The 144,179-nt window shown below is 38.4% G+C and overlaps 4 protein-coding genes, 1 non-coding gene and 1 pseudogene across 10 annotated transcripts; 4 read left to right on the forward strand and 2 right to left on the reverse strand.

Annotated features, from left to right (window-relative positions):
- The first annotated feature begins 396 nt into the window (after positions 1 to 396).
- On the forward strand, positions 397 to 40,011 carry SUZ12 (SUZ12 polycomb repressive complex 2 subunit). 4 transcript variants are annotated; one of them, XM_055577201.1, is made up of 16 exons: positions 398 to 506; positions 3,330 to 3,376; positions 3,461 to 3,525; positions 7,749 to 7,817; positions 16,072 to 16,121; positions 19,457 to 19,542; positions 21,490 to 21,721; positions 22,792 to 22,885; positions 27,045 to 27,150; positions 30,856 to 31,033; positions 33,543 to 33,634; positions 33,848 to 33,991; positions 34,463 to 34,620; positions 34,996 to 35,194; positions 35,667 to 35,746; positions 37,629 to 40,011. In XM_055577201.1, the coding sequence occupies exons 3-16, from the start codon at positions 3,491 to 3,493 to the stop codon at positions 37,972 to 37,974; spliced, it is 1,869 nt and encodes a 622-aa protein (XP_055433176.1). In that variant the 5' UTR covers positions 398 to 506; positions 3,330 to 3,376; positions 3,461 to 3,490; the 3' UTR covers positions 37,975 to 40,011. The 4 variants fall into 4 exon arrangements, with proteins under 4 accessions (XP_055433177.1, XP_055433176.1, XP_055433173.1 ...); XM_055577198.1 differs by lacking the exon at positions 398 to 506 and adding an exon at positions 717 to 1,005; XM_055577202.1 differs by lacking the exon at positions 7,749 to 7,817 and having other exon boundaries at positions 397 to 506.
- LOC129651845 (U6 spliceosomal RNA) lies at positions 28,781 to 28,887 on the forward strand. The gene has a single exon (XR_008714352.1). It is a non-coding gene; the product is annotated as a U6 spliceosomal RNA (small nuclear RNA).
- Positions 40,012 to 47,219: 7,208 nt separating the features above from the next.
- Positions 47,220 to 88,925, reverse strand: CRLF3 (cytokine receptor like factor 3). The gene is made up of 8 exons (XM_055577203.1): positions 88,723 to 88,925; positions 73,816 to 74,023; positions 71,053 to 71,140; positions 69,752 to 69,929; positions 67,813 to 68,035; positions 66,768 to 66,900; positions 49,775 to 49,887; positions 47,220 to 48,683 (listed from the first exon to the last, which is right to left on the reverse strand). The coding sequence occupies exons 1-8, from the start codon at positions 88,837 to 88,839 to the stop codon at positions 48,427 to 48,429; spliced, it is 1,317 nt and encodes a 438-aa protein (XP_055433178.1). The 5' UTR covers positions 88,840 to 88,925; the 3' UTR covers positions 47,220 to 48,426.
- LOC129649605 (60S ribosomal protein L13a-like) lies at positions 81,938 to 82,549 on the forward strand (annotated as a pseudogene).
- A 10,576-nt stretch (positions 88,926 to 99,501) lies between the features above and the next one.
- ATAD5 (ATPase family AAA domain containing 5) lies at positions 99,502 to 134,751 on the forward strand. Of its 2 annotated transcripts, none has more exons than XM_055577204.1 (23): positions 99,502 to 99,990; positions 102,854 to 104,766; positions 105,739 to 105,835; positions 108,980 to 109,135; positions 110,516 to 110,642; positions 111,176 to 111,257; positions 113,836 to 114,020; positions 115,695 to 115,852; positions 116,333 to 116,492; positions 116,944 to 117,273; positions 120,112 to 120,208; positions 121,785 to 121,864; positions 122,088 to 122,230; positions 122,322 to 122,472; positions 124,092 to 124,268; positions 124,997 to 125,130; positions 125,758 to 125,851; positions 126,828 to 126,892; positions 129,761 to 129,941; positions 131,532 to 131,704; positions 132,206 to 133,071; positions 133,648 to 133,806; positions 133,920 to 134,751. In XM_055577204.1, the coding sequence occupies exons 1-23, from the start codon at positions 99,925 to 99,927 to the stop codon at positions 133,996 to 133,998; spliced, it is 5,673 nt and encodes a 1,890-aa protein (XP_055433179.1). In that variant the 5' UTR covers positions 99,502 to 99,924; the 3' UTR covers positions 133,999 to 134,751. The 2 variants fall into 2 exon arrangements, with proteins under 2 accessions (XP_055433179.1, XP_055433180.1); XM_055577205.1 differs by having other exon boundaries at positions 133,651 to 133,806.
- On the reverse strand, positions 133,576 to 144,118 carry TEFM (transcription elongation factor, mitochondrial). 2 transcript variants are annotated; one of them, XM_055577208.1, is made up of 6 exons: positions 143,964 to 144,118; positions 142,616 to 143,079; positions 141,358 to 141,507; positions 137,192 to 137,362; positions 135,744 to 135,960; positions 133,576 to 133,777 (listed from the first exon to the last, which is right to left on the reverse strand). In XM_055577208.1, the coding sequence occupies exons 1-5, from the start codon at positions 143,992 to 143,994 to the stop codon at positions 135,778 to 135,780; spliced, it is 999 nt and encodes a 332-aa protein (XP_055433183.1). In that variant the 5' UTR covers positions 143,995 to 144,118; the 3' UTR covers positions 133,576 to 133,777; positions 135,744 to 135,777. The 2 variants fall into 2 exon arrangements, with proteins under 2 accessions (XP_055433183.1, XP_055433181.1); XM_055577206.1 differs by lacking the exons at positions 133,576 to 133,777; positions 135,744 to 135,960 and having other exon boundaries at positions 136,633 to 137,362.
- Between the last annotated feature and the right edge of the window lie 61 nt (positions 144,119 to 144,179).

Here is a 144,179-nt window from a genome sequence, read left to right on the forward strand (position 1 = left end):
CCGCCCCGCTAGCCCCTTAGACCAGAAGCGACCCGACCCGACCCGACCAAACCCCCAGGCAGGCCCCTGCCTGTGAAGTTAGAGACTCGACGATCCAGAAAGGATCTCGGTTCATTTAACAGGGCCCTCGGCCCCCAGTTCCTCAGAGGCCCGCCTCTCCTCAGGGGTCCTGTATACCCCGGGGGCGGCAACTGACGACGCTCAGAAGGCGAGAAACGGCTCCCTAAGCCGCTCGCTGGGTCTCTCTCTCTCCCCAGAATGCACCGGGGCCAGCAGGAAGGCCGCTCCGACCCCTAATTTTCCCGCGAATTCAGTTCAAAGAGGCGGCCGGGCCCGCGATCGGCAGCGCGCACGGGCCAACCAAGCCGCGCCTCCGCGAGAAGCGCCTCCGCGTGACTGACGGGGGAATCCGCGGGCCAACGGGCTGGGCGGCCGGGCGGCGCGCGCTCCCGCCGACCAATCAGAGCGCCGGGCGGGGGAAGTGGGCGGAGCGAGGCCAGGCTAGGGTGAGCGGTCTCTCGAGCGGAGCGGGGTTCTCAGGAGGAGACACTTTTTTTTTTCCTCCCTCCTTCCCTCCTCTCCTCCTCCCTTCCCTTCCCCTCTCCTCCCCTCTCTCCTCCTTCCCCCCTCGGTCCGCCGGAGCCTGCTGGGGCGAGCGGTTGGTATTGCAGGCGCTTACTCTCCGGGGCCGCCCGGCGGGTAGCTGGCGGGGGGAGGAGGCAGGAACCGCGATGGCGCCTCAGAAGCACGGCGGTGGGGGAGGGGGCGGCTCGGGGCCCAGCGCGGGGTCCGGGGGAGGAGGTTTCGGGGGTTCGGCGGCGGTGGCGGCGGCGACGGCGTCGGGCGGCAAATCCGGTGGCGGGGGCTGTGGAGGCGGCGGCAGTTACTCGGCCTCCTCCTCCTCCTCCGCGGCGGCAGCGGCGGGGGCCGCGGTGTTACCGGTGAAGAAGCCGAAAATGGAGCACGTCCAGGCTGACCACGAGCTTTTCCTCCAGGCCTTTGAGAGTGAGTGTGTTGGAGGCTTTGAGGGCAGGAATCTCCACTCTTGCAGCGTTAGGGGGCCGGGACACTCGTGCTGGGACCCCCTTCGTCTCTTGGAGTCGGTTTGATTCGGGAGTGGAAGGCGAAATTGAGGGGGCTGTTCCGCCTTCGGGGGTTACGGCTCACGGGGGCTCGAAGTCTAGGGGCTTTGGGGGAGATAGGCTAAGGGGTCCAGGTGAGGTTCGTGCCTCCCCAAAAGATTTACACGCGAGCTGAGGCCGTGGGGCCCCGCGTTAAGAGCAGGCTGCTTTTAGGTGAGGAGGTCACGGTTGAACTGTACAGTTGGATCTGCGGTACAGGACGAGTTCTTGCTTTCTTTCATGCCTTCCGTACTCCAGAAGTACAAGGCTGTCGGTTGTAGGTTCAGAGGAGCAAAATTAAGCCTGTGAAGAGAGGAATGCAGTAAAATCGACCAAATTGTCAGTCTGAAATGCCTTCGCAAGAACTTGGTGCTGCACATTAACATGGCACCTTTTGATGCTCTAAACCTTTCAAATCTTTCCACCCATTTAAGGGGGACGTAAACTGAGACAGGTAGTGCTTAAGCAACTCACTTCTCTAGACACGTTCTCGGAATTCTGCCCGTTGTGTTTGTCTTCATTTCAGGACATTTTCTGATGTCAATTTCTGTTTTTAAGGTCTGTTTCGAGGGCAGAGCTACGACTTAATTTAGGAAGGGGGCAAGGTGTCTGGAAACAAACAATAGAATTTGTAAGAAACAGCATGACTATGAGTAACCTGCCCTGTTCTTTAATGAATATTACGTCCTGGTTGTTTTCCTCTCTGCTTTGGTGTGGATGTTGTATCTGGATGATATTTAACAGCTAGATGTCTTACAGATACTTGAATAAACTCAACTCTACCACTCAATGTCTTTATTTACAATTTTCCGTGGCATATGTTAAGGGCATGGTATCAGCTGTGCTTGGAAAGATGTATTACATTGTTTAATACCCTTCTTTCATTCTCTCTCATTAGTGCTTCATGAAATTCTAATTGAAATTTAATACAAGGAATTTCAGTTTTTATTGAAATGAGTATTGAACCTGCTTGAGAGAGATTTATATTATTCTCGCATTTCCTTAATACAGTTTCGGAAATCTGTAGAGGCTTTCAATTGGAAATACTAAAGCACAGTGATGACAATAAACATACATGTTTGTACTCTTTCTAAAACATCTCATCTCCTTTTAGTTTATTTGAGACTAAAACTTAGCTAACTAAAGATTGAGTGGAAATTTTAAAAAATTCTCTCTAAACATTATGAGGAGACAAATCCTCGAAGAGTTTTATCTATCTTGCTTTCTGATGAGTCTGCTTTGTAGAGATGAACTGTCATTAAGAGTTAGATTTGGAAAAAAAAAAAAAGATTTGGTCACAGAACAACTTGATTCTTCTCTAATATTGATCTTAGTTTCTGAGACTTGTATATGCTTTGATGTATTTACTAATAGTCATTTTTATACTGCTTTATTTAAAGAAATATATTACTAACATGTCATTAATGTAACTGGTATTATGGTATTTGTGTATAAAAATATTTTCTATCTATAACCTACATCCTTTGTAACAAATTTAAGTAAACAGCATTAAAAACATTCTGGGAATCTATTACTTTAAAAATGTGTTGTGATAGTATTTACGTACTGAGGTAATATTTAAATTGAGCAAAATAGAAACTTCAACTATAGCTAGAAATAAATTCAATGAAAATTTTAGCTGATCTGTGTTTTAGATTTCAGGACTAATTTTGCTCATATCTGTATTGGGACATCTATCTGGGTAACAGTTGTATTCTGTTTAAGCTGACTACTGGACAGACTTTTGAAAAGACCAATTAAAAAGCGAACATTTCATTTTTGTTATTGGCATCAATATGGAGTTCTTTTACGGAATCCAACTATCTCATTTTAGCTACTTTTTAGAAAGAGATGGGTTATTAATAGTTTATATTAACTGAGTTAAATGAATATAACTACTTCTCTGCAGTTCTGCATCCAAACTTGTTTAAAAATAGCTGCCTTAGATATGCAAGGCTTAAAAACAAGATTATAGAGTACCTTAAATTTAAAATAAATGTAGATGCGTTTTGTGAATGTGTGTTGTAGACTGAATGTCATTTAATGTAATTGTGCATACTAATTTTCTTGATGTAAATATTCAGTACATGATTTTCATATAGGTGATTAGTCTATATTGGTTATAACATGGCCTGGGTTGGTATTTTCTTAACAACTTAAGTAATGAGTGAATTTAGATAACATTTGGATTTTGTTTCTGTTACCTAGAACCAACGCAGATCTATAGATTTCTTCGAACACGAAATCTTATAGCGGTAAGTAATCAACAAAATTCATCAGCATTATTTTTTTCCTAGAATTTCATCTATTTAATTTGAATATTTTAACTTTTTTTATAGCCAATATTTTTGCATAGAACTCTTACTTACATGTCTCATCGAAACTCCAGAACAAACATCAAAAGGTACATTTTATGAATCTTATTTCAAGTTGATCAAACCATGTTAAAATTTTGTTTTAAAGTACGATCTCTAATGAAAGGTTAAATATGAAAACTGAGGTGAAAGAGTTGAATTGATTGCAAAGCAACTTTTTAAGTACCACTTTTGTAAATCCCAGTTGATTGCCAGTTTATTCCTGATAGAAATGATTTATAGTGAAGTAAATGAAGTGATTTTACTGATGATGTTTTTGCTCTGTGCTAATAGTATTTTTCAAGTTTGGTAGGAGTTGATTTAAATATTTACTAAATTAGGGCTCATGGGAACTTATCTTTGATACATAAGTTTACCAGTTAATGTCTGAGTATTTCTTTTATGTTCTAACAATAAAGAAATCTCATTTTATATTTTTGGTGGTGGTTTTATTAAAAGGGAAATACTTTTGAAGTCAGTAGGAGGAATGTCTTTAAAAACTTCTTAATCTTAATTACTTAGTCTTAAAGTGGAATCTAGAGGTGTCAGCTTATTTTTACTTTTAACATTTAACCGTATATAATTATGGAATGCTAGTTTCTTGTTCTGTGCCCATGATTATTTATTGAGCATATCAAGTGAACAAAACTTTAAAGGAGAGAACCTTTACTAAGCATTTGGTATTGTTATAGTCTTGACTTAGGAAAACCATTAAGCTTTTCAGTAAACTTTGAAACTAAACTCCTTTGGAGACTCCTGCTGGTTACTAAGTAAGTATCAATGTTTTTTATGGTAAGACATAGTTCAGTTTTGTAGATCTATCTAGATGTAATTTGAAGGATTGAAATGTTAAAACCATTTGTCTTTTGATAATCCCTCTGGATCCAGAGAGAGCATGCACACGCAATTGTGCGCACGCCTGCACATGTATTTAACTAGTGAAAACTGTCAAATTTGTAAATAACTAGAAAGAAAGTGATAGACTAGGCAGCAGAATTAAATATGTCAATTCTTTACCTGTCTACTCCATGCCAGGGTTCAGGAAACTTTGTATGTAAAGGGCCAGATGGTAAATACTTTAGGCTTTGTGGTCCAGGAAACAGAATTGAGGATATTAGGTAGTATATAGGTATTATACAAAAAAGAAAAACATATGTCAACAAATTTTTGATGAAATTCAAAATATAATGATTGAGTGCAGTGTATTTTTTTTTTTGGCCCCATGGCCTGCAGGATCATAGTTCCCTCACCAGGGATTAAACCTAGGCTTCGGTGGTGAAAGCACTAAGCCCTAACCACTGGACCACCAAGGAATTCCCTACTGCAGTGTTTTATAATACATGCCTACTAGTGAGAAATGTGGAATTCTTTTATTTTTGCAAAGTGGAGTGAGGGGATAGCATTTAACATAATTGGGATTTAGAGTTCTCTATTATCAAATCGCTTGGAAATGTTTATCTGTAAAAAGCATTCTGGCTTATAGGCTGTGCAAAAACAGACAGTAGGCTGGATTTGGCCAGTGGTCCATAATCTGCAGATCCTTGATTTACTCTATAAAAGTAGGAGGATTTTATTAAGTAGTAAATTTTTCTTTCAATATTTTTAATATGGAAATGAGATCATCTAGAGGACTTTCCTGGCGATCCAGTGGCTTAGACTTTGCAATTGCACTGCAGGGGGCACGGGTTCTATCCTTGATCAGGAAACTAAGATCTTGGATGCTGCCATGTGGCCCCCCCCCAAAAAAAAAAAATTACTGCAGTTATCATCTAGAATGCTATCTGATTTTAAAGTGATAAAATTCTTTAAAAGTAAATTTGGGTTAATCTATAAGTGGATTAAAGAATACATCATAATTGTTTATTAGACTGTGGGATTCATTTCTCTTGTCCGCTAATGAGTGGAAGCCATTTTAAAAATTTGGTAGTAGAAGTGAATTTTCTTGATTTAGTATCCCATAGGTAAAAAATTGTCTTTTGGGACAGTTTCTAAGCAGTTTGCCAGCCAAGAGACATACACATTCCATGTAGTATATTTTCCATGTAAAAATGCATTAGGAATCACTTTATTCTTTTGTTGCATGCTTGGCCTGTATAAGACACTGACTCATTTTTAACACTTACACTACAACTTAATATCTTCAAATGAGTGCTGTCTTTTTCAAAGTAGTTAGTGAATTTGGAAGGTCACGAATTTAGCCCAGTGATTGTGGTCTTTGTTCACAGTGTTCTTGAAACTGCTTTTACAAAATTGCTTTTAGTACTATCCCTTTACTCACCATGTTTTGGGAACTCCTTTTGTACCATTACAACAACATAATATTCATTGTTGGAATATACTTATCACTCCTTTTGACATGCAGGTGTAAGAGTAAATCTAGTATATTTGTAAGTCTTTTACTTTCGTTGCACTTCATAGAGGTATTCAGATTTTATAGGCTGCCACTATCCTGGCACAGTGGAAACACTGGTGAGGAGAGAAGGGTGTCTTATTGAGCCCATTTTACTAGGTTTCATGCAAGCTGCTTCTGAATCCTCCCTCCAAAATTTCCTGAAATTTCTTGAATTTTAATAATATTCTCCATTTTGATGACCTTTTGATAACTATATCCCTTGTTAAATCTGAGCTAGAGTAGCAGCACCTTTCTAAAAAACAGAAATACTTGGTGTTGGGAGGTGAGGCTGCTTTTCTGTAGTTGCCTATATGGTTTGTTTTGTTTTTCCTAAGGAATGCTGGATTGCTTGTATGATCTAACCTATTTCAAATGGTTGTTAATAGTCAGTTCTCCTATGTACAGTCTCCATAAAGTTGGAAGAGATGAACCTTGTGACCCACAGTCTTAACTTTTCTTCCCACAGACAAGGTTTCTTCTTAATCATTACACAAAGATAAACATTTTATTCTTAAAAGTTTTCAGAAACTTTACAACCTCCTCAGTAGTACATTTCAGTATTTATACTGAAAAGTTCTTTGTAACTAGCCTAAAAGAATCATAGGTTTTTCTTCTTTCTTCTCTCTTATCTATGGAGATTGAAAATGTATTGCCATCCTTCTTAAAGAACTTCTTCTATACTTTATCAGATGAAACTTTAATATTGAGGTTTTCAGTAACTCTAAAGGTAAAGAGAGAAGCTTTTTTAAAAAAGCCCTTTTGTTAATGGAGGCTATTTATTCATCTGAAATATAGATTATATCAATTCTATTCTTCCTATCAGTGTTTTGCTATGATATATTTGCATCACCATTTCTCTGCTGATATTTTATTATAGGGTACAATAGCTGTTTTTGAGGAATGATCATATTAGTAATTTCTAGTATCTGAATTCAAGCTTTACAAAGTAATTAATGTGGAATGCATGAACCTTTTCGAGTTCTAAATTTGAAGGGAGTATAAGAAATATTTGTTTCCCATTAACATATATGAGTCTAGTTTTTTAACCTCTAAAAAATGTAAATAGTAGATTACCTTAAGAACGAAGATGAGGCTTGTTTTAGAATCCATTCATTCTTAAATTGCTTACCGAGGGTGTGGTTATTCTTAATTTAAGTTTCTATTTTGTGGAAAACTACTTTTTTCTCTTAAACTTAAGTTAAAAAGCTGATGATTTTGTTATGATTTGATGGTATGTCCTTTAAACTTCAAAGTTTTTTTCATGATGGTGACAACCATCTCTTTACAATTACACATTTAACTTTAGCCATTGCTGCTCATCTTTGAGGGTGTTTTACTATACTTCATATGTTTTATGGAATATCCATATTTGTCAGGTTACTTAATAGAAATATGAATGTTTCAAAATATACATAATTTGCATTTGTTTGGCTCAGTCCGACAGATGCTTGGCACCTACCAAGATTAAGGCCACATGCCAAGCACCATGTGGCTTTCCTTGAAGAAGACGAATCTCTGCCCTTTAGGAACTTATAATCTAATAGAAATAAAATATTTATTCAAGTTTCACATTTAGGAGACTAAATGTCAAAATAAGTATAAACCAAGTTCCATAGGTAGGGAGAAATCCCTGTAGTTTTGGATTAATTACCCAAGGTTTCATAGAAAAGTTAGCCTTTGAAATGGGACTTGAAGGCTTGTTTGCTGTATTATTATATACACTGTCTCAATAGTATTCATTGTTACGGCTAACCATCCATAATTTATCTTATTAAAAATAAAAATCACATACCCAGTTTGCCTATTATAGTGACAATAAAGTATAATCTGTTTGTTTTTCCCAGTTGAGAAGTGATTATTTTGTTTATCTGTTTCTTCCAGGAAAACATTTAAAGTTGATGATATGTTATCAAAAGTAGAGAAAATGAAAGGAGAGCAAGAATCTCATAGGTAAGATAACCTATCAGTTTACATTAAGTGACAAACTTGAGGAAAAAAGAAAAAGTACAGTGATCATTTTCATTGTGATCACCTCAATATTATAAGGAGTTAGAGCGAACTTTAGAAGTCATCTGATCCAAACTCATACACAAATCAGGGATTACTTCTCCTGTAGCCTCCCTGGCAGAGACTCCCTTCTTAAGCCTTATCTTGAATATCTCCAGTGCTTGAAACTCACTGTTTTCTAAGGCAGTTCTATTCATTATTATTTTTCTCTACTACAATTTCTTGCATTTTGAATCAAAGTTTCTGTAACTTTTGCAGTTAGTATTAATCCTGCTACCTCATCTGAAGAAAGATGGAGGCCCTTGTTTATGGTATACTCGGCTGTACTTGAGGTGCTGTGCCAAGTGCTTCACACGATGACCTCTTTTCTAAGGAATCATCTACAGTTCTGAGAGAGGCACTTTTTTTCCCTTTCTCATCCTTCCTCTTATTGACGTCCTTCAGGCAAAATATTCTTAACTGTCGTTTATATTTGAAATGTATTATCACATGATAGTTTCAGAAACCTGGCCTTTTGGACAGAACCTTAATGTGTGTTTTCAAATATGATTCCCAGAATTAATCCCTAAATGTTCCCAGTAGCTTAATATCTCCCTAAGCTAGACAGATGCTTCCAATCCTAGACGGTAGGTATCTACTTACTCTTTGATAAGTAAAGAAAGATGAGTATTCTAAAGAGAAACAGGGACTTGGGTGGTATTTGTTTATTCATTGACTACTTTTAGGGGAGAATGTAGAACTAAAAATACTAGATTTTTTAAAAAATGGAATTGAGAAAACTGCCACATGGATTTTTCTTTTTCTCTTGAAGTTTTAAATCATATCTTACCAATTTAGATAGGATGTACATTAATTCAATGATGCTTTATTTATAGTATCTCATTTTTGTGACTAAGAGATATCATTTTTGTAATTGCTTTTAAGTTTGTCTTTTCGGTTTGGTTATTATTTGAATTTTTTTTTTTTTAATCTCATTTAAAAAATGTTTCCAGTCTTGTAGGACTGAAGTGTAACTTATATTTCCCTATCTAGGCAGTCTTGATTTGTAAATAAACTTTGATAGTTCATTCTAGAAGCTGAGATCCCAAATCTTTACCTAATTGATTACTGCCCAAGGAATACCTTACAGTATTGGTTTATATAGACTGAAAATATGCTCAGTGCATGCACCCTCTATTCTTTGCTTGAATTTCTATTCCAAATCCTATCTGTTCACCTGCCCTGGAAAGATCTTTTGGGACCCTCTGGGCCTTTTGTAGTTAAAGTGTGAAGCTGTAGTCAGAGCCTGACCATACATCCTCTCTTCTTTTCTCCTAAACACCTTAATAGTTTGCCCTCAGGTCTTCTGAGGCTTGTGTGAGAAGGAAGAGTGAAAACAAAAAGAAGAAAACTTGAACATTTCTTCATCTCCCCCATCAAGGTTCTACCTTCATCACTGCTAAACGTGACTACTATCTCATTGTGACCTTGGCTTTGATAAATATTACAGAACTTCTCTTAGAGAGTGTGTTGTGAAGAAGATAGATTATTATACTGGTACTCACCAAATAATTATATTCCTTTTGACCCAATGAGTTTAACAACTCTGCCAGTACTGTAACAGGGGTATTGTTGACCAACTCACAGAAACTTCAGAGAGTTGCATAGAATTCCTGCTTGTAATTTTGAAAATAGTCTAGGATCTAACTGGGACCAGTGAGTTGGTCATTTCAGCTCCCCAAGATCTTTTTAAACAGACCTATCAGTGTTGGAGCTGACCATGCTTGCTTAATACTCAGCAAGGCTCTTCAGGCCCATGAGGTATTGAATTACTGTACTCAATGTTCCACCCCCACCCCCACCCCCCACGCCACACACACACTCCATCTTTATGAATGTCTCATTGTTGCTCCCAGAGTCACTAAAATTAACTGAGAAATTGGTTCATTTTACGTTTACCCGCAAGGCCCTATATTACTAAATTCCTTCAATGTATTTTGCATCTCGAATTAGGCATAATCCTGCCGTTCTACTTATTATCACATAGGTTTCTAAGTTCCCTAGACAGCAGTATATAATGTCAGCACTATAAAACCTTGCTTGCAAGATCTATTGTCAAATTCTCTTACGGGAGAACAAGGTAAATCTTTGTTGTTCCATGAAATTAACTAGTAGACATTAAAATCTTAAATCATTTACAAATAAAGTATCTCCCATCTATATTTTTATTCTGTACTATCTTAAACATAAAGCTCTTACTCAGTTTAATTGGATCCTGGATTTGTTCAGTAGCTATAGTTGGGATAGATTTCATTGGAACTCATGTTCTTTCAGTACTGCAACAGTCTTAATGTCTCCACTCTCAAACCCAATGCATTTCATTCCCCAAAGTTCCAGGAGACTGTTGAGATACCCCAGATACTGTAGTACTACAGCCCAAAGGTTAGAACAGTCACATCCCTGATCTGTTTATCACAGTTGTAGAGACTTAAAAACAAAACCAAATTCCTGGCATTATCTGTGCCAAGTGAAGTTGGTGTTGAAGGATCTTGTTTTTTGTACTTTAACTCTACAGTTATCTTACTTGTCACAGATAATGGCAGAAATTTATTAGGGGAGAAGCTGATAGAAAAATGGGACATTTCATGGTTTTCACTTCTTTAAGGTATCAGTCAATTTGTGACAGTAGATCAGGGTTGCATTTGTAACCTTAAAACTCAATAGTAATACCCACCAACTATGAAGATTATTTCTTTTGTTGTACCATGGCTTCTGCAAACTCCATAGCAATTAGCAAATTTTAGAAATTCATAGTGGTCACATCTCTAGTATCTATTTTTTCCTAATCTTTTCTTGCTCTTCTGGTGTGGTTATGTATATTTAAAATGTCTTTCTTTTTAGAATTTGTGATACAATACTTTGTTCTGTCCTCTCCATCTGTTGTTTCTGACTTGACAGTATATTGTGGATTTTGAATTTATTTTGAGTTTTGACCAAGCACTACGATTCATTGGTATAAATCTCTGATCTTTCTGTAGTATTCTGTTTTAGCAGGATCCCAGGGAGTCTCTTGGGCTATTAATCCTACCAGTTTGGGAATTCTCTAGTCACAGCTCCTGACTTCTAAGTGCATCTCCACTGACTGAAAGGTAGCATGAAAAGATTTCCAAATTGGAATTGCTTCCAGAAATATTTCCTGTGGTCAAATTAGAAGCATTTCCACTTAATCATTTTCCATTCCTGGTCCTGTTAGTAGCTGGAGAAATTCCTTCCAAAGATAACTGAAGTAGAACATCTACTAGGTATATTTCCAAGCCTATGTTTTTAGTAGGTTGAAAAGGTGCCTTCCATCACTTTATGTTGTTGTTATTACAACCTAAACTTTTGAGTTAGTAATCTTCCTTTTCTTATCATCTTTTTGTACTGTAACAAAATTTGGATCTTTTTTTTTCTGGGATTCCCATTTCCTTCATGTACTATGTCCCAGACACTTTACTAAGACCTAGTGGATATAATGGTAAGCAAAACAGATGAAGACCTGCCTTTCTGGAGTTTATCAGCATTTAGGGAAAAAAGGCATAATTGTATAATAAATATAAGTGCTGGGAAGTAAAAGTAGACACATAGGGAAACTATGGCTGTATGAGGCAGGAGAACCAGGTCTCGTTTGAGAGTCTAATTTGGGAATAGAAATGTTCAATGAGAGCTTCCCTGAAGGAAGAAGCTGAGATTTGAAACATGAATATAGGAGTAAAATGAGGATAGAGGGTGAGCAGGTAGGTGACTCTAGATAAAGGGAATGTAACATCATTTGAGGGCAGTGTAGCTGACGAGAGAGAAGATGACATTTGATGAGACTAGAGCAGATGGCCATGACCAGATAATGCAGGACCTTGTAGGCTATTTAAGATTGTTGGTCGTTATGCTAAGAAAGCTGTAAATTATTTTAAATAGATATATTGCATTAATGGTGTTACTCTAGCCACCTCTTTTGTAGGTTTAACTGCATTTTTAAAACTTCAAGCTGCTTCTTAAGTTGATTATATGTCTTTTTCCACCATAATAGGGTCTGATGTCTTCCTCCCCTTTCTCTCTCTCTTTTTTTTAACAATTCTGTCTTGATTGTAAGTTTTGAAGTTGTTTACATATCAACATCTTTTCAGACTTAAGTTTTAATTGTTCCTTTTTTAGAATCTGGGCCGTAAATTTCTTTGTACCTATGTACTTCTGAAGGTGCCTTATCATTCACCACTAATCATATATGATTCTTAAAATCTAGGTATTTGAGAACAGATTTTTTTCCCCCAAAACAATCATATCTTTATTGACTTTTTTTCTGAATACAGCGGCTTTTTACTTAAGTCTTAAGGAAAATAAACATCTTTTAGAAACAGCTTGATACACACAGTTTACAGTGTGAAGCAATGTACTAATAAGAAATGCTAGTCGTCTTAATGTTTACATCATAACATTAAATGTAACTTAGCTTATCATCACACTTGACCTGTTTTGAGGTCATATAGCCATGACTCTAGAAATGAAGTCTTAAACCTGCCACTGTCAGATTAATGTGTAGAAATTTGAGGCGCTAATCTTGGTTTCTTTCCATTTCCATAAAAATGTTGATCCTTCTGTGGGATCTGTCTACTCCTAAAATTTGAGTTTCCTACATGAATCTCATCTCAAAATATTCGTCTCTTATGAATTTAAATTTACTTAACCTTATTCTGCAGACTGCTTTACAATGTCAGATACTTGTCAATTACTTGTGCTTAAAATCTTATCCCCAAATTTCACATTCCTCCTCTAGTTTCCTGTTGCCATATTGCTTTCTTCCTAAGAAGATAAAAATAGGAAACACATCAAGAAGATGAACCAAATCCTTATCTGATACTTTATTCTGATCATCTAAGCTGGATTCTGTGCTGCCTAAGACCAGATAGGCTTGACCAGGCCTACATGTTTCTTTCTTCCCTTCCTCTGATCCAGCTTAACCAATTAAGATGTAGACACAGTAGCCACAAGAGAGGGAAAAGGGTAAATTAGAAAGGGAGAGAAAACTGTCCTCTTTCCTTGGACTAAACCACCGGTGAAAGGGATCAACTTAGCCTCCTTGTTTCATTGTATTCTAGGCACGTATCAGAGTGTTTACTTTTAGGAGAGTGTTTTCCCCTAGGGGAAATTATGCATAGCAAATCACATTCCCAAATTTGTTTTTTAAACTGGTTAGTTGAAATTTGGAATTCCTTTTCTCAAACAATGTTATATGGTGGCTGAATGGATCTGCCATCTCATTAATTTGTAATGTACCATTTAAAACTGTGCCTCAAACCATCCTGTGGTGACCTTTTTGTTAGTTTTTAATTTCCAATCTTTTGTAGATGGATACTTTTTGTAAAATATATTGATCACATACTTGGATGTCATGGCAATCTAAATTTCTATAAAAATGGTTAAAGTCTAATTCTCAATATCTTGCCATGTGGCATAGTAAGTTTCTCCAATGATCTCAGTGGGTAGACCAGGTTTTGACTAACACTAATATAAAGTGTTTTCTCGGAGAAGGCAGTGGCACCCCACTCCAGCACTCTTGCCTGGAAAACCCCATGGACGGAGGAGCCTGGTAGGCTGCAGTCCATGGGGTCACATAGAGTTGGACACGACTGAGCGACTTCACTTTCCCTTTTCACTTTCATGCATTGGAGAAGGAAATGGCAACCCACTCCAGTGTTGTTGCCTGGAGAATCCCAGGGACGGGGGAGCCTGGTGGGCTGCCGTCTATGGGGTCGCACAGAGTCAGACATGACTGAAGCGACTTAGCAGCAGCAGCAAAGTGTTTTCTGGAGTAGATCAATGCAAGGTATTTTTGTTGTTTCACAGTTGGACCTAAGATCGAATTTCCTATAAAAACAATGTAAATAATTTTAGAAGTACCACAATATAATGGGTCCTGATCCCTGACCTTTTAAAAATCTTATGATGTCCTAGGGAGGACATCATTATCCCTTTGAAAATCATTTGTTGAGTGCCTTTCTGTAAGACGTTGATAGATACAAAGGACACTGATATGTTAAAAGAGAATGTGTGTGAAAAAATTGTGACAAAAAATGGTAAATACAAGTGCTTATCAAAGAAATTAAGCTCTGGGATGATTGGGGATGGGGTCTTTGTAGAAGGGGAAGCAAGTATTTTGATGGATTCTTTGGTCTTTTACCCATGCCTCCCAATCTTCATTTTATAGATACCAGGTCATAGCTAATAACTGGAGCCAGAATTCAAACTTGAATTTGCCTCTATTTTATCATTCTATTCTACTTTCTTAAATGAGGCTTTAGTAGGGCTAAAGAGAAATAGGAACCATGTCACAGACAGCACTTAGACAAAAGATTTGGCAGTTGGGGACCCATTAGGAAATTGGAGAAAGAAATGATTCATTTAAAATGATGTTTTAAGAAAAATTAACCTGGCCTTTAGTATGTATGTTTAACTGAAGCAACTAAGAATAGGATAGGCTGGTTGTGACTAACGAATTATCTTTTTTTTTTTTTTTTTTTTTTTTTACGAATTATCTTATAACATGTGGAAACTGTGGAATATTTCTCTCAGTTTCTCAGTTTCATTTTGGAGTTTCACCCATTCTACATTATAAGGTTTCGTTTACGGAACAGTTTTTTATAGAAAAACGCTAGTTATCTTTTAGTAAAATGGCTTGTAGAGTTTATACATAGTATATATACTTTTAAAAAATCAACTTGGTATGTAATTAATATTCAGTATAATACACTCACCTTAAGTGTATATTTTGAGTTTTGACAAATGTATGCATTTGTGTAACTGTAACCACAGTTAAGATATAGAACATTTTCATCCCCTTGGAAAAAGTCCTTTGAGCTCATTTACGTGCAGTTGATCCTCTTAATGTAATTTTTTAAAAATTTTTTGATACTTCAGTTACAGTTACTAATTTTTTCTTTGTGTTTATGCTTTCTAACTCTGCTTGAACCCTTACACTTCATAGTCATTTTGTTAGTCTATTGATATCCTAGCTTACTTTTCTTAGTACCGTTCTAGAAATGCCCTTCAGGACTCCCACCCTGTATTTTTTTTAGCATACACTTTCATGGATTATCTCACTAGAAAATAGAGGCATCCTCACATCTTCTTTTGAAATATCTCACTTAACCTATTGCGCTAATACTTGGAGTCCTAGGCACAGTTACAGAACTAACCTGTTAGTAATATGGCCTCATTTCTGACCATAGCTCGTTCCTCAATGCTCTCTTGCCTCAAAGTCTTTATATAACTGTTCCCCTCTGGTTATATGAATGCATAGATTGTCACCATCTTTTTTTTAAAAAAAAGGTACCCTTTATTGAACCATATTGTGCTTTTACTGTTTTACTTTGATTCTTTAGTAAATTTCTTGAGTAAGGGTTCAGTACTGCTTCCCTTTTCTCAACATCTGTTCTCTATAGCCCTCTATAATCTGGTGTCTGTATCACATGACAGAAACTGTTCTGGAAAGTTATGAATGGCTCCCGATTTAAAGATAGATTGCTCTTTGCCGGTTTAAAGCTACTACAAAAGTCTGTTGATGTTTTCATTTATCCCAACTTAATAGTTTTTCCATTGTAGTAAATAGTTTTCAAAACAAAAGGCTCATTATAGTTTATGCTTCCTTTTCATTGCTTATAAAACTAAAAGTGAAAATGACATGTTGAATAGTAAGTAACAAATCGATAGCATATTTGTGATTATGTATTTCATCCCTCATTAAAGTAGAAAGTGATGGTTCTGCATCATTTGTTAAGGAGGTTGAAATTCTGTAGCTTGAAAATACACTTGAGTATTGAGTAGCATGGATTCAGCTATTGTTTAGAGGGATGGGAAGGGAAATCTGTCCCTGTTTTACAGGTAGAACGCTAAAGCACTGTAAATTATCTTGCTTCTTATTTGGTGGTCTCTTTCTGCCTTGCTTCTTTGGTGTTTTTTGTTTCTATTTGTGTGGTGTGTGTATTTCACTGTGTATAGACACACTGTTTAGGATGTCATACTTAACACGGAAAGCATGGAGTCAGGGGGCTTGAATAGAGTTAAGAATTAGCCGTATGTTTATAAATTGGCTGAAGTAGCTTTGATTTCAGTGTTATATTTAAAGTCTAAGTTATTTTTGTTATAGCATATTAAAGTAGTAAAATTTTTTGTTTTTTCTGTTTAGCTTGTCAGCTCATCTGCAGCTTACATTTACTGGCTTCTTCCACAAAAATGGTATGTATTTCAAAGTAAACTTACTGGCAGTCTACAGCAGCACACCTTTGTGAATGCAAAAAAACCCACAAAACTATAAATGTGTAAAATTATATTTAATGGAAAAGATGTTGATTCTGATTATTTAATTTCTCTTTAGTGAATTTCCCCTGCAATTTCAGTTATGGCTTTTGTGGTCAATAGTGGAATATGGAGGATGTAACTTATAACTCATTAAACTTTTAAAGTAGTAGTTCTTAAGTCTTAGTCTGTGTGGAAACATTTTGACAGTTTGTTTGAAATACATATACCTGGACCCTCTAAGGCCTCAGATCTAGTAGGGTTTTGGTGGAGTTTAGGAGTCTGTATTTTAATAAGGCATGAAGGTAATTCAGAAATAGGTTGTCTGAGAAACAAGTTTTAAGAAACTACTTTAAATAAAGAATGTGTATAACTGAGTCACTTTCCTGTACATCAGAGGTTGGCACAACATTGTAAATCAATTATACTATTATAAAAATAAATAAAAAACTGTCTTAAAAGCTTTTAAAAATTGTAGGTCAACCTTGTACATACATAAGATTGTGCTCAGCACCTGGTTTCCTTATAGCTTTCTTGCTATCCATTTAAGTTATGAGTGGATTTTTAAATTGTTAAAATAATCAGTATTTTGTGGGTTCATTCTTGAAGGTAAACATTAGCTTATCTAAATAGATGAAATTCCACCTCTTAAAACTCAATCGTACCTTTTAGGGCTCCAAGTATTGCAGTTAAAAAAAAACTGTATAACATTATCTTACCCAACTCAGAGCCCTCATCTTTGGATCACCAGTAGAAAATATGGGAAAGACTTAATAAAATGAAATTTCTTAGATTTTGTTATTTTTTATTTATAATGTTTTTCAAACTTTAAATTATAAAGGCGGTGAGAATTTTAATTAATTGCCTCAGAACCTGGAATAGGGATAAACATTTTGAATTTTTTTCTTAATGACATTTTATGGAAAAACCCAAACAAACTTTTGTGGCCATCCCAGTACAAAGCTATAACAACTGAAACGAGTACTGCTAACCAATGGGATATATCAATATGTTAGATATTGCAAAAGGAAAATTATATAGTCTTGAATGTTACTTCATTAAAAAAAGGTGAAAGGATACTGGGAAAAGTTTCAGTTGGTTTCAAAATGGATAAAATGCCTCTGGGCTTGTCCATCTTAAATTTATGTGTGTATCCTTTAATATAATCATGCAATGTAATAAAATCTTTATAAGAAACAGGTCAAGTTGTTCATCCTTGGTATTGTTTAGTAAGAAACAAAGTGTAATAATAAATAGAATGGTTATATTAGAACAGTTTGATAACTTGTCAAGTTTTTAATGTAAGAAATTTGGAGTCTGGTCATATCCTATTAGTCTGGTCATATTAGCAGCTAATGTAACTTCTAGTTTTGTCTTAGACCTGGTCTGTTTTTTTAATAGAAGTAACCGGAGCGGCATTTTCATGTTTTTTTCCCCTAAATCATTTATAATCATCTTGTAGAGTTCTTATTTTTAATCATTCATTGTATTTGATCTCCTGTGGTACTTAAAAAGTACATGAATTCTAATACTTTAGAAGCTCATAATTTGAATTTTATAGGTTTGTTAGCCCTTTGTTCTCAGGTACTTCTATAAACATAAATTACTCATCACTGAAATTATTGGTGGATATTAATTGAATACTATTTACTAACATTATATAAGTAACAGTAATTTACTTGAATTAATTGGTTGACATAAACTGCCACATGGTATGATCATATTTTTCCTGTCTATATGACAGAACAGTTCAAGAGTTGCTCAGATTCACTTAAAGGTTTTTTTTTTTTATATTACTGGAATAAATGAGAAAGTAAACTGTCAATACTTCTATTTCCAGAAAGTAATTTCCCATTATAACTTTGAAATTAGAGGAGGTTGGAAAGAAGCAGATATTGCCTCTCTTGTCTATTCAAGGTATATTTGTAGTTTTTTTTTTAAGAAATAATATTTTTAAGAAACCAGGATAGAAAAATAACATCAAGATCCCTAAAATATTATTTTTTCTTTTGTTTTTGAATGAAGACTTGTTTAGCAGTTACTACTTATAACTGCTTAGAATGAATACACAGATTATCAGGGTACTATTTTCGTGGTGAGTATTGTTCAGAGAGTATTTTTGTTATTGCATTTTGGACATTTGGATATTTTGGGTATGTTAAATTATCTTTATCCTGGATACAGCTTTCAAGAGGCTGATTCAAATGTATTTTATGTATATACCCTGAGTAAGAAGAGTGTTTCTAAGTGGAAAAAGTGTTGCCTAAAATTTCAAAACAAAGATTATTTCTTTGTATATGGATTCATCCATAACATATATATGCATGTGTATACATATATATAACATAGTAGTTCTGTATATTGTTAAAACTTAATGATAAATGAATGATAAAATACGGTTTTGGACTATTAGTGCCTTTGGGATTAAAGATAAGTTGTAGGGAAGTATTCTGGAACCTTAATTGGCAGAAGCCTTTTTTTAAAGTTCATTGATAAAGAGACTATATACTATCACTTTAAGATTCCTAAATTCTGTAAACCAAGAGAGATTCTCTTAGGTAGTAAATAATATCTTGATTTTTGCTATCCCATTTAGGCTTTAAAGAAATTCTTGGGGAGGGAGGGGGGTTCAGAATGGGAAACACATGTACACCCATGGCTGATTCATGTCAGTTTATGGCAAAACCCACTACAATATTGTAAAGTAATTAGCCTCCAATTAAAATAATTTAATTTAAAAAAGAAAAAAAATTTGTAATAAATGGGGAAAGAACCTGAAAAAAAAAAGATTGTGGGGGAAAGGTCAAAAAATAGCTTGCTTTCTTGTGAAATGATAATATGTTTATATTATTATAAATAACTTATGTTTAATTTTTTTTTGAAATCCATTTTTTTTTTTAATCCTTTCGGTTACAAGTTTTGGTCAAATCAGAGAGCCTTTTAGTTTAGACATCTGAGCATTCAAAATGAAATGAAAGATAGTAACCAATTCAATTTAAATATATCTGAAACTAGGAAATTTTTCTAATAGATTTTGGGAGAAAGAAAAAAATGTTTATTTTGTGTCTTACCTCGCCTGAACTATTTCATTTATGCTTTCTACTAAGAAGCTTTAACAGTATTTGTTAAATTCGGAACTGATTGTGGAGAAAAGGAATGAGTAAACTTGTGAGAAGACTTCATTATAGAAAGTCTTTGTTTGAAATTCTCAGACATCTTAGGAAAATGAGTACTATTTTTTAAAATAGAGTTTGAAGTATTGTTTTTCTATTTAGATAAACCATCACAAAATTCAGAAAATGAACAAAATTCTGTCACCCTGGAAGTCCTGCTTGTGAAAGTTTGCCACAAAAAAAGAAAGGTGATGTATAAAGTGATACTGGTGGATTAAATGGAATAATTTTTTTCATTAAATATGTCTATGCAAATATATGTGTTTTTAAACTTTGTGGTTGTTGTTCAGTTGCTAAACCATGTCCGACTCTTTTGTGACCCCATGGACTGTAGCTCGCCAGGCTCTTCTGTCCATGGGATCTCCCATGCAAGAATACTGGAGTGGGTTGCCATTTCCTTCTCCAGGGGATCTTCCCTACCCTGGGATCGAACTCAAGTTTCCTGCATTGGCAGATGGATTCTTTAAAATACGTTGATGGCTGAATTGTAAAATTGATAACCTCTTTTGCCAACCTCCCATGTCTTCAAGTTTTTCTAATCTGACTGTAGGTATCTGCATAAAACTTTGTTATAGAAGTATGACAATGTGGGGGAATAAGCTTATTTTTTAGCATCTTAGGACATAAATTCAGTTGCTCCCTGCTACTCTAATCTCTTAGCTTGTTTTTTTTTTTTTCACCTTAGCTATTTAAACACACTGGTATTTTAAATAAGGGCTAAGAGAGAGTTTTTCCCTAAAGGATTATCTTGTACCAGTACTCTTAGGCAAAGAAATTCTGCTGCTAGCCTTATCAGTCATTAACTTGTTAATATATTGCTTCAAACTTTTATTTGCAAGATGAAATCATTTTACCATAGAAACAAGTGTTATACTGGTTAAATTTCCTGGGCAACCCACCAAAGCCCATAGGTTTACTTTTAGTAGCCTTGGACATCCTTGGGTGTTTTAAGAATAGGAGGGACTTCCCTGGCATTCCAAAAATTTAGGACACTTTCACCGCTGGGAGCATGGGTTCTATCCCTGGTTGAGGAGCTAAAAGCCCATAAGCTGTGGGGGGCAAGGCCTAAAAAAATGAATAAGAATGATCTGTATAGAGGTTCCTATTGCTAATGCTCTTCCAAAATCATAGTAAGATGATGTGGTAAAAACTGCTAGAGATATGGAGTAGACCAAAGTGATGGGAGATAGCAGTGTAAGTGTATATTAAAAACTCTATTAAAGTTAATTAATAATACTCTCTAGTCCCCCAAACCGCACACACAGTAAGTAGTAATATGAAAATTCTTCAAGATATATTATTATTTAGGCAAAACAGAAATGACTATAACTATAGTATGATCCTTCTTGTGTTAAGAAAAGGCATAAATATTTTTTTCAAAGGATATGCACAGCCACTTGCTAATATTAGTCCTCTCTAGAGTGTAAGAACTGGGGTGATGGAGACTTATATTTTTCCCATTTTTACACTCTTGTAGAACAGAATTTTAAGACTATAAGCATGTATTCTGTTTGTTTTAAAACAGAAGCTACCTAAAATATGTACTGTATTTTCTTGTTATAAAGGTCTTCTGCATCTTGCAGTTTTTCGGCTTTGCTCTTTCAGCATAGCCCTAGTTATATAATGACAGAACATTACTCATAAGATGATTAATATTACTTCTTATAGACAATATATTTCAATATGTGGATTTACTATTTCTTAAGGTTGTTGTCAGTAGGGTTATTGTAATCATCTTTTTTCATTTCTAATGATCCTGTTCGTTATTTTGTTAAAAATAGAATATTTAAGGGAAAAGAGTAGTTTACATGAGTTGTATGTAATATTTCAAGCATGATTTTAGTTCTGTATTTCTAACTTAATGCTTTAAGATGACCATCAGCTAAATATAAGATATACTATATCATTATTTTCATTATATTGAGGAAGTCCTCAATTGTGTTAATATTTGAAAGATAGTTGATTGATATTTTCTTTGTGCTTCATCACAATTTTCAGACTTTTGTTTAGAATCTTAGCATGCCATTTGGAAATCATGCCCTAAACTGTACTTCCTATATCTGTGATTAGAGGTTTTATTATCATTCTTATCATTGCATATACATAAATAAATATAATAATCTTTGCCTTTGCAGGATGTAAGTTGTCCGATAAGGCAAGTTCCTACAGGTAAAAAGCAGGTGCCTTTGAATCCTGACCTCAATCAAACAAAACCTGGAAACTTCCCATCCCTTGCAGTTTCCAGTAATGAATTTGAACCTAGTAACAGCCATATGGTGAAGTCTTACTCATTGCTATTTAGAGTGACTCGTCCAGGAAGAAGAGAGTATAATGGGATGATTAATGGAGAAACCAATGAAAATATTGGTAATTTTTATTTTTATAATTTTACTAGATTTTATTGTTGGAGATTAAGATGAACTGTAAAAAGGATTGAAGTAGTGCATCTTCATAGTACTCATAATTGTGTACAAAATATTTCTTTATTTCTTTTTTAGTCATTTTAATAATTGTTTAGAGGGAAAAATGATGCAGAACTAGAAGTTACTGCATGTGCTCTAACAACATGGCCTTTATTAGGAAATCTCTAATGAGATAATTAATTTTATGGTAGATTGGCCTGGTGCTTACACTGTTGGTTATTGTGCTATACTAGGTATTTAATTTGTAAAATTTTCATTATTATATGGTGAAACATTTCATGTAGTAAAAAAATACATGTATATATTGAATACTGAATGGAAAAGACTGGTATTTAAATTAGTCTCTGAGCAAATAATTCATCCCTTCCCCCAGCATGTGAAGAATTTCATACATACAGAACATTCAAAAGAATTTGGTAGTGAACAACTATTTATCTACCACTTAGATTCTACAGTTAACATTTTATTATACTTACCACATATCTATCTTTCTATCCTGCACACTGTTCTGAATCCACCTTTGAGGTAACTATTCAAATAACATATAGGTGCTCAGGACACAAAGATGATTAAGAAATCCAGTCCCATCTTCCAAAGGCTCATAACCTAGAATACAGGGATAAACATAAAATATAATTGCAGCTAAATGATCCAAGGTTAGTGGAGAAATACCTTGCAAAAATAATCTTTGAGTCTTGAGGCATTCTTTGAAGTTCTTGGAAAGTAACCATGAATGAGGAGGAATTTTTTTCTCCTTGCCTACCAGGGAAGATCATTCTGAATAGAAACTAACATCTGCAAAAATGTGGGGTTAATAATGGCAATGAATATTAAAAAGTAAGAACATACACATAAGGTAAAAACATAAAATTGAAGGGTGTAAGTCTGGGTATTATATTGCAACTTCTGTACCTCATTTGGGATAGAGTACATACTATGTGAAGGGTCCAAATGTCATAAATATGGTGTATTTGCTTGAATATTTGATTCATGAGTAATGTTTGTCAAATTCAGATGTCAATGAAGAACTTCCAGCTAGAAGAAAACGAAATCGTGAAGATGGGGAGAAAACGTTTGTTGCACAAATGACAGTATTTGATAAAAACAGGTAATGTTGATGGACAGGCAAGGCTCCCATGTTTTAGGAATGTTTTTATTTTGAAGCAGAATATAGTGGTGATACTGTTTCTTTGCCTTCACTTTATTCTTATGGATTAAAAAATTGCAAATTAGACTAAACTTTTCTCTTTATCATGTAGAAAGCAACAAACACTGATGAGTTGTTTGCATGTTCAATTAAGATTGTTTATTCAGCAAGTATTTTCTGTGTCTACTTCTTTGTTAGATACTGTTTTCACCCATGAGGCAGCAAAACCCCTGCCCTCATGGAGCTTAAATTCTAGTAGAGGAAACAGGTACTACTCCCCAAAATTATATTAGCTAATGTACTTAGTGAGAATGCTGTGAAGAAAAATAAGAGAATAAATGGTTGTTTTATAGAGAAAGCCTCTGGGAGAAGGTCATATTTGAGCAGAGACCTGAATGAAGTGGGCTTCATGCAAATATTGAGATTATGTATTTACCTGAGTTAAGGAAGAAAATTGTGTGTTATCATTGTGTGGCTCTGTGTGCATTTGACACTGGGTAGGAAGGAACACTTGGATTTATAATTATTTCTGCAGTTTTCACTTGGGAATTAAGCACCTTAGTGCCAGTAAAGAACCTCTGGGAAGCGAATGCAGTATTCTTTTTTAGGTACGATTAGAGGATGAAACCTGTAATATGCCATGATTTCTTGTCCTGAGGTGCTCACCGGTAGTGAACACAGTTCACTGTCAGTCAGGGATAGGAGAAAGCCAAGCCAACTAGTGGATTTCTCCTGCTCTTTAAAAAGTAGATTATTGCCTTGGTAGAATCCACTTACTAGCCACCAGGGTAAAGAAAGGTTCGGGGCTTTTAATGGGAAAGCAAAGGTGATTAGGAATAGTGCCATTGATTTTGCTACCATATTGTCTTTGAATCTGTCACTTAATGTCAGCGACATTGTTTTCTCTCAAGTCAGAAATTTGAAAGGGGTTATGTCTGTGGGAAAAGCAATTAGGATGTCATACACTGGACTTCATCAATGTTAGTAAATGTTCTATTTTAGGCAGTGTAGGAGGAGGGGTACATTATATTCTTTTAAAAATTCTTTCTACCTTAAATATGTTAACATATTCCTTGTATATTTAAAAACAACTGCCTTTTTAAAAGTTTTATTTTTAATTGAAAGATAATAGCTTTAAAATATTGTATTGGTTTCCACTATACATCAATACGAATCAGCTACAGGTATACATATAAAAACTGCTTTTTAAAAAAGTACCAAGAAGAAATCATAAAATAATTTTCCCCAACTTAAATTTTGGAAATTTTCAAATTTAAAAAGTTGAAGGGAAAATGCAGGTAGTTAATACCCATGTATCCTTCACCTAGATTCATAATTTGTTGACATTTTACGACATGTGCTTTATTCATGAGTATTTTTGTGATAAACCATTTGAGGGTTAGATCATGGACACTTGATTCCGTTTCTTATTCCTAAACTTACCCCAGATCTCCTGAGAGCAAGGACATTAACCTCCATAACCACAATACATCTACCATATGCAGAAAAGTTAACATGAGACAAAAATACAGTGCCCTCTCCCCAGTTGCCTCAGTAATGTACTTTTCTGCTCCCTCCTCGCCATAGTCAAGGATTGTGATCTGTAGCTAGTTGTCCATTGTTGTATATATTCAGTCTCCTTCAATTTGGAATAGTTTTCCGGTCCTCACCTCCCGCTTTCCTTCCTTCTGTGACACTTTAAATACAGGCCTGTAGTTTTGCAGAATGTATTCCATTTTGGACTTTTGTGATTGTTTCATGTTTAGATTCAGGTTAAACATTTTGGGTAGGAACACTAATTGATGATGTGTTCTTTGTGCATGTCCCAGACACAGCTGATACTTGGTTTGATCACTTGGTTAAAGTGGTGGTCATATTTCTCCATTGTAATGGTATCAAGTATGGATTAATGAATTCCACTTTTATTCAGTCTGTTTTAATCTATTTCTGTTGCTATTTTAATGTTCAGATTGTCATAAATTTGCTCAGGAGGAGCTCTGGAGCTCCAAGCAGGTTCCTAAGTCCCTTTGACTTATTTTTATTCATTTATTTCTTTGTTCTCTGGAGTATTCTAGCTATTCCAGGCTTTACATTCTCCTTTTCCTACCTCTGCTCTGGAATTGGGTCTTTCTTAAGAGTCATGGTTTCTTTTAATAGAGGAAAAGTATTTGCCAGCCAAGATCTGGGATTAGATGTTTAAAAATTTGTTTTATAATTTCTGAGAAGTTAAAGTCTCCTTAAAGAGTAAAAATCAAAAGCCATATCGAAAAATATGAATATGGAGCAAAATAAAAAACTTCTTTTAAAAAATGGGCTTCCCTGGTGGCTTCGAGGGTAAAGCGTCTGCCTGCAATGCGGGAGACCCAGGTTCAATCCCTGAGTCGGGAAGATCCCCTGGAGGAGGAAATGGCAACCCACTCCAGTACTCTTGCTTGGAAAATCCCATTGACAGAGGAGCCTGGGAGACTGCAGTCCATGGGAGTCGCAAAGAGTCGGACACGACTGAGCGGCTTCACTTTCCTTTCCTTTTGAAAACAAAAACACCATCGTAAGCCAAGTTGAAATAAAAATGACAAGTCAGAAGAAAATTAATTTGAATTCACAATATGTAGATATCAATGGATACCTCATTCCTCTAATACATACAGATCATATTAAGTAAAAAGGAAAACACAACAGACCAATAGAATGAGGAAGGGATATCATGAAAATATAAGAAAAGAAAATGTATATGTTTTTTAAACAACTAAAAGGTAAAACATCTGAATATAAAAATGCATTGAGATGTCATTTTTTTCACTTACCAGTTTGACAGATATCAAAAAACTTGGTAAAGTACCATTGATGAGGCTGTGGGGGGAAAGGGATTCTTCATACATTACAGATAGGAGAGTAAATTGGATTGTAGCCATCAAAATGTACAGCCATAAAACAGAATGTTGTGTAGCCATGTAAATGTGTGAGGAGAGCTCCTTTCCATTTTAGAAGAATGTTAATATCTATTCAAACTAATAAAATCAGCTTTAAAAAATATTAAGCTGATATATTGAAGTAGAAAAAATTCAAGTAGCACAACATAAAGACAAAAATTCTTAAGTTCTTGAAATCATTGGCTATTAAGAGTCAGACTTTAGAGACAAGCTATCTGTATTGTATTGCTAGCTCTGGCTACTCACTGTGTCATCTTAAAGCAAGTTATTTAACCCTGTCTGTGCCCCCATTTCTTCTTCTGAACAGTGAAGTAATAGCATCTACTTCATAGAGTTGTTGGGAAGATTAAATGAACCATGTACATAAAGTCTTTAAAATAGGGCCTGGCACATAGTAAGCACTCAATAAATGTCAGCTAATACCACCTAAGAGAATTTCTCTAAGACTGATGAGATGCCAGATTCTTGATATATAGTTAACTGTTGGGTATGGTTGGAGAATGGTATTTAGGTTAGTAGTGTTACCAGCGTTTAATGGTATGGAAAAAATAAAAAACTATGTATACACACACAAATATGTACACACACATTAAAACTGTACTGTGAGTATGGGTTTAATTTAATTGATTCTTTGATTCAACCAGTATTCCACATATTCATTCACCTGTGAAATGTTTATTGAGCACCTATATGTGCCAGGTGCCCCCTTAGGATCTTATAATTATCCGATTTGTCATTATAATCATCAGTTTGCTGAGTCAAGAATTCTAGTTCAAGTATTTACAATAATTAAAGATAACAGACATAATTCTTAGTGGCTCCCTAAGGCAAGTATTAAAACACTGTTGTTATTTCATTTCTAAAAGTATAAAGCCTGCACACATGCTTTATACTTAATATTTAAAACTTACTAAGTTTTAAGACTGTAAGCATATTATACTTTAAATGTTTTAAGTTATATCTGAGTAGCTACAGTAATGAAATAATTCTCTAGTAATAGTTACTAGTACAAAATATTTAAAAAAATTTTTGGCCAGGAATGGAGTGTAGGTATATTTTTAAATCTTGTTGGGAATGTAAGCTAGTTTATAAATTTAATAATTGCTTTTGAATATAAATCTAAAGATGTAGAATTTGTGTACTTACAATAATACTCAGGTTACTTTAAAGTGTATGTGTTTGTCTAACAGGCGCTTACAGCTTTTAGATGGGGAATATGAAGTAGCCATGCAGGAAATGGAAGAATGTCCAATAAGCAAGAAAAGAGCAACATGGGAGACTATTCTTGATGGGAAGGTATGGACTACTCAGAAGACTGAGCACGTTATAGTTATAAACTCCCATTTCTGATTGATGTTTTCTTCCCCGAATGGAAATTCATGTTGAAAGGAATTCATATTGGAAGGAAGAGTCCTTTTTTTTAATACCTTGAAAAACACAAATCAAAATTGTCTAGTCAGAGTATTTAATGGAAGGCATCATCCTTGGAGCCAGACCACCAGGTTCAAATCTCCACTCGTAGTTATGTGGCATCTGGCAAGTTACTTAATCCTGTGTGTCTCAGTTTTCTCATCTGTTAAGCAAGGCATAGAATTGATGGATTAAATGAAATAATTAGTGAAAGATGCTTAGCACCGTGCCTGGCATAAAATAAGTGCTCAATAAATGTTAACTGATATTTTAAATCCCATTCATAGTAACAGCAGGTAACATCTGACTAATAATAAACTTATCAGGAAATCTTTAAATCTTAGATGAAGCAGGCTTAAAATAACTTTTAAGAGACTTAAAAATAGGCATACATACATTTCTTGGATAGGCAGACAACAGAACCAGTGTCATTTGTTTCTAAATATATTAGATCAGTGTAGCAGCACAAGCAAAATCCTGAAAGGATTTTTTTTTTCCTTAAGCCTTAAAATTAGTCCAAAGTTAACCTAAAACAGTGTGTAATAGTACTACGGAAAATTATGGAAAAGTTTTTTGAGAACCTTTACTTTCCAGATAACAATAAAAGAACTTAAATTTATGGTACAAGTATAGGAATAGACAAGCACATCACTGAAGCATAGTCTTGAAATAGTTCTGAGTTTAATCTGTGATAAAATTGGTGTTAGATCTGTCTGGGAAAGATAAACCGTTTATTATCTATGTGACAGAATTACTCTCTAGCCATCTGGAAATAAATTTAGACCTAATAAATTCCAGAAGGCTCATAAATGTAAATGTAAAAATTAACACTACATAGCTTCAGAAAAAAGACAGGTGAATATTAATATAATCTTGCTATGAGAAAAGCCCTTCTAGGTATGATACAAAAGCTAGAAATCATAAAAACGACTAATTAAAACGAGTCGTTTCTATACTTCAAAAATCTAAAGTTAAAACCAAATGATGGACTGGGGCAAATATTTGTAACATACAAAAGGCTAATATGAATATGCAATTAATAAAAAACAGTCTAATTAGGAGAAATGGATAAAGAACAGTCTGAACAGTCTGATAGCTCAACAGATACAGATGACTAGTAAGCTTTTTAAAAAGATACTCAACTTTACTAGTATTCAGAGACATGCAAACAAAATCAGATTACTAGCTTTTGATTACTAGTTTGACAACAGTTAAAAGAAGTTGACAGTTTCTAGTTGGAGATGTGGGGACATATATTCTCATAGAATGCTTTAAGTTAAGAATAAGTTGATATAACTTTACTGGAGGGGAGACTGACAATATAAATGAAAATTTTAATTGTGTATATAGTCATTAACAATTTGATGTAACAGTTTATATTTTACAATTTTGTCACAAGGTAGTACCTAGATAACTGAAAAGATCTAGGTAACAAGTCTTGCCTGAAATTTTTAAATAGTGAAAAATTGGAAACACCTTAACTCTTAGAATGATAGCCATTAAAAAGGGTAATATTGTGCTCGCTTCGGCAGCACATATACTAAAATTGGAACGATACAGAGAAGATTAACATGGCCCCTGCGCAAGGATGACACGCAAATTCGTGAAGCATTCCATATTTTTGTTTGTGTTGTAAAAAAAAAAATATTTTGACAAGATTTCCATGATATTCAATTTTTACATAATAACACATATAACCACCTTTTCTAAAATTAAGCATAATAGTGGTTACCTTCAGGTGATGGGATTTTAAATAACTTATTTATATGTATCTATAGTGCTTGAATTTTCTGCAGATATTTGTTATTTTTATGTTTTAAATTTTTTAAAGTCTAAATTTATCCTTGAGAAAATAGGATTATTGTGTATGAGTTTTGAGGTTTTTCCAAGAAATTGAAACAATATTAAATTTCTTTTTTAAAATTTAAATTTCTTTATGAGAAAATAGAATTATTATATATGAGTTTATACTCATTATAAGACTTTATACGCATGCTGCAGTCCATGGGGTTGCAAAGAGTCAGACACGACTGAGCAACTGAATTGAACTGATACATGAGCTTGGGGGTTTTCCCAAGAAATTGAGGTATCCTTTTAAGTCAGGTCATATAGATTTGCTTCTTTTTAACAGCTCTATGTTATTCTTTTAAGTAAATGTCCCATAAGTTGCTAAACTAATGTCACTTAAGTTGATAATTTATTTTAATTTTTTTTACATTTTAACAAATGTTGTGAGTATACTTGTACTCACTTGTACATGTATCTTTTTGCATTGCAAGTATTTTTATAAGATAAATTCCTAGATACGGACTCACTCGGTCAGAATTGGTTTATATGATTACCCTTTCACGTCACTCCAGTCTAAAATTATAGTTTTAAAGGATTATTTGTAATAAAGATGTAGAAGGAGGTTAGACTTGTGTGGCAGTAAAATAGGAAATCATTGAAGATTTCTATAAAAAGGAATAACATGAAAGCATCTTTGACAAAAATTACTTGGTCTCCTGAATATGGATTGAGAAGTAAAAATTAGAAGCAGAGCAGCTGAGGTACTGCTCTCTAGTAATAAGATACTGTAGTAAGAATCTATACATGGTAATTATATGAGAATAGCAAGAATAGGTTTCAAATGTAATTGTGAAATTTTTAGTTTAGGGTCACTGCTGCTGCTGCTAAGTCGCTTCAGTCGTGTCCGACTCTGTGCGACCCCATAAACGGCAGCCCACCAGGCTCCCCTGTCCCTGGGATTCTCCAGGCAAGAAGTGGGTTGCCATTTCCTTCTCCTTTAGGGTCACTAGTAGAATGATAATGCTTGGGACAAAAATAAGTGTACTTGAGAAGAAAAGATAATAGATTCATGTCTAAACATATTTTAGTTCAGGATGACCTGGATATCCAAGTGACAATGTTTAGAGCTCTAAGTGTAAAGAAGGGAGAAGCAATTTGGGAATAATCTAATAGGTAAATCCTTGAGGATGGGTGAGAGATTGGGGCTTGTGGCTAAATGTTGACTAGGAACTAATTAAGGAGACCAAGGGAAGAGTGGTTTTGTAAGTGATTGAAAGTGGAGGAGGAAAGCCTCAGTGTCCTAAAATTCAGAGCGAGAATCAAGGGCAGTCATTGTGAAGCTGAGAAGTCAAAAATTATTCATTGCTAAAACCATTCAATTCAGTCAGATGTAATTGGTCATCTTCAGAGAAGTTGCAAACTGGCAGGCTTTGGGTACCATAGTTTTTTTTTTTTTTTTTAATTTGTTAGTTACCAGCAAATAAAAATGGGAGTATTTTTCATATGAACTTAAAAAAAAAGTCTGAAAATCGGGCTGTATTGGGCCAGTGTTTGTATGCGGAACCAGTGTAGCAATTGCCAGTCTGAGCCCTCTAGTACTATATACAGTCTTTACTGCGCCATACATTTACTCTATTTTCCTGGCTATCCATGTAGGCATTTGGGGGTTTTTAAAGGAAGAGTCTGTTGATTGAAGTCAGTTCTACATTAATATGTCATAATAAGTATTCTTTTTTTACTCCTACAATTTCTTTCAATTCATTTTTTGGGATCTTCACTGTTTTCATGTTTTTTCTTTTTTAGAGACTGCCTCCATTTGAAACATTTTCTCAGGGACCTACATTGCAGTTCACTCTTCGTTGGACAGGAGAGACCAATGATAAATCTACAGCTCCTATAGCCAAACCTCTTGCCACTAGAAATTCAGAGAGTCTTCATCAAGAAAATAAGCCTGGTTCAGTAAAACCTACTCAAACTATTGGTATGAAAACTTTGCTGTCAAAATAATGCTTTGCAGAGTTAGGACTTAGGTTTTAGATTAATTTGTCTTTTGCTCCAGTAATCTTCGGAAATATTATTTGACTTACCAGACACATTATGAGTAAATTATGATTCTCCTAAAGTTCTGTGATGAAGTGCTGATCAACAGTACTTTATTCACTAGATGTATGTGGGAATTTTGGAGATTTTTTTTTTTAATTTTAGAATCGTGGTATAATATATAGTATATATGCCATATATTACATAATATCTTCAAATGAGGTCTCAGTTCAGTTGCTCAGTCGTGTCCGACTCTGCGACCCCATGAATTGCAGCACACCAGGCCTCCCTGTCCATCACCAACTCCCAGAGTTCACCCAAACTCATGTCCATTGAGTCGGTGATGCCATCTAGCCATCTCATCCTCTGTCATCCCCTTTTCCTTCTGCCCCCAATCCCTCCCAGCATCAGAGTCTTTTCCAATGAGTCAGCTCTTCGCATGAGGTGGCCAAAGGATTGGAGTTTCAGCTTTAGCATCATTCCTTCCAAAGAACACCCAGGACTGATCTCCTTTAGAAGGGACTGGTTGGATCTCCTTGCAGTCCAAGGGACTCTCAAGAGTCTTCTCCAACACCACAGTTCAAAAGCATCAATTCTTCGGCGCTCAGCTTTCTTCACAGTCCAACTCTCACATCCATACATGACTACTGGAAAAACCATGGCCTTGACTAGACGGACCTTTGTTGGCAAAGTAATGTCTCTGCTTTTAAATATGCTATCTAGGTTGGTCATAACTTTCCTTCCCAGGAGTAAGCGTCTTTTAATTTCATGGCTGCAGTCACCATCTGCAGTGATTTTGGAGCCCCCAAAAATAAAGTCTGACACTGTTTCCCCATCTGTTTCCCATGAAGTGATGGGACCAGATGCCATGATCTTTGTTTTCTGAATGTTGAGCTCTAAGCCAATTTTTTCACTCTCCTCTTTCACTTTCATCAAGAGGGTTTTTAGTTCCTCGTCACTTTCTGCCATAAGGGTGGTGTCATCTGCCTATCTGAGGTTATTGATATTTCTCCCGGCAATCTTGATTCCAGCTTGTGTTTCTTCCAGCCCAGCGTTTCTCATGATGTACTCTGCATAGAAGTTAAATAAGTAAGGTGACAATACACAGCCTTGACGTACTCCTTTTCCTATTTGGAACCAGTCTGTTGTTCATGTCCAGTTATAAACTTGCTTCCTGACCTGCATATAGGTTTCTCAAGAGGCAGGTCAGGTAGTCTGGTATTCCCATCTCTTTCAGAATTTTCCACAGTTTATTGTGATCCACACAGTCAAAGGCTTTGGCATAGTCTATAGATAGCTTTATGTCAATTTAGGATACATTAAATTTGTCCCAAACTCATGAGAAAATGATTGGTTTTCAGAGCTTTGTAGTTTTGAATTGCAGCTATAAAGGGCTTTGGAACAATGTGCTTTTTCAAATTTACATAAAAATTTGTTTATGTTATGGAACTGACTTAACCACTTAAGAATATTTGAACAATTTGGGGGCTGGAAGAGGATTATTATAACCTGAATTTTATCAGGTTAAATTTTGTAGTAAATTTTTAAGAGGAGAAACATTTACAAATTGTACCAGTTAGCTCTGTTGGGTTAAGGCCCAGGTTGCAGTATTCTTTCATTTTTTATCTGCCTAATGAGAACACTGTCCTTGACCTGAGGGTATCCATGTGTTTTATCTAAGACTGTTTAAGAAGGCAGAAGGGAGCTGTCTTTGACATATGCCACTCAAGTCCGTCCATTAGCTGTGTGCAAGTCACTGTAGTTAGAGTCAGTTTTAGGAGACGTAAGAAATGACCCCTGTCAGGGGAAAGATTTCCCAAGGAAATTGTAGTCTGGGCACTTCTCAAAGTGTTCTGTGGCCAAATACTAGTAAAAGAGTTTTCAGGAAACTGAGTAGAAAAGATTTTTACAAAGTTTTACATAGGAAATGATTACTTATGTCAGGAGAAATACAAATTTTCATTTTTAAGTCAGTAAAATAATACACCAAAATTATTAATGATGATGTTTTGGATTTGGAATGATATTATTACAATCATTTTCATTTAATTTGTTAAACCAATATTTAGTGGATGTCTGCTCACTGTTGTGCACTGGAAATACAGAGACCAAGAACAAAACCTTACTTTGACCTCAAAGTGCTTAAAGAATTAAAGTGACTACGTATAATACTTGGGGTTATTTTTTAAATGTTTTAGAACATGATAGGTGTCTTAATGTTTTAGGACATTTTAAAGGGGAAAAAAGAATGGATCCTACCAGTAAAGACCTTAGTATCTGGTTAGGTTGCTGATAAAGGGATTGTTCCCTGAAATCACTTGAGGGTGAAAACATTGTATTAAATGCCACAGGAAGAATTTTGTGAAACCTTTATTGTTTAATTATGTTCACAACAGATATTATTTCACTTTTTAGAAGCAAGTATTTTCATTAAAAGTGTATGTTTTCAGCTGTTAAAGAATCATTGACTACAGATCTGCAAACAAGAAAAGAAAAAGATACTTCAAATGAAAACCGACAAAAATTAAGAATATTTTATCAGGTAAACATAGCTGACCCTTCTTTTAAGTAATCATGAGATACTTTTGTTTTGCACGTTCTATCTGAAATATTTTGACATTTAAATAAATAGAATGCCTCTGACTTTTCCTTTTATATTATTTTAACTATGTTTAAAGTTTATATTGAAACAAAATATCTTGAGATATATAAGTTGGAGATTTGCTGTTCTTTTTGTTTTTTGTTATCTTTAAAGTTCCTTTATAACAACAATACGAGACAACAAACTGAAGCAAGAGATGACCTACATTGCCCTTGGTGCACCCTGAACTGCCGCAAACTTTATAGCTTACTTAAACATCTTAAACTCTGCCATAGCAGATTTATCTTCAATTATGTTGTAAGTAGCTTTTCATTTTTTCTTACTATTATACATTATGATAAAATTTGGCTTTCAGAAATTGTACTTTGTGCAGAATGCCAAAGTTTCTACACTGAAGGGATTGTTTATGGATGAATTACGGTGAATGATTCAGTGTTTGTGTATATTTGCACAGTGCACCTCTAATGACTCACATAATCCTCACCCCAGCTCTTTGAATTAAGTGGTAATTTCCTTATCCTTGCTCAGACAAGAAATAATTTGTACAGTTACCAAGCCAATAAATGGCACAGCCAGGATTTTAACATGGATCTTTTTGACTCCAGATCTTCTGGGCCCCTGTTCACCATGCTGGTATGCCTGGCTTATTTTAGTTTTCAAAACATTTAAGAACCCACAAGTACATTTTAATTAAGTTGGAGGAATAGGTATTTAAGATAGGATAATTAATATTTTATTTTTCTAATCACCTTGCCATTTTTGTTACAGTATCATCCAAAAGGTGCTAGGATAGATGTTTCTATCAACGAGTGTTATGATGGCTCCTATGCAGGAAATCCTCAGGATATTCATCGCCAACCCGGATTTGCTTTTAGTCGCAATGGACCAGTAAAGAGAACACCTATCACACACATTCTTGTGTGCAGGTAGGTAAAAAGGGCATGTGGCAAAAGTTTATTTTCTGACTTTATTGATGTTTGAGGAATAAAGGGAAGCCATTCAAAACTACTGTTTAGGTGGCAGTTCTTATTTCAGTATTAAATAAGTCTCTGGGGTTGCATACTGCTTTATAACTCTCCCTGGCTCCTGTTTCTACAGTGGTTTTCTCACTTCCTCCTCACAGCTTTTTCCTGTGTTAATGTGGCTACTGCTCTAGTGGTTATAGGGAGAGTAAAGTGTCTCCCAGTAGAAGTTTCTGTGTGCATGCCTGGGTGGAAACCTCTGGAAGAAAGGAATGTACTCTGAGTAGTGTGAGCCCTCTCTGTGGTACTTAATATTACATCAACATTTCTTTTCATTAGGCCAAAAAGAACAAAAGCAAGTATGTCTGAATTTCTTGAATCCGAAGATGGAGAAGTGGAACAGCAGCGAACATACAGTAGTGGACACAACCGCCTCTATTTCCATAGTGATACTTGTTTACCTCTCCGTCCACAAGAAATGGAAGTAGATAGTGAAGATGAAAAAGACCCCGAATGGCTAAGAGAAAAAACCATTACTGTAATTATTACTGTTCTGTTGCTGTTACCATCATCATCATTATCATTATCGACAATGATTTTACAATTTTATGATGAAATGATTTTGTTTGAAAACTAATAACTTTAATATGAATTAAATTTTTGATTTAATGTTAAGGAGCATTTTTCTAAATTAAGGAATTCAGGAATCGACAATTTTTGTAATTGTGTCATTTGAATAGTTACCAACTAAAGGAAATACAGGTTTTCTTTTTGTGATTTTGTGTTTTTTCATTTTGTTTAAAGGCAACTATTTCATAACTAAGGATTTCCCTTTTAAAATTACCACTTAAATGGATGTTGGAAACATTGCTGCTTTGCTATATAAATAAGTAGTGGTATTTTTAGTTACAAAAAATTCTGTTTTTAACATTCTCACAATTTTTTCTTAGAAATATCAATTATATTTATTCTGCATCTAATAAATTTTTTTTCCTCTTTTTTTCTAAAAGCAAATTGAGGAATTTTCTGATGTTAATGAAGGAGAGAAAGAAGTGATGAAACTATGGAATCTCCATGTCATGAAGCATGGGTAGGGTGTTTCTAGATTTAAATATTCCATTTCCTTCATGTTCTTTTTGTTGCTTCACATTCTGTAAATCTGTGTTAGGATCTTACTTAAAATTTAGGTATAATTTGTCCTAAATATCCTAATTGAGGTATTAGAAAAATGGTTACCTTCAAAGAATGTTTAAGTAAGGCGCTAGCTCCATCTAACAGCAGGTTTTTAGTTAATGTTTTTGTAATAACCCAGCTTTTATTCCTTTTATTGCTAGGGAATACATAAATAATACACTGTGTGCTACACACCTGGAAATCCTGAAAACTACTAACACAATTATTAACAAAATTTTTAACTGCTTTATTATTCAGAGTAAAATTTTTAACTGCTTTATTATTCAGAGCCAGCTTTTCTTATTTCTTACTACCATTTCATAAAGCTGAGGGTAGAACAATCCTAATTTCTCGTGCCTTTGGGGCCGTAGCATTGTTTTTCCTGTACATCTGCTTCCCTGTGTGAACTATTTACCTGTCAGTACATAGATTCTTCTCTACCTTCATTAGTATTAGACCCTCAAATAAGGCTTTCTTTTATAGCACATGGATCTAAGGTTTTTTCCTTTAAAGGTTAAATGAAATAAATGGGAAGAAGCGTTTTATTTTCTTTATTCTTGGGGAATGGAGGACTTAAGTGTTTTAAGTTCTAGTTCAGATGACTGGGTGCATCGCTTATAGCCTTTTTTATTTTTGGTAAACTGCCTTGAGCTAAGAATAGTCTTCACATTTTTAGTGGGTTGTAAAAAAAATTAAAGAGGAAGACAATAGAGATTACATATGGCTTGCTAAATCGTTTGAGTCGTGTCCAACTCTTTGTGACTCTATGGACTGTAGCCCACCAGGCTCCTCTGTCCATGGGATTCTCCAGGCAAGAATACTGGTGTGGGTTGCCGTGTCTTCCTCCAGGGGATCTTTCCAACCTAAGGATCAAACTCGCGTCTCTTATGTCTCCTGTGTTGGCAGGAGGTCTTTATTTACCACTAGCACCATCTGGAAGGCCCACATATGGGCCTAAATACATATGGGCCTTGCAAAGCCTAAAATACTTAGTGTTTAGCCTTTTACAGAAAATGTTTGCTTCATCCCTGGTCTAGTCATTAAAACTCAGTTATGAGTAAATATGTATGTGGAGGCTTGGCTGAAATCTCTTTCTCCTTTTGTCCTGATATGCCAGTTTCAAGATAGAATTTTAGTCAAATTACTTAATTGAGTTATATTTTAATTCCTGATCCAAATCTGTCAGCATAAGAACTACTAGGTTCAGTATAAACTGGCATTACAAAGTGGCAGGTAGTTGGTAAACTATTTGTATTTTTTCAGATCTGCAATCAGGCTTTTACATTTTACAGATTCTGTTTTGAGTCGCAGTGGGTAATTGAACATCCATCTCCTATTTGGTTTAATTTGGTTCTCTCAAATTTTATTCCTTGTCTTCCACCAAAACAGTCACACTATACCACAATTGTTGTGACATGTTCATTTTTTCAAAAGTTTACCATTAACTGAAAGTGTGTAGAAACACTGCTTCTGAAATAGGAAACTGAGAGAATAGTGTTACACAGTTAATGAAAGTGGAGTGGCAAGAGAAAATATTTTACACTTTTAACTGCTAACTTCCTAATTTCATTAGGAAAAACAGAAATGACATCTGTTTAAGCTCTGGTTAAATTAAACCTCTTTAAATTTCTAACATGGTAAGTTTATTCAGGTGATGGAATCTCAGATTCACTATAGTTTTGCTAGTTAAATCATCACTTACCTAGATATAGTCTTATTATCTTGTAATAGTTATCACTGTGGCCTTTGACAGAAATACTTTGTATTGTTGTTGATGTGTTTGTGTTTTTATTAAATAGGTTTATTGCTGACAATCAAATGAATCATGCCTGTATGCTGTTTGTAGAAAACTATGGACAGAAAATAATTAAGAAGAATTTATGTCGAAACTTCATGCTTCATCTAGTCAGCATGCATGACTTTAATCTTATTAGCATAATGTCAATAGATAAAGCTGTTACCAAGCTCCGTGAAATGCAACAAAAATTAGAAAAAGGAGAATCTGCTTCCCCTGCAAATGAAGAAGTCACTGAAGAACAAAATGGGACAGCAAATGGATTTAGTGAAATTAACTCAAAAGAGAAAGCTTTGGAAACAGATGGTGTCTCAGGGGTTTCAAAACAGAGCAAAAAACAAAAACTCTGAAAAGGCTTAACCCCCACATTATGGACAAACACTGAAATTTCATTCTAGGGAATTCAGCCTCTAGGAAGGGTTCTGTTTTTGTTTTTAATCATAGGTTCCAAACAGGCACTGTCAGATGAAGTAAATGATTTCAACAAGGATATTTTTAATCAGGGTTCTACTTCACTTCAGTATGCAGCATTACCCGCATATCAGTTTTATTGATGTCATTAAAATATTCTCAAGTTCAAGCATGAAAAGCAATACCTTAAAGTATTTTTAACTTCAACACTTGTCTTATGAAATATACTGAATTGATAATCTAGAAAGTATTTCCTATTTATAATGTGTTGGTTTTTTTTTTTTTTTTTTTTTTTTTTTGCATTTGTGACTGGCTGTTTTTCTACTTTGTAATTGTGAGACATTGTCTTGGGGAGGGAAAATTAGAATGTGATTCCTTTTTTTAGAAACTGAAGATTTTTGTGAAATTATGTTGCAGTACTGTTTGCAATCAGACCTTAATCCTTGACTTTGAAATCATTTATCAATTTGGAATGCAAAAGTACAACATAAGGTATTTTACATTATCGGAGTTCATTTTACAATTTAAAAATAGCACTTCTTCATCTTAGGCCTGTTTGAGAACATGTTAATTTTTCACATTGTCAGTGAAATGTCAATGTTGGCTTCTAAGGTCACTGACCATCCATTTGTTTTTATGTGGATAATTTTAGTGCATTGCTCACCCAGTATATTGTTTTAAACTTGAACATTTTGCTGTTTTTTTTTCTTCTTTCCCAATTAGGTAATCACATGGAAGATTCAGCTGTCCACATCTGTTCATTAGGATTGTAAACCAAGGGAAGAACGAGTTTAAGATTTTTAAGATGCCACTTTTGAGGGAGGAAATGTTCTATAAAAATGAACCAGAAAATGTTGTAACTTTTTTTTTTCTTTGCAAGGATGTCTTCGTAATGTGTTTCATGATTAGAATATCCAATGCAGATAAGCTGACTTGAATCGTTGTGAGCAGTTTTGCCCTGTGTTATATGTGTCTCATGCACATATTTACAGTTGGATTTTCTCCAACAGAAAGTGGTTTCACTACTGGCACATTAACAAGCACCAATAGATTTTTAGTCCAACTCCAAGCACTGTGGTTGAGTAACATCACCTCAATTTTTTATTATCCTTAAAGATAATTGCATTTTCATATTCTTTATTTATAAAGGATCAATGCTGCTGTAAATACCGGTATTTTTAATTTTTTTAATTTCATTCCACCACCATCAGATGCAGTTCCCTATTTTGTTTAATGAAGGGATATATAAGCTTTCTAATGGTGTCTTCAGAAATTTATAAAATGTAAATACTGATTTGATTGGTCTTTAAGATGTGTTTAACTGTGAGGCTATTTAACTGATAGTGTGGATGTGATTTGTCATCCAGTATTAAGTTCCTAGTCATTGATTTTTTTTGTGTTAAAAAAAAATAGGAAAGAGGGAAACTGCAGCTTTCATTACAGACTCCTTGATTGGTAAGCTCTCCAAATGATGAGTTACAGTAAACTCTGATTATGCCTCTGCATAGTGGATTTCGAGCATTTCTCTCGGGCTTTAATTTGCTAAAGCTGTGCACATATGTAAAAAAAAAAAAAAAAATAGATTATTTTAGGGGAGATGTAGGTGTAGAATTATTGCTTATGTCATTTCTTAAGCAGTTATGCTCTTAATGCTTAAAAGAAGGCTAGCATTGTTTGCACAAAAAGTTGGTGATTCCCTCCCCCAAATAGTAATGAAATTACTTCTGTTGAGTAAACTTTTTATGTCATCTTATAATAAAAGCTGAAAAAATCCCTTTGTTTCTATTTATAAAAAAAAGCTTTTCTATATGTACCCTTGATAAGAGATTTTGAAGAAATCATGTAAGATGATAAAACATTTGAATGGTACAGTAGATGTAAAAAAAAAATCAGTTTAAAAGAACGTTTGTTTTTACATTAAATGTTTATTTGAAATCAAATGATTTTGTACATAAAGTTCAATAATATAAAAGCTGCATTCTGTTTTGTTTTTTATTATATTATGAATTGTTAATACACGCACAAAAATTTTGGCTTGGCTAAGATAGGAAATATCCAAAAATATATATCTATCAGAGCAAATAAGTTGAGAAAAATTAATGTGAAATCCTGCTTTCGGTTCTGGTAATAGCAGTTGCAACTAGTGTGTCATACTGTCACATAAAAAATATTTTAAATTTGATAGTCTAGGGTAATGTCAATATTAATTGCCCTAATGCTGATTCACCTTTGGTTTTTTCAATTTTCTTTTGAATGAAAAAGGATTTATGTTGGCTTTCAAAAAGCCATATAGTGAGACACAAATAATAAAACAATTATGTAATAAAATACTATATTCTGTGAGGTCAGTAGTTGAAATTAATTTAGAAGAATTGAGGAAAATGTTACCGAAGTGTTGACAGTTCCACTGTGCTTGCTTTATTTACAAGAAATAGCTTGCCTGTACACATGTTGTGTATTCTTTGAGCTGAGCGCCCCTCTGGTTCCAAAGCTCACTCTGTGTTTCTTTAAGCACCTGCTTCCTTTTCATTAGACTGCTGAGTCAGTCTCACTAGCCTTAGTAGTGACTCATGGTCTTCATTGGTGTTCAGATATTTGTTACATAAACTGAAGGCCTTATATGCCATGCTAACTAAGCATTTGGATTTCAGGCAGTAAGAAGTATTTGGAGATTAACTGCACAGACATGACACAAACCAGTCTGTGTCATAGGTGAGCCGTGGCTCCAAGAATCTGGGAGGGAAGAAGCTCTCCACAGGGAGAAGCACAGGGATGCTGCGGGAGTCCTCCAGGTGAGATACCCAACTAAATAACAGAACTCTGCCCATTGTGAAGTAAGTGCCCAAGAAGTAATCATGGTGTTTCAATGTGAAGAAATGAACTAATCAGCAGTGACAAAGCCAAGGGAAGTAGAGTTTCATAAAGGAAGCCGTCCTGTAACAGAAAATGAGTTTAAAACAGCAACTTTAAGGGTTAAATAACAGAAAACAAGTTTGAGGAGTTTGCTGTTAATAAATGGAAAATGAGTCGGAGAAGTTTATCATGAATACGTGGGAAATATGGCCATCGAAAGAGGGAAACAGGCAGAGAGATTGGGGAGAGTGGATAGGAAGGTTGAGCCTGCAGACTACGGAAGACACAGAGGACACCAAAGATACACATTGCCAGAAAAGGAAAGAATTAGATCAAGAACACAGGTGGATTCAGCTTGCTAAAGATGAAAGAGTGCTGATAATACTGTTGGGTAAAACATGGAGAAGTGGGTACTCAACGACATTTCTGGTGAGGAAATAAGCTAGTACAACCTCTACAGAATAATTTGGTACTTACCATTAAAATCATAATGCGTTTAACCTTTGCCCCAACAATTTTATCTTCAGGAATTTGATCCAACATAAACGGGCCCATGTAAATTGACAAACTGACCGCTGTTGAGCAGATTAGAAAGGTACAGAAAAGTTTCTAGAATACTTCCATTTTTAACAAGATTTGAAAAGAATATGTGCCCATATTTGCTTGGGTGAAGAATATGACTAAATGGATACACAAAAGCAACTGCTGTCAGAAAAGATGTCTGGGTGAAAGGACATGTAGGAAGGAGGCTGTTGCTGTGCAGTTTTCAAATCTAAATGTACTGCCTGTTTTCCGTAGTTCTTACATTTTAAAAAGCTGAAAAAACAAAGAGGGATGGTTTCTCACTGGGAACCAGGTATAATGGATAAGTTGTTAACAAGGATTTGGAACACAGTCAATTGGTATTAAGTAAAACAGGCACTGTAAAAAATAGTCTGAAAGCTGTATTTATATTTTTTTTGTTAATCTAAATAGTATGTCACTCCAAAGAAAGCAGAGATACATGTTTTATTAACTATACCAGTACCATATTAAAATGGATCATTGATGGTTCCCAGTTGTTGACTGTGTAGATCACAACAAACTGGAACATTCTTAAAGAGAAAGGAATACCAGAGAAATCTGTATGCAGGTCAAGAAGCAACAGTTAGAACTGGATATGGAACAACAGACTGGTTCCAAATGGGGAAAGGAGTACGTCAAGGCTGTATACTGTCACCCTGTTTATTTAACTTATATGCAGAGGACATCATGCAAAATGCTGGGCTGGATGAAGCACGGGCTGGATGAAGCACAGGCTGGAATCAAGATTGCAAGGAGAAATATCAGTAACCTCAGATACACAGATGACACCACCCTTATGGCAGAAAGAGAAGAGGAACTAAAGAGCCTCTTGATGAAAGTGAAAGAGGCGAGTGAAAAAGTTGGCTTAAAGCTCAACATTCAGAAAACGAAGATCATGGCATCCGGTCCCATCACTTCATGGGAAATACATGGGGAAACAGTGGAAACAGTGTCAGACTTTATTTTGGGGGGCTCCAAAATCACTGCAGATGGTGACTGCAGCCATAAAATTAAAAGACACTTGCTCCTTGGAAGAAAAGTTATGACCAACTAGACAGCATATTAAAAAGCAGAGACATTCCTTTACCAACAAAAGGTCCATCTAGTCAAAGCTATGGTTTTTCCAGTAGTCCTGTACAGATGTGAGAGTTGAACTATAAAGAAAGCTGAGAGCCGAAGAACTGATGCTTTTGAACTGTGGTGTTGGAGAAGACTCTTGAGAGTCCCTTGGACTGCAAGGAGATCCAACCAGTCAATCCTAAAGGAAATCAGTCCTGAATATTCACTGGAAGGACTGATGCTGAAGCTGAAACTCCAATACTTTGGCCACCTGATGCAAAGAACTGACTGACTGGAAAAGACCCCGATTCTGGGAAAGATTGAAGGCAGGAGAAGAAGGGGACAAAAGAGGATGAAATGGTTGGATGGCATCACCAACGTGATGGACATGGGTTTGAGTAAACTCCGGGAATTGGTGGTGGACAGGGAAGCCGGTGTGCTGCAGTCCATGGGGTCACAAAAAGTGGGACACAACTGAGCGACTGAACTGAACTGAGTTGTTGACAGCATAAAAACCATACTTTTCCTGCCTATTGGAATTCACTATCTTTCCAGTCTTCACCTCTCATGTATGCAGTCTCCCCTCCAACCAGGTAGGGTACCAGAGTACAGCATGGTACACACCATGCACCCTGTTCTCCATACACAGTCTACAATCCAATTTCTGGAGCACCTTCTGTTTCTATGTACTATTTGTACAAGTGTAAGTGGTTTTTATACAGAGGTAAAAATTCACTCAAGTATATTCTTAGAAAAACATAAGATTGTTACTTAAATGTCACATGGATGAATCACATTATAAAGCTGCTTTTAGAGAACAGGGTGTGTATCTCCCAAGCTACTGTATTTCATCGGTTGTCTTTTCCCATTTCTGACTACCATCCTATCCACCCACATGGCAGAACTTAACCAGTGGCCACCTACAGGTACACCATCTCCTAGAATCCTATTTCTGTCCATGCTACTCCATCCCTTTTCAGAGCCCTAATAGCTTCTACCTCTTTGGTAGCACACTCCCACTCCAGCCGTTCAGTCATTCATCTGTAGACATGTGCCGGGGCTTATCCCAAGTACTGGGAATGAGCTGAGTAAGACTCATGTTTCAAGGATTCTCCCAGTTCTCATGGATCAAAACTAAGGTCACTTCTTTCTCCTAACAACCATGCACCTCTTTGCTAGACTTACTGCTCATTACTCCAGAGAAGCGGTGAAGCTACACAGGTCACAGAATGAAAGCTTTTTCTATTTTGAGACAAACCTATGAATCACCTAGAACAAGGACCTAGAATGTAACGGGGGTCCAACAAATCTTAACTCCCTTATTCACTAATTCAACTAAGATTTTCTTCTGAGTGGATTCTGTCCAAATGATCCTATTTCTCTTATTTGGGGAAAGCGGGGAACTGGCTCTTCTGTGAGGCCCTGAAGGGAAAGGACCACGGTTGCCATGCCATTAATTAGGCTCATGGAGCCTTATTTATTCCTTAGATACTTCCTGGACACCTATAATGGCCTTTGCCTTAGTTAAGTGTGAGGATACAAAGATGAAGAAGCCAGACATTGTTCTGTCCTCGTGAATCTTGAATTCCAGAGAGGGTGACATTCGTTCATATTTTAGTAAGCCAGGTTAGTAAGCTAAACGTCTCATCTCAAATTGGTGCCCCAGGGACATAGGGCAGTGTGGACACAGAGGAGCGTGGCAGAAGAACTGAGAGTACACAGGCCTAGATGTGAATGCCAACTCCAGGGCATTTTGGAGCTGCAACTTTGCAGCTCCAAAACTCAGTTACTTGACAACACTGAGTTTGTTTCTTCAACTGTAAAATGGGATCAAAATCCCTCCTTCAATAGGCTGGGAGGTGGGAGGGAGGGATTCAAGAGGGAGGGGACATATGTATACCCACGGCTGATTCACGTTAATATATGGCAGAAACCAACACAAACTTGGAAAGCAATTATCCTCCAATTAAAAATACATTTAAAAAGTCACAACTATAGCAATAGACCCTCCCCCCTGCCCCCCGCCCCCGGCCTCACAAAAAAAAGTGCCTCCTTCAACAAGGGATCTAGACAGTAACCTGCTCTTGGTTAACATCACTATTTCCTTCCCTACAACCTTACAGTTTTGTCAACTTCAATCCTCAGCTCCCACAGCTGAGGAAAAATCACACGCTTGCTCCTTCCACAAGCTATATATTTTAAGACCCTGGAGAAGTCTTCTGAGATTACATTAACAAAGTCTTAATTTTCTACAGAACTGCAAGCTTTCTAACACTGCCTTAGGTAAGACTAATAAATAGAAGTGACAGAAAGGTCACTTCATTTGATCAACATTAAATTCCATGAAAGAAAGTCTTTTGTGAGAGATTAGTTTTATTTTGCCGAATATGGTTTTTGTCTTTTAAGAAGAAAAGTACTGTTCTTAGTTCAGAAGTACTTATCAGATACCCACATATCAGGAAATGTTGGGTAGGAAGTACATCCCAGACTTTTGGATTTCATAGACCTGTAATATATATTCAAAAAATTTTTGGCATTTTGTCAGGATTTACAAACAAACCCAGCAAACCTGACATCTACTGTCACTTTAATTTTACAGACGGACACAGTATAAAAAGAGCAAGAAACTTAAATTTCAGAATAAAGGATAGTCTTCCAGAGAGAACAAATTTAGATTTACCAAAAAAAAATCACCATGGAGACTGGACTTTTACTTTGGAGTGGTTACTCCAAAATCTGCCTTCATAATAATAATTTCATTTCTTAAAAAATGTGAGCTCCACTAATACCAATTGAATCAGAATTTCTGCTTTTTTTAAAAGCTCTCCAGGAAATTCTAATGTGAGGCCAGGGTTGAGAATAACTTGCTATAGAAGATACAAAAACTCAAGGAACTTATAATCTAGTGGGTTTATAGCAGGTATTAGAAACTCATATACCTACAGGGTCAGCTGTCAAATGAGCTACGTAGCTGAGTGTTATACCAAAACCAAACTAGGAAGACAGAACAAAGCAGGGGTCCCCAACCTCTGGGATCTAATACATGATGATCTGAGGTGCAGCTTGTGGAATAGTAGAAATAAAGTGCACAGAAAATACAACGTGCTTGAATCATCTCAAAACCACTGCCCGCAACAGTCCGTGAAAAATTGTCTTCCGTGAAACCAGTCCCTGATGCCAAAAAGGAAGGGGACCGCTGGAATAAAGAGAAGATACTACAGTTTTCCAAAGAGGAAAAACATACAACATACAAATGAACAGGCACCAGAACGGCATTAGTTTTCCTGGGAGACCACAGAGCAGTGCATTCAAATTCTGAGAGGGAATGATCGCCAACCTAGAATTCTTTATGAGTCACAGTCAAAGGTAGGATTGAATAAAGAGATTTTCAGCTATCTCAAAAAATTTACCTCTTGGGCACTCTTTCTCAGCAAATGGAGGAAGTGCTCCACTAAGGTTAAGGAATAATCTGAGAGAGAGAAAGACAGGACACTGAGTGGAGCCGACACTGGTTGCTTCATGCACGTGTGGGAAGGTCTGAACCTGTTTAGGAGATGCCTCAGTGAGTGCGTTACTGTCAGCAGTTGTCACAATAGTTTGTTGTCAATAACGGAATAAATTTCACTCCTTGAACTAAATCTTCCATATTTAACCAAGGAGCTAGATGCTTACTCTGCTCCCCTCTACAGGGAAAGCCCTCCGAAGAGATGTATTTATCCTTCATCCCTACTTACTCTTTTATTTTTGTTTTGATATTAAAATCTATTATATAGCTTCAGAATTTATGCTTCTGAGAAGATGGGAGTAGCATAATTTTCCCACTCCTCCTGCTGAGGAAAACTAAAAACTATGGGGAAAAATATAATAAAACAAACACAAGAAGACTGACAGACGACCAAGCACCTCAAAACTCAAGGAACTCCATACCGTGCCTTCTTAAGGTTTTCGTTGTGTATCCCAGACCTGGGGGCAAAAGATGCCAGCAACATGGAAATGTCGACAGGCAAAAAAGCCCCAACAAAAACCTGCTCTCTGCAGCCAAGGGACCAGGAAAGGGGCAGCCTAGCAAGACAAACTGATGGCCAACAACCACTCCAGCCAAACACCATCATCCATGTTGAATGGTGGGGGCCCACAAAAAGACTTGTCCACATCAGAACCTATGACAGCAATTTTATTTGGAAAAAGGGCCTTTGCAGCTATAAGTAAATTCAAGACTTGGAGATGAGATCATCCTGGATTATTTGAGTGGGTACTAAATCTAAGACAAATGTCCTTATAAGAGACAAAAGGAGGGAACTCCCTCGAGGTCCAGTGGTTAGGACTTGGTGTTTTCACTGCCATGGGCCTGGGTTCAATCCCTGGTTGGGGAACTAAGATCCTGCAAGCCTCACAGGGCAGTTGGGGGTAAAAAAAAAAAGCCCGAGGGAGAAGGCCATGGGAAGACAGAGACACAGACTGTCGTTACAATGCCTGTGGCCACCAGTAGCTCCAAGGCTTCTCCCCTAGACCCTCTGGAAGGAGTACAGTCTTGCCAATATACCTCTTATATGTGTACATAACTTATTTATTACTATTTTATATATATATATATACACACACACACACACATACACAGTTAAAAGTGAAGATGACTTTTCTCCCTCTACTTAAAAGATTAAATCTGAATTAATTAAATCTCATGAAAGAAAAAAAAAATACACACACATACCTTTTACTTTTTTATTTTTGTTTCAGATAGTTGGACGAGGCATCTACATTCTAGCACATCTTCCTAATCACTAAACAAGTGAAAAACAGCTTACTTATATATAAAAAGGCAACGGGAAAAGGTCATGATTGTCTAATAGGGAACTGGAATCCCCCAATAAATTACCTTACAAAAATATCAAACTTGCTTTTCCACTTTTCAACTCTTAAAAATGGAAAAAAAAAATTCACATTAAAGAGAAAAGATCTTAGGCTGGTAAATAGCAAGTTAAGATAATCATGTTTACATCCAAGTCCTTCAAATAAATATTTTAAACAAATTTGTTTCCCAAAAAATAGGTCAAGTATTTAGCCTACACTTGTTTGGTCCACTAAAAGACCACTCATGAACTGGACTGCAACTCAGACCCTACCAAGAGCAACATGCAAGTCACTGAGGCTGGATATGCACTGGTGCCTATTTCATACATGGGACATAGCTATTAATAACACTGCTGTGCATACTACTTCCGTAAGTAGTTTTACCCTGTAAAACCCCTCAAACCTAACTGGGAATGAAACTGCAAGGAAAGAACAAAAGAAAACACTTTGCCTATTGTAGACATTTGCTCAGTAATTTTTAAAACTTATCACACTTTTGGGACTTAAAGATTACTGAACATGAGATAAAATTCAATACTGCTTACAAATCCCTGAAGATGAAGAGCATATGCAACACTCCTGTGGAGAACACACAAGGGAGTGTCCATCACAGCATACATTATGGCATATTCTGCCTGGTCTAGTCCTGGCTTTTCATTCTAAAGTCTTAAATGGCCTTGGATCTTTAAAAGACGGAGACTTAATAAAAAATGATGTTATGTTGCATTTTTCTGTTCTTACAACCAACTTCAGAAGTACAGTGGAAGGGTTCATAGGGCTTTCTGTATCTCCTCATACTTTAAAAGCCAGTTTGATTTTTACTGTGATGTCATATTCCAATTAACACTATGCTAAAAAATAAAATGGACTGCATTGCGACGGTTTTGTCCACCATATTCACGCCTCTTATTGCTGAGATAGTCCAAAAGATATCCCGTAAATAATTTCTGTTTCTAATGGCTTAACTGAGAGATGAATCTAACCATTTTTTAAACCAATGACAACTGGGCTGAGAGGAAAGCTATGTGAAACCCCTACACACCCAAAGCCAATCATCGGCAAACCTAGAACACCAGCACTTTCCACCCAGGATAGAAAAATGAGCATCCAAAGTAAAGAGAACCACAAGACTGATCGAGTAACCAATCAAACACCACTTCTCTGTTATTTGAGCTAATAGTCACTCGAAGCTTGAAGTTTCCGCCTTCGTTATTATTGGTGGATCCTAGAGTCACAGCTTCAATGTCAAATGTGACAGTGGACCCAGAAGTAACTGCGGGCAACTGATTAGTCATTTCTTTTCCATTTACAAAAACTGCACCTAAAATGTTAAGGTAAAGAGTCATTCACATGTGAGCAACAACTAAGAATGGAAACAAGATGCTAGATTATTGGTAATGCAGCTAATTCCCTAATTAAAGAAAACATTTTGGAATGCCAACTGGTCAAAGATAATGCAGTTAAATATGTTCATTAACCCCACATTCCCAAGGCAGAAGGAAAAGTTAAAGCTTTAATAATGTTTTAGGCTTCTGGTCCAGGGTTCCACTCTTTTAAAAGAGACCATGAGTTTCCTACATGGATGGCATCTCCATTATAAAATTACTTTCTGTGGAACAGCAGGACTGTTTCACATGGAATATACAAGGATCCTGTCTACCGACTGTTTGACCCACACCATAAAATATTAACACATCTTGGTAGTGATTTTTAAGTGTGATCACTGTGAAATAAGGGACCAAAAAACACTATAGATGTAAACTCTCCTCATTTCCCTAACCTATGCTGAATTTATCTCCTCTATGTTGAATTCAGATGACTTAGGCACACGGAATCCAGGAGTAAACTGCCTGGCAAAAAATCTCAGCTCAGTCACCTCCAAACCAAGTGATTTTGGGCCAGCCACTTCAGCCACGGCTTCTCTGTGGCTTCTCTTATCTACGTGTGCTGTGTGCCCACTCAGTGCTATGCGTGCTCCTTGCCAGCTCTCTGCGACACCATGGACTGTAGCCCACCAGGCTCCTCTGTCCATGGAACTTCCCAGGCAAGAATACTTGGAGTGGGTTGCCATTTCCGCCTCCAGGGAATCTTCCCAACCCAGGGATCGAACCTGCATCTCCAGCATTGTCAGGCAGATTCTTTACCACTGAGCCACCTAGGAAGCCCTTTTCATCAACTGCAAAATGGATATAATGCTACTCCTCACTTCAAAAAGGTGTTAAAGATTAAATAAGGTATTATTTTTAAAGGGTATAGAATAATGCCTGGTATGAAGCAGTCACATAGATACGTCATTAAGACCTAAATTTTTTCATCTTCTGGTATAAACGTGTGATACTGAGACTGATTCAAATCTTACTATAGTAAATTATACATTTCAAAGAGAATGGCAGTTATTTCCTCCTTACTTACCATTTGTACTAATGCATACTGCTTGATCCCGCTGCAGGGAGTCATATCCATTCTGTTTTTCTGCACACACTCCTATACTGTCTCTTCTGTCTGGTTGTCCCACAGTTTCAACTCTGTCAACGGGGCAGAAAAATCTTTTAAATATTTTTTTAATGTGATCTCTACTAGTTGCTAAGCATAACAAGAGCAATCTCATCACGATTACTCTTAAGAATAGCTAACAATAATTTAGCACTTCTTAAATTCCAGGTCCTGTTCTGAAAACGTTGTGTCTGTATATCTTACCTATAAATCTTCTCATTCAGTTCGTTTTTAACAATCCATGATGTAGGCGCTGTTATTATCATACCCAGTTTATACATGAGTAAACTCAGACACAAAAGAAAAAATAAGGTTTAAAAAAAGGGAAATTAAACTGATCTGATCACTGAGCTGAGTGGTGGAGCTAGGACACGAACTCAGGCATTCTGACTTCAGAGTCCATGTTACCTGTTTAAGGCTATGACAGCATATTTCAGCTCTATGTTCTGGTTCTAGACATATAGAAAATGTGTCATATTTGCTATTATAACGAATGTGATCATCACGTAAACTTTTATTAGGAGAGTCTATGCAATGACTACTGTTTACCAAGCATTTAAAAATAGACATTATCCCTCTTTTAAAACAGAGGATAATATGGTTTATGGACATATTCTGGCTGGAGAACTTCATACATAGTAAGTTGAAGCATTTCCTTTTGCGTCTAAGTCTCAAACAACATGTCATCATGTACTTAGATATAAAGATCAACCCACATCCCTATGACCGGGCTCATCTTTCTCTCCATTCCAGAAAGCTAGACTTTGCAAGGACAGAAAAAGAAAAATGAGCGAGGGGCAGCACGTAGCTTTTGAGGGAAGACGTGGTTACTGATACCCAGAGTGGCCTCAAGATGTCTTTCCTTGTAAGGTGGCAAACATGGAGTCCATAATAAACACGTGGGTGGGTTTCTGAAGTCATTTCAGTTCTAAACCAGCAGTATAAAGAAGGAGGACAATGACGCCAGCCATACGACAGCATAGTTAAGCCCTAGGACTCATTCTACCACAGGGAAACACACTTTCTAAATGATATACAGACCAAAATACCTTTAGGAGAGTTCCAGAATTCAGTTAAAAAGTCCCAAAGGAGCACACAGCTGAGAACAGCTGCACTGAACTGGGTAAGAAGAGTAATTTCACTTGCCTCATGTCAACCCCTCTTCCAAGCTACCACAGCTCGGAACCAGGCAAGAACAGCCCAGCTCCTGACTTTTCCTTCAGAAAAGACACACAGGAGTGGAGTGTACATCCAACATTCCAGCTCCTTGGAGGGTTTCCCAGAGGACTGGTTTCTGTCATGTCTCATTTGGTGCACTGAAGGAACTGGCATAGCATGGATGCCTGAATGCTGCCAAGAAAAGTGAGGGGTGGCAGCCTGCAGCCAGTGCTGCAGGGAGGGAGAAGACGAAGACATCCTTCTGGTGTGCTATCTTTCCACAGGCCAGCTCAAGGGAATGGTATCTGTCTCATTCCCTTGTCGGGAGCCAGCATACTCTGGATGTCTGGGGGCCACTGGGTCCAAGGGAGTGAAGGCACTCTGTGGCTGCAGGACGTGCAGTACCACAAACTGGCACCAGAGGGAGCAAGAGATTACGAGCGCCTGAAAAGCCAGCACGGCTCTAATTGAGAAACTGCACACACAAACTCAAGGGAAGTCCACTTATCAGGAAGATAGAACAATTATAAATATATACGCACCCAACATCAGAGCACTTAAATATAAGCTGCAAAAAAGGACAGAACTGAAGGGGAAAACAGTTACACAATAATAGAAGGAGATTTCAATACTCTACTTCAATAGTGGATAGAGCATCCAGACAGAAGATCAGTAAGGAGTAGGGGATCTGAGTAACACCATAAATGATACGGACACTCCTCCCAAAAGAAGCAGAATATACATTCTTCTCAAGCGTACAAGGAACGTTCTCCAGGATACAGCACACGGTAGGTCACAAAATAAGTCACACCAAATTCAGGAAGACTGAAATTACACTGTGTTTATTTTCTGACCACAACGGAATGAAACTATAAATTAATGGCAGAAGGGAAACTAGAAAGCTCACGAATATGTGGAAATTAACCAACTTTTGAACAGCAAACGGATCAAAGACAAAGTCAAAACGAAAATTAGAAAATGTCCTGATACAAATGAAAACAAAACCAAAACATATAGGATGCAGCAAAAGCACTGAAGAGCAAAGTTGACAGACACATACATCTAAAAAGATACCAGGGACTTCCCTGCTGGTTCAGTGGTTAAAGCCTCTCATTTCCAAAGCAGGGGACATGGGCTCGATCCCTGGTCAGGGTATGAACACCCCACATACCATGTGAGGCAACCAAAAAAGAGTTTGTGTTTTTTTTTTCAAAATCCAATTTCCAAAAAATTTAAATAAAAATTTTTTAAAATATCAGAAAACAACTTATACCTCAAAGAACAAAAAAGAACTAAGACTTAAGTTAGGAGAAGAAAGGAAATAATAACATATTAGAGCAGGAACAAACAATATAGAGACTAGAAAAACAACAGAAAAACATCAACAAAACTTAAGAGTTGTTTTTCTGAAATGATTGACAAAGTTGACAGATTCAGCTAGATTAACTAAGATAAAGAAAGATAAGATACATTTCATTTCAGAAATGAAAGAGGAGACATTACAACTGATACCATAGAAACTGAACAGATTATAAGAAACTCATGAACAAAATATACCAAGAAATTGGATAATTTAGAAGAAATGGGTAAATTTCTACAAATATACAACCTACCAAGAATGAATCATAAACACACAGCAAATCTGAACAGACTTATAACTAGAAAGGAGACTGGATCAGTAATCAAAAATGTACCAAGACTATCAGTAAACCACAGCCCTGGACCAAAGAGCCTCACTGGTGAATTCTACCAAATGATTAAACAGTAAATACAATCCTTCTTAAAGTCTTCAAAAACACTCAAGAGGAGGGAATAGTCAACTACAAACTGGCACTTGTCAAGGGCAGTTGCCATCTACCTCTACAAGGAGTTAAATCATGTGCTGCTGCAGCTGCTGATTTTCAACACCCGTGAAAGGGGTTCAGGGAGGAGAGCAGGAACGAGGCACGCTGTGCTGGGGAAAACTGGCAGGACAGGTCTTCAGGCAATTAGATACTTTCAGAAGCAGATTTTATGAGCCCAATTCTTGTATCTCCTCGTATCTAGAAAAGCACTAAAATCCTTTACAATGATGACTGTTCTTCCTGACTAGCAGAAACCTTCTGCCAAAAAAAAAAAAAAAAAAAAAAAAAGCGCTTGATTGCATGTATTCCCCTTTCACCAAAATCATACACACTGACCTTTCCCCGCTGCCTCTTTCGAGCAGTTTCTCGGAGCTACCTGAAATGCTATTTCCCAGGCTATAGTCCTCATTTTGCCTCAAATAAAACTTATTTTGCAATTCTCATGTTGTGCAATTTTGTTTTTTTTTGGTCGACATTTCCAAACTTACAAGGTTAAAATTATCCTGAAACCAAAGTCAGAGAAAAACACTGCAAGAAAAGAAAACTTCAGGCCAACAACTCTGATGACTGACTACAGATGTAAAAATCCTAAATAAAGGACTAGCACTGTTGGTGAGAATGTCAATTGGTCCAGCTACTCTGTAAAACAGAATGGAGGTTCCTCACAAATCTAAAAATAGAGCCAGCACATGATCCAGCAACCCTACTCCTGGGCATATATCCAAAAGAACTCAAGGCACTGAGAGGAACACAACATTACTTCTATAATGTTCCTGCTAAAGATACACAACCTGAATCTTAACATTTAGGAAATACCAGAAAAACCCAAAATGAGGGATTGTCTATAAAATAACTCACCTGTGCTCTTAAAAAATGCCAATATCATACAATTGAAAAGAGACAGAGAAACTGTTCCAGATTAATAGACACTAAAGAGAGACTTCCCTGGTGGCCCAGTGCATAAGAATCTGCCTGCCAACACAGGTGACATGGGTTCAGTCCCCGGTATGGGAAGACTCTACATGCCTCTGAGCAGCTAAGCCCCTGCACCACGACTACTGAGCCCAAGTGCCGCAACTGTCGAAGCCCGTGAGCCTAGAGCCTGTGCTCCGCTCGACAAGCTACCGCAATGAGAGGCGCAGGCACCTCAGGGAAGAGCAGCCCCCGCACCCTGCAACCAGAGAAAGCGTGCCACAGCAACGAAGAACAAGCACAGCCAAGAATGAATAAATAACTCAAAAAAGGAAAGAAAGAATCTGCCTGCCAGTGCAGGGGACATGGGTTCGATCCCTGGTCCAGGAAGATCTCACGTGCTGCAGAGCAACTGAGAGCACCCAGAGCCTGTGCTCAGCAATGAGAGAAGCCATCGCAACGAGAAGCCCGGGAACCGAAACCAAGGGGAGCCCCTGCTCTCTGCAATGAGAAAGGCTGCTCGAAGCGACAAAGACCCAGCACAACCAAGAGTAAATAAATAAATGAGGCTAAAGGGACATAACAAATGAATATCACACAGGATCCAAGATCTTTTTCTTTTCCGCAAAGAACGTTAATTGGGACAACTAAATCTAGTAAGCTCTATAGATTAGATAATAGTGTATCAATGTTAACTTTATGATTTTTATGATCTCTTTTTATGAAATACTCACTGAAAATGATTTGGGAGAAAAAAGAAAATGATGAAGCAAATGTAGTACTGGGGAATCTGGGTGAAGGCTATTCGGGGATTCTTTGTACTATTCTTGCAATTCTTCTGTGAATCTGAAAAATCATGTTTATAAAGATTTTAAAAACACACAAATCAGGGACTTCCTTGGTGGTCCAGTGACTAGGACTCTCTGCTCCCAATGCAGAGGGCCCAGGTTCAGTCCCTGGTCAGGAAACTAGATCCCACATGCCACAGCTAAGACTTTGCATGCTGCAACTAAGACCTGACACAGCCAACTGAATAAATAAAAATAAGTATTTTTTAAAATCAAAACAAAAAAACAAAAACACACAGAACACTATATGGATAAATATATATATTATATACATACATATATATATAGAGAGAGATGAATGTGAGGAACACAAGATACTTCAATTTTATCCCTAACATCTCTAATATTATTTCTCTAAAAAATAAAAACATGCTAATATTATCACTAATAGATGGAGGATAGTAATTATTCATTTTAGTATCGCCTAATGAAGAATTTGGCTTGCCTTAATGCCCGGAAATAATCTTGAAACCACTGGAATGTTCCAAGCGACAGCAGTGTGTCTTTATCACTCGTGGTGGGCGTCTCAGACCCACTGTGCTAAGGAGGTGCTCCAGCTGGGTCCCTAGATGGTCTGTGCTAATATGACGACTCAGGACGGAGCAAGCCACCCCAGGAAGATCAAACACATGATCACAGGGTGGAGGCTCTGAGCAAAGACATGTCAGTCCAATCTCCCAGATATGTGTGTGTGTGTGTGTGTGTGTGTGTATGCTCAATTGTGTCTGACTCCTTGCAAACCTGTGGACTACAGCCTGTCAGGTTCTGCTGTCCATGGGATTTTCCAGGCAAGCACATTGTGTTGGTTACCATTTCCTTTTCTGGGGGATCTTCCCAAGTCAGGGACTGAACCTGGGTCTCCTGCAATGAATAAAATCCCAATAAAAACTCTGGACACTAAAGGCTGAGTGAGCATTCCTGCTTTGTAATACTCTGAGTATTGTTATTGCAAAGTCTTGCATCCCTGAAATGTATGCTTTGGTCTGGAACCCCTCACATCTCGCCCTGTGAGTCCCTCTCTGGCAGGTTCTGATGTGTATCCTCCTGCTATATTAACACTGTTATCATAAGTGAAGTGCTTTCCTAAGTTCTGTGAATCATGCCAGCAAATTATAAAACCTGAGTGTGGTCATGGAAACCTTGGAATTTGTAGCCACCTATGTAGTTAGAAGTGATGATGGGCCCTGGGGACCCCTGAGCTTGCAACTGGTATCTTTTGGTGCACTGTGCTCTCACTTGAGTTTGGCCAGCTCATTTCAAATGTACATTTTTTCCTGTGATTAAACTTCTTAAATGAATAATTAATTTTCTTGAAATAAAGTATGAGTTAAAACTCAAAAGCAGGAAGTTGCTGCATAGCACAGGAAGCTCAACCCAGTGCTCTGTGACAGCCTAGAGGGGTGGGATGTGGAGGGAGGTGGGTGGGAGGGGACAGAGGTATACTTATGGCTGACTCATGATGACGTATGACAGAAACCAACACAACACTGTAAACCAATTATCTTCCAATTTAAAAAACAGAAACTCAAAGCAATAAGAAAAAAGCATCTTGGGAAGAAAGGAAAAAAAAACTCTTAATTTGAATAAATCACAAAACTGTTCCTAGAAACATTCTGCATGAAAACAGCATTCGATAAACAACACAAGGCTGCCATTAAAAGCTTACAAAAATTTCTTTGAATATAAAATGAACCATGAAAATAAAGAGCTAATTTTCCTGAAACCCAGAATTATTTTCATAGCTCACTAAGAAACAATGTAAATTTAACATCTTTGAATATTTTTTCGGTGGGGGGGGCATACCACACAGCTTGCAGGATCTTAGTTCCCCAGCCAGGGAATGAATCCGGATCCCCAGAACTGAAAGCACTGCGTTCTAACTACCGGACTTTCAGGGATTCCTAACATTTTTTAATTTTTAAGTTGCAAGACAAGTAATCAGGACATTATATCCTAAAAAACTATTTGAGTGGTTCTCTCACATAAACAAGTCCTATAAAAAAAACACAAAACTCTCCTATAAATCATCCAAATATAAAAAGTACATAAAAAAGAAAAATGGCATATAAAATAATTGATGGCAGGGTACAGTGACCTCAGAGATACAATTAACTTAAAAAATCAACTTATGTACAAATTAGCAGGAAGGCATCCACTGCATAGAATCATGTAGAAAGTTGCAGGGATAATTGTTCTCAAAGATAAAGTATTCTGAGAAAGAACATGGTTCAGAACAAAAAGAAGCAAGGTTGACAGCAAAAAGAACGCTAAACCTGTTACTCTGCACTTTGGCTAACTGGGACATAAGTGGTAAAGCGAACCTCACACTTCCTTCTTCCCACAGTGGACACCTGGAGCAAAGGTCCAAAAATTCAGTTGTTTGGATAATATATCCAAATATATTACGAAAAGTATCCAACTTTATGATAAATATAAGAAAGAAAAGAAGAATACTATCATGGCCTACAGCTACAGGTTAAAACAGTAACATTGAAGACTGACAAGGACGTGGCAACAGCAGTCAGGACCCTTGCACGCTGCTGGGAAGACTGCGAGGACTTCCAGGAACGCTGCCAGCTGGCCTGTGTGTGACCAACGGGAACCCAGCCCAAGGCACAAATAAGCCATATGTTAACAAAGAGGGTCATGGCACAGCTTGACTTGTCAGGGAAAAAAAAGAGAAAAGGGATGTCTTATCAAGTCATGGAAGACAAGGATTTTTTTATATAGAAATATATTCCTTACTATACAAATCCTAAAATAGCTTTTATCCTCTCTTAACATAAAACTGATTATCTTATTATTATTGTAAAAATTGAAAATCTTCCAACAAAGAAACTCCTAGGATGGCGAATTCACTGGTGAATTCTATTGAACATTTAAGGAACAATGCCAATTCTCACAGACAGTTCTGAGAAATAAAAGAGGAAGAATTATTTTCCATCTCACTCTATGAGGCTGGGAATTACCCTGATACCAAACACATCGTAACAAAAGAGAGACAGATACCTCTCTTGTGAAGAGACATAAAAATGCTCAAAAAATAAATAAAAGCTACGTTTACACCAATATATACAAAAGAAGAACACACAGTCAAGTAGGGCTTCTCATGGGAATGCAAAGCTGATCCAGTATTTAAAAATCTATCGCTGTCATTATATCAACAGAAGACAAACCATATGATTATCTTAGTAGTTATATAAAAATATGACAAAATTAAACATCCATTTATAGATAAAGCTCTCAGCAAAGTAAGAATAGAAGGAAACTTCCTTAACCTGATGGAGGGTATCCACAAAACTCCTACAGCTGACATCATACTAGCACCTTATTCCTAGATCTGGACTGAGACAAGGATGTCTGCTTTCAACGCTGCTACTCAGAACTACACTTCCTAGCCTGTGTAGTAAGACAAGAAAAAAAATGACAAAACACTGATGGAAGGCATTTTTTAAAAAATTAAATGAAGATGGGAATTCCCTGGTGGTCCAGTGGTTATGACTCTGCCCTTTCACAGCTGCGGGACTTTGATCCCTGTTCGAGGAACCAAGATCCCACAGGCCAAGCAGTACTGTCGGAGGGGGGAAAAAACCCTAAAAATGGTGACTTTCAGATTTATATACTGGAGTTCTCTTCACTGGTGTCTGAGATGGTTAAAAAAAAAAAAAATCTGCCTGCAATGCAGGAGAAGACCTGGGTTTGATCCCTAGGTTGGGGAGATCCTCTGGAGGAGGAAATGGCAACCCATTCCAGTATTCTTGACTGGAGAATTCCATGGACAGAGAAGCCCTTGTCAAAGGCTGCTTACAGACCACTGTCCACTGTCACCAAAAGACACAGCCCCTGCTTCGTAAAGTGATGCACTATGACTCCCCTGGAGATTTGTTACACCTTTCCTCTCTGCTTCCTCAGGAATACTCAAGCACTGTTCTGTCCTGGCCTTGTTCATAGTCTTGTGGGGTCTTCTTTGGGGACTGAATATCTGGAGATTCTGAAGTTGGCCAGCAAATTATCATGACTTCCTGCCTAGTTGTGTCTTTATGAAGCCTTTACAGCTAATTTGGAATTTGAGTTTTCTGTATTACTTAGTTCTGTTGAAAAAGCACTTCTGGGTTCTCCCACCTCTCATTCCTCCAAAAAGTTTCCAGAAGTGGAATAAATTCAGAACTAAGGTACTGCTATGCATCTACTGGTCCCAAAAGATCTCATCTCTCTTTTAAACCCACTCTGACCAAACTTCCTCCCCAACGATTCCCCTGAAACTATTCATGTCAGGGTCACCAAGCAACGTCCATGCTGCAAACCCAAAGGTCCATTCTCAGCCCTTTTCTGTTGGGTCGGCAGCATTTGATCACTAGCCCTTCTTGGAAACTCTTTCTTTGCTTGGCTTCAAGAACACCATATGCTCTCACTTTTTCCATCTATCTCACTTGCTGCTCTTCCTCAGAATCCTTTCATAGCTTGTTCTTTCTCCCCAAAAGTTAAATGGTAGATTCTCCAGTGTCCTCTTTCTACACTCACTCCCTTGTTGATCTTATCAAGTCTCATGGCTCTAAATATTCATCTATATGGTAAAACTGTGCTTCCCTCGTAGCTCAGTTGGTAAAGAATCCCCCTGCAATGCAGGAGACCTGGGTTCGATTCCTGTCAGGAAGATCCCCGGAAGAAGGAAATGGCAACCCACTCCAGTACTCTTGCTTGGAAAATCCCATGGACACAGGAGCCTGGCAGGCTACAGTCCATGGGGTCGCCAAGAGAAAGAGATGACTTAGCGACTAAACCACCATGTTAAAACCTCTGAAGTTGGACTTCCCTGGCCGTCCAGTGGTTAAGATCCACACCTCCAATGCAGGGAGTACAGGTTCGATCCTTGGTCAGAGAACAAAGATCCCACATGCTGCACAGTGCAGACAAAAAAAAAACTAAAAAAAAAAAACCTCACTAGTATCTTCAGCCTGGTCTTCTCCACTTAACTCCACACTTGTATATCCACTGTCCACTCCACATCTTCACTTAAATGTCTTATAAGGAAATTAATTTGTGAAAGAACAAACTGATATTCACCCAGAAACAGGTTCCTCAAAAGGCCTCACCTACTTCAGTAAATGACAATTCTACCCTAAGTTACTTACTCCAAGAACCCCGAGGTTACACTTTTCTCATACCCCACAACCACTTGTCAATAAATCCTGTCAGTGCTTCCTTCAAAATAAACCCAGATTCTGACCACTTATCACTAACTTCTGGTCCACATTACAGCTCATGGTGATGCCATGAGCTGTCACCAAGATTAACCCTGGAATGCTGAGCGCAGCTTTTCCCTCATTTCTGGTAACGTTTTTGCCCCTACTCTCCAGCCTCCTAACCGGTCTCCAGGCCTTCACCACTTTCCAGACTTCTTTCCACCCAGCAGCCAAAACCACCTGTAAAACGCACATCAGATCACCTCACTCATCTGCTCAATGTCCTCCAATGGCTTCCTGTCACATTCTAGGTCCAAGCGGAGAGAGACCTACAGGGCTGGACTGCCAGGATCTGAATCTCAGGATAACTATAAGAATCTGTACATGGAACTCCCTGGTGGTCCAGTGGTTAGCACTCCACACTTCCACTGCAAGAGGCACAGGTTCCATCTCTGGTTAAGATCCCACATGCCTCACGGTACGAATCCCCCCCCAAAAGAATCTGTACAACCTCAGGCAGGTGGTTTAATCTTTTTACACCTCAGTTTCCTCATCTATATAACATTTCTACCTCCTGAGCATGTAATGAGGATTTATAGACATTAACTCATTAAATTCTTCAGAACTAAGAATATCCTACTTTTCTGGGGCTCTCTCTATGTGCCTGTCTCTATTAACCCCATTTATACTAATTACTTCCTGTTCTCCATATTTTCTCTCCTCCATATCTTTGGTTCTTGCTTTATTTCCCTACCTGAACTGTCCTTTCTAACTCTGAGATAAAGCCTTCATCATCCCCTCATCTAGAAGTAAATTTCCCTTCCCCTATATCTCACAGCATTCAGGATTTTTTTTTTTTAAGGTTTGACTGTCTAATCATATTTTTTTTAATGGTGCTAGGGTGCTACCAGTTTCTTTATTTTTAGCCACGTTGAACGGCATGTGGGATCTTAGTTCCCTGACCAGGGATCGAACCCATACCCTCTGCAATGGAAGCATTGGAAGTGTTAGCCACGGGACCACCAGGGAAGTTCCTCAGAATCTCTCTTATCCTAACTTATAAACTATTAGCCAAAGATTCTTGTTTTTCCTTTTTTTTAAAACTTTGCATTCCCAACCATACCAAATAGTGTAAATACCATCAGAGTAGAATAAGCGTTGAATGAAATGGTCAGCATCATTCAGAAAGACCTCAGGTGAGCAAGAGAACTGTCCTTACATTTTAGAAAAGCAGTTTCAGACAGAGAGATATGGATAGAAAAAAAGTATAAGAAATATTCCTCAGATTATCTGTAAGGAATAATTATAACTCCTTGTGAACATCCCAAAGCAGATATGATTCTATGATTTCATGTCATCCTCTCTCTACAAACTAAAAACTACAGAATCCTTAGTCTACTTAGGAACCACCTGTCTTATCTCATCCAAGTCTATAATAAAAGGTCTGTGGGGAAAACTTCTGTCTGACAACATACCCCACACCTGTAATAAGAGACAAACTTCACCTGGAAAGAACTACACATCAAGCCTCCAGAGGGGATCACTTTAACAAAACAGAAAACACCAGCAAAGCTGTATTCACCTGGGACAGGGCACTGTCTCAATAAAAAAAGAAACTGACAAGATTTTAAAGACCCTATAGTTAAATTAACTTCCTAATCCTAGTAGAGATTATGCCCAGATGGGATTTTACCAGATAAAATTATATTAGACTGAGATTTTTGTTTTTTTACGATATGAAGAGGTAGTAATTAGTATTAAAGATACACTTGGTAATGACAGAGACCAAGCTTGTACAGAAAAATAAAGATCTCCTCCAGCTTAAATTCATTCAGCAAAGGTAATGCTAATGTTCAAACAAGGCAAGCATTAAACCAAATGCACATATTCCAAGAAACCCCTTTCTAACAGCTACCAACCATGGCATTTCTAACAGAAAGCCCCCAAATTCATTGATATTTCCTCCATCAAGAAGCAGAGTCTAGGGACTTCCCCTGGTGGTCCAGCAGTTAAGACTCTGCACTTCCACTGCAGGGGGTAAGTCTGAGTGCTGGTCAAGGAAGGTGCAACTAAAACAACAACAAAAAAGCAGGATCTAAGGATCTCCCTGGCAGTCCAGTAGTTAAGACTGGGCAGTGGGCACGGGTTAGATCCCTGGTTGGGGAACTAAGATCCCACATGTTTCAAGGCACGGCAAAAAATATCAATAAATAAAGCAGGGTCTACGTCTCCTCACTGGGATCTGGACTCTGTGAGCAGCTGAGCAACAAAGCATGGCAGAAGTGACACTAGGTTAGTCTCCAGGCTCGATCTTAAGAAGCTCTCAGTTTCTATTTCCTACCTCTTGGGATGCTTATTCTTGGAGCCCAGCCAGCAGGCTATGAGCAGGCACAGGCAGTCCACAGAGAGACCCCAGGAACCAGAATCAACCTGCCAGCCATGTCAACAGGTCATCTTGGAAGTTGATCCACCATCCTTGGTCAGACCACCCCAGCTGACTCCACATAAGCAGAGATGAGTTGTCCTTGCCATACTCTGAGAACTGCAGTTTCCTGAGCTAAATAAGTGACTAGAGTTGTTTAAGTTTGGGGTGGCTTGTTACACAACAATGAGTAACTGGAACATGACCTCCCCCCGCAGTCCCGTCCCATTGATTGACAGTCGCCACTGAGCCGTCCCGTCCCATTAACTGACGGTCACCACTGACACAGTCCCAGGGCAAGGATATAATCAAGGGTTGTCAATTTCGGCACCAGCTACCAAAACCTGGCCACACTGCCTAGGGGAGGACCTGTGAAACTGCTAATGGAACTTGACTTTTTGATGTTCTTGGAAGAAAAAAGTTAGCCAGCTGATTTACCACTCGATTTACCACGTCATGTTACTTGTGAAAGGCAAGGTAGCACAGTGGTTAAGAGCACAGACTGGGGTGAGACGCTCAGAATTTAAATATTGAAGAGTCAGTCTCTCTCTGCTCTCATTTCCTCATGGGGAAAGAAGAAGACAGTAACCTCCGAGGCTACCAGGATAAGGAAGGCTATTAAAAGGAAGATTTTTTTTTAATTAATTTATTTAATTGGAGGAGCATTTCTTCACAATATTGTGGTGGTTTCAGCCATACATCAACATGAATCAGCCACGTGTACAATATGTCCCCCCATCCTGAACCCCACTCCCTCCCCACCCCATCCCTCTGGGTTGTCCCAGAGCACCAGCTTTGAGTGCCCTGCTTCATGCACAGAACTTGCACTGGTCACCATTTTACATATGGTAATATACATGTTTCAATGCTATTCTCTTAAATTATCCCACCCTCACCTTCTCCCACGTAGTCCAAAAGTCTGTTCTTTACATCTGTGTCTCTTTTGCCGCCTTGCACATAGGATCGTCATGACCATCTTTCTAAATTCCATATATATATATATATATATATTTTTTTTTTTTTTTTTTTTTTTTTTTTTTTGACAGCACAGCATGCAGGATCTTAGTTCCCCAATCAGGGACGTACTGGAGCCCCCTGCAGTGGAAGCATAGAGTCTTAACTACTGGACTGCCAGGGAAGTCCCTGTTTTTATTTATTTTTTAATAAATATATATGTATGAGAGGACCAAAATCAGTTTCTATTACTCACATGGCAACATCGTCAAGTGCTGCAACAATACCCACACTCCAAGGTCAACTTTAGCCACACTTGCCCCCAAACTGAAAAAGCCCGGTATGGAGGAGAACATACAAGCTTACACCACCACCTCCTCTCCAAACACTATCCAGGCTCAGAAAGCTCATTATAGATGGACTCAGTAGTATCCAACTCTTTGTCACTCCATGGGCTGTACCCTGCCAGGCTCTTCTGTCCATGGAATTTTCCAGGCAAGAATATTTGTTGCTGTTTCCTCCTTCAGGGAACCTTCCCGACCCAGGGATCAAATTCCCATCTCCTAAATGGGCAGGTGGATTCTTTTACCACTGAGTCACCTGGGATGCCCTCATTATAGGTAACAATGGCAAGAAATAAAATTTAAAAAATTAAGCGCTTCACCAAACATTTACAGCAACAGCGGAAGACTACTCTCCCTCTGGGCTTCCTTGGCATTGGGCAAAGCAAGGCTATTTGCAACAATAGTGCATAAGCTGACTACGACAATGCTCACAGGAGAAATGAGGATTACAAAGTTCCTTTATTCACAGGTACCCAAGAATTATTAAATAATTTTCTGAACTAAGACAAAAGTCTCACCATCAAAGAAAATTTTCTTCTTCCCAGATATGCTCTTATAAAAATGAGACTTCAAAAAAAAAAAAAAAAAGAGATTTCTCAATATCCCAGATTCTTTACTTAATATTAAACTACCAATGCATAGAATACATTCTCAGGGCTCAAGTCTGAGTAACAGTGATATTCTGAGATATTTCTACACACATTACAGATCAGCAAATATTTTATCAGACTAAGGGAAGCTAAAGAAAGGAGGTGGTAGAGAAGAGATAGTAAAAATATGGTTTAAAAAATAGTATAATCAGGAAATTTTAGAAGCAAGGGAAGGCAGGAATATTCAAGACAGGAAGTCAGGGAGTGGCTGGGAAGGAGGGGACCTGGGCATCACCTGAGACTAGGCTGGAGAGACTGTTAAGAGCTGGCCAGTAACAGGTTTCTTTGACATCAGCAGCTCTAAGCATTTCAGAAACTTCAGCATAGATTGAGTTGAGCCACAGGACAGGGCCTGCAGGAGTATAATCACCCCTCTGACTATGAAGTCCTTAAAAAACTAGATAAAGTTTACCTTTATTCAAGTAGGCCTATCTGCCTGCGCCCTCCCCCCAAACACAAGACGGTGCCCCCCACACAAACATACCATTCACATCTTCTGCCTTCATGGCCAATGACCGGCATTACTTTAAACAATGAAAGAAAACATTTTCAATCCACATTCAAAGGAAAAAGGACAAAAATGCAAAGGTCTGACTAAGGTAATACTGAGCTTAACTGTCAGTTAATCACCTGCCAAGAGGGGCCCAGTCAAGCACCTTTGGAGAAGGAGGGAGGAGCTAATGGGATAGGCCAACTAAGTGTCAGGCCACAGGTTGCAGAAAGTAGGTGGATGTAAATCAATGTGTAATTTCTAATGTCGTAACCTAAAAACATTTACTGAATGACTTAAGAAATAAACCTAAGTAGGTCATCTATTGGCCGGGTTCCCCTGGGTTCACAGAGGAAGAAGTTATCGGTAGAAGAGCATCCAATCACCATCACCAAGGGAGAAAAGTCAAGGAAGAGGGGAAAGGAAGAGAGCTAAGGATATGGAGAAACTGTACATTTCCGCACTCTGGCATGAAAAAGACTAACAAGAAGCAATACCGCTGTTTGTTGTTTAGTCGCTAAGTTGTGTCCAACTCTGCAACCCCATGGACTGTACCCTGCCAGGCTCCTCTATCCATGGGATTTCCCAGGCAAGAACACTGGAGTGGGTAGTCATTTCCTTCTCCAGGGGATCTTCACAACCCAGGGATCAAATTCGAGTCTCCTACATTGGCAGGAGAATTATTTTCCTGCCACAGGGAAGCCCAAGAAGCAATAAAGACCAGTGTTAAAATCATGGGACCCAGACTGACTGGGTTCAAATCCTAGCTTTGCCATTTCCTAGTTGTGTGACCCTGGGTAAGTGACTGGGCTTCCCTGTGCCTCAGTATCTTCATCCATAAAATGGGTAACTAAACCTATTTCATTGGGTTATGAGAATCAGTAAGTGAAGTGCTTAGAATAGCACCTGGCACATTGTAAATGCAACTTAAAACTGCAATATTACACTGATTATTATTCTTATTATGAACTGAGATATCTGGCCTGAACCTATTAACTCAGGAAGCCCTGCCATTATACAGAAGTCCCTTGTGCTCAGAAGACTCACTAATGGGAGTATTTCTATCAACAAGGGACATAGCAGAGAAGAGATTTGTTAGTTCAGAAAACTGATTACCCGGGGAATAACTAAGTCGATGTTAGGTACTAGACTCCTTACTTCTCTGTCAGTATTTTTCTGGTTATTAAGTCATTCTTTCATTGTAACGTAAGGGGCAAGGGGAGGTGTCAGAAATGAGACAAAGCATAAACTAGTGCATTCTGATCATGCTGACGGTTCAAATGACTTGGCTGGTGGAGAACATGGCAACATTAGCTTAGAGAAAACTTTCAGATACTCTCCATGCCTTATACAACAAGAGACTGAGAAGAAGAGTAACCCGGAACAAGCATTCACAATAAAATCCCACGATTCTCACGACTTAAAACCTAGAGGAGAGCTTGCTACACTGAGAGGTGTATGGTGAACATCAAGCGCGCTTTACTTTCCTCAATCAAAACTGGGCTTTGGTTCTCAGGAAAAGTTCTTTAGAAACAGGACTACAGAGAATGTATCTCAGCAAACATGAAAACAAGGAAAAGGGAATTTTTCTAAGACAGGGAGCAATGGGTGAAGAAATAGAAAATTAACTGGCGGCAGGAGAGGCTTGTTTTCCATTTTATTTTACAAAGACTAAACATATATACCATATGTATCTATATACACAGCATGTTTCCTTAGGCTGTCTTTCACTGACACCTGCTCTTTTGAATTCACAAAGGAAAAAAAAAATTGGGGACCTCTGAATTTTTAAGATGGACTTTTGAGAGATATTCTGTTTATCTCTACTTACCAGGAAGAAAGAAGACCTAAACACAGTGAATACGCACTATGTTATCACGCAAAGGAAGGCATTTTAAACACTATCTCACTTCATGCTCGTAATAACCCTATGACTACATATGAGAAAAGCGAAGCAAAGAGAAATAAGGAAACAGCTCCAAGGTAATAACTGCCTAGAAATGACAGAATAAACTCAGGACTCTATAGATCAGAAGCTCCTGGATGTTCTGAGTACTTCCCGCTACTGCCCAAGGCCTGAGAGTCAGATCTTTTAATATCCACTTGCCTGAATGTTAACGTCTGCCCACAGAAGTAAGTGGGCGCGCTGGAGTAGAGAACACCTGACGACTCGGCATCGTTACGAAGAGCTATGTTTCTCCGACTGCTCAGGCTGTACCCCTCAAAGCCAGCCGTCCACTCTTTTTAAAAAGCAAAAGATATTGAAAACTGTTAGAATCATTTGGGGAAAATCTTCAACACGGATATATTAAATAAAACTTGGAAGTGGAAGATGCCACTCTTAGGAGTCATGGGCAAGTTCAATAAAGGGGAAATTTTCAGTGATACGGTGTCATGGTTAATCCTACATACCACAAAGATTTTAGTCTCTTCTTGCACATTTGTGGCAAGGAAGATCAAACAAGCATTATCCCTTACTACTCAATAAAATCATGTTTGAGCTTATTCCAACCTAAGAGGTAATTAACAAATGAGTCTAAATATTTTTAAAAAGTAATACAAGAGAGATCAATTTCAAATCATAAGACTTTTTTTTTTTTTTTTTTAAAGCCCCTACCAAGATATATATTGAAGGTTTGGCTTAAATATTGCAGACTTCTAAGACAATATTTACAAATCTTTGGTTTTAGGGACGTTTATACTCCTATCTGGCACTACTTGGGGAACCTTGCATTCATGCATGCTCAGTCGTGTCTGACTCTTTGCAACCCCATCGACTGTAGCCCACCAGGCTCCTCTCTGTCCATGGGATTCTCCAGGCAAGAATACTGGAGTGGGTTGCCATTTCCTACTATAGGGGATCTTCCCAACTCAGGGATTGAACCCACATCTCCTGCATCGGCAAGTGGGTTCTTTACCACTTGAACCACCTGGTTAGCCCATCTGGGGATGTTTGAGAGAAGAATGAATGAAAATTTATCAAAATTAACATGAAATAATTTGAGCAGGAAGTAAAAGACGTGTCTCATGTCATTCTTCATCAATTCAGGGTCTATCCTTAGGAAAAAGGGTTGTCAGTGGGCTGCTTTTTAGCAAAGAATACAAGTCTTCATACATAGGAAAGTTTCAGGAGTAAGAGGGCAATGGCATACCGTGCGGCACCAGTGTGGAATGACCGATCTGGGGGACGCTCCACGGACTCCACTCCTGTCGGCCGTCTCCTCGGGCGCAGACTCTGAACTGATAATCAACATTGGGGTCTATGTGCAACACAATGAATTCCGTTTCAGAGCCTACATATACATCCTCAAAATGATTGGAAGTACATTTACGGAACTGGAGCCTGTAATCTTGGGCAGTAAAGTCGTCATCCACCTGGGGAGAAAGGCTTTATGTTAGGTAGAAGTCAGAGAACAACTTCTCTCAGCATTACAACCTAACTCTGAATGGGGGCCTTTGGGACTGAGCAAACAGGCCCATATGCTGAATATGAGCTGGTCTCAGGAAGCTCAGAGAAAATATGACATCATTATTTCCCTTCTTTTCCTTACTGAACCATGTGTTTTTATTTTGTTTGTTTTTTTTTTTTTTGGTGCACTGAGTCTTCATTGCAGCACTTGGATTTAGTTGCCCCTAGACATGTGGGATCTTAGTTCCCTGACCAGGGATTGAATCTGCATCCCCTACACTGGCAGGCAGATTCTTAACCACTGGACTGCCACAAGTCCCTGAACCACGTGCTTTATAAGCCCGGTGTGATATGAACAGATCTGCTTTCTTTGAAGTAATGACGTGTTTCCTACATAATAAAGCCCAAGATAAGACAGTCAAAATTCAAAGACAAGCATCCCACAACTACATTATTCATATAACTAAGAGAGAGGTAATACCTGAAATATATAAAGGACTTCGTAAAATTAATAGAAGACAAAGCAGCCAGCAAGGGAAATGCATAGAAGACACGAGTAAGTGTTTTACAGAATAAGAAATATAAGCAGCTGAAAATATATAAAGATATGCAGCCTAACTTGTAGTACGGAAAATGCAGTCAAAACCCACAATGAGGTACTACACTGGCAAAGATATAAAGTTTGACAATGCCAAGTACTGGTGAAGATGCAGAGTAAGAGGCATGCATACACCACTGGGAGAAGGACACTCGGGGACAATCACTTTGGGAAGAGTTTGGTTATCTCCTGGTAGAGTATACATCCAATATGCTACCTCATAGTTTTACAGCTAGGTATATACTTTAGAAAATCTCAAAAGTGTATGCAAGAAAGCATGAATAATAATACTTATAGCAAAAGAACTGACAGGCAAAAAAAAATAGAAATAGAATAAGAGTCTTTGTTTTGAACCAACAAAAGTATCTCTACTGCTTTCTTCTGTACAAAGGCTTCATTTTTTAAATTTCATTAAAAACAATGAAAATAAAAAATTAATCAAAAACAAGAAAAAGAATTTTATAACAAAAGTAAAAATCCCATTTAAGAAAAGTTTCCAGAAGCTGACCACCCACCTCTGAAGGATGTATTTGTCAACAGCCAAGATATTATGACTCACTTGGAAATGGTTTTTATCTAAAATATGGTAATTCACATGCATAATATGACTTATCACATGCTTAATATGACCAATACACAAAATTCTTGGTAATGCTGAGAGTGTGGGGGAAAAGAACATACTTTTGAACTTTTATTTCAGAGGTACTAGTTCAATGTTGAACAGAAAAATATCCAACACCCAACATTCACTAACACCTTCTGAACTTTTCTAATAAACAGAAATGGGAGCAATTCTCAACTCACCAAGTTACGTTTGGGAAATGTGTGATGGCAAACGTTTTGATACAGAGATTTTATTTTTTTTATTTATTTATTTTTTGATACAGAGATTTTAAAAAGTACCTTCAAAACTGTCCATCTCAAAGCAACAGCTAGTTCAAGTTCCCTATGACCTTAATTGTAAAGCAAAAGGCACTTTTGTTCATGCAGAGAAGAAAATAGTAACTAATAAAAAAAATTGTAAAGGCCCCTAAAACTCCAATTCATAATGCTGAAGCCACTTTTACAGTTCTGAATTACATACCTTACACCACCGTACGATGATGCCTCCAGGTTTCTCTATCAATTCTTCTATCTGTACCGGTGGGCGAGATGCTACCGTTCCATGTTTAAAAATGTGGTCTTTCACTATGTTAAGAATTGAGTCATCCAATTGAGCAGATAAGCAAGGCACGTCGACTAGTAAAGGCACTTCTGGTAGGCTGAGGAAAGAAAGCTCACGTTTATGAGACTTTTAACCACGAGTTAAAAATACAAGGGAGTATAGCTTTTAAAATTGCATATCACTATGTTGTATTGGGCTTCCCTGGAAGCTCAATCGGTAAAGACTCTGTGTGCAATGTGGGAGACCTGGGTTCAATCCCCGGGTTGGGAAGATCCCGTGGAGGAGGGCATGGCAACCCACTCCAGTATCCTTGCTTGAAGAATCCCCATGGACAGAGGAGCGAGCCTGGTGGGCTACAGCCCACAGGGTTGCAAAGAGTCAGACATGACTGAGCAACTAAGCACAGCACATGTTGTATACCCCAAATGCATACAACACTGTAAATCAACTATACATCAATTTTTTAAAAATTAACAAAGAATATTTTATTTTTCATTTCACTTATTTATTTTTTGGCTCAAACGTGTGGCTTGTGGGATTTTAGTTTCCTGACCAGGGGTTGAATCCAGGCCCTCAGCAATGACAGAGTGAAATCCTAACCACTGCACAGCCAGGGGCATCCCAACAAGCAACATTTTCAATCAGTCACATGCTGTAAGGACGCAGGAGCCGCTGGTAAATAATGCTAATGGCAGTGGGGGATGAAAAGGGATAGGGTCACAACTGTCAAGTTTATGTCAAAAGATTTGGTTTACTGAGTTGTGCCTCAAATTTCTTTGTTTTAACTGAAGTACAGTTGCTTTACAGTATTGCATTAATTTCTGCTGCATGGCAAAGTGATTCATTTACACATATTACATGCATTCTTTTTTAAATTCTTTTCCATTATGGTCCATCATTGGTTACTGAATACAATCTCCTGTGCTGTACAGTAGGATCTTGTGGTCTGAGCTATGACTCAGTTTTAATGATATGTCCAGAATTTTTAAAATTTAATGATTCTCTTACACGTTAGGATTGAAGAAAATCTGTTCTATTTCACAGATTACAATCTCAACTATTCCACCCTAGTAATACTGGTAGTGGGTAGTGAAACTTTGAAAACTATACTATCTTCTTGAATCATAATTTTTAACAAGGAAAAAGAGAAGGAGAGAGGGAGAGAGAGGAAAAAAAAAAGAAAGAAAAGCAGTTTAAGCCCAAGAGACACGCGCTCTCACCTGTCCAGCTGGATGTGCGAGGCTTTCTTGGTAAAGCTCCAGAGCTTTTCATTCTGCTCTCCTACACCTCCCCGAATGGCGAGCTCACCTACAATCAGGGATAAGAGAACCAGTACAGGAAAAACAGTCACCTGTGTTAGGTGGGTCTCCACGTCTCTCGAAAACGATTCTTATATGATGTCACAAATTCCCCAAAAGCAAGTGCAGGAACTATTTCAGCAGTGACTTTAAAGTGAAACACAGAGGAACGGGGTACACGGTGGCTGCATTCTGCCAGAGATGAAAGATTCTGCTCTGCAAGTGGAAACCTGGTTTACCAACCAATTGTATGGCCAGGTCCCCAGGGACCCTGTCCTTCCGCAGCCCTAAAGAACACTACCAGAACGGTTTTCTGTCTCACTGTGCCCTGGAGTCACTTAAGTGTTTTGAGACCACATAACAATGACCCCACCCCTCACCAAAAGGAAAACAGAGGCATACTAACACTTCTTCAGAATCCTCACAATTCCATAAATAAGTTTTTATCCCTTGGGAAGGGAAAGGAGGAAAAAGTTTGAAATTTAAAAATATTTCTGAAGTAAAAAAAAAAAATTTAGCAGCAGATGCTCTAACAAACATGTATGTGCCTCAAAGGATTTTATTTTCTAAAATAAAATCACTGGTTAGGCCTCATGCTGATGGGTACACACTCTTGCCCTGTGCTGAACTGCTGCTGAGTCTGTTTCCAAATGCTGAGCCCCCAGGGAAAGACATTCTGCAGTCCTGCTAAAAAGAATTTTCTCAAACGCACTGTTATGGTCAGTGGCAAATAAACACTTGTCCTTGAAGAGAAGATGGAAATGGAATCAGCATGTAAATGTAACACTAGTACTATATTCTAAGTGAGACCAGAAAGGGGACTGACTTCCAGCTGAAGTGACAAACTTGGGACCATACACACTTTTTATTCTGTGCCACGCACAGCACTCAATGAAGAATGGACGGCATTCAGGCTCCTTCCCTGAGTCCTCTGTCCTTAACTGACCTCTAAATGTTGGCATCTCTCAGAGTCCCACCTTCTGCAGCCTTCCCATCTCATATTGCACCCTCCCCCCACCCTTTTTTTTAACTGAAATATAACTTTTACTTTAATGTTTTTAGTGGAGAAAGAAAGACGGGTCTTTGAAAATGTCATAGTTCAGGTAAACCTAAATTCTAAGAATAGTAAGAGTGACCCTGAACCATTTAAAAGTACAGAGGTGGGGTGGAAGGTGGGAGGGAGGTTCAAGAGGGAGGAGACATATATATACATACCAATGGTTGAGTCATGCTGAGGTGTGGCAGAAACTAACTCAATATTGTAAAGCAATTATCCTCTAATAATAATTTTAAAAAAAGAAAGTACAGAGAAAGAGTGGAAATATGAACATCTCAAGGAGTCATTTTAATCATATTGTGCTATCTCCTGATGACTTTACTTATTCCCATGGATTCGGATGTATTGTACACACCACTCCCTGCCATAGTCACATCTCCAGGTAGGATCTCTCTCCTTAGCATCACACCCACATTTCCAGCTCCTGACATCTTCAGCACCTCAAGCTCAACATACCCGGAACCAACCGTCTAACCACTCACTCTCCCCCTTCATGTCCTGAGTCAGTCAATGGTACAGTTCACCAGTCATCTAAAACCACACTGGCCTGGGTCATCCCAAACTCTTCTCTTCCTCCTCCATCCTATAACTGGGCAATCACCAACACCAACAGGAAGAGCTCAGTAAAATTACCAATCATTCTACCTCCAAAAAATCTTAAAACCTGCTCTGCTTCACCTTCATCTGTCACTGCCTCTGTCATTTCCTATCTGGACTGCTGCCATGGCGTTCTCATTAGGCACTTTTTAGTTCTTTAAAACTCCTAATACAGTTTCCGAACTGTTGGCAGCGTCTTTTTTTTTTTTTTAATGTAAATCTGACTGTGTAACTCTGTGGCCTAAAAGACTTCATTCAAGACCTCCCAGATATGCCATTCACTTTATTCTTGGCATGACTTCTGTTTCCAGTCTTGCTGTGAACTCCTTTTCCTCTTTTGCCTGCTTGATGAATTTCTTCAGCCTTTGTGGAAGTTCTCCTGTTGGAAGCCACCCCACCCTCTTTCAGAGCTAAGCAATTTTCTTTTTGTGCTCCCATGAGGTCTTAGATCTCTCTCACCATATGTGCCTCTCTCACCGGCCTGTGAACCCCAAAGGGCAGAACTAGTAGCTTTTTATTTAATGTACCTGACAAAGACCTACAGAAGGGAAGTAAGGAAGGTAGACAGACATGGAGGCAGGAAGTTAGCAAGGGAAGAACCGGGCACGCTTTAACCAAAGTAACTGACTACATTCAGGAATATAACCACTACAGTCTCAGGAGTAAACACCAATCCTACTCCTTAACCTTCTAAAAATAACAATGGAATTAAATCATCAACACCCTGAAAACTATGTGAACAGATTCAAAATGATCGCAAAATTGCTGTGTTAACCAAGAATGAGAGACTGTTATCATAGAACCATAAGAAAGATCATTTACTGTGTTCTGTAAATTACTATAATTAGTACATGAATTGCAACTTACCCTAGCATACCTCATTGTACCCCTGTTATCCTATTATCACAAACTTTCCCAAGGTACGAACAGCCTAAGCACCCAGAGATGGCAGGAAGCCTGCTGGTGCCCTGGGAAACTGGCACAACGTCGACCTGAATGGGCCGCATTTAACAGGCTCCCTGGACTCCCACCTTCTTGGACTAAGTCCTCTGCGGTGTTAACTCCGTGTTCTATCAGCTTCTGGCAGTCATCTAGTGGTTTGATGGTCTCCTGCTCAATGGTGTCCACCTCTTGCAAGAGGGTCACCAATCGCTCATCCAGGAGCTTTGCAAGTGTTCCCTTTAAATCATTAAAATGCTGTTTGAGGACATCTCTTGTCTGGGATGCACTCTCCTTGATCTGAAACAAAATAATGTAAAAACTCAGAATCTCTAGGAAAGGCTGATCCACAGGCATCACCCATAATAATCTCAAGGCACTACCCCAACATCACCTTCCAGTCACTGGTAAACCAGATGTGATTCATCTGTGCAGACTTGCTTAGTGTTTGCCTTAAGTGAGACAGAACAGCCTCAAACCCTGGGCCCATCACTCACAGACGAGGTCAATCGGATTAAGTTATTAATAATTAAACACACCATGCTTCAATGCCCTTGTTCTTCAAATGAGGATAATTATGCTCGCCTGATGGAGCTGCTTGTGGATTAAATAGTCTATGTCCTGCACTTGGTAAAATAATCGGCACATTGTTGCTTTCAATAAATAAACATTAGCAATAATATTATCTCCACAAAGCAGTTTTTGGAAATAGTAATGTTTCAGTGCCAAAGAAAAAATCAGATTAGGAAGAGATTAAAATTTATTTTACTGGAACTTCCCAGACGGTCCAGTGGTTAAGACTCCATGCTTCCACTGCAGGGGGGCATAGGTTTGATCCCTGGTCAGGGAACAAAGATCCCACATGCCATGAGGCCCACCCTCCCCCTGCCAAAAAAAAAAAATTCATTTCACTGAAAAGTAGAAAAGAAATGATAGCTTTAAAAAGCACAAAAAAAAAAAGAAAGAAAAAAAAAAACAACCCAACAACAACACTGTGGACAAAATGCCCTCATTATGGTTAAAAAAAAAAAAAAACTAAGAATTTATTTACAATCCAAAAGGTTCACAGGAAGCAGAAGATGTTCAAAGCACACCTCTGGGACAATGACATTATCCTCTTTGAGTCATGGTCCTCTGTGAATTTCAATGAGAGGTTTATAGACCTTCCCAGAAAAAATGAATAATCCCTACCAAAAAGAAACTGATTCAATATCAGAGATTACAAAGTCCCTCAGATCCCAACCACGGCTTGCCCAGAGCAGTAATTCTGAAACTTGGTTTGCAGAAGAATCACGTATCAGACAACCTGTTATAGCTTAGATGGCAAGGCTCCACCCCAGAACTAGCTTGGAGAAGGGGTCAGGGGAACGTACGTACGGGCAGAGTCCTCCTTTTTCAGAAGCACACCTGTGACTCTGCAGCCCATGCTTTGAGACACACTACCCTTGGTCCTCAGAGCCCAGATTAAGAATGGTTGTTCTAGGAGATATGACAGAAAAATCCTTCCATCTCACAGATAATCTGAAAACAAGTCAGCTGTCTGTACAGACACCAGATTGTCTTTTTAAGCATACAGATAACACACAATTCACCTTTTCTCACTTAACAGGAAAATTCTAACTATACACTAGTCAGCTGAATTTAAGCAAGCTCACACTTTGTTGTTGTTAAGTCACTAAGTCGTGTCCAACTCTTTGCAACCCCATGATCTGCAGCACGCTGGCTTTCCTGTCCTCACTATCTCCTAGCGTTTACTCAAATTCCTGTCCTTTAAGTTGGTGATGCTATCTAACCATCTTCATAACCAAGTTCATACTGTACTTTGCAAATATTATATTAATTTCCTAAGACATATTATGTTTATTACCCTAACCCTTTGCTAACTTGATCTTAGAAAGAGCATTTGAAGGCTAAGAGAAATCCACCAAGAAAAGAATGTATCAAAATGTGGATAAAGCCCAAGGTAACAGAGAAATTTTGAAAACTTTCTATTTATTCTCTAACACTAAAATTGAAAACCAGAATACAAAATTGTTGCCCAGGGGTTTCCCTGGTGGCTCAGGGGTAAAGAATCCGCCTACCAATGCAGGAGACACAGGTTCAATCCCTGATTAGGGGAGATCCCACATGCTGCACAGCAACTAAGCCTGTTCACCACAACTACTGAGGCTGTGCTCTAGAGCCTGGGAGCCACAACCACTGAAGCCCGTGGGCCCTGGAACCTGTGCTCAGCAACAAGAGAAACTACGGCACTGAGACGCCCACCCACTGCAACTACAGAGTAGCCCCCACTCCCCAAAACTAGAGAAAAGCCCCCATAGCGATGAAGACCCAGCACAGCCAAAAAATAAAACCATTAAGAACAAAAAAGTTACCCAGAAATGTTCACGAGCATGTGAAAACAAAAAATGCCCACATCTAAGGGCTACAAAGAAATACGGGCGAAAAAATGGTTTGATTGGCTGGGGAGATGGTAGAAACAATTTCTTCTCCTTTCAACATTAATGTAACTTACAATGGTGCTTGTGCAGTAAGTGAAGTAATTTCTTAAATCATAAAGAACAAAGAAATTCTAACTTAAGTTTAATTGCTATTAATCTCTGTAAAGTTACTAGAGAACTTCTAAATCCAAGTTGAAGTTTAAAAAAATAAGAGGGTTATATTAAAAATGTCCTTGCTTTAGCACATCACCCAACCGTGGGATCAGGTACCTGAGAATCAGGCCCTAACATACGTAAAAACGAGCAACTCAGTGTTGTTCATTACAATTACGTTAATCGTGTATGTGTTTGTGTGTGTGTGTTAGTCACTCAGCAGTGTCCGACTCTTTGTGACCCCATGGACTGTAGCCTGCCAGGCTCCTCTGCCCATGGGATTTCCCAGGCAAGAATGCTGCAGTGGGTAGCCATTACCTTCTCCAGGGGATCTTCCTGACCCCAGGGATTAAACCCAGGTCTCCTGCACTGCAGGCAGATTCTTTACCATCTGAGTCACCAGAGAAGCCCCCCCACCCCATATATGTGTTTAAAACCTTTCAAAAAGAACCAGGGAAAGAATGCCTTAGGATTTTGATACATCTCACCCGGAATATGGTTAGAAATGGAAAATCTCAGGTCCTACCCCGAATTATTGGATCAGAACCTGCAATGGTAACAAGGTGATTCACACAGACCTCACAGATACCAGGATAAAAGAAGACAACAAACTGGAGCTCTGAAACACAGTTCGACACCCCCCACCAGCAAGAGGAAATTCTGCAGTCGAGCGCTGTACCAAGGAGGTCCTGTATCTCTCCCTAACGGATGCCACATACACAGGAAGTGCACTGGTTAGGTAAAGTCAATTTCCTCTTTAGAAAGAATTCAAAAGCTCCTGCTGCTGCTGCAGAGCCCCACTAAGTTTTGCTTTGTTTCAGAACCTCAGAAAAAAAGGAAGTGTGTGAACACAAAGCAGTGAGAGGGCCCGAGAAGGGAGAATCCATTTCCAAACTCACCCCCTCTCATTTCATTGTAAATGTGACTCCTTTTTGCTCATAAATCCTGGACCACCACTGTTTCAAACTTGACACTTTTTTGGCACCAGTTTCTTCTCCCAGAAATAGCTCTTAATTCAAAACTACAGTCACCTTTAATCGAATCACGTAACCAATCAAGGTCATTCCTTGGGCTTTTATACAACTAATTTTAAAATGTGGACTTCACTGCTGAGTGAATTTCTTGGTACTTGATGTGGCACCATGGTCCAGTGGGCTCACTGTTAGCTTGTTCACTCATCCCAACAACTGTGAGAGGTGGGTCTGTACTGTCTACATTGAAGAAAAAGCTCAAAGAAACCAAAAAACTTCCCCACAGCCTCCCGGTGCCAGAAACAGCATGACTCAAAGGTTCACGGTCTGTCCAGGCACCAAGCTGCTTAGTGCGTACAGACCCCATTTTGTTTGTTTTTAAATTATTTTTTCATTTTTGGCCATGTGGCATGAGGGACCTTACTTCCCCAACCAGGGAACAAACACACACACTACGCATTCGAACCACACAGTTCCAACCACTGGACTGCCAGGGAAGTCCCCCAGAACCCTTTTAAGGCATTCTGGTAAACCTGTAAAGTTAAGTGATTGGTTGAAGACATTTTCCTGCCACAATGTGTATTTCTTGTCCTTGCATAAGGAAAGGTGTGGTAGACAACCACTCAGGGCAAAACAACTGTTACAATTTGTAACAAAGTAAACTTAAGAAGGATACAAATGCTATATAACTCAAGGTCTCAGAAAGGAAATATAATATACATTATTTATATTGATTAACAATATTCAGAACCAATTTTCTACCAAAACTTCTAGTATAACAGACCATTAAAACTTACAAACTTTCCACTGCGGTTGATTTTAATTCCAAAGCAAGTTTTAAAGTTTTACAGAAGTTCTCAAAAAGTGAATAAGCTTATGTAACAGTACAAAGCCATACAAAACCCTAGTAAAAGATACTTCACAGCCCTTCAAGACAATAGTGACTGATACTGATTTTGCTCTAGAGTTTAGCTACTAAAATATCAAAAAGCCTGTGTAGAATCTGATTTAAGACATCTCTGGTCTTAAGTGGCAATATATAGCAGCTCTGTCTATAACATAACATGCCTGTGTTTCAGGAAATGAAGTAACTCGAATCTCCTATAAATCATGGATTTTCATGACTACAGAAGAAAAGAATTTTTATCCTCCAACTTTAATCTAAGAATTTATACTCCCAATTGTTTTGCTTATAGGAAACTAAAATTATTAGAGGCTGGCTTTAAATAGGATTAGCTAACAAGAACATAGGAATCAAAAATAAAAGACAAAGATACAAAGTAATCAACTGAAATTGAAGAAGCTAACCAAAATGTTCCCTCTCGGTTCACAGGATTAGCTATTTGTCTTCACACTGACACCAAGACACCAAGACATAAGTCATTAATAATAATAATGGCAATAATAACAATATAGCAGCCGTCCCCACTTACCGAACACCTGTGTACCAGGTACTTATAGCCGTGTTCTCACTTAAATTCTACCACAACCCTATGAAGAAATCATCTGTAGGTGAGTGACCTATAGGAATCAGAGAGATGAACTTGCCCACATCACAAAGCCAGTCAAGTGGCAGAAAATCTGAACTGTCTGCTTCATGTATGGACTCATAAGCGCTGCTACATTTCCTTCTTGTCTCTCTTACAGTTAGGCTTTCTTAAAAAACGCTTACTAAACTTTCAAAAGGAAAACTTTACTATATGATTTGGCAGTCTGTTACATTAATGGCCCCAGGGAACCATCAAGTATGCCTTGTGGCACTCAGATCCTCGTAGAGACCTCTCCGTGAGAACACAGGCTGGGCGGTGACTAGCAATGCGCTCCTCCGTGCATCGTTACAGGCTGGAGCTGAACTGTGCTGGCTCCAGGCCGCAGCCTTAAGACGACCTGCAACTTCTGCTTTTGCACTTTCAGGGGTCCTGCCATTTATGAAGCATGGCTATCCTTCTTGAGAGACCAAGTTGAGGAGGGAGGAAAGTGTGAGGGGTGGGAGGAAGAAAGAGGGCCTGGCAGCCAGGCCCAGCCACGCCAGCATTCCAGCTGAGCCCTGCTACCACTTTAGGCTCCAAACAGGTAAGTAAATATTCCATCTTGAACATTCTGGCCTCAGCTGCCATTTGACTGCAATTACAGAAAAGCTGCCAGCAAAATCAGGAGAACTGCCCAGCTGAGCCCCAGTCAGTCCCCAGAACACTAAGCAAGTGACTGCCTTTTAAGCCATTATGCTCTGACATAGTTTATTATGTAGCAACAAATAACCAAATCATGACAAAACAAATGTTTAATTCGTGATTATCTGCATTAGTGAATAGGGTGAATATAATCAAGGCCACGAATGATCTAAATGAATGTCTGCAAAAGTACACCCACAACATTCATAAAAGCACTCATTCAATATTGAGCTTTAGTATGTGCCAGGAACTAGGGTTATAAAGATGAATAAAGCATGATCCTGACCTCAGAAAACTGTGTCATTCTAGTAAAGGAGAGAGTTGCATGCCCACATAACTATAGGAAAAAGTATTAAGTTCTTATGTAAGTGGGACAGCCACAAACTGCCATCAGAGCTCAAAAAGCCCTTTCTGCTGGGAGAGAGAGGAGACGTTTCAAGAATTAGATGCCAGTGGGAAAGCAGGGGAGGTCACCCTGAATGATAATAGAGTGGTATTAGTTCTACAGCTAACGTTTATTAAGCAGTTCATAAGTCCCAGGCATTGTGTTAAACATTTTAAATACATTTCTCCCTTTAATTCCCACAGTGGCCAAATAAAGTAGGTCCTATCCCTATCCTCATTGTACAGATAGGAAGGAAAGTGAGGCACTGGGAAAGTTAAGTGTCTCAAGGTCTTATGACTAACGGGGGCAAATGCAAACAAAGTAAAACAACTGCAAATATAAATGATTCATGGATATCCCTCAACAAGAAAAGCATGGGACTTCGCAGGTAGTCCAGTGGCTAAGACTGCATGCTCTCAATGCAGGGGCCCAGGGTTTGATCCCTGGTCAGGAAACTACATCCCATAGGATGCAATGAAAAGATCAAAGATCCCACATGGCACAATGAAGACCCGGTGCAGACAAATGAATAGATAAATATTAATAAATATTCTTAAAAGAATAATAAAAGCCTGTCCTGGGAATTCCCTGAGAGTCCAGTAGTTTGGACTTGGTGCTTTCACTGCCAGGGCCGAGGTTTGATCTCGGGTCAGTGAACTAAGATCCCAGTGGACTCCCCCCACCCAAAAAACAAACCCAAAGCCTGTCCTACATTTGTTTGGCTTTTGAGATCACAAATTAGTCATATAATTTACCAGGTTTCTAGTAATAAGAACAGTTCTTCTCTATCAAAGTAAAATTTACATCACACTCTATCTTGGAAAAAAAAAAAGAAGAAATCCCAGACAGAAATAAACTGGGCCCTTCTGTGACACTCACACACGTTTTAATTAAGCTCCCTGAGTTTAACATTAATTCCAAATGCTTTTATGAATTCTCATTTCCTACTCTATTTCAAGTGAGTTTGGACTCAACAAGCAGCTCTCAGAGTGCTGTGCTTAAAGACAATTTGTGAAGACTTGTTTGAGAAAAGATGACTAAAAAGCCAATGTAAATATGTGGTCTTTTGCACACAAATATATGTGCAGCTTTTTCCCCCTTGGTGGTTGATTATTTAGTTTTGCTTCTAGAGCTTTGCTTCTGTTTTGTATTTTGACATATCTGAGTCAATACTTTTCAGCCTGCTACCAACAAATGCTCTGTAAGTACCTAGGTAATTTTAATTCACCTCTGGATTAAAAATTAGACTGTACGTGGGAAATCTGTCATAATATATGCTTATGATATAACACGAGCCAAAAGAAAAAAGCAGATATAAAGTTGCAAAACTACTATACAGTAGTTTTTCAATCTGACAAAATAATATGTCTAGAAGGATACACCAAAATGTTAACAGTGGTTGTTGTAAATAGAATTATGAGTTATTTTCAAATTATTTCATTTCTTCTTAGGTTTCTCCAGCTTGGGATTTAACCTTTTCTTAGGACACTATAATGGATTTCCCAGGTGGCTCAGTGGTAAAGAAACCGCCTGCCAAAGCAGGAGACATGGGTTCAATTCCAGGGTAAGGAAGATTCCTTGGAGAAGGAAATGGCAACCCTCTCCAGCATTCTTGCCTGGAAAATTCCAAGGACAGAGGAGCCTGGTGGGCTACAGTCTGGGGAGGGGGGTGGGGGGCAGTCACAAAGAGTCTGACCCAACTGAGTGCACACACACACAGGACACAAAAGGAACATTTTAAGTGACACTGCAGTAACAAATTATTTTCAAACAGATTTTTGGACTGTTTTGAAAATGGGTAACAGAAGGGGAAGTGGGAGATAAAAGAAGCAGTTAATAGCTTTCTTTTCTTTGCTGAGCTACTAAGACTTCCTGCCCTGGTTTTCTGAAATAACTTATTTTTCCCCGCACTGAGTTCCCCACACTGAGTGTTAAGTACGCTACATGTTTTCAAATCCTGTGGGAATAATGATCTATGGAGAACCTGGTGTGGTACATTAGGAATATCAAGGTTTCTAGTAAGATCCTCAAAAAATTAGCTGAAATCAACTATTTAAAAGTTTGAAAACAGCTTTCCCAGGTGGCTGCTGAAGATGATGGAGAGGCAGGTCCTGGGGCTCGACGGCCGAGGCCATCTCCTGGGCCGCCGGGCAGCCGTCATGGCCAACCGGGTGCTTCTGGACCGGAAGGCTGTGGTCCTGCACTGTGAGGGCATCAACAGTGCTGACAGCTTCTACAGAAGGACACGGAAGTACCTGGCCTTTCTCTGCAAGCAGATGAACACCAACCCCTCTGGGGGCCCCGACCACTTCCGAGCCCCCAGACACATCTCTGGCAGACAGTGCAAGGCAGGCGGCCCACAAGACTAAGCGTGGCCCAGCCGCTTGGCCACCTCAAAGTGTTTGACGGGATCCCGCCACCCTACGAAAAGAAAAAGCCGATGGTGGTTCCCACTGCCCTCAAGGCTGTACGTCTGAAGCCTATTCCGAAGTTCGCCTACACCTAGGGTGTCTGGCTCGTGAGGTTGGCTGCAAGTACCACCAGGTGGTAACAACCACCCTGGAGGAGAAGAGAAAGGAGACAGCCAAGATCCACTGTCGGAAAAAGCAGCAGCCATGACGCTATGGAGCAGGCTGAAAAGAACACAGAGGAAGAAAACCGACAAATTCACAGAGGTCCTCAAGACTCATGGATTTCTAGTCTGAGCCCAATAAAATTGACTATTTATTCTTCATGCTTGGCCTGGCTGCCCTTCCTCCATCGCCACCCTAGGATGTGGGGGAACCCCTAGGGGCTGCCATCCAGGTGCCACAGGCAGCCTGGGGCTTAGAAGACTGGGTATAGCAAAGGGGCCTTAGTCACTGCTGTTTAAGAAGCATGCATGCTCAGTCCTGTCCGACTCTTTGCAACCCATGGACTGTAGCCTGCCAGGCTTCTCGTGTCCATGAATTTCCAGGCCAGCATACTGGAGTGCGCTGCCACTTCCTACTCTAGGGTATCTTCCCAACCCAGGGATCGAACCCACGTCTCTTGCGTCTCCTGTGGCAGGTGTATTTTTTACCACTGTGTCACCTGGGAAGCCCAGCTGTTTAAGAAAGGACTCTAAAAAAGTGGAGGGCTGTGCAGGCATCATCTGGGACCTACTCGCTCATGAGCTTTAGGACACAGTTGGAATGACCAGTGCAGTTGCAATACTGGCAAAAGTGAGCTGGAAGACTTAGTTGGAAGGGATCCCACGATGCTGCAGGGTGTGTGTTTAAGGTTTCCACGTGGTCGGATACTATACTCTGCATCTGTTAGGATGTGCCAGAATGCTTGGGCAGCACAGGTCTGGGATTTTAAAAAAGAGTTAATGGAAAGGAAGTGCAGCCAAGTGGTCACAGGCATCACCTTTGTGTCTTTCCTATATTTAGTGATCCAAAACTAATAGATTATTTTTTAAAGAAAAAAAATCTGAAAATAAAATACCATGAGAGACAAATGGTTGCATTACAGATGTTTAAGACATGCTGAAACAAGTGCTGGCTTGAGATTCTCAACTAATCACTTGTCTGACATTGTATAATTGTCTAACAAACCCATGCAATTTCAAACAGCATTTTATTCTTGAGGCTAGGGCTTCCCTGGTGGGTCAGTGGTAAAGAATCCACCTGCCAATGCAGGAGACACGGGTTCCATCCCTGACCTGGGAAGACCCCACATGCCACGGTGCAACAAAGCCTGGGAACCACAACTATTGAGCCTGTGCCCTGGCGCCCAGGAGCTGCAACTACCGAGCCCACGTGCTGGAGTTACTGGAGCCCACACTCCAAGACAAGAGAAGCCACCAGTGAGAAGCCTGCGCACCACAACCAAAGAGTCGCTCCCACTCCCCAGAACTAAAGAGCCCTCCCAGCAATAAAGACCCATCACAGCCAAAAATAAATAAAAATAAAGTTATAAAAAAAATCTTGATGATAAACCACAACATTTTACAACACATCTAAGGGTTAAATCGGCAGAGAGCTGATGAAGTGTTAATGGTACACTCCAAGGCCCTGGGCCGCAATATTTAATGTGCAAACACATCACACCCAGCAATATTGTTAAAGTACAGAGGTCTGGGTGGGGCCTGATTCCTGCATTCTTCATCAGCTCTCAGGTCAGGATACCCCTACTGCAGACATAGACCACGCTTGTAGCAGTAATGATCAAAGGGACACCCACTGGCCAGAGCTGGGCAGGGTCCTCACCAAACAGTATCTTAATTAGACACCAGGATCTGGACCATTATTCTGAAAGAGCAGGGATTTGCTCTTGTTAGTGCCCCCTGAGACACTGAATCACACTAATTAGAGGCACATGATGGCCAACACATTTATTTTATGGAGTGAACTATTAACTGTACACAGACTGGAATATCAGTATTTCTACCATCTCCAGTACCTCAAACTAACCCCCCTTTGATAATGTACAAAGATGGAGTTTCTGGACCTGTAACACTTAAAGATGAGGCTCTGGACCGTGGCAATGTCATCACGCTGGTGTCACTCCGTGAGGCATCTCTGACTGGCCAGCTGACAATACTACGTGACATCCTAATCAGCTATCTCTACTCACAACAAGCAGGAAAGTCAACCCTGTGGAAATAAACAAGGGATGAAGAACACGATGGAAGTGAAATCTGAAAACGAATACACAAGAATTTAAATTTCTCCTATTTGTTTTGTGTTGAGGCGGAAGTCTAATGATTAGCCACAGAAGGAAAAGATTACATCTGTGAGGGCAGTGGTCTGTTTCCCTGATCACAGTATTTCTAGGACCTAGAAGTATCTCTGACCCACAAGAGGCACCCAATACATAGTCACTGAATGAATGAACAGATAAGTATTTAAAGACGGTGGAAGTTGATTTCCTTGGCATTTACATCTTAATACCAAGGATTCCAGGGAGCTATACAGAACTATTCTTAATGATTTCGACATCAGTGAGGCCAAGTTGACTGTAAATATCACCTGATTTCCTGAAGACCCGTCTCGAGCGTTTAACACATTCAAACAGTAAGAGTTACAGACTACACTTCATTCCTACACAGAACTTCCTTTTCTCTGAACAGAGGCTAAGGCTTCAACTTAACCACAAGAGGAGAAACTGCTGCATGCTGGCAGTTGTTTTTGACTCTAAAGGACTGACAGTAAAAGACGTTACTCTTGTTCCTTCTAAACTTTCACAGACATGATTTCCTAATAGGAGGCAAATTTCATGAGAGATTTTTCAAGGGTAAGAAACAAAAACAAAGATAAAAAGTATGCCAAGAGTTCTTGAGAACGTTAAAGAGTTACCACATGACCCAGCAATTCCTAAGTATATTCTCAAATATACAAATATCTACATGGAAACTCATCCGTGAATGTTCACAGCAACATTATTCATAATAGCCAAAAAGTGAAATCAACACAAATGTCTATCAGCTGATGGTTGGAAACATAAAACGTGCTTTATCCACAAAATATTACTCAGCCACAAAAAGAACTAAAGTGTCGATACATGCTACCACATGAATGAACTTGAAAACATTATGCCTAAGTCAAAGAAGCCAGTCGCAAGGGATCACATTCAGTATGGTTTCATTTTTATGACATGTGCTAAATAGGCCAGTCCAAATAGAGACAGAAAGCATTTCTTTTTTGGGGTGATGAAAGGTTCTGGAAACAGACAGTGGTGATGGTTGCACAACTTTGCAAATACACTAAAAACTGCTGAATTGTACATTTTAAGGTACAGATTGTACGGTCTGTAAATTATACATCAATTTAAAAAATTCTATAAGGAAGTAAAATCAGCAAGTAAAAATATATATACGAAGGGACCATCCTTTTTCTCTGCTCTCTCATTCATCCCCCACACAAAACCTTTGACTGAAAAGCCGTATATTTTATGTAGTTATTCTGAAAATGACTGGAACCCTAAAAATATCCCAACCACTAAACAAAAGCAGCTGCTTATTTCGATAACATTTTTGTAACACAGATCCTCCTTAGACTGCAAGTTGATAGAGGACATATTCTCCAAATCCAAACGTGTACAACCCACTAGAATGAACTCTGAGAAAGAATTAAAGCTTTTATTGGGTTGATGATCAAGTTTGTTCAGGTTTCTCCATACGATCCTGCAAACTTTTTGGCCAGCCCAATAGAACCAGAAGCCACTCTAACTGCCACTGGCACAAAACACATTCCAGGCCACACGGGAGAACTACCACATTACTCCGTCTACTTGGAAGGCAATGTTATTGAGAACCTAAGCATAATCGATGTTCTCCTAGTGTTTTCTGTTTCAAGCCTGAGACAAGGAAACTCAAAAACAAAACAAAACCCCATACTGCTGCTGCTGCTGCTAAGTCGCTTCAGTCATGTCCGACTCTGTGCAACCCTATAGATGGCAGCCCACTAGGCTCCCCCATCCCTGGGATTCTCCAGGCAAGATCACTGGAGTGGGTTGCCATTTCCTTCTCCAATGCATGAAAGTGAAAAGTGAAAGTGAAGTTGCTCAGTCGTGTCCGACTCTAGCGACCCCATGGACTGCAGCCTACCAGGCTCCTCCGTCCATGGGATTTTCTAGGCAAAAGTACTGGAGTGGGAAACCCCATACTAAACTCCACTAAATTATAAGGAAGTGTGTCCCGTATTTAAATTATTGGACATGGAAATTTAAAGAATGTAGGTTTGGAAACTCAGATTGAGATCATACTGAATTGTTTTAATGTGTTCAACTACACATGAGAAATTAATAAGTACTATTCCCAGGTGCTAAGCTCATTCATTCATTTAATATCAACTCTGTGTGTGTGTTTAGTTGCTTAGTCGTGTCCGACTCTTTGCGACCCCATGGACTGTAGTACACCAGGCTCCTCTGTCAATAGGATTCTCTAGGCAAGAATACTGGAGTGGGTTACCATTTCCTTCTCCAGGGGATATTCCCGACCCAGGGATCGAACCGGTGTCTTCTGTGTCTCTTGCACTGCAGGTAGATTCTTTACCCACTGAGCCATCAAGGAAGATAATATCAACTCTTCTGTTTCTTAATTGTTGATACAGTTAAACAACAGTCTCATTCATATATAAGATATCTTAACTGGCTGAAATAATCATATAATAAGAGATACTTAAATCTTTTTTTAAACATACCCTAGATTTAGAACCTCTGTTTCACAATAGCAGAAGGAATAATACAGATGTTGTCAAGTGGAAATCAAGATGAATGTATTGGAAGGCCTTAAAAAGTATTCATCAAGTGAGGATCACCATATCTAGATTTCCCTCTCAGATTTGCTACTAAACTACAAATGATGCCTGACCTTCATTTAAAAATCTACAAGAATTTTAGGACCTCCCTAGTGGCACAGTGGATTAGAATCTGCCAGCCAAAGCAGAGGACACTGGGTCGATTCCTGCTTCAGGAAGATCCCACATGCTGCAGAGCAACTAAGCCACAACTACTGAGTCTCCACGCTGCAACTACCGAAGCCCTCTGGCCCTAGAGGGCTGTGCAACATGAGAAGCCACTGCAACTGAGAAGTCCGCCTGCTGCAACTAGAGAGCAGCCCCCACTTGCCGCAACTACGGAAAGCCCACGCAAAGGCAACGAAGACCCAGCACAAAAGCAATGAAGACCTAGCAGAGTCAAAAGTGAAAATAAAAAAAAAAAAAAACTACAAGAATTTTAAAATGTATAAAACCTCAAGCAGGTTGAGTAACCTTAATGATGAGAATACCCAAAGGCACTCTTAGCACAGCACTATTCAACTAGTTGTAATTTTCAGATTCTCTGCAGCATGAGAACTACTCGGATGACCAAATAGATTAGTGACAAGTGTGATGAAGAAAAATGCCACTCACTCATATGATTCCACTCAGCTGGAATCCCACTGATTCAAAAAGCACTTATTAAACACCTGAATTAAAAGTTGCTCTTAGATTATCTGTCCAACTACATACTGGCCGCGGGTTGTATCTTTTTCCGTGTATGTTCCAGGGTGTGGAGAAACCATGTGACTCTCCTATATCTTTGAGGACCAGGTCCCCATGGGGCAGATAACTGCTGTCACTTGAAAGTATATTTAGCTTCTCCTCTCAACACGTCTCTCTTTAAATCTGTTTTTCCATTTCCCTACGCTTTTGTATCCCATCCCTCAAGGGTTTCATTTTCTTTCCTTTGCCCTTTCCACACAGCTTCACTTTAAAATCCAAACTCGCTAGAATGGGAACCCGCTAAATGATTTTTTTTTAATGCATTCAAGATCACAGGTGATATTAAAGACTACTTTCAGACAGTAATTCCATTCATTTAGTGTTAACTCTGCTGCTTCTCCTCCTGTCTCTGTCCCTCTCTTTAGTCCTTCCCCTTCCACGGTGCATTTTGCCTCCAATTTGCGCTCTCCCAACTCACTGCCCTACATTTTCCTCGAGCTCTCTAAACTCAATCTCCATCCACAAGGCAGGTTTTCCAATGAACCTCCACCGCCCCCAACTCTCGCAATCTTGACCACTCTCTGCGACGCCCTCGGTTTCTGCTGCGACCCCAGACTCCCCCCAACCTCGCAGCCCTTCGCATCCCCAGCATCGCCCCCACACAGCTTAGTAAACACCTCTCACACCCTCCCTCCATTCCCCAAACGCGCCTCTTCCTCTCAAGACCCCCTCCCCCCACACCCCTCAGAGCCCACCTCCCTCTTCCTCACACCCAGCCAAGTCTCCTGCGCCTTCAGAGCCGCTTCCCTCCTCCCTTCAGAGTGTCCGGACACTCCCGCCCCTCGCAGCCTTCCCTGCACTCTCCCACCGCCGGGCACCCCGCGCCCTCCCCGGGGCCCACAGCGCCCCAGCGGGCGCGGCCCTCCGACCTGCCTCCGCGCCTCCCGCAGCCCCTGCAGCCTCTGGCTCAGCTCCCGGCGGTAGCTCTGCGCTGCCTCCACGCTCTCGCGGGCCTCCTGCAGCATCAGCTCGGGCTCCAGCTCCATCGTCCCCTCGTCCGGCCGCGCGGCCGGCGGCGGCGGGCGCGGTTCCCTACTGTCCCAGGCGCCGCCGAGCGGCCCGGTACGGCCGACCGCAGGCGGAAGCCCCGCCCCGCCCCGCCCCGCGGAGGCCTTGATTGACGGCGGGGCGAGACCCGCGTCAGGGTCCCAGCGCCGCCTGCGCCAACCGCCCGGGGGCGCTCATGCGCCGCACCTGGCCCGCGGGGGTTCTTCCCAGTCCGCGTGGAGCCAACGAAAGATTAATGACTGAACCTAGCGAAGTGCTTCGCACAACTTATCTCCTTCTGGCTTTTCACTACCAGGCCTCCTTGCACCCCTATTCCACAGCGGAGGAAAAAGAGGGACAGAGAGAGGAATCAATTTTCTCAAGCCGTCGGGATTTTAACCCCAATGGCTCTTAAATCCTTGTCTTCAGTTCAGTCGCTCAGTCGTGTCCGACTCTTTGCGACCCCATGGACTGCAGCATGCCAGGCCTCCCTGTCCATCACCAACTCCCGGAGTTTACTCAAACTCATGTCCGTTGAGTCAGTGAACGAGCATTCCTGCAGCGGCCAGTGGTTTGGGAGGTTACCCTGAGCCAGTCACCAGGATCAGAGGGATCAACCCCGCCACCCAGAAGCTCATAGTCTAATAAAGGAGGCAAGACAGAGGCCTAAGCGTGGGCTCCCCCGTAGGTACCTCAATCCTGCCAGAACTCCAAGACAAGCTTTTTCTGTACCAGCCAGGTAGTGAAAATGTGGAGTTTGGCTGGCCATAAGGCCTCTGTTGGAGAAGGCAATGGCACCCCACTCCAGTACTTTTGCCTGGAAAATCCCATGGATGGAGGAGCCTGGTAGGCTGCAGTCCATGGGGTCGCTGGGAGTCGGACACAACTGAGTGATTTCGCTTTCACTTTTCACTTTCATGCATTGGAGAAGGAAGTGGCAGCCCACTCCAGTATTCTTGCCTGGAGAATCCCAGGGACGGGGTAGCCTGGTGGCTGCCGTCTATGGGGTCATACAGAGTCAGACACGACTGAAGTGACTTAGCATAGCATAGCAAGGCCTCTGTTGCAATGTAGTAAGTGGGCGTGACCATGTACAAATAATACTTATGGACACAAATTTGAATTTCACCTGATTGTCATGTGTCACAAAATATACTTTGCATCTTTTTTCAACTACTTTAAAAGGTAAAAAACATTCTTCATTCAGGAGCCCAATAAAAACAGGTGGTAGGTCAGATTTAGACCGTGGTCAGAGGAAACTGGAGGGCTACAGGCCATAGGCCTGCCGAATCAGACACTACTGAAGTGATTTAGCACACACCACACATAGTTTCCTGACCCCTGGCTGAGTGTGGTAGACTTGCTTTCCCTCAGAAACAGACTGCCTCAAGGTTACACAGTGAATCTGTACTAGAGGCTAGATTTCAGTTTTCCTGGGCCAGACTCTCATGTTCTTGCTACCATACTCTTTAAAATGACACTTGAGATTAGAGAAGTTTAGAAAAGGAAAGCCCTTCTGGAGAAAGTGGGAAATTATCCTAAACTAGCCAGCCACTCCATAGATGCTCAACAAGTACCTGTGGAACGAATCAAGGCATTAACTAAACAAAAAGGAGTAAGGAGAGGCACCCCAGGTAGGACAAAACTAAGTGGGGAAGCATATAAGGCAGGCAGGAATCTAAGTGGATTCTGTAAGGAAGGAGGGGGCAGAGCACTGTGACTGGAGAGAAAAGACTGAAATATATTGGGAGATGAAGTCGAGCAAAGTAAGGGCCGTGGAGTTCAGGTTAAGAAGGTTTACAGGTACTCAGAAAACCTCCAGAAGATCTCAACTGGGTTCAATCCCTGGATCAGGAAGATCCCCTGGAGGAGGAAATGGCAACCCACTCCAGTATTCTTGCCTGGGAAATCCCATGGACAGAGGAGCCTGGCGGGCTACAGTCCATGGGGTCACGAGAGTCAGACATGACTTAGCGACTAAACAACCACCGCCAAGTACATCAGTCAAGTGGGAGAAGTGTGTATTCCAGAATAACAACAGTGATGGTTATCAAGAGAAAATGGTATAATATTGGGGAGAAAATGACATCTTCCATTTTTCTCCATGTACTGAGTACATGTCATTGCCAAAAAGCACTAAAATTTGATTTAGGAGACTAGCAATTTTGGAAACATGTGTGAGCTACATTTCTAAAAATTGACAATAATTGAAACGTCTTCCTTACAGGGAGTGTGCAAATTCTGATTAATATGGCCAAGTAAAAGCACATATTTATGTACAAAATGTTTAAAGAGTATAAGGTATGTGTCTGGCTCTGTGCCAAGTGTTGGGAATCATAACAGGAATGAGACCTAGGACTTGCCCTCATAGTCCACTGGGGGGAATCGTACAAAGATAAGCAGGAATTTGTATTCTAATATATTGAATGCAATAAGTAGAAGCACAGAAACCTGCTGCCTAACCCAGCCAAAGGTAAAGTGGAAGGAAGAAGGTATCAGGGAAAGTTTCTTGGAAAAAGTAGCTTCTGAGGTCAGTCTTAAGGTTTTTCTTGGCATGGCCCCACATGGGTCTCTCTTTTCCCTTCCAAAATAACAACTTAAGGAGTTTAAAACTGGCTTAGGGGACTTCCTTGGAGGTCCAATGGTTAAGAATACACCTGGCAATGCAGGGGACATGGGTTCAACCTCTGGTCTGAGAAGATTTCACATGTTTTTGTTGTTGTTCAGTCACTAAGTTGTGACCAACTTTTTGCAACCCCATAGACTGTAGCATGCCAGGCTCCCCTGTCCTTCACCATCTCCCAGAGTTTGTTCAAATTCTTGTCCATTGAGTCAGTGATGCTATCTAACCATCTCATCCTCTGTCACCCTGCTCTCCTTTTTTCCTTCAATCTCCCCCAACATTAGAGAATTTTCCAATGAGTCAGCTCTTCACACCAGATGGCCAAAGTATTGGAGCTTCAGCTTCAGCATCAGTCCTTCCTATGAATGTTCAAGGTTGATTTCTTTAAAGATTGACTGGTTTGATCTCCTTGCAGTCCAAGGAACTCTCAAGAGTCTTAACCAGCACCACAATTCGAAAGCATCAGTTCTACAGCACTCAGGCTTCATTATGGTCCAACTCTCATATCCATACATGACTACTGAAAAAACTGTATCTTTGACTATACGGATCTTTGTTGGCCAAGTGGTGTCTCTGCTTTTTAATATGCTGTCTAGGTTTTTCATAGATTTTCTTCCAAGGAGCAAGCGTCTTTTAATTTCATGGTGGCAGTCACTGTCTGCAGTGATTTTGGAGCCCAAGAAAATAAAATCTGTCACTGCTTCCGCTTTTCCCCCTTCAATTTGCCATGAAATGAAGGGACTGGTTGCCATGATCAAGCCAGTGTTTTCACTCTCCTCTTTTACCCTCATCAAAAGGCTCTTTAGTTCCTCTTCACTTTCTGCTATTAGAGTGGTATCATCTGCATATCTGAGGTTGTTGATATTTCTCCCAGCAATCTTGGTTCCAGCTTGTGAGTCATCCAGTCTGGCATTTCGCATGATGTACTCTGCATAGAAGTTAAAAAGAGCGATGATATACAGCCTTATTGTACTCCTTTCCCAATTTTGAACCAGTCAGTTGTTCCATGTTTGATTCTAACTGTTGCTTCCTGATCTGCATACAGGTTTCTCAGGAGACAGGTAAGGTGGTCTGGTATTCCTATCTCTGTAAGAATTTTCCACAGTTTGTTGTGAGCCACATAGTCAAAGGTTTACCATAGTCAATGAAGCAGAAGTAGATGTTTTTCTGGAATTCCTTTGCTTTCTCTATGATCCAGTGAATGTTGGTTATTTGATCTATGGTTCCTCTGCCTTTTCTAAACCCAGCTTGTACATCTCAAAGTTCTCAGTTTATGTATTACTGAAGCCTAGCTTGAAAGATTTTGAGTATAACCTTGCTAGTATGTGAAATGAGTACAACTATATGGTAGTTTAAAGATTCTTTGGCATTGCCTTTCTTTGGGATTGGAATGAAAACTGACCTTTTCCAGTCCTGTGGCCACTGCTGAGTTTTCCAAATTTGCTGACATATTGGGTGCAGTCTTTTAACAGCATCATCTTTTAGGATTTGAAATAGCCCAGCTGGAATTGCATTACCTCCACTAGCTTTGTTCTTAGAAATGCTTCCTAAGGCCCAGTTGACTTCACTCTCCAGGATGTCTAGGTCTAGGTGAATGACCATACCCTCATGATTATCTGGATCATTGAGATCTTTTTTGTACAGTTCTTCTGTGTATTCTTGCTACCTATTAGTCTCTTCTGCTTCTTTTAGGTCTTTACTGTCTCTATCCTTCATCATGACCATCCTTGCGTGAGATATTCCCTTGATATCTCCAATTTTCTTGAAGAGATCTCTAGTCTTTCCTATACTATTGTTTTCCTCTATTTCTTTGCACTGTTCATTGAAGAAGGGCTTCTTATCTCTCTTTGCTATTCTCTGGAACTCTGCATTCAGTTGGGTGTATCTTTCCCTTTCATTTCTCTTCTTTCCTCAACTATTTGTAAAACTTCCTCAGACAACTGCTTTACCTTCTTGCATTTGTGTTTCTTTGGGATGGTTTTGATCACTGTCTCCTATACAATGTTACCAACCTCTGTCCATAATTCTTCAGGCACTCTATCAGATCTAATCCCTTGAATCTATTTGTCACCTCCATTGTATGATCATAAGGGATTTAATTCAGGTCATACCTGAATGGCCTGGTGGTTTTCCCTACTTTCTTCAGTTGAAGCCTGAATTTAGCAATAAGGAGTTCATGATCTGAGCCACAGTCACCTCCAGGTCTTGTTTTTCGCTGACCTGTATAGAGCTTCTCCATCTTTGGCTGCAAAGAATATAATCAATCTGATTTTGGTATTGACTGTCTGATGATGCCCACGTGTAGAGTCGTCTCTTGTGTTGATGGAAGAGAGTGTTTGCTATGACTAGTGGGTTCTCTTGACAAAACTCTGTTAGCTTTGCCTTCCTTCATTTTGTACTCCAAGGCCAAACTTGCCTGTTACACCAGGTTATCTCTTGACTTCCTACTTTTCCATTCCAATCCCGCATGAGGAAAAGGATGTCTTTCTTTGGTGTTAGTTCTATAAGGTCTTATAGGTCATCATAGAACTGGTCAACTTCAGCTTCTTCAGTATCAGTGGTTGGGGCATACATAGACTTGGATTACTGCAATGTTGAATGGTTTGCCCTAGAAACAAACTGAAATCATTCTGTCGTTTTTGAGATTGCCTGCAGGTAACACATTTCGACTCTTTTGTTGACTACGAGGGCTACTATGGGATTCTTGCCCACAATAGTAGATATAATGGTCATCAGGATTAAATTCTCCCATTCTTGTCCATTTTAGTTCACTGATTTTTAAGATGTCAATGTTCATTCTTGCCATCCCACTTGATCATGTACAACTTACCTTGATTTGTGAGCCTAACATTCCAGGTTCCCATGCCATATTGTTCTTTATAGCATAGGACTTTACTTTCACCACCAGACACATCCACAGCTGAGCGTCGTTTCTGCTTTGGCCCTGCTGGTCCATTCTTTCTGGAGCTATTCATAATTGCCCTCTGCTCTTCCTCAATAGCATATTAGACACCTTCCAACCTGGGGGTCTTGCCTTCTGATGTCACATCCTTTTGGCTTTTCATATGTTCATGGGGTTCTTGCAGCAAGCATATTGAACCAGTTTGCCATTCTCTCCTTCAGTGGACCACTTTTTGTCAGAACTCTTCACTATGACCGATCCATCTGGGTGGTTCTGCATGACATGCCTCATAGCTTCATTGAGTTATACAAGCCTCTTCGCCGCGACAAGGCAGTGATCCATGAAGGAGAGTGGAACAGTAGAGAACACAAAAAGCACTAGCGAGTTCCACAAATTTTGGAAGATAGGAAGTGGAGAAGTAGTGATTGCCCAAGACTACTGCAGGAATTTATATCTGAAACTGCAGAAGAGGAACCACTCAGAAATGGGCTAACTCTCCCTGAAGACTCCAAGGAAATTCAGGCCATATATCCTTTAAAAATACTTAGTCACTTTAAAAAACTCACAACCTATATTCTGACATTCCTTTTCTTATCCTATTTCCTGCATTATTTTCTGCTTAGCATTTAGCTCTATCTTACCTGTATAGCCCATGGGGTCGCAAAGAGTTGGACACAACTGAGTGACTTTCACTCACTCACTGCCATATATTTGTATTATATATGTCTACCAACTAGAATATAAATCCTAAAAGGAGAGAAATTTTTGTCTGTTTTGTTACAGCTGCTTTGTTCACAGCTGGCATGTATCAGACACTCAATATTTATAGGATTGATGGAAGGATGAATAGCACAGCACATTACAAGGAGTTATGGGATTAGCTTGGGGGATATCTGTTAATATTAGAGTTAGATATTTTAGGTCCATTGCCCTAGTCCATGCATTTAGGTGATTCCTCCCTACTGCTTCCATGAAACTACATGAGATATAAACACCCCTGCATGCATTGGAGAAGGAAATGGCAACCCACTCCAGTGTTCTTGCCTGGAGAATCCCAGGGACGGGGGAGCCTGGTGGGCTGCCGTCTATGGGGTCACACAGAGTCGGACACGACTGAAGCGACTTAGCAGCAGCAGCAGCCCCTAAAGAGGGGTTTCGCAGGTGGCACTAGTGGTAAAGAATCCACCTGCCAATGCAGGAGACATAAGATTGATCCCTGGGTTGGGAAGATCCCTTAGAGGAGGGCATGGCAACCCACTCTAGTATTCTTGCCTGGAGAATCCCATGGACAGATGAGGTTGGTGGGCAACAGTCCTTAGGTTTGCAAAGAGTTGGAGAATACTGAGTGACTGAGTACCCACACATGCCCCTAAATAGATTGGAGAAACCAAGTGGTCCAGAGAAAAGACCTCCACCTCTTAATACTGGGAAATTCCTCAGTGAAAATGCTAGTTCATCTTCTGATCATCCTACTATAGAACCCACGAATGAGTCCTGCCCATGCTGAAAAACTTCAATCAGCGTTAACAATTTTTAAAAACAGCTTTATTGAGTATAACTGATTTGCAATAAACTGCATGTATTTAAAACATATAATGTGATTAACTTTTTCATGGGGAACCATTACCATAACCAAAATAACAAACATTTCTATCACTCCCCAAACTTTCCATGTGACACATTCTTTTGTAATCCATGCCTTCTTCAACTCCTGAACACAGGCAATGATGATCTGCTTCCTGTAAGTAGAAATTAATTTGCATTTTCTCAAATTTTAGAAAAATAGAATCATGCAGTATATACTCTTTTTTCATCTGGCTTCTTTTACTCAACAGAAGGATTTTGAGATTCATTCATGTTATTTCATGTATTGATAGTTCATTTCTTTTTACTGCTGAGTAGTATTCCATGGACAGAGAAGACAATGGCACTCCACTCCAGTGCTCTTGCCTGGAAAATCCCATGGATGGAGGACCCTGGTGGGCTATAGTCCATGAGGTCTCTAAGAGTCAGACAGGACTGAGCGACTTCACTTTTACTTTTCACTTTCATGCACTGGAGAAGGAAATGGCAACCCACTCCAGTGTTCTTGCCTGGAGAATCCCAGGGACAGGGGAGCCTGGTGGGCTGCCATCTATGGGGTTGCACAGAGTTGGACACGACTGAAGCGACTTAGCAGCAGCAGCAGCAGTATTCCATGGAATGGATATACTGTTGATAGGTTGTTCCCAGATTTTCACTATTACAAATAAAGTGTCTATGAACTTGTTTACAAGTCTTCATAATTTAGCTATATTGGGAATGTGGAAGGAGAGGAAGAGTGGAGGGTGGTGTTACAAGAGAATTAAATCCTTCACCACCATAACAGAACATTAGTGAATACTGTTTACAATTGTTAGATCAAGAAATAGCTGTGTAAAGAAAATGGATTATTTAAAGTTAAGCAGATATTTATAGTGCTAGAAGAATTTTGAAAGTGGTTGCCTCTGGGAAATAGAACTGGGGGTTGAAATAGAAATTAGGTGTTTTTTTATTAAAAGCTTTGTGAAGCTCTTTGACATATTTAACCAAATACAGGCATTATTTGGATGAATATAAAAGCTAATAATAATTTTTAAAAGTAAGGATTAGCCAGATGAGAAAGATAACAGAAAACAACATAGGCACATTGTAAATGCTAAATTGCCATACAAATATGACCGCTCATTTAATTTAAAATTAATAAATGCCATAAGCTCCTAAATAAATTTGTGTAAAATACTAACTCAATATCTAAAAATAAATTCAGTGCAAATGCTTAACAACACAACACATTTTAAATATGTAGTTTTTTGGAAGACTAAAAAGCACTGCATACTCTGCTGCTGCTGCTGCTGCTAAGTCGCTTCAGTCGTGTCTGACTCAGTGCGACCCCATAGATGGCAGCCCACCAGGCTTCCCCATCCCTGGGATTCTCCAAGCAAGAACACTGGAGTGGGTTGCCATTTCCTTCTTCAATGCATGAAAGTAAAAAGTGAAAGTGAAGTCCCTCAGTCGTGTCTGACTCTTAGCGACCCTATGGACTGCAGCCTACCATGCTCCTCCGTTCATGGATTTTCCAGGCAAGGGCACTGGAGTGGGGTGCCATTGCCTTCTCCGACTGCATACTCTAGAAACTAGCAATTCCACATCTAGGTGTGTATCCTGGAAAAGCACTACTTGTGTTCAAGGAGACAAGAAGGTTCATCAACTCACTATTTGTCTAACAGAAAACTGAAGACAATTTAAACGATCATCGCTAAAGAAATGGGTAAATAAAAGGTGCATAATTGGGTGAAATGCTCGGGAATGAAAGAGAACGAATCAAGCGGACCTGTATCATGGCTAGGTCTTGAAGACAACGGGGAAAAAAAAAATTGCTGAGGGATATTTACGTTGCTACTTTCTATGTAAAGAAAAACAAAGCTAAAGATTTTCCTACAGATATGTTTATATGTACTTTTACATACATTTATGTATCCATATACGTAGAATTCCGGATCGAACCCGGGTGTCCTGCATTGCAGGAAGATTCTTTACCGTCTGAGCCACCAGGGAAGCCCCCCAAAGAAAGTCTGCAATACTATCCACCAAATAGGTAATATTGGCTGCCTTTGCGGCTAAGAGGAAGAAACTGAATTTGGGGGTGGAAATCAGAGAGACTTTCAGTTTTTTTCAGTAATTTTCTAATCGATTCCTCCTCTTCCGCCCCCCAACTCTAGCTCCGCCTCCTACTCCTCCTCTTCTCCGTTCTCCTAGAGCGTGTTCTTATTCTACACGAGTTATACACAAATCAAACCAAAACAACAAAACAGTTTATACTCAGAAGTGCAGTCTTCCTTCCTGTAAAACCTTATCAAGGTTAACAATTTTCAAAGAGAATGTAATTACCACTAATTTCATTGGAGACATTTGTACTCTTTATGTTGTCCAGACAATAGCAAATACCATAATGATAGACGCAGTTACTCAACAGTTAAAATCAGTTTGCATAACCCGATGAACAAGGTGGCTTCTCGCTCTCATTTGATAGGTCTGTTTACATGTCTTGTTTCAGCTTTTACACATCGTGTACTTATGCACTCAAACAAAATAAATACAGTGTGTAAATTGCAAGTGTCATGTAAAAAAATGTAAAGCTAAACATATGTATGAAAACAATGCAAAAGATACATGAAATTATCGTGACTACAAACTAGCATACTGCTGGTTGCTGCTAAGTCACTTCAGTCGTGTCCGACTCTGTGCGACCCCATAGACGGCAGCCCACCAGGCTCCCCCGTCCCTGGGATTCTCCAGGCAAGAATACTGGAGTGGGTTGCCATTTCCTTCTCCAATGCATGGAAGTGAAAAGTGAAAGTGAAGTCGCTCAGTCGTGTCCGACCCTCAGCGACCCCATGGACCGCAGCTTTCCAGGCTCCTCGGTCCATGGGATTTTCCAGGCAAGAGTACTGGAGTGGGGTGCCATTGGTACCCAGGGACAATTCGGACACACGCCAGCCTGCAGAGGCGATAACCGCGGGCTCGTAGCTGCTCGTGCGGACAAAATCCACTGGAATAAATGAGTTCAATTAGGACTAAAAAGTCGAAGAGACACACATACACACACACAAAATAAATAAATAGGAAAAAGACCTGGAAAAAAAAAAAAAAGAGTAGAAAGTCGAAATCTTGGACCCCCAAGTGGGCGTGTCTAGACGTAGGACGCTTGCCAAAATAACCTTTTAGTCCCTGTGAGAGGAGTGTAATCAATCATTATTCCTTTTTCGATATTTCTCGAATTTTCACTTTTAAATAGGGGCTAATCTGGGGTATCAAAATATAGGGGTTTAGGGAATTACTGGCCTAAACCAGTGGTTGGGACTCAGCGTTTTCACTACTGAGGATGCCGGTTCAATTCCTGGCGGGGTAACTAAGATCCCACAGGCGGCCAAAAAAAAGTATACGGTTTTAATTTTGCCACCAAGTGACTTAGTCAAAGCACATCCTCATTCGTGAAACTGGGCGTTAGAAGTTTGAAATCGGCGAACTCCCCGCTACTTTTAGTTTCTCGATCAAACAGTCCCGCCTCCCGTAGGTTTGGCAAAGAAGTATTTTGGCCCTCTGGGCTCACCGTCCGCGCAGCGTCCGGAAACAACCTAAGCTCCGCCCCCTGCGCGCCAGTCGGCGCGAAAACCCAATTGACAAGAACTCCCTTCGAAGCTCAGGGGTTGGTTCTGCGTTCGACCTGCTTTTCCTGCAGGACCCCCAGCCTCGATCACACAGGACTGGCGCGCCCGCCTCGGGGGCACCCCACGCTCACCAACCACGCCCGAGGGTTCTCTCTGCCCGCGCTTTCTTACCGCCTCTTCCCGCGTTCGACTCGGCTGAGCTGGGCCCAGCCTCTGCGACCACCCCGGGCCGTGGGCGCGGGGGAGTCCGAGGTGGACCCCGCGGCCCAGGTCCTCGCTCCTGCTGGAGTCGGCCGCCTCCATGGCCTCCCGACAAGCCGGGCCGGGCCGCGCAAGGTCCTAGGAACTGGTATTCCGGAAAGGAGGGAGCATGGTGGGGGTCCTGGCCATGGCGGCGACAGCTGCTCCCCCTCTGGTGAGGGACTACGAGATTGAGGTGAGCTTGGATATCTCCGTTTGTGAGGAGTGATCCCAGTTTAGGATCTATGAGGGCAAAGGAGGGACCTGGTGAGGCCTCACAGAGTTGTGACATTGTGTGCAACAATTGCTGGGGTGTATTGTTTCTTGAAGACGTGATAGGTCCTGACAAACGTTAGGACTGTGAGGTGTTTGCGGGGACTTCAGGATGCCTAGTTAAGGACCAGATCCTGAAATGTTGAAACTGGCTGTTTTGGACTTGGTTAGTGTCATCAAGGATCCTATGGTCTAGTTTGAGTTCATGATAAGGAAGCAGAGAACTTTAACGTTGAAAAGAATCTTTGAGTCCTACTTGTCCACCCAAATCCACCTGCTCTGGGAATACCGATTAGATTGTCGCTACAGGAGTCAAAGAGAAACCTTCATTTAAAAACCACTTTCTCATTCTTCTTTAGCTTAAAATACTGCAGTTAGAAGTCCCACCTTGCCATACTGTTCTTCTATTGTGTTCATCAAGTTTCAGTGAAATGTACTAGCAGTTGTTATAAAGAGCTTCTAACACCATGAAGTAGTGAAGTAGCATCTTAAAGTGGATGGTTGCTATATTTTTACACCTTTTCATCTCAGGCTTGTAGTCTGTCTGACGTATGTATTCACTGTATGTATGTCCTTGAAGTGAGCCAAGATGTATATTCACTTATGTAACTGGGACTCTTTCTGTTTAGAATTGAGTTCTGTTGTCTACTTGTTATTAGGTGTTATGCTGGTGCTTGTTTGCTAAATCAAGGCACTTGCTCTGCTTGTCTTAGGTGTGAAAAAGAACTTTTAATAGTGGAATCACACAGTTCTTGCTTTTTGTTTGGGCAGTTTTCTCGTCTTTTTGTTAGAGTTTCTGTTTTTGATGCCCGGCTTAGAGGGTTATTTCACAGTAATATTTACTGTTCAGTATTGGAAGGGTATATCAACTCTGTGATGAGGTGTTATTATCTGTATTCTGTGGATGAGAGGTTAAGTAGTAATTAAAAGTAAGTTAAACTAGGTTGTTGTTGTTCAGTTATTAAACTGTGCCTGACTGTTTGTGACCCCATGAATTGCCGCATGCCAGGCTTCCCTGTCCTTCACTATCTCCCTGTGTTTGCTCAAACTCACATCCATTGAGTCAGTGATGCCATCCAACCATCTAAATTAGGTTAGAAGAAGTAAATTAGAAAATTAAAAATAATTTGCTTAAGGTCCCACACTAGTAGATGACAGAACCAGCACTTGAACTTAGATCTGCCTAACACCAGAGCCTATGGTATACCGCCTCTGATACCAATTCAGGATGGTAATACTAACAACTCACTAGCATTTTCTTCTAATACATTTATCACTTCATTTTAAGAGATAAAATTTTAATCTGTCTGTAATTTATTTTGCCTTATATTTATCCAAAGGGTTAGAAATTTGCCCCAGTAGTTTCTGTTAACTACTTCTTTGCCCACTGACTTGAGTGCTATTATTATCATATGCCAATCCTTAAATATCTAAGTCTTTTTCTGGTTTTCTAATCGGTTCTGTTCAATTGCCTATTCGTGCATCAGTGCTATGCTTTAATCATGATAGCTTTATAATACATGTACATTTTCTAGAAGTATAATTTCTCGATTACTTATGTTTTTTAAAAAAAGGTTTCCTTGTTATTCTGGCAAGTTTATTCTAATAAATGAACTGAAGGAAATGAAAAATAACAAAAAGACTGATGGAGGTTTTTTATAAGGGCAATGAATAGTGTAGGAGTCGGGCAGTAACTGTTTTAATCAGTTCAGTTCAGTTGGTCAGTCATGTCTGACTCTGCGACCCCATGGACTGCAGCACGCCAGGTTTCCCTGTCCATCGGCAACTCCTAGAGCTTGCTCAAACCCATGTCCATCGAATCGGTGGTGCCATCCAACCACCTCATCCTCTGTTGTCCCATTCTCCTCCTGCCTTCAGTCTTTCCCAGCATCGGGGTAAAACTCCAAAGTACTGGTGTTTTAGTTTCAGCATCAGTCCTTCCAATGAATATTCAGCACTGATTTCCTTTAGGATTGACTGGTTTGATCTCCTTGCAGTCCAAGGGAGTCTCAAGAGTCTTCTCCAACCCCACAGTTCAAAAGCATCCATTCTTTGGCTCTCAGCTTTCTTTATAGTCCAACTCTTACATCCATACATGACTACTGGAGAAACCATAGCTTTGACTAGACAGACCTTTGTCAGCAAAGTAATGTCTTTGCTTTTTCATATGCTGTCTAGGTTGGTCATAGCTTTTCTTCCAAAGAGCAAGCATCTTTTTTTGTTTTAATAGCATATTAAAATATTGGAAAATCTTATTTATTTGTAGTAAGTGCCCATTATAATTTTTGCTTAATTAGTAAATTTTGGGATCCTAGGCTTGTTCCCTGTGTACCTGTTTCTTGGAAATAGAATAATTTGTTTACTTTTAGCTAAAAAACCATAAAGGAAATGGAAACTATTTATAAAGTTCCTATCATGGGTCAGACTTTATGTGTTTGTATGTAACATGTTCATTGCAAATTCTGTTTTGTGGTACTATTTGAAGGTTATTAAATGAACAGAGGCCAACAATAATTAATGTATTTGTACACAAATATAGTGTCCTTGAAACTTTCTATTGAAGTATACATACAGTGAAGTACACAAGTTATAATTGTGTAACTCAATGTGACATTGAGATTTGATTGTAGGTTTAAGTTTAAAGTTCTTTTTCTTCCTAATATATCATGTTTATCAAGTAAGGAAGCCTTTTTTTTTAATCCCATTACATAAAATAATAAATCCGTGTTTAAACTTTATAGTATTTTGCTTGAAATAAGTGCTTTTTTCTTCTTTTAAATTGATAGGCATGCAAGAAGCGAAGGAAAGATGATGACAGAACTTCTTGCAGAACAATCACAAAGTATTTATCACCCATGGGGAAGACTGGAGACAGGGTTTTCTCTCCACCCAAATCCAATAATATTCTGAATTACTTTAGAAAGACTTCATTCACAAATGAGAAGACTCAGACAACAAAAAAGTGCAAGACAAAGTCATCCACACCATTGCCTGCTGACAGTGGCAAAGACTGTTTGGAAATGCTCTCAAATACGCACTGTAAGAAGAGAAGAAAGAGACTAAATTTATCTCATCGACTAAGTATTAAAACTGAACATAAAACTCCAATTGAAATTAACAGTGATGAGAGCAAAGAAGACTGTAGTTTAGATAACGATTTTGTGGAAAGTAGTACTTCCACTTTACTTGACAAGAAACATGTCGAGGTACTTGCAGAAAGTATTCAAAGTCTCAAAAAACAATCAAGCACTGTGACCTCCAAAAAAAGTTCTAAGAAAGTAAATCCTAAATATGGGCCCTCAAAAAAAGATCGCAGAACACTGAGAAAAAGGAAGCACAGAGAGGTCATAGATCTATCTGAAAGCTTATCCTTAGCAGAGGAACTAAATCTCCTTAAAAAAGATGGTAACAACAGTAAACAGATAAGGCCTTCCCTAACTAATGAAATCAAAAGTACTGTAAATGATGCTGAGCCTAGAGATCAAATAACTGAAATAGCCCCGTTAAAAGATAGTACAATAACTGTCTCATATGAGGAATTTTTAAAAAGTCACAAGGAAAATGAAGTGGAGCAGACACCAGACTCTACAGTGTCAATTTGTATTCCTTCTGAAACTGTTGAGGATACAGTCAGAAGTGATTCTATGAGTGACCCTGAAACCTATGAAATTTCCCAGCAGACCCGCTTTAAGACAGTCACTGTTCTTGCGCAAGTTCACCCTATCCCCCCAAAAAAGACAGGAAAAATACCCTCCATTTTCTTGAAACAAAAGCAGGTGGAAATGGAAAGTAGTCTTTCTGATCCTGAGAATGAACAGGCAGTTCAGAAAAGAAAATCTAATGTTGTTATACATGAGGAAGAACTAGAATTGGCGGTGTTGGAAGCTGGAAGCTCTGATGCTGTGAAACCTAAATGCACTCTAGAAGAAAGACAACAGTTTATGAAAGCATTTAGGCAGCCAGTATCAGATGCACTTAAAAATGGAGTCAAAAAGTCTTCTGATAAGCAGAAAGAGCTCAATGAAAAATCTTTAAATGAGGAAGAAAGAGATAATCATTCTAAAAAAATCATGGAAAATCCTAATACCCAAATGGTTTCAAATCCTGGCAGTTCACAGCCCCACACTGATAAAGGAAGTTTTCCTAAGGGGAAAAGTAAAACACTGAAGAAAAAGAATAAAAAAATGTTAGAGACTGTTGGTATTCCAGCTGAAAATAGAGAGGGAAATACTCAGGAAAAAGAAACAACTCTTTCCTTTAAAGAGAAGCAAAATCAAAACAGTCTTAGAATGAGTTTAAGACAAAAGAAAACAGAACTTTTCAAAAACAGCACATTATTTAACAGGGAAAGTCTTGTTTTTGAATGTACAGCAAATGATGACCCTGGAAAGATTTCCTCTCTGTGTAATAATAAGTCTTCAAAAAAAACCAGCTTACCAGTTAAGGATAAGGTTATACAGTCTAAAGCTGAGACTGAAGACAGCTTGGGAAATGTTTCTACACCCAAATCAAGCAGAAGATCTGTAAGAAGCAGCAGCACGCCTGCTACAATAATCCATATAGGTACTGATTCTGAAGTTGTGCAAGAGGATAGTCCAGTCAAAGCTTCTACTCCAAAAGCAGCCAGCTTATCAGAGAAGCATCACTTATATACAGCGGAATTAATAACAATACCTTCTGATTCAGAGAGTCCTATTAGGTAAAAGTTCTGTTTTGTTCTCAGGTTCTGAATATTCTGTGTAAGTTATTAGATTCGAAGGAAAAGACGTCAAGCACTGGAGAGTAGTTTGGTGTTTTTTTCCCCCTAGAACACAGTTTATTTATAAGAAAAAGAAAACAGGGTTTCAAAAATGTTGCTTATTTTCCATACTTAAAGTCAGGCATGCTTTCAGAAGAATTCTGGATGTATTTTAGATGAGCTTTACACTCTTGTTTATCATAGTTGCTAATTTCTGGAGGAATATCATTCAAATAAGAATTCTGTGCATTTAGCAAACATGAGATTAAAAATAAGTTATAGAACTTCAGGTAAACTGAGCCATATACTATGAGATATATACTTGCATGCTGGTTCTGGCTAATGTAAGATTTTTGAAGTGAAGTTGAGTGAAAGTTGTTCAGTCCTGTCTGTCTCTGTGACCCCATGGACTGTAGTCCATAGAATTCTCCAGGCCAGAATGCTGGCGTAGGTAGCCTTTCCCTTCTCCAGGAGATCTTCCCAACTCAGAGATCGAACCCAGGTCTCCCACATTGCAGGCGGATTCTTTACCAGCTGAGCCACAAGGGAAGCCCAAGAATACTGGACCAGGTAGCCTATCCCTTCTCCAGGGGATCTTCCTGACCCACGGATGGAACAGGTGTCTCCTGCATTGCAGGCAGATTCTTTACAAACTGAGCTATCAGGGAAGATAAGAAAGATCTTAGGGACTAATTTTCTGGAAAACTTATGATTTACAAAAGAAGCTTTATGTTTTCTAAGAGTTTAACAATGAGTTTGGCTTACATTTGAACTAGTAACTTGAAACTAATGGAGGGTTTGATTTTTTTTGTTTTCTACTTCAGAACTGTCCAGAAATTAGAGCTCTAGCTAGTTGTTTACTATATTTAATTGAAATTCTTAGATATTATAATCATAAAAATATTTGTCAATATCTTTCTGGCTTGCTTTCAGAATGAAATTCACCAGAATTAGTACTCCAAAAAAATCTAAGAAAAGGTCTAAGAAATCTGAAGCTGCTGATGAAGATTTTGAGACACAGACTAGAAAGGTAATTGAAATATTAGGGAGTCCTGTAAGTGGTATTCTGTTTTCTAAAACAACCACCACTACTTTTGGAAGTGATATGCCAAAAGAAGATTCACATAATTCATAGACTGGTTTATGTTAACTACAACCCTTTACTATTTTTGACTGTTCACTCCGTGAGTTAGCTTATTAAAAGAGCAATATATCTTATTGTGAGATGAAAGCAATTGATAAAGATCGTGTAGTTTACTTAGAAAAGGTGTTCTTTTTTTTTTTTTTCAATTTATTAATTTATCTATTTAGGCTTGTCCAGGTCTTGGTTGCAGCATGTGGTATCTTTAGTTGGAGCATGCAAACTCTTAGTTGTGGCATGGGAGATCTAGTTCCCCGACTAGGGATTGAACCTCCACCCCCTGCATTGGGAGTGCAACGTTTCAGCCACTAGACCACCAGGGAAGTCCCAGAAAAGGTGTTCTTAATCACAGTTATATTCCAATCATTTTCCTTAAGGCTGGTTACAGAAATAAGCATGATTGAATTTTTGTTTTATTTCTCTAGAGGCTAAAGAGTGGAGTCTCTCAACCCTGGCACTGTTGACATTATGGGCTGGATAATTCTTTGTTGTGGGGGACTGTCTTATGCATTATGGGGTGTTTAACAGTAACCCTGGCGTCTACACATGAGATGCCAGTGGCAGTCCAACTCGCCCAGTATTGGCAACCAAAAATATCTCCAGACATTACTAAATATTCCCTGGAGGGAAAAATCACCCCCAGTTGAAAACCACTACCACTATCCTGAATGGAGAATGTGTAGGAATAGTTTAGCTGCTTTTGTAAAATAGACTGCTTATCCCCTCCCTGAGAGAATTGGATTCTCCCTTGGGTGAATAGATACAAGTGTGTGTGTGTGTCTAAAAAGCTACCAGGGTGATTCTAATGTAATTCTTGGGAGAAAGCCCCTGCCACAGAAAGTTGGTATCTCCTTTGTTTTTCTTTAACAACTGTCCTTTTTTTTTTTGACAGCTTATCCCATTCCAGGTATTATGCTTGGTACTCATACCATTAATCTCATGAAGTAAATATTTAGCCCTCTTTTGAAGGACAGTGGTGCCAAAGAAGGTTTTTGAGAGTTGAACATTTTTGAGAGTTGAAGTGATACACAGTGCATTTTAAGCTGGGGGCATGGGAAGAGGGCTACCAGAAGCTGATAAATAGGAAGAAAGTAGAGAACTGTCAGGACGGAAGTTCCTGTTGTATTAGGAGTAAGTAAGAGCTGGGAGGACAGGCAGCTCGGTCACAAAGGAAGGTATTGGAAACGACTATTTTTTGAGGTGATAGGATTATGGTTGATTTTAATTTTCTTATTTTTCTGTTTTTCTATAAATAAGAACTTTTAAAAACTTTTATCAGAAAAATAACTATTACGAAAAAAAAAACAATTTCAAGTAATAGTAGAACTTGCCAAAATGCACGTGTATTTTTTTCCCAAGCATTTACTAAAACAGATCTCTTTGTTAACTGGTTCAGTGATGGAGTTGTTAATTTAAATTAAGCTGGATTATTACCCTAAGGTTTATCACCAGCCTGTCAGAAATTTTGCTACCAGAACAACAGATATCTATCACTCTACTCCTGTAAGCAAATCCCTAACATTCCTAACCTCCTTATGTACTGAATACCCATGCCTGTTCTTTATTTTTTTATGCCTATTCTCTTTAACATTTTTTTAAAAACATTTAAAAAGTTTTGAAGAAATAGCAAACGTTTGTTTAAAAAGCACAGTAGTATATACATATAAAAGTGAAAGCTTTTTAAATTTTTTTCACTCTTATTCTGTAAGGGTAACCCACTTTTAATAGTTACAAGTTTATCAGTCCAGACTTTTTCCTGTGCTTAAATAGGTATGTCATTTTTAAAAGAGATCGTATAATGTAAACTGTTTTATAGCTTGTTTGCAATATGTTTTTAATACAAATGTAAAACCTTGTAAAACTCAAAATATGGAAAACACATAATTTGGAAGATAATATTTGAATATACAGAGTCGCTTAGTACATCAGTGACAGAGCCAGACCTGCAGGGTAGACTTTGCTCTTTTCTATGCCTACTGCCCTTTCAATTTCTCTCCAGAGGATTCAGCCTAAAAGTGACTAAAAACAAAGAAAAGATGCCATGAAGATGGAAATAACCAACCATTCCAATCTATACAGACATCTTTTTTTTTTTTTTAATTTTTATATATGGTCATCTTTCTGGGTGTTTTTTAACAAATGTAATTATATTTATCTGCATAGATTTCAAGTAAAAAAATGAAGGCAAACCAAGTATAATTAGACACATTTTAATTTCATTTCCATGGTAAAATTTGAATAGGCATTTTTTTGGTCCTTTATTTGGTGTGATCTGTGATTATATTTTTCCATTATGTATATATTTAGTGGATTTCAGTTTTTAGAGCACTTTCAGGCTCATAGCAAGACTGAGCAAAAGGTACAGGTTTCCCATATACCCTATGCTGCCACACAGGCAAAGCCTCCCCCATTATCAGTATCAGAATAGTGCATTTGTTATCATTGATGAACTTACACTGATACATCATTATCACCCAAGGTCCATGGTTTATTTATTTTTAAGTCTTTCCAAAAAACATTTATTTATTTATTTAGGACTTGCTTTGCAAGGGCTGTGTCTAGTTGCAGCAAGTGGGCCTACTTTTTGTTGCGGTGCCCGGCATTCTCTTGTGGGGCCCAGGCTCTAGAGCTCTGGCTTCAGCAGTTGTGGGAATGGGCTTAGTTGCTCCGTGGCATGTAGAATCTTCTTGGACCAGGGCTCGAACCCATGTCCCCTGCATTGGCAGGCAGATTCTTACCCATTCCGCCACCAAGGAAGTCCCCATAGTTTAAGTTAAGGCTTACTCTTGGTGTTGCATAATCTGTGGGTTTAGATAAATGTATACTGACATGTATCCACCATTATATTAATAGTACCATCCAGAGTAGTTTTGCTGCCTTAACAATCCTCTGTGCTCTGCCTGTTCATCCCTTCCTTTTCCCCTGACAACCACCTGTCTTTTTACTGTCTCTAAAGTTTTGTCTTTTCTGTTTTTTCTATTATTAAATATAATTTGCCAGAAACCTAAATTATTATTTCACATTTGTTTTTAGGTAAGCCGTGCTTCAAAAAATGTGTCAAAAGCAAAACAATTGATCGAAAAAGCAAAAGCTTTGCATATTAGTAAGTCAAAATCTACTGAAGAAGTAGTGACACCTTTAAGACGTTCGTCTAGACATCAGACGCTTCCTGGAAGATCAGAAACAGAAGTGAGTATTACAGATATTTAGTGGTATAAATTTTGTTCTCTTCTGTTTGAAATGAGAGAAGGAAACCATTGTAAAATAATAAGATAGAGTACTTGTAGGAAGCCTTGAAGTGGTAGGAAGAATATAATTTTCCATTCTTTTTTAAAGGACTTTGGCTCTCTTTTGCCCACAGAATACACTCTGAATCCTTATCAAGTCATTCAAGACCCTTCATAGACAGAACTAGCTCCTACCTTTCCTCAAAACAACCCTCTTCCTCAAATACACACTTTTCACTCTGTCTTACTAAATTATTCATTTCTCTCCAAAGGGTACAGTTTTAACTCTTTTCAGTTCATAGTTTCAGCTTGAAATGTGTATTAGGTACTCAGTCCTACTGGAGGAATTCCTACTTAGATTTTAAGATCTGCTAAATGCCACCATCTTCTGTTTTTTAAAAACTACAACAACAGTTTTATTATAGAGACATATAGCTTTATTAGAGAGATACAATTTTCATACTGTATAGTTTACTGTTTAAAGTATGCAATTCAGTCATAGAGTTGTGCATCCATCACCACAGTCAATTTTAGAACACTTTAATACCTCCAAAAGAACCCCCATTGTCCTTAGCTGTCACCTCCCAATCTCCCCTCCCTCAGCCCTAGCCGAACTGTATAGATTTGTCTGTTCTGGACATTTAATACAAATGATATATTATCACATATAATACTATATATGGTCCATTGTATCTGTCTTCTCTCATTTAGCATAATGTTTCAAAGGTTCATCCATGTTGTAGCATTAGTGTTTTCTGTCTTTTTATTGCCAAATAATACCCCATTATACGGAAATACCACAACTAACGACCATCAGTTGTTGGACGTTAAACTATCCACTCGTAAATTAGCTCTCCCTCTGTCCCTAAACCCTGGTTCTAACCTTGATGCCATCTCTAGAGTTTCATTTGTCCGTGTTTCAAGTGTCTGCTCTTGCCTATACATAGTAGATACTCAGAGATATATACTGACCATATGAGTACTTATCAAACTTCATCTAATATTTTTCTAGGATATATAGTTCTGAAAGGGGATAGCTAGAATTTTTATAGCTTGGTTGTATTGATTCTTTTATCTGGAATATAGTTTGTTAGTTGCTCCTTTAAAAAAGAAAACTATGATCATAATAAATCTTCTTTTTGATCATGTGAACTTGTATGGTGTAAGCACAGACTACTGCCATTCATATCATGTATTTTTTGTATCAAATAGTTTCTGACAGGGAGATGTATGGAATTGCTAATATGATTTTCTTGTCTATGACTTCTAGCACTATAATCTTTTTGAAATTGTAATAACTAACTGTATGGTATTAAAATTTTTTTTTCTTATTCTGTCTTAGGACTCTGTAATAATAATAAGTTCAAGTCCTCCTCCCGTAAAGCATCCTGAGAAAAATCAGAAGAAACTTCAGTGTCTGAATGATGTGTTAGGAAAAAAACTTAACAAGACTCCTAAAAATGTCCCTGGTAATCAGATTTGATAATATCGATGGTGAACATTAGGAGGTTTGAGGGGGATTATATAGTTCTGAATTTTAATTTAATTTAAATTTCTTGTCTTATAACCTTTTAATTATATTAAATATTTCTATTTTGATGAGTAAATGAGTGAAGTTGTAGTTAGTAAAGAGTTTTACAAAGAGTAAGTGAGTATATTTTAAATGATTGCATTTCTTTGTATCTATTTAACCTCAGTTAACTTAGTGATTCTGAAAGCTGACTGATCATCGAAATCATCTGGGTAAATTTTTAAAAATGTTAAATTTTTAGGTCCTTTCCTAGACATTACTGACCAAGAGTCTCTAGAGGTGGGTTGTGGGAATCTGTAACTTAAAAAAAAGCTCCTCAGGAAATTCTGATATTGATATTGCCAGGTTGAGAGACCAACTCATTATACAGAAAAATTTTAGTTAAAAATTTTTTTAAAGAGTTCTGAAAGTAATTGAAGGTAAGTGGAGATGGTAAGCCTTGATACTAAACTAAGTATTTATTTTTCTAAGGAAAAGTGAAAGTCGCGCCTTTATTTCTTACTAGAAAGACTCAGAAGACAGCTGATCCTGCCCTTGGTTTTGATGAAAGCAGGTCAGTCTGATACAGATTTTAAAATGCCAAAATATTCTATGCAATGTATTTTGTATTCATTTACTTTGATGAGAAAGATTTAAACTATCATTTGAAGCTTTAATAAGTCCATTTTAAAAGATGACAATGTTGACATTGCTACAACTGCAATTTGAAGATCTTGATCTTTTGCAAACATTTTGTGGCCATCTCTAGACACACTAGTGGAAAAATAAATAGGCAAACCAAAAATGCCAAAAAGGTGATTTATGAACCTGGTAAATATTTAAATATCCATTATGTACCAGGCACTGTGTTTGGTACTAGGAATATCATGGAAGTAAGACACATTCCCCATCCTCTTGACTGGTAAAGAACCTGCCTGCCAATGCAGGAGACGTAAGAGACTCAGGTTTGATCCCTGGGTCAGGAATTTCCCCTAGAGAAGGAAATGGCACCCCACTCCAGTGTTCTTGCCTGGAGAATCCCATGGACAGAGGAACCTGGAAGGCTACAGTCATAGGGTCACAAAGAGTTGGACACAACTGAGTGACTTAGCACACACACTGTCTTCTTGAGGCTTACACCTTAGAGGAAAGACAATCTCTGATTAAGCATTAATTGAGCCAACAAGTGAAGAAGTGGAGTTGTGCTAAGGAGAGGTACAAAGTTCTATTAAGTAGATTTGGTCTGGTTAAGAAAGAATTCGCTGAGCCAATGATGCCTGAACTGAAGGATGAGCAGGAGCTCATTGGGGAGGAGCAGTGGTCCATCCAGAGGGGCCATCTAGAGTCCCTGTGACTGCAAGGAGCATGGTAAATAGGAAGTTGAAGGAATGTCCCTGTGACTTGAGCACAGTGAGCAGAGTGTGAGATTATGCTGGAGAGGTGGTACCAGCCCATGTGGGTAGGACGTTTAGGACACGTGAATGGATTTTGTCACTATGCTAAGAGCAATGAGAAGCAGTCAGAGGGTTTTAAACATGAATGGAAACTTAAGCATTTGAATTTTGAAAGTTTAATCTGACTGCTGGATTAATTTGGCTGTTGTACAGAGAATGGGATGTTGGAGGGATTAGAGTAGATACAGGAGTCCTGGTGAGAGATAATGAAAGTGTGGGCTCAAGTATTGGAGAGGATGTACGAAAGATTTTAGGAGTTACATTTATTTGTTTATTTTTTGCCACACCATGTGGCTTGTGGGGTTTTAGTTCCCCCACCAGGGATTGAACCTGTGCCCTTGGTAGTGAAAGCGTGAAGTCCTAACCACTGGACCACCAGGGAATTCCCTAGGAGATAAATTTAAGAAGGCTTTATGATTAATTGGGCTTCCCTGATAACTCAGTTGGTTAAGACTCTTCCTGCAATGCAGGAAATGCTGGTTCGATTCCTGGATCAGGAATATCTGCTAGAGAAGGGATCAGCTACCCACTCCAGTATTCTTGGGCTTCCCTGGTGGCTCAGCTGGTAAAGAATCCGCCTGCAATGCTGGAGACCTGGGTTCTAATTAATTATGATTAATTAGACATGGGGGCTGGGGGTGGGAGAGTTGAAGATGGAAAGATGACACCTAAGTTCTGATCTGGGCCAGTGGGTTGCACAATCGAAGAAGACCAGGTTTAGGGACATGAGTTCAGGTTATTTTGTCTTTTTTTTCCTGTTTCAGTTTTATTGAGGAATAATTGCCTGTTGTTAAATGCACATATCTTAAGCACACAGTTTTGACAAGTATATTATATCTGGATATTACATCTTTCTTTTACTCCTGATTGGTTTACTTTTTCTTTTTCTGTTTGCCTACCACCACCAGAACAACAGGTTGTCACTATTCTGGTTGCTGTTACCATTAGTTAATTGATTTCTGTTGCCATTGGTTATTTTTTGTCTGTTTCCAAACATCACATAAACGTTATGTTATTTTGTGCCTAAGTGCACTTGCTTGGTACAGAACATACACACACATATTTTTTTAAGTCAACTTTATTCAGGTATAATATGCATATATTCATATGCACCCCTATTAAGTAAATAGTTTGAACTGTTACAAACATTCATGTGGGAGCCTGCCATGATGCATCAACACCACTCTCTCCCCTCGGCCTCCCCGTCCCCCATCCTCCTCTAGCCTGTCACCACCTTCCCGCATAAGTCAGGAGTAAGTCAGGAGTCTTAGGGTTAGCAATGCGTGATAAGCCTGGTGAAACTGAGACATCAGTAATGAGGGCCCTATAGTTCCTACTGTTGGAAACTTAAAAGTTCTTCTATTAATTTCTAGAAATGTGGCACTGATTTTATCTGATTATAATATAAATGTATGTTTAAAAAAAAAGAAGACAAAAGACAGGAAAAAAAACTCACCTACCATTCGAAGATAGCCTTTGTTAACATTTTGGTGGATATTCTGCAATACTTTTTTATCTGTATATACTTATTGACTAGACTTTCATTTTTACGATAAGCAGAAAAAGAATTTGACCAGTTAACATCTCAGGGAGCTGATTAAATTTTTTTCACATAAAATTAAGAAATATTTTTCTTATAGTGTATTTTTAAGTGTTTATAACCTTAGCTGTCCTTTTCTCACATTATTTTCTTAAAAGCCAAGATGCATCTGAAAAGTCTCAGGATTGTGATGTGCAGTTTAAAGCAAAGCGTGACTTCCTCATGAGCGGTTTGCCAGATTTGTTGAAACGACAGATTGCAAAGAAAGCTGCTGTGTTAGATGTGTACAATGCAGTGAGCTCCAGTTTCCAGAGAGTCATTCATGTTCAGCAAAAAGACCATGGTGAGTTTATTATTATGAGATATTTTTAAATGTTAGTAGCAGTATGAAACTATGTAAGTTGGTTTTAGGTGAGACAAAGGTTCAGGTATAATTCTTATGTGAATTTAAAGTAGCTTTTTATCCTCTCTATTCCTGGGAAATCCCATCAACAGAGGAGCCTGGTGGGCTACAGTCCATGGAGTCACGAAGAGTCGGACACGACTGAGCAACTAAATGAGCACTACTGCATCCTCTCTGCTGCAGCCTTGGGCTGAGAAAGGGGGTGGGGCAGGAAAGCCGAAGCCCTTAGCCCTGATGCCAGGGGGAGGGCAGGCACGTGTGTGGAGCTGAAGTGAATGCTGTCCAGAGAGGCGCTGTGTTCTTGAAATCTGAGCCTGTCTGTGCACAGATCATCTTGTAAGAGTTTCTTAGAGGAACTCCATCCCTATCTGTCCAGTCTGCAGCTCACTGTTTAAGAGAAATCTGTCTGCCTCCTTGCTGTAACAGCTTGTGCTGTTTGGTACCACACAAGTATCTTGCGAACCATCTGGAGTGGTAACAGGGAGCCGTGCTCCACTGTTCTAGCTCTCTCTACCCTCACATGTACCGCACTTGAGAGCAAGATGTTTACACAAGCCTTGTAGGATGGTGTTAACTTGATCTTGATCTAATTCTCTGTGGATTCAAGTGTTCTGGTAACCACAGTCTTACTTTACCTATTTAGTTTTTATAAGTACTGATGATATACAAAGCCTTCTATCTTTGCTTTGTTGTTGTTCCTGAAAAGTGTTAGTCACTTCAGTCATGTCTGACTGTTTGTGATCCCATGGACTCTGTCCATGGAATTCTGGCTCCTCTGTCCATGGAATTCAGAGGCAAGAATACTGGAATGGGTAGCCATTCCTTTTGCGGATCTTCCCAGCCCAGGGATCACCGGGGTCTCCTGCATTGCAGGCGTACTCTTTACTGTCTGAGCCACCCGGGAAGCCCCCTATTGTTGTTCCTACCTAGTGCTTTTTATCAGGGCAAAAACAGTTATGTTCTTCTCAGCTGGCTATGTGGTTTGGTTTGGTGTAATCCCTTTACTTGTGAAATGTTCACTATGTTCTGTTCTCGTTTCTTTTTCTTTTATGTTTTTGACCTTGATGGTTTTTGAGTTTTATTTAGCCTGTCTTTTCTCTGTTGTATGGAGAAGTTCCCAGTCAGCCTTTCTAATAATATTCTACTTTTCCTTTTCTCTCAGTTCTGCTATGGCCATTCAGTGGATGAAACCTTTCTTGTTACTTTCACCAGCTCAGTTTTATAAAGCATTTTCTAATAGTATGTTCAACTATAGAAATTAGTTATACTTTTCCTTAGGATCATGCCCATGATCACCTGGGAACAGAATCTGGATTTCAGGATGCTAATTGCCCCTGAAATTTTTAACCTGAGTAGCAAGGTTGATTTAAAAAAATGACAAATGTGCTAATATTTGCTTATTTTTAACAATTGGGAGGGAAGACTAGGTAATTTTTATTAATTGTATTTGTTACAGGTGAGGATTTTGTTTCTGTGTACTCCTTTGAATTTTGATACCTTTGTGTTAACTGTGTAGTTGTTGAGTCTTTTTGTGTTTGTTGACTTGGCATTTGGTAAATGGATAAGAATGTGAAGAATGGAGGTAATTAACGTTATTTTTCTGTTTTTCTTTAGGGTGCCATTTGTGGCGTTTGAAACCACCCACTTGTCCTCTCTTAACTAAACTTAAAGAACTAAATACTAAAGTAATAGATCTCTCAAAATGTGTTATGGCTCTTGGTGAATTTTCAACATTGAATTCAAATTCGAAAAGTAATAATTCCACTGTTGGGGTAAGTATGAGAGCAGTCAACTTATAGGATGTTTCCTTCACATTTTTCAGAGGGTAAAAATTTTACGTGTCTACTATTGAAGCCTAAAGATCATCTCTTCCTAGAGTCCAATTTTAAAAAATAAATCCCAATTGAAATACAAATCCTTTTAAATTCTCTGAGAACTTTAAAAACATTTTAAGAGTTAATGATAGCCAGTTTCAAAAGAATATTAGATTATATAGCACATTTAGGTACTTTGTCAGTCAAAATTATACTCTAATAAATGTATAAAATACAATTCGTTTAAAAAAGAACAATAAAAATATGAACTAAGTCCTTCTAAAGCTATGCAAATACAGCTTTGCCGTCAAGGGTTATATTTAGTGACTAAAGTTAATCCTACCCTGACGTAGACTTATAAACAGAAAATAATTGGCAGTATTCTGATTAATATTATTAGAATGTGAGTTTAATTGAACATTTGGTTTTTTATTGCAGTTTATGGAGAGAAGGAAGGATTTGACTGAAGAAGTAAGAAATCTTTTGTTGGAGGAAATTAGGTGGTCAAATCCCAGATTTCCTTTGAGGAAATACTTCTCTTTGCTTCTAAAAAAGCGAACTGAGCACCAGGTACTTTCTGAGTGTCATTGTAAACAAGGTTAGTGATAATTACTATCATTTCCATTAACATTACAGTTTTGAAAATGCTGAGGTTAGCTATTAACTCTTGGAAGTGGTCAGCACTGAGAGAACTTTTCTTGTGGTTGACAGTGAGGTTTGTTCAACTAAAGTAAAGCATCTTATGTGATGCATTGTTGGCCTCTGCTGGCTTCCAGAGTGGCCAACCCCAAAACAGCTTTAATTATGTTAAAATACTAATATTTTATTTAAGGAAAGTCTTAGATGAGGTAGTTTTTATAGCCTGTACAAAAGGCAGTCTAAATAACAAGATAGCAACTAACTTTCAGCATGCAATATTTGATTCTTTGCTTTTCATTTTATAGTAATAAGGCTATTAGATATTTTCAAGTGGTATTAAGATTATTGGGTAATAAAATTAGTTTTCTGTTGATTGGTAAGCACGTGCATTTCTATAATTTCCCAAATAGAAAGTCCACAACTTGAGCCCATTGTCAGCCGAAAAGAAACCAAAAGGAAACGAGTGGAAATGGAAAATCATAAATCCAAAAGAAGGAAACCAAATGAATATTTAGAAAGTCCAAGAAAGATAAATGGGAAACCAGAAGAACTTGACAAAAGAAACAACTCCAGTGGGATAAAGCTGGATTCTTCCAAAGGTTTGTTTCCTAAAACATCCAGGAAGAAACAAACAGCTTTGAGTACAAGGTGTAAAGTGGAAACAGCAACAGTAGAAGATCCTGATATTCTGATAATAGATGATGACAAAGAGTCTTCATCAGAAGTGTCCTCCATTCCAGGTAAATTAGATTCTTTTCTCCTTCTGGTCCTAGACATGTTTTGTTTGCTTGTTTTTAACCTCTCATTTTCCCCCTCTTTTTTAATGTATGCTCATTGCAGCATTCAAACAAAATAAATGGGGAAGCCTCACTGATTAGGGTCTTACAGATAAGCCACATTTAAGAGATTTCTGTTTGGCCGTTGATTCTTCTGTGCTTCCCTAAATACGTATGCCTTTTTAAAAACTTAGGATCATACTCTACCTGTTATTTTACACCTGTTTCATTGATTTTTCTGACATAGTCCCATTTGGTTATCTAGCGTATCTGGAGTATTCTATTGAACCGATTAATTTATTCATGTAGAGTATGTTTTGATCATTTGTACAGCAAGTCTCTCTCTTTTTTTAATTGAAGTGTACTTGATTTACAACATTGTGTTAGTTTCAGGTATGCAGCAAAGTTAATCAGTTATACATGTACCTATATGCGTTCTTTCTTTTAGCTTCTTTTCCCATATGGGCCATTACAGAGTATTGAGTAGTGCTGTGCTATATAGCCGACTTTTACTAGTTATCTATTTTATATATAGTAGTGTGTATATGTCAATCCCAATCTCCCAGTTTATCACTTCCTCCATCTGTGATTCTGCTTCTGTTTTGTAAAAATGTTCATTTGTTCCCTTTTTTTAGATTCCGCATATAAGCAATATCACATGATATTTTTCTTTCTGTGTCTGACTGACTTCACTCAGTATGACAATCCTAGATCTATGCATCTATAATTCTTTTTAAACTATTTTCATCCATTGCTCCATTAAATGAACTGCCGATTCCTTTACCCGACAAATTCCATGGGCATTTTGATTTTGCATTAGTATGTAGGTTAACTTGAAGGAAACTGGTATCTTCCCAACGTTGTGTTCTCTGTCAGGAGTGTAGCCTCTCTCCATTTACTCAGGCCGACCTTATAGAAGGTTCTAATGTATCTTTTTAGTGGTCAAGAAGAGGCTTTGTGAAAAGGATGCTACATTTGTCCTTTAGATCATTTCTTATAGTACAAATTATTTTTCATAATTTGCATTTCTTAAAGAAAGGCAATGCCAAAGAATGCTCAAACTACCGCACAATTGCACTCATCTCACACGCTAGTTAAGTAATGCTTAAAGTTCTCCAAGCCAGGCTTTAGCAATACATGAACCATGAACTTCCAGATGTTCATGCTGGTTTTAGAAAAGGCAGAAGAACCAGAGATCAAATTGCCAACATCCGCTGAATCGTCGAAAAAGCAAGAGAGTTCCAGAAAAACATCTATTTCTGCTTTATTGACTATGCCAAAGCCTTTGACTGTGGATCACAATAAACTGTGGAAAATTCTTCAAGAGATAGGAATACCAGACCACCTGACCTGCCTCTTGAGAAACCTGTATGTAGGGAAGGAAGCAACAGTTAGAACTGGACATGGACCAGCAGACTGGTTCCAAATAGGAAAAGGATTTCGTCAAGGCTGTATATTGTCACCCTGCTTATTTAACTTATATGCAGAGTACATCATGAGAAACACTGGGCTGGAGGAAGCACAAGCTGGAATCAAGATTGCCAGGAGAAATATCAATAACTTCAGGTATGCAGATGACACCACCCTTATGGCAGAAAGTGAAGAAGAACTAAAGAGCCTCTTGATGAAAGTGAAAGAGGAGAGTGAAAAAGTTGGCTTAAAGCTCAACATTCAGAAAATGAAGATCATGGCATCCGATCCCATCACTTCATGGCAAATGCATGTGAAAACAGTGGCTGACTTTGTTTTTCTGGGCTCCAGAATTACTGCAGATGGTGATTGCAGCCATGAAATTAAAAGACGCTTACTCCTTGGAAGGAAAGTTATGACCAACCTAGACAGCATATTGAAAAGCAGAGATATTATTTTGCCAACAAAAGTCCATCTAGTCAAGGCTATGGTTTTCCCTGTGGTCATGTATGGATGTGAGATTTGAACTATAAAGAAAGCTGAGTGCCAAAGAATTGATGCTTTTGAACTGTGGTGTTGGAGAAGACTCTTGAGAGTCCCTTGGACTGCAAGGAGATCCAACCAGTCCATTCTAAAGGAAATCTATCCTAGGTGTTCATTGAAAGGACTGATGTTGAAGCTGAAGCTCCAATACTTTGGCCATCTGATGCGAAGAGCTGACTCATTGAAAAATCCCTGGGAGGAATTGAGGGCAAGAGGAGAAGGGGACGACAGAGGATTTAGATGGTTGGATGGCATTACCGACTCAATGGACATGGGTTTGGGTGGACTCTCGGAGTTGGTGATGGACAGGGAGGCCCAGTCTGCTGCGGTTCATGGGGTGGCAAAAGAGTTGGACACGACTGACCGACTGAACTGAGTGGTTTGAGTAACATTTTTAATGTATACTTTTAAATCTTCCTCCCTGGTGGCTCAGAGGTTAAAGCGTCTGCCTGCAAAGCAGGAGACTTGGGTTCGATCCCTGGATCTGGAAGATCCCCTGGAGAAGGAAATGGCAACCCACTCTAGTATACTTGCCTGGAGAATCCCATGGACAGAGGAGCCTGGTGGGCTACAGTCCACGGGGTCGCAAAGAGTCCGGCACGACTGAGCGACCTTACTTACTTTAAATCTTATAGTCATAAGATGTTATGGTGGTTAGCTTTTAAGGGGAACAGTTTTGATGAGAATTTTCAATGTAATGTTAGGTTTTTAAAATTGCCTTTTTTGGCAGTTTATAAATATAAACATTTCTACAAATACTTATTGTTACATGAAACAATAATGTAAATGTGTAAGAATATATGTTTATGTCAAGGAACAAAATACTTCAATACATATTTTTTTCTCTAGATTCTGGAATTGAAGACATGCTTTGGACGGAAAAGTATCAACCTCAGAACTCCAGTGAACTCATAGGCAATGAGCTAGCTATAAAAAAGTTACATAGGTTGGTAAAATTTATAAAGGAATTGAGAAATAGTTTATGAATCTAGTTTTACTATTTATTTATACTGAAATCTAGAAATTATGGGCTTCTCTGGTGGCTCAAATGGTAAAGAATCTGCCTACAATGGAGGAGACTCGGGTTCGATCCCTGGGTCAGGAAGATCCCCTGGAGAAGGGAGTGGCTACCCACTCCAGTATTCTTGCCTGGAGAATCCATGGACAGAGGAGCCTGACAGGCTACTGTCCACGGGATCGCAAAGGGTCAGACACGAGTGAACGACTAACACAACGCTAGAAATTATAAAGTTATACATCACAAGGTAAAATCTCAAAAAATAAAAATCCAAAGTGAAAAGTAAATGTACCTCTTTTCTCCTGTTTCTATTCCTTACTATTAATGATGTCTTATAAAACCTTCCAGAAAAAAATTAATGCATATATTTGCTCTTCCTAACAGATAGGATCATATTACTACTAACTCAGGTCATATAATCCTTTGTCTTCAATTCCCACCTCCAAAGAGTTCTGGAAATTGAAAATTAGCTTTATTATATACATAATATTTATTATGACCTTCCCTGGTGGCTTAGAGGTAAAGAATCTGCCTGCAGTGCAGGAGATGCGGGTTTGATCCCTGGGTCGGGAAGATCCCCTGGAGAAGGAAAAGGCCACCCACTGTAGTATTCTTGCCTGGACAATCCCATGAACAGAGGAGCCTAGAGGGCTACTGTCCATGGAGTCGAAAAGAGTTGGACACAACTTTAGCGACTAAACAACAATGACAAAAGTTCATTATAGTCTTTATTGGTCCCAGCCAGAAATATCCAGTGATTATAGATGTACTGCCACAGACCCACTAAAGGTATTATGTGATATGTACTGTATGTTCCAAATTACATTTCTAATATCTGAAAAATCCTGAATTCTAAAACTCACCTGGCCCAAAGGATTTCATACAAGGAATTGGGAGCCATCATAATAAACACTTTGAGATTGGCGTTGTTCTAAGTACTTGATAGTTCTTAGCTCATTTGATCCTTAGAATGATCCTATGAGGGTAAATACTGTTCCTCAAGAAGAATGAGTCCTAGAGACGTTGAGTTATTTGTATGAGGTCACACATCTAAAAAGTGGTGGAGCTCAATTTAAACTCAGGCGGTCTAGCTCCAGATGAGAATTTAATCTTCCTACTCATAGCATGGTGTATTAGACATCTTTCAAGTCATCGTCTGTTCCATTTCTAAGTTTCTCTGTACTGGTTTCTTATGTGACCATACCATAAGGTATCTTTTTCCCTACAGATGCACTTTTTAAGTTTTTCCTTTTGGAGGCTAATTTAAACAATGTTGTAGTGAATATCCTTGCACATATAGTCTTGAGTATTTAGGCAAAATTACTTCATTTTAAAATATTTATGCCAGTGTAAAATTATTTTACTATATAGTTGATTCAAAAGCATCATGGAATTCTTAAAATGTAACAATATACCATACCTTCCCCCAACAACCATTTTAACATATTGTCTAAAAACTACATTCTGTGACTTATTTTTATTAACATACATTTTCTTTTGATAGTTGGTTGAAAGACTGGAAAAGAAGAGCTGAATTGGAAGAAGGACAGAATTTGAAGGGAAAAAGAGACGAGAAACAGGAAGGTATTTTGAGTCTTTTTTTTTTTCCATTTCACTGAACATTTTTAGAATTAGATTAGCTAAACACTTTTGTGAGGCTTCACATTTGATATGTTTGGTTTTCTCGTTTTTGTACATTGAATTGCCAACATTTATCGGCAGGAAGTTGTGGGATTTGGTCACCGGGTTTGGTGAGATAGAGCTGCTGCCCATCAATTGTTTTATGTGCATTTGAATGACTTTTCAGATTCGTTGGATAGCAGAGACTTCAAAGGCAGTTCAGATGACGAAGAAGAAAATCACCTTTGCAATACCATTCTTATAACAGGGCCAACAGGAGTGGGGAAGACTGCTGCGGTATATGCTTGTGCCCAGGAACTTGGATTTAAGGTTAGTAACAGCTGTAGTGGATGGATACTAATGTAATGAAATGAAAAGAAATATAAACCATTCTGCCCCTTTTCATGTATTTTTCTTCTAGATATTTGAAGTGAATGCCTCTTCTCAGCGCAGTGGTAGACAAATTCTGTCTCAGCTGAAGGAAGCTACTCAGTCTCATCAAGTAGACAAGCAAGGTGTCAACTCACAGAAACCCTGCTTTTTTAATAGCTACAATATCGGCAGGTCACCAAGTAAGTGAATTATTTTCTTCAAATCATAGCCTTTAAGAAATGAAAATTTAAGAAAAGAATTTTAATAATCAATATTTTGCCATATTTTATCTCTTCCTACTTATATATGTGCCTTTCAAATATTTGTTGGGTTTTATGTTTTAAAACAAATCTCATGACCATCACATAATTTTACTCATGTATATATATATACTTTAGTATTTAGCTCTAACTGATGAGGACTTTTTAAAAGCATAATTGCAATATCATAACCAGAATAACAAAGTTAACCACATACCTTAATTGGATCTGATACATAGTCTGATTTCAGTTTTCTGTTGTTTCAAATGGTTCATTCAAATCAGGATTCAAACAAAGTCCACACCTTAGATTAATGTCTCTTAAGTGTCTTTTCATCTCTCTTAATAACTCCCTCACTCTTTCTCTTCATGTTATTTGTTTGTTGAAGAACATGGGACATTGGTCATAAAATGTCTCACATTCTGGATTTGGCTGACTATATCTACATGGTATCAATTGACACATTCCTCTTCCCTGTATTTCTTATAAACTGGCAGTTAGATCTGTGGGCTTGATTAGGTTCATTTCCGTTTTGGTGCCGGTATACATTCACAGATGGGGCTGCACTTCCTGTGGCGTCATAGCAAGAGATACATAACAACTGGTTATACCACTTTTAGTGATACTAAGATATTTTTTATTTTAAGATTATACCTCTTCCCTTGTGATGTTAAAATGTCTGATTTTTATGACATGATAGTGATATCTATGGTAATTTTTTTCAAGGCTCAAAATTTCCTCTCTTTTTTCAAACACCTATGATACATAAGAAATATAAGATCTCTGAAGGTGAGGGTATAGAAAAAGAATAGGACAGTCATGGATATGTGCACGTGTACTGGTACGTAAAGAAGATTCTGCTCTGAGTGCATGTGATAATCACTAGTGCATGTAAAGGCTGAATTGGGGTACTTAGAGAGGAGCAAAGGACAAGCTCTGGGATAAATGCCAGGCTGCTGTCAGGCTTCTGAAAGGTGGGCATCAGCCATTTGTTTTTAACTTTGTATCCATCTTTCATATCTAGAAAAACATATCACTTGCTTGTAGTACCATTTACTGTGGGCTAAACCAAAGTTGGACTAGAAGACATGTAATGTGCTCAGTATACACCAGTATCACTTTTCCTCCAGCCTTTAGCTGTGGCATGTGAACTCTTAGTTGCACCATGTGGGATCTAGTTCCCTGACCTGGGATTGAACCCAAGCCCCCTGCATTGGGAGAGTGGAATCTTAACCACTGGATGGCCAGGGAAGTGCCCCTCTAGCTTTTTTTGACCTCTAGCAGATATAGACAGAGTGAATGGCGGGATTGTGAACATTATTTACTTCAAAAATGGAAAAGAGTATCTTTTCCAAATGATTGGCTTTATCTTCTCAACTGATGGGCTAACAATACAGTAATATTTGAGCGTAAAGAGTATTTGACTATAAGAATGAAAAAGAATTTTTATATCTTTGCTTTTTAACTGGTATGAGTAGAATTATACAGTGGATAACTCAATCTTGCCATCTGTTTAATTTTTAGAATATTTGTTTTTAAGTGCAGTTTGTTTTTGGCAGGAAAATTATGCTCCCCCAAGAAGGTTGTTACATCACCAAGAAAAATTCCTCCTCCATCACCACAAAGTAGTGGACCAAAGCGAACACTTCCACCTAGAACTTTGGCAAATTATTTTAAAGTGTCTTCTAAGCCAAAAAATAATGAACAAATAGGAGCACTTCTGGAAAATAATAAAGGTAAGACACTAAATTGATAAATAACCCTAATACATAAAAATTGGATGACATTTCATGAGTTCCTATTGTTATTTATTAAACCTCTGAAGGTCCTACTTGTAGCAGTCTTGATGCTTTGCTTCAGTTTTGATAGGGGATTTCAGTTTGAGCTTATTCTGTGGAAATAGTCAATGTTCAATCAAAAGTTGATTTGAAAGAAGATAGGGTACATATATACAATGAATATTATTCATCCCACTAAGAGAAACAAAATAGGGTCGTTTGTAGAGACCTGAATGAACCTGGAGCCTATCATACAGAGTGAAGTAAATTAGGAAAACAAATATCATACATTAACACATGTATGTGGAATCTAGAAAAATGGTACTGATGAACCTACTTCCAAGGCAGGAAGAGAGACACAGACATAAAGAAGAAACATGTGAACACAGCAGGGGAAGGGGAGGGTGGGATGAACTGTGAGATTAGGAGTGACATACGCACACTACCATGTGTGAAATAGACAGCTAGTGGGCAGCTGCTGTGCAGCACAGAAGCTCAGCTTGGTGCTCCGTGATGACATAGAGTGGTGGGATAGAGGGTGGGGTGGGAGGGAGGTCCACGAAGGATGGGATGTATGTATACATATAGCTCATTCACGTCACTGTACAGCAGAAACTAACACTACATTGTAAAGCAATTATATTCTAATAAAAATGTTGATTTTATATAAAATATTTTATATGCAGGAATCAAAAATTCTTTTGAACAGAAACAGATCATTCAGACTAAATCTACAAACACAACGAATTCAAATGTCAAAGAGTTTGGGGCTGAGGAACCCAACAGGAAAAATGCAACATCCCTCATTCTTTTTGAGGAGGTAGGTTTACAGAGGTAATACATTTGTGATATCTCCTGATTAAAAGCTTATTCTAAAGGTTACTATATATTTTACTCTGACGATCTGTAAAACAGCCAAGAAAGTCAGGAATAATTGTGTCTATGACCCGGGTTCAATCCCTGAGTCGGGAAGATTCCCCTGGAGAAAAGAAGGGCAATCCACTCCAGTATTGTGGCCTAGAGAATCCCATGGATAGAAGAGCCTGGCGGTCTACAGTCCATGGGGTTGCAAAGAGTCGGGTATGACTGAATGACTAACATTCACTCATTTCAAATTAAAGTGAATAAAACTGTCTACCATAGAAGAATTTTTCAGGAACATGATTCATGCAATTTGATTACTGTTTAGAGTTTGTAGAATTATACTGGCCCATACTTATCCAATTATATTAATAGGTGACTGTATTTCTTTGGTTTTAATGTTTGATAATTTCTTTACTCTTTTAATAGTGTAAGACATTGTAAGCATGGTGTGAAGTCACACTGTTTACAAATTCGTAAATTTGTCTCTGACATATAATGTATCTACTGTGTATACATAACTGATATTCAAGTAAATGTATTGTTACTCACTATGTCAGTATCCTAATAACCATTTTATTCTTAGGTTGATGTCATTTTTGAAGAAGATGCTGGATTTTTGAATGCAATCAAAACATTCATGGCAACCACAAAAAGACCTGTAATCCTTACGACAAGTGGTAGGTAACCAGTGATTTTACAATTAATTACTTTCAGTCAAAATATTTGGGGAAAGATTCTAATTTTGGTTAGATAAGTTGCCTTAGAAGTCTGCTGGCGAATTAAATTGGTTGTTTTTTCCTAAAGAGGAGGCTTCTAGATCATTTTTATTAATCAACTAAGAATTATTCAAATTTGCAATTGATTTGCAGCCTTGAGTAATTTATAAAACTTAATATATTAACTTGCAAATACCAATGACTTTAAAAAATGGGTACTACTTTGAATTACTGTGTTGGGGTGTTAGATATTTAGGATGCCAACAACAGCCTACACAGATAAAGAAATTTATGGACAAGCCAGTGAAGGGGTTTTGGGAAGGAAAATAACAGATCTTTCTCTTTATCTCTTCCTCATACCTATAATTAGGTCACCAAACCTCATTTACTGGTCAGAATTTTTTATGGAACCTAACCTTTCTCCAGTTCCTTAATATTAAATTTGGCCATTCCTTAGCCCTTGATAATGTTTCCATATGGATTAATTGCATATTTTAGCTGAAGTCAGCCATCATCAGTCTCACAGAATTGGTCCCCTTTTCTTTATAATTAGAATTCGGTTTTTAATTTTAAAATTTCATGCAATATTTTTCATTTTATATATTGTATTATAATATTTTCAATATTTGTTATTGCAGATATTCAGAATGTCTCTACTATGGATTTTTGTAGGAAAATGTGTTTGTGTTAGTCTCTACTTAGAAATTAATGGCCCATTTAATAGTTAATGATTGTACTCTAAAAATATCGTTAAAATATTAATTACAAGTGACTTGGTAGTTTAAAAGGTCAAGATAGAAATTCAGTTCCTTAATGATTTATAATTTGTATGATGTTTTCATTACTGATGAAATATAGAATACTTTCATAGAAAACGTATGACTAGAGAAAGTACCTTAGTGGTTTTAATGTTTAAAAATATGTTTTTTCACTATAGATCCAACATTTAGTTTAATGTTTGATGGCTGCTTTGAAGAAATTAATTTTAATACTCCTTCACTGGTAAGCTTTGAATTTTGATGATCATAAATTATATATCATAATTACATAACAGGTAATTTATTATAATATTTATCTATATTTTGACTATTTAAGGGGTATGTTAACATTTTTGAGTTTTAGGAGACTTCTGATTTTTTTTTTAAACTTAAATTTTTTTTGTTTTTTCAAAATTCAAATATGCAAATTTTTACTAGACTCCAGTGTTCTTTAGTTCTTTTTCATAGTAACCAGTGCTTTTTTAAGGTGAAATTTACATACAGTTAAAATTGCACTTAAGTACAAGTTGAAAAATATGAGCAGAGATAAACATCCATATAACCATTATCCAGATCAAAATCACCTCATTATCCAGATCAAAATCACCTCAAAAAGTTCCCTTGGGCCCTTTTTAGTCAGCACTCCCCTCTCCACCAGAGATAACCACTATTCTAATGTGTATTAACTCAGATTAGTTTTGTCTGTTATGAAACTTTATGCTTTAATTTTCAAATTCTTTGTGTTTGCATACATTATAAGCTCCTCGATACAATGCTCTGTTTTTTGCTTTAGCTGATCATATATACTTTAAGAAATTAAGAAGGTAAAAAATCAAGTTTTTGTTTACCTGTGTAATTTTGTATGTTCTTAATTTCTGTATGAGGATCTGAGTTTTTCCTTGGTTTTATTTCTCTTTAGCCTCAAAAACTTCATTAGCAATTCTTATAGAACAAGTCTGCTGGCAGTGGATTATATTAGATTTCTTTCAGTTTTTCCGTCATTACTTTAAACATGTCATTTCACTGTGTTTTGATCACCACTGTTTCTGTTATGTCCCAGCAGTTTGAACAGATTTTTAAAATTTATGTTTCTGCCCCATATGTAATGTGTCATTTTCTTCTAGATGCCTACAAGATCCTGTCTTTAACTTTAGTTTTCAGCAGTTTTCTTTTGATGTTCCTAGGTATTATTTTTCTTCATATTTATCCTGCTTGTGATTCTTCATTATCTATTACCCTTAATTATATATCATTCTTCCAATTAGGGAACTTTGTAGTCTTATTTTCCCGAATTTATTTTATTTTCATTTTCTCTTTTTCCCTTCTGGGGATTTAATTACAAGAAGGTTGGACATTTACATTGACCCCCATGTCACTGAGATGTGCTGTTTCTTCCCCAGGCCACTCCCTCAGTTTTTTTTTTCGGTTTATACTTCTGATTTGGTGATTTATATTGATTTATCTTCAAGTCTACTGACCTTTTTTTCCTGCCATCTCAGTTTTTCCATGAGGTCCATCAACAGAAATCTTTATTCTAATATTACATTAATTTTTAGTTTTAGAAGTTCTTTTTACTTCCTTTTTATGTATTCTATTTTTCTGTTGAAATTTCCTATTCATTATAAGCATGTTTTCCTTAAGCATAGTTTTACTAGCTGTTTTAAAATTCTTTCTTGCTAATTCCAGCTTTGTCATCTTGTGATCAGTCTCTACTTGATTGTCTTGCCTTTGAGGTATTGGTTACTTTTCCTATTTCTTTGTCTAGTAATTTTAGATTTTTATCTTGTACTTTGTGAATGATATATTGTACATTGTGAATGTATATATATATTCTGGATTCTTTTTTGTTCCTCTGAACAAGTATTCTGTTCAGAATACTTGTTTTATTTTTTTTAACTAAAATTTTTCAGAATTTTAGTTTTAGCTGGTCTGCTTTAAGACAAGCTCACGCACATGAAGTTTAAGCCTCAGCCAGTGATTTGGGTTCTTTAGAGCTAGGATTTCTGTTTGTCTACTTTCGTGGACCTCCCCCTCACTTTCTAGCTGCTGTGAGCTTTAGCTGCCACTGTTACAGCCCACACTCAGTCAAGAATCAGTTTTCAAAGGTGTGGTGGGGATTCACCCAAGACCATTTCGTTTGTCCAAGTGTTGATTTCCCTTTCATTTTCTTCTGCCTTTGGTTATTCTCTTGTTCATTCAGATAATTAGCTTTTTATATTTTCTTAAGTTGATTATAGAACTTATAGCTATTATTGATGGCAAGGTTTGTCTTACAGTAAGTACTCTTTTGTTATTGAAAGGAGAATTCCTGGTCTGTGGGAAGAAGTCCCAGATGTGTGCAAGAATAATACATATATATAGAATAAAGTCAAAGATACCATGGGGAAAAATGTTTTTAATTGTCTTGTTTATTATAATGTAAAAATGCTAGTAGTCTTGTAATATCTGTGAACTGTGAATATAATTTTATATGTTTTAGCTTTTCAAGGTAAAAAGCTTTCCATAAACAATAAGAAGAGAATTATATTGTTTTACAAAAAATATAGCAAATTAATTGTACAAAATAAAATTTAAAAGTAAACATTATACATTTACTACTAATAAATATGTATTTAAAATTTTTTCTTCTATTTCTCATTTACATACATTTATTCTTTTATGTATGCATTGACATAATTTACTAAGTCTGGTTTTCAAAAGTTATACAGTAAGTATTTTTCCTCCTGTATAGTATAGTATTCATAGTTGTCATTTTAATGGCTGTAAATGTTCCATCAGGTTGTACCGTTGATCCTAAGGGATTGTCTTAAGGTTTAATAAGATTGCCTTTAGTATTCAGGTTGGAGAATGTCCCATAAAAAAAAACCAAGATACAGTCTTGCTGTCTCAGACTGTATACAGTTAATAAAAGCAGTATATATAGATGCTTTTAATTTGGTAACGTATTTCCTTATATTTTTCAATCATTCTCAATAAGAATTAAGATGTTTTAAAATTTTAGCGAAATTTGGCTTTTTGTTAGAGTATTGATGTATTTCTGTTAACTCTGCAGTTGACCATGTTTCTTTCCTCTCTTTCTCCCTTTCTACCCCTCACCTCCCCCTCACCCCAGCTAAATGTTGCCAGCTACCTACAGATGATCTGCTTGACTGAAAATTTCAGAACTGATGTAAAGGATTTTGTAACATTGCTAACTGCAAATACTTGTGATATCAGGAAAAGTATCCTTTACTTACAGTTCTGGATTAGAAGTGGAGGTGGATTTTTAGAAGAAAGGCCATTATCTCTTTGTCGTAAGTTGCTTTGTTAGAAAGGAAATTTCTGTTATGGGATTCTATATTAAAATATATGCTGTACCAAAATATTTGAAAAATTATAAAAATTTTAAGCATTGGGGTATCGTGTCAATATTAAAATAAACATATAAACATCAACTTTGTTCCTGAAAGTTTTGTAAGCATTAAATGTGGGTATTTACAATTAAACTGAATCTGGAACAAATGGTTACTTGTACATTTATAAACATATGGTTTCTTAAAAATAAATAGAATTATATTGTTTAGCAGCTTCCTTTTTTCACCTATTAAAAATGTATTGGTGGTTTTTCCATATGTAAATTATTTTTAGATGGCTGTATTGTAATTTCCCTGTTAGCTTCTTTAATAGCCTATAATCCTGTCTTTCCTAAGAATTCTGTTATTTCAAAAATGCTTTATTTCTTATCAATCTTCAGTCATTGTTACCTAATTCAAGTCACAGACATTTTCTGAGGACTTTCTCCATGCCAGGTCCTGTGTTTATATGAATAAGACATGGTTCTTTCCCTGAAGAAGTTCATAGTTTGTGGTTTCCATGCTCCATAGCCACAGTTCTATAGTTACAGATCTTGCTCTGGGAAATATACTAATGTTTAAATTTTAAAAAGGTGAAGTTCTGTTGTATTAATCCCTTATCAGTTTTTCAGTTAGTTCAGAATTTAATATCTTATTCAAGTATTTTAATAATTCAATTTAAGCTGGCAGTTTCACTATTTCTTAGAAGTAAATATGATAAATAAGATCTGAAATGTCATATTATAAACAAAATAGTTAATAACTATCACCATATTACTGGATATAAAATGCAGTACCAAGAACTTTAACATTATTTATCTTCTTGAAGATCTTAAATGCATTTCATCCTGTCTTAAAAACACACATACATACACACAGATATACACTCAATGGAAATCAAACAGTAGAGAAATAAATAACATAAAAAGTAAAAGAGCTTCCCTGCTTCTTAAAGATAGCTACTGTTGGACCTTTATCTGTGCATATACAAATATTGCTGCCTACTTATTTAGCAAAATTACCAGCACTATGTATAGTAAATAATTTGCTTTTCTTTTACTTGACAATTTATTGTCAGTGTATAGTTCTAGCCCTCTTTTTCTCAACTGCATGCTATTCTGTAATATAAAATGGATGTAACATAATTAACCATTACCTACTAGGCAACATTTAAGTCATTTTCAATTTCTCAGTAATTATGCAGTGATTGTCTTTTTAATTTTTCCCAATTTAAAAGGTGAAAAATGAATATCTTAATCTCATGATCATTGGTGAAATTGTACATCTTTTTATGAGTTTATTAGATATTTGTGTGTCCTTGCACTTTTTTCAGTTGGATTGTTTGTAAGCTCACCCCACATCCTACCCCCACTAAATTTATGTAGAAATAATGTTTGTATTGTTCTCTTTGTGAATTAGATACACAGATGGAGAATAACACAATGAGGATTAGGTAGAAAAAAATGCCCAAGGATCTTGGATGTTAAATAATTGCTTGTTACAGTCTGATAAAAATATGGATACTCAGTTTTTCTTTTACTAATTTTCTAGGAGCAAATAGCAGAAATGTTTGTTCTGAAGATGACCCTGATTCCAAAAATAACCCTAAAAATACAAAAAGGAATCCAACAGACCTTCCCAAATGTGACACTGGTTGTGCCGAGACCTTGTTCGGCCTTAGGAACATTTTTTCCCCATCTGAAGACTTATTTTCATTTTTGAAGGTATTTTCAGTATCTGGTTTGGAATATTTACGTTCTTTTTCATCTTCCCAACACTCACTTCTGTCTTTTGAATCTAAGGTTAATTGTAATGTACCATTAATTTTTATAGGCTTCAGATTGCTGATTTTAACACATTGTACCACTTTGACAAATGGTACATGGGCATTGCTTTAAATATATATTATAGAATATAGAACTTAGAGATATTTCAGATTTAAAAAAGTTTCAGAATAGTAGTTTTTAAACAAATGAACTGCTAATTATTGAATTAGGGTATATACTGACAATTAGAGAATTTAATTCTTCAATTTAACACTCCAAATTAATTTTTTAGACTCATAATACTGCTTTGATGTATTAAGGAAGTGTAAGTTAATGAAATTATGAAGGGTAGAGACTCATAACTTTGAAGATTGATAGGAATGACACTATTCATATGGGTAGAAAAATGTTCAGACTTGGTGCTATTATAACTTTTCTTTACTCACAATTGTTTTTCAGCACAAAATCAGAACAAAGGAAGAATGGCATAAGCTCATCCACCTTCTTACAGAATTCCAAATGCAGGATGTGGATTTCTTATATAGTAATCTGGAGTTCATTCTACCACTACCTGTTGATATCATTCCAGAAACAGAAAACTCTTCTGTTTCATCAATAAATATGGACACCAATGCAGCAACAGAAAACATGAGATGTCTTGCTGGGACACCTTTTGAAGGAGAGAAGCCTTTGAAAAAGTCACCAAAAAAGAAACGTAAGAAAAAGATTGTAACTTTAGATGATAGTGACTTATTTGACAGTGAATTGGACATTTCTGATGAATGTATTCGTCTTTACTCTGCATCTTCGTCAAATTTAGAAGAAAGGAAAGCCAGAGATAAAGAAAGCAATCCACAGACAAAGAAACTAAACAAATGTGTAGAGTCAAACGTTGAATCTATTCCTCGTCCTCCTACAACACCAGCAGAAAAAAAGTGTTCTGTCCTTGTTTCTCACTGTTTAAATTCTCTCACTGAGTTCATGGACAACATGTCCTTCCTAGATGCCCTTCTGATGGATGTACGGGAACAAAGGGAGTTTGGTAAAGATGATTTTGGTTGGACAAATGGAAAGGTTAAAAGTGGACTTTGTGATGAGTTTAGTCTCGAGAGTAGTGATGGATGGACTTCTCAAAGATCTGGAGAAATAAAGGCGGCTGTAGAAGCTCTCAGCTTTACTAAATGTTCTTCTGCTATTTCAAAAGCATTGGAAACGTCGCTGAATTCTTGCAAGAAATTAGGAAGAGATCCCACAAAAGAGCTTACTTTTTATATTTCTCAAAGACGCAACAATGTACGCTTCAGTCAGTCTGCAGCTAATTTAGAGTAAGTCTTCTGTTTACTATTTATTTTTCAATAATAAATGGTAAAAAAGGGGAAGTTATTGGTTTCTTTCTCTTACTAATTTTGAAATGCTGGGCTTTATTGATTAGGTAAGCCCGTAATATTGTAGCTTGTAAGGAGACAGTTAAGGAGACCGGCCTGATTTCTGAGAAGAGAGGTAATGAGAGATTGGGGGATAGATTTGGAAGACTCTTGGAACACAGGGAAGGGGTCTGGATTTGCTGTGCAGACAGCAGGTGGCCAAGAAAGTCTTTTCAGTATGGAAGTGACTGATGTGTTGAAAATGGTACAGGAGGTTCATCTGGAATACAGTTAATCTAGTCTAGACTAGGAAATGGCAACCCACTCCAGTATTCTTGCCTGGAGAATCCCATGGACAGAGGAACCTTGCGGGCTACAGTCCATGGGGTCCCAAGAGTCGGACACGACTGAGTGACTTTCACTTCACTAGACTAGAATCAGGGTGGAGTAGAGACCAGAAGCTGGTTGTGTTTGAGACTGTTGCATTTTTATTGGATATTAAAAATCAAAAGGTAATGCAATACTTTTAATTTACAGCAGTGCTTGGCAGAGGGTAGCAGTCATCAAAAGTGTATTTTCCAGCCGATCTCTTCTGAACCTGGGTAATAGACAAGCTAGTATAATTGAATACTTGCCAACTCTTCGAAACATCTGTAGGACTGAGAAGCTAAAGGAACAAGGAAAAAGTAAAAGAAGGTAAAGTTTGTTATAAAAAGAACATTTGACATAGCTGTTTACAGATTGATAAATATTCTTATCTGATGGAAATATTAATATTTAAATTGTATTTTTCCTTGTAATTTTGACAGATTCCTGCACTATCTTGAAGGAATTCATCTTAACATTTCAAAAGAGACTATGAACACTTTGGCAGCTGACTTCCCTTAATATTCTACATTAACAATGCCTTCTACGGAGTCTAATGTGGCTCTCCAGATAAATTTTTATATTGATGTTCATGGAAGTGTTTATATCTCTTAATGTACATGTAAAACAGACTATTTGTATATTTTTATTAGTGTGTAAATATTTAAAATGAAAAAATTGGAGTTACAAATTATATTTATAATTATGGTAGTATTTTTTTTTCTGTATTTTTTTTGTATTACCTGATTTAGCTCTGTTGGAATATGTGTGTGGGCTGTTTCTAGAAGGGTAGAGTTCCCTAAATATTCCTAAAGGTGCTTCAATGCCAAACTACTCTACACCTTCTCCCTTTCTCATGACCCTCAATCCACCTCTCTCCAGCCAAGTGTTAGCACCCTGTCAAATTGTGAATGTGAATCACCCAGGTGATGATCTTTTTAAAAATCATCAATTTTACACAATCCAGAATATCAAATAGCATGGACAATAGTAAGAAAACTTCCAAAGAAAGAAATTATGTGTCATTTTTCAAAAAGTAAGTTTTTCCTGATAAATTTATTTTTAGTGTGCTGTCTAGGATATGTTACCATGTGAATCACTGAATACTGAGAAGGTGAAATCAAGATTATGAACTGTAGTTTTCATAAATCTTTTTTTAGCAACAGTACAAATGTGGTATCTTGTATATTTTGATAACTCAAATAATTTGTCTTGTACATTTTTCTTGTATTTTTACATCATTGATGTTTTATTTCATAAAGATATTAATATAAATATTCTGGATAAAGTGCTGTTCATTCAAACTGTAACAAAGGATTCTACTGTAGCATTTCTACATGATAGCCATTTCCACTTAAGGTTATATTTTTGGAGAAAGTATCTATTTTTAATTACAAGATTTTAAAATGTACAACATTTCATGTAAAATCATTTTTACAATCAGATAATCAGGTGTATCTGAAAATAGTTTCCTATTTCAAGTGTTTATATTATATATTAGCTTAATATTCAGTTACACTATCTGGAGAATTATGTTTTTACTTCAAAAGGTAAGGATCCTAATTTTCTACAGTTGAAAAACATAGACATATACCTGTGTACAAAATGTTTTTACCTCTTAAAATATTTGTTCAATATATCTTTTCTTGTATTGCTAGTACATTGATTTAATTAAAGGCTAAAGGTAAGACTATGCAATATTTAAATGGGAGTTCCAGATGAAATCATCTGGGTAGTATGGATATTGAATAGGTTTGGATATAGGCTCTATCTTACAGGTTTTGTCCCTATACAAAAGAGAATATGACCTAAGGCACCTTTTTTTTTTTTTTTTTTTAAGTATATGAATTTATTTTTTCTACTGAATACAAGAGTCCACTACCTCTAGAGCATTTACCAGTTAATTTGGTCTTTAGTTATTAGAAAATTCTGACAGTTCTCATCAATTGAGGAGCTAAAGTAAAATTAACTCCATAGAATTGTATTTAAATGACCAAAAATCAAGAAATGAAAGAAGCATTTTCCTCCCTAGTATGGACACAGGTAATAGCTTTTTCTTTTTTCAGGTTTAGCATATTTTGAGGAAATACTTTCTCAGTTCTTAAAGGTGATAAATACTGTAAAACTTAAGATTTACTTTTGTGATAAAAGTAACTACATTTTGATGACTTTTCAGTACTTAGCATCTTATCCTTTAAATGTCTAACTTGAACACATTTTCACCACAGCTATTTCCAGAAATATGTGAGAAGTAGAATGCCACCCACCTGGCCTGACCAATTGAATGGCTGGTGAAGCTGTTTACGAGTACCACACAGTGGCAAACGAGGTAGTCTGGAGGAAGAATGGTTTCAGACCTATACTTGGAGGTATCTGCAACAGTTCCCAGGTGGAGATGCTTCTGTATACAGTCACATAGAGATTTACAGTGTGCATGGCTACAAGTCTGGAGTGCACATCAAAGTGCCTAGGGAGTTGGAGGCGCTGGAAGGGAGGACATTCTTGTATGTTATAGATATCTGATTATTTGGATTTTTTTTTTCAACAAGTATACTTCACTTTTAGTTTAAAGGAAAGAAAAGATTTAATGCTTTGACATCAGGGTGACTTGGGTTCAGTATAAGTGAGATATAAGGAGGGCCTGAGTTTAAGCAAAATGGGGGAAAAATACGGGGGAAAAAATTAAGTGCTACTTTTCTGAGAAGATGGTCTATTGAGTAAAATATTTCAAAGTTAAAAAATGAGCCTGCACAAAATTCTGTAAAGCAATTACCCTTCAATTAAAAAAGTTTTAAAAATGAGCCTGTTGGGCTTCCCCGATGGTCCAGTGGTTAAGACTCCATGCTTCCACCGCAAGGGGCACAGGTCTGACACCGGGTCAGGGATCAAATATCTCACATGCCACACAGTGCAGCAACGAAAAAGACAGCCTGTTAAACAAAACTTGTTTGTTTGGTGCTTGATAGATTGAGCTGATGAAGAGTGCCTTCTGAAGCCATCAAACCACATTGTACTCATAGAGCAAGAGGAGGACTCTACAAGTTGTGTTATTGATTATATTTAGCTTTATTCCCATGATGAGCACCATCCAGAAAATTCATTAGTCCTTACTTTAACAATATGATAATGATGCAAATCTTTTCATATAGATGGCACTTGCCTTTCAAGGAAGATACTTGTTTCCTGTTTTGGATGTTTAAGGAACATCATATTTTTTAACACTTAAACTTGAAAGGCACAGGATCTCATATTTATTGATTTAGCCTTGGTTTATTATTGTATAAACCATTCAAGAGCTAAAAGTCTGACTTTAAACATCTAAATACATTCAAACTTGTGCTTTCTTCTCCGTTAACATGGATGTTCAGAACAGTTGCTTTTACAACTTAGGAGCTAATAAATATAAATTCATAGAATATTAACAGCATGTAACATTAACCTCAGAATTTTAAGATTCAGTATTAAAAACAGCCAGTTCATAGAAAGCAATAGCTTGTAATAATGAATCATATAACTCCTCCACTCTGTGGTGTTCAGTAGATGAAAACATCTGTCTGTAGCGGACTATCTTCTCTGGTGGGAAGAATACCCGAGGCTCATCTTTCAGCACAGACTCTGCGAGGAGCTGCTTCACCACCTCTTTCCCACTAGTCCGTGTGTCCCTAATCATCAGCTCAAAATGCTTCCCCACTGCACTTCGGTTCATGCTCAGCACCTGATGATGACCATCCTGGGCAAACGTTGTATTCAGTAAGGCGTACAGCATGGCTTCTGTCATATGAAAATGTAACAGCACAGGAAACAGAGACGGGTTCTGAAACGAAGGTCCTGTTTTTTCCAGAACATAGAAGTCAGCTTTAGGCATCTTTGAAATGATTGAAGAAATCTTTGGGAGGAGAAAAAGGTAAAATAAGTGAACAGGGCAACTAGGCCCGTGCATCCTAGAGCCCACGCTCTGCAACGAGAAGCCACTGCAATGAGAAGCCTGAGCACGCCAACTAGAGAGCAGCCTCTGCTTGCGCGAGCTAGAGAAAGCCCATACGCAGCAGTGAAGACCCAGTGCAGCCAAAAGTTAAGAACGAATTCACTGAGTTTTACTGTTTAGGCCTCCATCTCTGTCCCACTTCTGATTTTTAAATATATAACTTCCATTATATTGCCATTGACAATTTTGAAGTAACTGAAAAAGACTTATGGAGGAGTAAGGATAGCCAGGTTCTGGTCATGGTTCTAGCAGGAACAAGCTGAGCTAAAACAACCCAGTTAATCCTCCTAATTACTAGTTTCTCTATCTGCAATGGGCTTCATAATCCCTAAGATCTCGATTGCCTTTAAAACTGGACAAAATTGTCTTATTTACCTTTTAAAAAATTCTAGGGTAGCGTACAGGGTTGGAATGACTGGCCTAGACTCAATCACCTTTGCCACTGACTAAACGAGATGACAAGAGTGAATGTCGACATTCTAGGAATCAGTGAACTAAAATGGACTGGAATGGGTGAATTTAACTCAGATGACCCTTATATCTACTACTGTGGACAGGAATCCCTCAGAAGAAATAGAGTAGCCATCATGGTCAACAAAAGAGTCCGTAATGCAGTACTTGGATGCAATCTCAAAAATGACAGAATGATCTCTGTTGGTTTCCAAGGCAAACCATTCAATATCACAGTAATCCAAATCTATGCCCCAACCAGTAATGCTGAAGAAGCTGAAGTTGAACAGTTCTATGAAGACCTACAAGACCTTTTAGAACTAACACCCAAAAAAGATGTCCTTTTCATTATAGGGGACTGGAATGCAAAAGTAGGAAGTCAAGAAACACCTGGAGTAACAGGCAAATTTGGCCTTGGAATATGGAATGAAGCAGGACAAAGACTAATAGAGTTTTGCCAAGAAAATGCACTGGTCATAGCAAACACCCTCTTCCAACAACACAAGAGAAGACTCTACACATGGACATCTCCAGATGGTCAACACTGAAATCAGATTGATTATGTTCTTTACAGCCAAAGATGGAGAAGCTCTATATAGTCAACAAAAACAAGACCAGGAGCTGACTGTGGCTCAGATCATGAATTCCTTATTACCAAATTCAGACTTAAATTGAAGAAAGTAGGGAAAACCACTAGACCATTCAGGTATGACCTAAATCAAATCCCTTATGATTATACAGTAGAAGTGAGAAATAGATTTAAGGGCCTAGATCTGATAGATAGAGTACCTGATGAACTATGGACTGAGGTTCGTGACATTGTACAGGAGACAGGGATCAAGACCATCCCCATGGAAAAGAAATGCAAAAAAGCAAAATGGCTGGCTGGGGAAGCCTTACAAATAGCTGTGAAAAGAAGAGAAGAGAAAAGCAAAGGAGAAAAGGAAAGATATAAGCATTTGAATACAGAGTTCCAAAGAATAGCAAGAGATAAGAAAGCCTTCCTCAGCGATCAATGCAAAGAAATAGAGGAAAACAACAGAATGGGAAAGACTAGGGATCTCTTCAAGAAAATTAGAGATACCAAGGGAACATTTCATGCAAAGATGGGCTTGATAAAGGACAGAAATGGTATGGACCTAACAGAAGCAGAAGATATTAAGAAGAGGTGTTAAGAATACACAGAAGAACTGTACAAAAAAGATCTTCACGACCAAGATAATCATGATGATGTGATCACTGACCTAGAGCCAGACATCCTGGAATATGAAGTCAAGTGGACCTTAGAAAGCATCACTACGAACAAAGCTAGTGGAGGTGATGGAATTCCAGTTGAGCTCTTTCAAATCCTGAAAGATGATGCTGTGAAAGTGCTTCACTCAATATGCCAGCAAATTTGGAAAACTCAGCAGTGGCCACAGGACTGGAAAAGGTCAGTTTTCATTCCAATCCCAAAGAAAGGCAATGCCAAAGAATGCTCAAACCACCACACAATTGCACTCATCTCACACGCTAGTAAAGTAATGCTCAAAATTCTCCAAGCCAGGCTTCAGCAATATGTGAACCGTGAAATTCCAGATGTTCAAGCTGGTTTTAGAAAAGGAAGAGGAACCAGAGATCGAATTGCCAACATCCGCTGGATCATGGAAAAAGCAAGAGAGTTCCAGAAAAACATCTATTTCTGCTTTCTTCACTATGCCAAAGCCTTTGAGTGTGTGGATCACAATAAACTGTGGAAAATTCTGAAAGAGATGGGCATGCCAGACCACCTGACCTGCCTCTTGAGAAACCTGTATGTAGGTCAGGAAGCAACAGTTAGAACTGGACATGGAACAACAGACTGGTTCCAAATAGGAAAAGGAGTAAGTCAAGGCTGTATATTGTCACCCTGCTTATTTAACTTATATGCAGAGTACATCATGAGAAACGCTGGACTGGAAGAAGCACAGCTGGAATCAAGATTGCTGGGAGAAATATCAATAACCTCAGATATGCAGATGACACCACCCTTATGGCAGAAAGTGAAGAAGAACTAAAGAGCCTCTTGATGAAAGTGAAAGAGGAGAGTGAAAAAGTTGGCTTAAAACTCAACATTCAGAAAACGAAAGATCACGGCATCCGGTCCCATCACTTCATGGGAAATAGATGGGGAAACAGTGGAAACAGTGTCAGACTTTATTTTTGGGGGGCTCCAAAATCACTGCAGATGGTGACTGCAGCCATGAAATTAAAAGACGCTTACTCCTTGGAAGGAAAGTTATGACCAACCTAGATAGTGTATTCAAAAGCAGAGACATTACTTTGCCAACAAAGGTCCGTCTAGTCAAGGCTATGGTTTTTCCTGTGGTCATGTACGCATGTGAGAGTTGGACTGTGAAGAAGGCTGAGCGCCAAAGAATTGATGCTTTTGAACTGTGGTTGTTGGAGAAGACTCTTGAGAGTCCCTTGGACTGCAAGGAGATCCAACCAGTCCATTCTGAAGGAGATGAGCCCTGGGATTTCTTTGGAAGGAATGATGCTAAAGCTGAAACTCCAGTACTTTGGCCACCTCATGTGAAGAGTTGACTCATTGGAAAAGACTCTGATGCTGGGAGGGACTTGGGGCAGGAGGAGAAGGGGACGACAGAGGATGAGATTGGCTGGATGGCATCTCTGACTCAATGGACGCGAGTTTGAGTGAACTCTGGGAGTTGGTGATGGACAGGGAGGCCTGGCGTGCTGCGATTCATGGGGTCGCAAAGAGTCGGACGCGACTGAGTGACTAAACTGAACTGAATCACGTCAGATGACTGATTGAACCAGTTTTTACAGATATAATCAGGATGATCATTACTGCCCATCTCACCAGATTCTGAAGACTCAGATGAGACAATAAATAACTGTGTGAAGAACAAGCTTTATAAATATGGTGCGGAAGTTTCTTAACATTGAAACAGTATACTTTACCCCTGATTTTCTCAGGATCTACCTTTGATTCATAAGGTATTTCTTTAAATAAATTATTCAGTTTTTAAAAAGATCATAAGTGGGGACTTCCCTGGGGGTCCAGTGGTTAAGAATCCGCCTGCCCGTGCAGGGGACACGGGTTTGATCCCTGGTCCAGGTAGGTCCCACATGCCGTGGAGCAACTAAGCCTGTGGGCCACAACTATGGAAACTCAAGTACCTAGACCCTGTGCTCTGCAACAACAGAAGCCACTGCAGTGAGAGGCCCATCCACCGCATCTAGAGAAAGACTGCACACAGCAGTGAAGACCCAGCACAGCCAAAAAAATAATAAATTTTTTAAAAATTAAAAAAACAAGCGATGGAAAATGCAATAGGAACAGGTAAGTAGTAAGTACCCAAAGAAAATCCATCCTTACTATTTTATTTCATCCCTTTTAGGACTAAAAGATTCATAAGGAGCTCCAGGCAGGTCAGGATTTGGAGATGCAACTGCCTTACCTCTTCTAAATAGACAGACGACAGGTATGATCCTTTCATCAATTGGCAATATTCGGTTTGCTGCCAGTCCAGCACTGCCAATTTACGATCGAGGTGAGCCCAGGCAATTCTTCGAGTACCAGAAACAATGGATACAATACTATTAACTGCCTGAAACAAAAAAGCCTGGTTTAATTATACGTGTGAACATTTTAACAGACAAGATTTAAGATACAAACTCAGAAATCCAAATTAGTTTATGTGATAGAAATAATATTTACAGTTTATGAACTAAGAATTATTAAAGAGTAGTTATTATTAAAACGTAACCAGCAGTAGTCAGTTTATAGACAGAACTTTTACTTGTTCTCAACACCTAGCTCAAAGCAGGTGTTCAGATATTCAGATGTTGCTGGGGAATGTGCTAGATACTGGGAAACAAGGGACATGACCCTACATTATAAGAAACACCACCATACAAGTTACACTGTAGAGAGGAGAAATGGTCAGGAAGACTTGCTGGAGGACTAGGAGACTGAGTAAAATGGTAAACAGGAAGTTATTTCACCCAGATGTCTGCAGATATAGGCTGACACCTCTCAGACAGTGGTGTAAAGAATGCAAGTGGCGAAAGGGCAGAGGGGTGGGCAGATTTCTGCAGAAAGTAACTTCCTTTATCCTGAGAGCTACTGGGAGCCACCAAAGCATACACATTCAGGTGTAACAGATTTACATTTCAGAAAGAACACGGACAGCTGTGAGAAAAGTGGGTGGGAGATGGCTAGACTAGGGAGAAAGATCTGTATTAGGTACCTGTTACACTACAAAGTTTTAAGAATCTTAGTCACAGTGAGAAGCACAAACAGATTAAAAGCAATAGGAGTATAATTGATATGTGGAATAAAGGAGGAAATGAAAGCAGCCAGGTAACTCAACATTCCTATGTAAGTCCTGCACAGACCTACTTCTCTACATCAACTATCCTATCTTCCTAAAATGCCTTTCTCTTCCTACTAGCCTAGCTCCCTCTCCAGGATCCAGGCTGAGTTCTAGTAAACATTGCCCAAGACACAGTTCTCTCCACTAAATTGCTGATTTACTACCTGTACATCTCATGTCTTTGAGAATAACTATAAATAGATTATGTGTGTATCCCTGGGTCCACAGGACTAAACTATAATTGCCAGAAGAACCCTGTCTTGGTGCCCAGAATAGTACTCTGCAAAGTAGGTTGTCAAATATTTAGGCAGTAAAAGAGACATTAAGAAAAAGAGTGTACCTTAACTCTCTCTCTTCCTATTTCTGGTTTGATGAGCTTTCTCAAGAGCCGACTTTCCTGTAACTTCTTTTTTTTCCCTCCAGTCTCTGGATTAAGAATCGAGTTACAAACTTGAATGGTGATTTTATACTGGAACAAGGGCACATTCATTAAACTCTCCAAATTCTGAAATGGTCCAAACTTTTTTCTGTGTTCTACAATATTGAAGGACTTTTTTCCACGAAGCAATTTGAAAGCTTCAAGTTCTTTATTAGATGCTGTATTCAACACATGCAAGATGGAAGCTTGCTGTTCTGAAGAAAAGAGCTTGTCAAGTGTCTTTCCAGACTCCTTTGCAGTCTCATCAGAAAAATCAATATGGGGAATGATTTTCTTTGGTGCAGTGGATTCTTTCCGACAGTAGGAATTATGTAGGGCCTGGAATAAGGATGACGGTAATGGACGTGGAAAACATCTCCATCTCCCTAAAAGAAAATTTTAGCAAAATTTAAGTTAGACATAGTTCCTTTTAGTGTTGTGGCCTAACGAGGGCCTTTGCAAAGTGATACGGACTTTCCCATAATTTAAGAACTATCCATAAGAGATATAGGCTGATTTTTGTGGGTAACAAACTTAAATTTTACTACATATAAATCTTATGTCCAACAAGAAGAATGTATTTAAAACGATTATTTCCAACTTTTAAACGTTTTTTAAAATGTTAACCTTAGAGAAATCTTTTTGTAGTTAACTGATATTTTAAACAATATTTATCTTCACTAGTTTCTTTCTCATCCAGTGGAATCAAATGAAACTAAATTTTAGAGAATTCCCTGACGCTGGAGTGGTTGGCGCTGTCACTGCCAGAGCGGGGGATTCAATCGCCAGGCGGGGAACTAAGATCCCGAAAGCTGCACAGAGCGGATAAAATAAAACTAAAATTTACCCGTTTACAAGAAATATTTTAGCTGAGTGATAAATTTAAGAGCGGTTTTTATTTTCTTTTGTACAGTTTTCACGATTTCTACCATAAGTCTACAAAGAAGAAAACCCATACAAAGAGCAACTCTGTAAAACCAAGGGAAAGTTTTACATTGCGGCCACAGGACAATAACGCATCCAGAAGTAAGCAAGCAGCTGTCAGACACTGAACCCTCTGCCCTCTGCCCTCAGCCCACTCCGAGGAGTCGCTCGTGGACCCTTAACCCAGGGAAAGGAATCCCAATCGCTCCGAGGCTCGGCGACCAGAACCGCCCGGTCTCCTCGGCAGGGTCTCCAAGAGGGAGACCTGGACACGGGACCTGAGAGGGTAAATACGCCAGGCGCTAAAAGCATACGGCAGATTCATCCAATATTCCAGGCACCCTACCTCCCGCCAAGAGGAGACTAGGGACATTCATCCTCCACGCTAAAGAACTAGGTTCCCACGGTCCAGTCTTCCCCCACGGAATTCCGGTTTTTGCGTGCTTCGCCCAAAAGCGCCCGGCTTGTCAAAGGTTCCGGCGGAAGCGGCGTTCCGGCCCGCCACTAGGGGCTTCCAGCTGGGCTGTGGGCAGTCGCTTCGTAGAGCCTCCATGCAGACTCC

This window comes from Bubalus kerabau, chromosome 4, assembly GCF_029407905.1.
Source record: "Bubalus kerabau isolate K-KA32 ecotype Philippines breed swamp buffalo chromosome 4, PCC_UOA_SB_1v2, whole genome shotgun sequence".
NCBI lineage: Eukaryota > Metazoa > Chordata > Mammalia > Artiodactyla > Bovidae > Bubalus > Bubalus kerabau.

Bases quoted from the DNA above. Each gene is read 5' to 3' on its own strand.
- SUZ12 (XM_055577198.1), top strand. From the start codon at position 732: ATGGCGCCTCAGAAGCACGGCGGTGGGGGAGGGGGCGGCTCGGGGCCC. The intron at 21,722-22,791 runs GTAATTTTTATT...TGTCAAATTCAG, and splicing joins AGAAACCAATGAAAATATTG to ATGTCAATGAAGAACTTCCA. The intron at 27,151-30,855 runs GTATGGACTACT...TTTCTTTTTTAG, and splicing joins AGACTATTCTTGATGGGAAG to AGACTGCCTCCATTTGAAAC.
- CRLF3 (XM_055577203.1), bottom strand. From the start codon at position 88,839: ATGGAGCTGGAGCCCGAGCTGATGCTGCAGGAGGCCCGCGAGAGCGTG. The intron at 71,141-73,815 runs GTGGGAGTCCAG...CCCTGATTGTAG, and splicing joins AGAGGACTTAGTCCAAGAAG to GTGAGCTCGCCATTCGGGGA. The intron at 66,901-67,812 runs GTATGCCATTGC...CTTTTTAAAAAG, and splicing joins TTCCACACTGGTGCCGCACG to AGTGGACGGCTGGCTTTGAG.
- ATAD5 (XM_055577204.1), top strand. From the start codon at position 99,925: ATGGTGGGGGTCCTGGCCATGGCGGCGACAGCTGCTCCCCCTCTGGTG. The intron at 105,836-108,979 runs GTAATTGAAATA...ATTTGTTTTTAG, and splicing joins TTGAGACACAGACTAGAAAG to GTAAGCCGTGCTTCAAAAAA. The intron at 131,705-132,205 runs GTATTTTCAGTA...ATTGTTTTTCAG, and splicing joins ACTTATTTTCATTTTTGAAG to CACAAAATCAGAACAAAGGA.
- TEFM (XM_055577206.1), bottom strand. From the start codon at position 143,994: ATGAATGTCCCTAGTCTCCTCTTGGCGGGAG. The intron at 141,508-142,615 runs GTACACTCTTTT...TTTTTGTTTCAG, and splicing joins TAGGAAGAGAGAGAGTTAAG to GCAGTTAATAGTATTGTATC. The intron at 137,363-141,357 runs GTAAGGCAGTTG...CTCCTCCCAAAG, and splicing joins CGTCTGTCTATTTAGAAGAG to ATTTCTTCAATCATTTCAAA.